We start from the raw sequence: 116,213 nt of genomic DNA, 5'->3' as shown, positions 1-116,213 counted from the left end.
GTCCTCCGTAATACTCAGCTCCCTCCATCAACCCTGTTTGTTCTCTATAGTTAAGGGTCTCATGGTTTGCTTTTCTTTTTTCCCCTTCCCCTATGTTCATCTGTTTTGTTTCTTAAATTCCATGAGTGGAATCGTATGGTATTTGTCTTTCTCTGACTTATTTCACTTAGCATAATACACTCTAGCTCCATCCACTGTCACAAATGTTAAGATTTCATTCTTTTTGATGGTTAATATTCCATTACATATATATATATATATACATATATATATATATACATACACACACACACACGTGTGTGTGTGTGTGTGTGTGCGCGCGTACGCGCCACACATCTCTATCCATTCATCAGTTGATGGACATTGGACATTTGGGCTCTTTCCATACTTTGGCTATTCTTGATAATGCTGCCATAAACACTAGGGAGCATGTACCTCTTTGAATCAGTATTTTTGTGTCCTTTCAGTAAATACGTAGTAATGCAATTGCTGGGTCATAGGGTAGTTATATTTTTACTTTTCTGAGGAACTTCCGTACTGTTTTCCAGAGTGGCTCCACCAGTTTGCATTTCAACCAACAGTGTAAGAGGATTTCTCTTTCTCCACATCCTTGCCAACATCTGTTTTTTTTCTGTGTTAATTTTAGCCTTTCTGACAGGTATGAGGTGGCATCTCATTGTGGTTTTGATTTGTATTTCCCTGATGATGAGTGATGCTGAGCATCTTTTCATGTGTCTGTTAGCCATCTGGATGTCTTCTTTGGAAAAGTATCTATTCATGTCTTCTCATTTATTTTTAATATTTATTTTGAGAAAGAGAGAAAGCACCCACATGCTTGCTGGAGTACAGGAAGAGCAGAGAGAGAGAGAGAGAGAGAGAGAGAGAGACAGAGAGACAGAGAGACAGAGAGAGAGAGAGACAGAGAGAGAGAGAGACAGAGAGACAGAATCCCAAGCAGGTTCTGTGCTGTCAGCGCAGAGTCCCACACAGGGCTTGATCTCAGGAACTCGAAACCATGACCTGAGCTGAGATCAAGAGTCAGGTGCTTAACCAACTGAGCCACCCAGGTGCCCCCTTCTGCCCATTTCTTAACTGGATTATTTATTTTGGGGGTGTAGAGTTTCATAAGTTCTTTATAGATTTTGGGTACTAACCCCTTATATGTCATTTGCACAAATCTTCTCACATTCCATAGGTTGCCTTTTAGTTTTGTTGTTTCCTTTGTTATGCAGAAGTTTTCATCTTTTTTTTTTTTCAACGTTTATTTATTTTTGGGACAGAGAGAGACAGAGCATGAACGGGGGAGGGGCAGAGAGAGAGGGAGACACAGAATCAGAAACAGGCTCCAGGCTCTGAGCCATCAGCCCAGAGCCCGATGCGGGGCTCGAACTCACGAACCGCGAGATCGTGACCTGGCTGAAGTCGGACGCTTAACCGACTGCGCCACCCAGGCGCCCCCAGAAGCTTTTCATCTTGATGAAGTCCCAAAAGTTCACTTTTGCTTTTGTTCCCCTTGCCTCTAGAGATGTGCGTAGTAAGAAGTTGCTACAGCTGAGGTCAAAGAGGTGCTGCCTATTGTTTTCCTCTAGGATTCCGATGGTTTTCTGTCTCACGTCTAGGGTCTTTCATCCATTTTGAATTCATTTTTGTGTATGGTGTAAGAAAACAGTCCATTTTCATTCTTCTGCATGTTGCTGTCCAGTTTTCCCAACACCATTTGCTGAAAAGACTTTTTTCCATTGCATGGATATTCTTTCCTCCTTTGTCAAAGATTAGTTGACTATACAATTATGGGTCCATTTCTGGGTTTTCTATTCTGTTTCATTTGATCTGCGTCTGTTTTTGTGACAGTACTTTACTGTCTGGATGACTACAGCTTTGTAACAAGACCTGGTGATTTCCTGAATGTATGGGAGTCTTTAGGTTTTGGCTCCTGGTCATTCAGCCTCTTTAAGGAAGTCAAAATCCAGTAGATAACATTCATTTCACTCCTTAAATTCAGGATTGGGATTTTTGAAGAAAAGCGTATTTTCCTTTGGACTGCCCAAAATGTTAACATGAGTGAAAGTTAATGTATGACCACAGGAAACAAGATATTTAGAATCAAAACACTGATGTAGACCACCTAGAATGAATCTGGAATACTGAAAAATCTTTGCAAACCAGTACCTTTACATTTAAGCACTTTTGAACTTGATGCTCCATTTGTCTATGACCTAATTTCCTTTTTGCTTTCAAAAAATGAAAAACTCACCTGCACAAGCCTTTCCAGGAAGAGGATGGGTGGAGGTGGTGGGGAGGCACTAGTTACCTTCCTATCCCATGGGGCAACTAGAAAGTTCCATCAGCTCCTTTTTCCCGGAATCAAAGCTTAAAGGTCCTTCAAGTCCCAGCTCAGATGTCACTCCACCAGCACTGGGGTCCCACTTCTGCTCGGGACAGGTTTCTGCTCACAGCCACCGCCGCCCCTCTGGCCGCTTTCCACACCTCCCCTCCAGCGCCGAGGCTGGAGGGCGCCACGTCACCCCGCCGCCGTCCCGCCCTGGCGCCAGCGGCTCACCGACAGGGCGACGTCCGGACGGCGCCCCGGCTGCACTGCAGCCCGGTGACACCGTGCAAACCTCCGCCTGCTAAAGCCAAGCTGCCGGCATCCACGCACCCGCCGCCCGCGGGGACGACGTGCTGGGGGACCGCGTGGGGGTCAAAGAAACCCCAACTGCACGGCCCGACCCACCGCCCAGGGTCTGCGGTCGGCGGGAAGGCCACGGCGTCCACCGCAGGCACAGCGAGGCTCGGCAGCAGGGCCTCCAGCTCGCCGGCAGCGACGGCACCACTCCTACCTGACGATGGACTCTCCTCGAAGGACCAACCCTCCCGGGCGGCCAGACAACCGTCGTCCACACCACCTGCTACTTCCTCGGACCAACGTCGAAAGATCCGCCTGCGTTCCCGCCAGTCTCGCCCCGCGCCTGCGCACAGCTCCTTTCGTAGGCCGCGGGGCCGTCGGCGCGCATGCTCTGTCCTTGAGCTCTTCCCGGGCAGGCTTGGAACCGCGTTGCTGAAGCTGGCTGGCGCGCGCATGCGCGTCTCCGGTACCTGGTTCTTTCCCCACTGGACAAGGAGCGGCTGGTCTTGGAATTGAAGCCTGCCGAGCCGGAAGGCGCTGTGCTTTTTCACCTCCGTCTGCTCTGGCGGAAACGCAAGCGGTGGAAGAGAGGTTCCGGGGTTGGCCTCGGCTGGCGGCTGCAGCATGGACACCCGGGCCGAGGAGGCGGGAGTGACTCGCCGCCCGATGCTGGCCTCTTCCTGGGATGCTGCCTGCGGAGCCCTGGCCCGGAGTCTCCATCTCACCCGGGCTGGTGTCGGCGCCCCGGACTTGGACTGGGAGCAGCTGCTGGCGCCGCCTGACCCGGGGTGAGCAGGGCCGGCGGGGACCGGGGCCGCGGCGCCGGGATGGTGGCGCTCCTGGGGGAGCCGGGAGGGGAGGCGGGGCCGAGCGGAGAGAGGGTGGGGGGCCCGGGGTGCGGGAAGGACCTGACTGCGGGGGCCCCGCATCTCCGCCGGCTCGCCCCCGGGGTCCGCCTCCCTCCCCCAGGCGACCCGACGGAGGCCTCTCTGTTGTCGACCCGAGGGGGCGTTAGAAAAACGAACTGTCGAGAATCCCCATCCGCTTAATTATGAGAAAGAGCCGCGTTGGCCTTTTGTTGCCTTCTGCTCTCCCCTCTTGTGCGCACAGTAGGTGCCCAGGGAACTTTTTATGTTGAAGGAGAGGGACTGCAGAGGCTTGAATCCACAGCCGAGGAGAAAGCAGAGGGGAAAACCCCGGTGGGTGGCGTGCCCATCTCCTCGTGAATCTGTCTTGAGCGTCTGTTGGGTGCTTGGGAGGGTGCGGGGACCGCCGTGGTCAATGGGAGGGAGTTAGAAGAAGTCCTGGTGGCCCAATAGGAGGGTCGTGAGCAGCGTTCAGACAGGTGCACTGTGTGACAGTTTGAACAATTCTTTTCAGCCAAGATCTGGTGATTTTGAAAAGAAGCCTCAACAGTGACCAAGATGAAAACCCCTGCTTCCTTTACCTGAGATGCGACCCTAACGGAGGTGAAGAGATCGTTTCTATTGGCATTTTAAGTTCCGCAAGAAATATGGAAGTATACTTAGGAGAGGAGTACTGTGGAACCAGTAGGGGCAAGAATGTTTGTAGTGATCTGGATAACAGGTTTGTAACTTGTTCATGCAGAAGTGTTCCCCCCCAAGCAGTGTTGTTTTTCCCCAGCGTTTGTGGTATTTACTGATTCTCTGACATTGAGGCCAGACACTAAGGGAGAGAAGAGAAAAACATACCAGCAGGAATAGAACTTTCTCCTTTTTTTTTTTTTTTAATTTTTTTCAATGTTTTTCATTTATTTTTGGGACAGAGAGAGACAGAGCATGAATGGGGGAGGGGCAGAGAGAGAGGGAGACACAGAATCGGAAACACGCTCCAGGCTCCGAGCCATCAGCCCAGAGCCTGACGCGGGGCTCGAACTCACTGACGGGGAGATCGTGACCTGGCTGAAGTCGGACGCCTAACCAACTGCGCCACCCAGGCGCCCCTAGAACTTTCTCCTTTTAAGAGATCTTGGAGATTGGGACGCCTGGGTAGCTCAGTTGGTTGAGCGTCCCACTTCAGCTCAGGTCATGATCTCACAGTTCGTGAGTTCAAGTCCCGCTTCGGGCTGTGTGCTGACAGCTTAGAGCCTGGAGCCTGCCTGCTTCCGATTCTGTGTCTCCTCTCTCTGCCCCCTGCCGTCCTCATCCCATCTGTCTCTGTCTCTCAAAAAGTGAATAAATGTTAAAAAAAAAAAAAAATTAAAAAAATAAAAGATCTTGGAGATAGATAGTCTAGGTCACCTTTTTGAATTTTTATAAATGTGGAAATTTAGAGCTAATTGAGGGAGCTGACTAGATAGAGGGTCATACTAGGTAGTCAGACTGTATAAACTGTGCAGACTACAGTGTAGTCCTTATTCTTCTTCTTGGCCTTTTTTCTACATGGACGTACAACGTGTCTCTTCCAAAGATAATTGGGCAGTTAGTCTGGAACACTGCATACATTTTTCTGGAAGGAAGTCTATTGTAAGTAGCAGACAGGCCCAAGACGGTGCCTCCCCAGCCTATGTAACCCACAATTCAGCCTGTTATACTTTGCTATTTCTCTAGGTTTTTTTTTTAAAGACTTATTTTTATGTTTGGTGAGAGAGAGAGAGAGAGCATGTGAGTGGGGGAGAAGGGCAGAGAGAGAGAAAGAGTGGAAGAGAGTGAGAGAATCTTAAGCGGGCTTCATGCTCAGCAGGGAGCCTGATGTGGGGCTTGATTCCACGACTCTGGGCCAAAATCAAGTTTGGTGGCTCAAGCAACATTGGCCCCCAGGGTCCCTGATTTTTCTCTAGGTTCTTCTACAAAGATTCTACCCTAATTGAATCTCAGGATTTAAGTAATGGCTTAGAAACAACTAAAACAAATTTTTTTTTTAATTCGAGTATAGTTGATGTGCAATGTTACATCGTTTCAGGTATACAGCATAGTGATTCATCATCTTTATAGATTATGCTGTGCTCACAAGTGTAACTACCATCTGTTACCAGACAGTATCGTTGGCTATATTCCCTATGCTGTACCTTTTATTTCCATAATTTATTCATTCCGTAACTGGAATCCTGTATCTCCTATGCCCTTCCATCCATTTTGCCCATTCCTCTGGCAACCGTCAGTTTGTGTTCTGTGTTTATAGGTCTGATTCTGCTTTTTCATTTTTTTTTTTTTGCTTATTCATTTGAAACAATTTGTTTTTAAGGTTATTGAAAATCATAAAGTAAAAGTAACTTCAATTTTATTTTTAGTGAGCACGAAATTATTTTCTACAAAAAATATTTAAAATTGGAGTCTTCCAGCCATGCTTGTAAAATAAAGGTAAGTCATCACTAAATTTTAACTAAGTTGCCAACTGCAAATGGGTTTGTGTAATTTGTGCTTCTTTTCTGTTGGTTTCGTAATATGCTTCATCTACCTTTGTTCCTGGTTGTCTTTATATATAAAAATATGGTGTCATGATAACTGCAAGCAGTTTTGGTTTCATTATATCAAGAAAGGTGGAAGGGAATTAGAGAAGTTTAGAGAAGAGCATCCAAAAATCAGGGATTTGGAGTGATGTCTTAAGTATGAAAAATACAGAAGTGAAAACTAGAGCCTAGAAAAAGTACCAAACCGGAGTCCGTAGGCCCAGGATATTAATTCTGCTTTGTTGACTAGTTAAGTGACCCTCGCCAAATCTCTTTCTTTGGAAGTACCTCATGGATGAATTAGAGGACCTAAACGGCACCTGGGTGGCTCAGTTGGTTAAGTGTCTGACTTGATTTTGACTCATGTCATGATCTCATGGTTTGTGGAATTGAGCCCCAAGCCGGACTCTGCACTGACAGCACAGAGCCTGCTTGGGATTCTCTCTCTTCTTCTCTGTCTGCCCCTCTGCCTGCTCACCCGTGTGTGTTCTCTCTCTCTCTCTCTCTCTTTCCTCTCTCTCTCTCTCTCTCTCTTTCTCTGCCTCTCAAAAATAAATAAATAGGGATACCTTAGGAGACTCAGTTGGTTAAGCATCCAACTTTGGCTCATGATCTCACAGTTCGTGATTTTTGAGCCCCACGTCGGGCTCTGTGCTGACAGCTCAGAGTCTGGAGCCTGCTTTGGTTGGATTCTGTGTCTCCCTCTCTTTCTGGCCCTCCCCCACTTGCACACACACTCTCTCTCTCTCGTCTCTGTCTCTCACTCAAAAGTAATAAACATTAAAAAAACTTTTTTAAATAAATAAAAATTAGAGGACTAAAAAAAAAACCCTCCTTGGTATTACATGAATGTTCATCATCATCATTCCTGATAGCTAACAGCTTACAAAGAAAACAACCCAACTGTCTGTCACCTAATGAATGTAATGAAAATATGGTATAGTATACCCACACAATGGGAAAGTATTTAGTCATAAAAAGCATTGAATTACTGAAACATACTACAGACACGGGTGAACCTTGAAACATTATACTGTGTGAAAGAATTTGGGGCCATATATTGTGTGATTCCATAAGTATATATATACTTACATATATATATATGTATATATATACTTATGGAATCACACAATATATACATATATGTATTTGTGTGATTCTATAAATCTATATATATATAGATTTGTGTGATTCCATAAATATATATATATAGATAGATTTGTGTGATTCCATAAATATATATATATATTTGTGTGATTCTATAAATATATATATATTTGTGATTCCATAAATATATGTATATATATTTGTGTGATTCCATAAATATATATATGTGTGATTCCATAAATATATATATGTATATTTGTGTGATTCCATATATATATATGGAATATATATGTATATATACATGTATATATATGGAATATATGTATGTGTGATTACACATATATATATGGAATATATATGTATGTATATATATATAAGGTCTGGAATAGGCAGATGCATAGAGACTAAAGATTAGTTGTTGGCTAGGGTTGGGGGACTTGGTGGGATGGGAAGTGACTGGCAGTGGGTAAAGGGCTACTTTTTGGAGTGATGTTCTAAAATTGCAAAGGTTACACAACTCTATGAATATACTAAAATCCACTGAATTGTACGCTTTAACTCGATTGTTTGGCATGTGGATTATATCTCTATAAAGATACTTAAAAAAAATTTTTTTTTAATGTTTATTTTTGAGAGAGAGTGTGCGTGCAAGTTGGGGAGGGGCAGAGAGAGAGGGAGACACAGAATCCGAAGCAGGCTCCAGGCTCAGGCTCCAGAGCCTGATGCGAGGCACGGATTTGTGAACCATGAGATCATGACCTGAGCTGAAGTCAGATGCTTAACTGACTGAGCCATGCAGGCTCCCTGTGTTTTTAAATTTTGTAAAAAGGAAATAAACACTTGCAATCTTTTTGTCTCCACATTACTTTATACAGGGTTACAAGACTTTAGAATAAGACAAAATAAGTAATTTCATTATCTGCTGGTGGCAAATTAACAGAACTGATTATTCCAAGATATTGTTTTATTTAGTATATATTAATAACTTTCAGATTTATTTAAAGTGATTCCTTCATTCAAGTATTTGAATGCCTGCTGATGTTAGATACTGTGTGAGGCATGTAGGAATTAGCAGTAATACAATGAATGACTGCCCTTATGTTGCTTACATTCTAGTGTAATGAGATAGATTATAAGCCAACTCAATGAGTAAAATGTGTCCCATATTCAGTGGTCGGGCAATGAGGGTGAAAAAGCAGAAAAGGGATAGTAGGGAGGTTAGAGGGTAGGTGTAGAAATTTAATGGGGAGATTCCTTGATTGTTGAGGACAGTCCACCTCTTTGCTGCCACACCCAAAGTGCTTGGATCATGGGTCTGGTTTCACTTGTGTTTTTATGTTACATGTGGTTTTATGTGTGTCTCTGAAGGTAAGTGCTTTTTGTAACTGTTCTTTGGAAACTGTGGGAGTGCAAAGGCTAGGTTGATTTAGAGAGATCCTACACCTACTAGAGCTTATTCTGGAGCAATAACCTATGAAAGTTAATGGTTCCTGATGCATATTTTTGAGCACTTACTCAGTGGTAGGTACTGGGAACTTTAACACCTAATCTTCATAACAAACATGTGAAATCATTGTTATTACCTTCCCTCATTTTATTCCTGATTCAGGTTTTCGCCTTTTCCCAGGGTCACACAGGCTCTAAGTAGAGTCATCATGGAACCCAGTTCTGTCTGATTCTGTTTCCTTTCCACGTGCTACTGTGTTGTCCATATCACACATAAAATGTCTTTTGGTTCAGAAACATGGATGAAATGAGGCAGCATAAAGTGTTGAGCAGGATGCTACTAGAGAAGCCAGAAGGGCTGTGTTCCAAGCTTGCTCTTACTAATTTGGGTAGCCCTTTGACAAGTCAGAAAATCACCCCTGACCTCATCATTTTTGTGTGTGAACTAGCAGGTTATGTTAGACCATTTTAACTTTCCCTTATAATTCTAAATTCTAAGAGACTGACTTATTTTTAGGATTTCAGTAAATACTTTGGAAGTGCTTTTGTATTAAATAGTATTATAGCTAGCTGTGCTATGTTAAATTCTCAGATTGGCATAGTTTATTTTTATTCATTAATTTAAGTGAATGGAACTTTATTATAGTCCCTTTTGGCTATTCTGTATATTTTTTCAGTTTGAAATGATATCTTTTTTTTTTTAATGTTTATTTATTTTTGAGAGAGAGAATGGGAGAGGGGCAGAAAGAGAGAGAGAGAGGGGATCTGAGGCAGGCTCCATGGTGACAACAGAAAGCCGGATGCGGGGCTTGAACTCATAAACCGTGAGATCATGACCTGAGGTGAAGTTGGATGCTTACCCTGAGCCACCCAGACACCCCTCAAATGATACTGTTTTATATAAATAGTTCCTATGAGCCTGATAATAAATTAGAAGTGCTGACCACTACAATTTTCAGGAAAACTTTAAAAAATGAAAATGTATTTAATGTTTTGTTTTCTTAAATACATCACTGTTGCTAGTTTATGTTAAAAAGTCACCTTGAATAGCGATTACTGTTTAATATCATTATTTTCTGGAACGTCTTTGTTTTGTAACAGTTGCTCTCCTTTGGTGAAAAGCAGTGTGTGTTCATCAGTAAAGTTGTGGTACACATGAGGCGGGTTTCAGCCAGTTCTTCAACAAGCTCTCCTGCTCTAGGATCAAGGATAGACCTCTGGAGGGTCCAGACTATCATGGAGTCCATGGGGTCAAAGTTGTCACCTGGAGCTCAGCAACTGATGGATATGGTTAGATTTCAGCAGCAGGTAGGTAGAAATGCATTTTCTCCAGATAACCGTTAAAAATTTCAAAAAGGTGGCTTTTTTAAGGACATGTATTGATGTGGCTTTTTCTTTGAAAAAGATTGATTTAATGTTTTTTTTGTTTTTTTTTTTTTTTTAATTTTTTTTCAACATTTTTTATTTATTTTTGGGACAGAGAGAGACAGAGCATGAACGGGGGAGGGGCAGAGAGAGAGGGAGACACAGAATCGGAAACAGGCTCCAGGCTCCGAGCCATCAGCCCAGAGCCCGATGCGGGGCTCGAACTCCCGGACCGCGAGATCATGACCTGGCTGAAGTCGGACGCTTAACCGACTGCGCCACCCAGGCGCCCCTGATTTAATGTTTTGAAAAGACATTGATTTAATGCGTACCTTTATTTACTTTTGTAAAATAACATTTTATGGACTTACCCTCTTCCAAAATATTTTTGTTACATATCTTCACAGTTTTCCATGAATTTACTCATTCATTCAGCAAATATTTATTAAGCACCCTCTCAGTGAGTGAGGCAGTGTTTTGAGCACTTTAGAAAGTTCAAAGATTAGTCTGTAGCCTATCTTTAAGGATCTTTATAGTCTCATTTTATCTAGGCCTTTAGAAAAGAAGGAGGGGACCAGGCAAGTAAATTTGGAGGGATGCGGTTTGGGAGAGAAAATAACATGGATTAACTCTTCAGCGCTAGAAGGAACGGGATATAGCAAGGAAATGGATAGAAGTTCACTTCTCTGGGGTGAAGAAGTGGTAGAGGGAGTTGGGCTTGGGGCCGGATCATAGGGGGCTTTGAATGCTGTCTTAAAAGTTCATAGGTGGTTTTGCCTGTGTTTTGGGAAATTCGAACCCAGAGCTATACATAAGAGGAATGAGAGGGTACGGTGAATCAGTAGGATGTGGGACCCCAAGGGGAGCAGCTGCCTGTTCCTGCCCTCATCCAGGTGGGAGTTAAGGAGGGTCTGAAATTGGACGTATAACCTGATGCTGGGTTGTGAGTTGCTAAGGTGACGGTGCCGTCAGGGCTTGACAGCTAACTTGATATTGGTGTCGCTGGAGAAAGATACAAGAGTTAAAAGTGAAATTGAGGTCTTGAAGATGGGGCTCCCAACAGTATAAATGGAACCCAAGGGAGGAGGCTACTTGGGAGAAAGGAAGTTTGATTTGGGGAGTATTGAGTCATGGGTGTGAATCCAACAGTGCCTGTGGCGGGAAGCAGAAGGGAGGTTTGCGAGGGGCACCCCAGCAGAGGGTGGGGAAGGAAATGAAGGGAGAGCCAGAGCAAGGAAGAAGGGTCCATGAGGAGTAGCTGTGTTTGGGAAGGACACAGGGAGAGGGAAAAGGAATAGGAGAGCGGAAGACCAGCGGTGCGACCGAGTAGCAGCAGGAAAGACCTGATGTCAGGAGACCTGATGGCAGGTTCTGGTGCTGACATTTGTACTTGTGCTATTGGTGTTGCTTCATCTTTTTGACATAAATTTCCCCAGGTTCAAAATCTAAGTGATAATACTGCTAAGATCATAGGATTCATGGGAAAGTTTAAAACAAATAGTATAATAAGCAACTTGTGCGTTTCTCGCGAGATTTACCAATAGTAATTTATTTATTTTTTTAAAGTTTATTTATTTGGAGAGAGAGACAGAGAGAGAATGCAGCTGGGGGAGGGGCAGAGAGAGAGGGAGACAGAGGATCCGAAGCGGGTTCCATGCCGACAGCACAGATCCCAGTGCAGGGCTCGAACCCATGAGCCATGAGATCATGACCTGAGCCAAAGTCGGATGCTTAACTGACTGAGCCAGCGAGGCTTCTCAACCAATATTCATTTAGTACAGGTGTCACCGACACAATGGGCAAGAAAGGGAGACTAGCAAAGTTGATGGTGATCACAGGAACCTTGGAAAGGAGGGGTTCAAAAAAATACCAGGTTCATACTTTTCTTTCTCCTGTACCGTTATCTCACCTTGATGCCGCAGGAAGTCTCTGACTGGGCCTCCTGCTCCACCACAGTCCATGCTCCACAGGGCAAGCAGAATAATCTCAAAGGGTAAATCAGACTCGTCCTTCCCCCTGTGTAAAGCCCTCTGACTGCTTCTCTCACACTCAGAATTAACCCAGATTCTTTACCTTGGCATCTAAGATCTGGGCCGTCTTGGACTCCTCAACCTCATCTCCTTCCTACAAATCTTCCTTGGACACCTTGCTCCAGACATGCTGATGTGTGTATTCCTCAGATACTCAGAAGTGTTCGGGACCTTCGCACTCTTAACTTTTCTCTTTCTCCAGAAGCCCTTTCCCTAGACCTTGGCAAATCTGGCTTTTTCTTTTTATTAAGATACCAGCTTAAATGTTACATCCTTATTGTGACCTTCCCCAACTACCAGTTTAAAATAGCCTTTTCCAGGCACCTGGGTGGCTCAGTCAGTTAAGCGTCTGACTCTTGATTTTGGCTCAGGTCATGACCTCATGGTTCGTGAGTTCAAGCCCCACATCGGGCTCCGTGCTGAGAGCATGAAGCCTGCTTGGGATTCTCTCCCTCTCTCTCCACTTCTTCCCCGTGCGTGTACACTCTCCCTCCCTCTCTCTCTCTTTCAAAATGAATAAAAATTAAACTGAAAACTAAATAATTAAAATAGCTTTTTCCTCCAAATCTGTATCATATTTGCATCAGAGCCTTCTTGATCATTTTGTTGTTATTTATATATTGGTCTATCTCATTAAAATGTAAGCTTCATGTGAACAGGCACCTGGTCTGTCTTGATTAAGGCTTCAGATAAGTATACGATATATAGGATTTGGATTATCAACTGAGTACTCCTTAGAGATCTTCAGGGGTCAGTTTGAATAACCATGAGGTGGAAACCAGATTTTGAGGGATTAGGCACTAAATGGGGGTAGTTGGAATGTTGAGGTCCCAGGGTAATATGGGTTTGTTTGAAGAATGGTAGAGATAAGGAACTTGCCTGTATCAGAATTCCTTGTGATATTTATAAAATACAGATTACTGGCTGTCGCCGGTGACCTGAAACTCTGAAGGTGGTTTCCAGGAATCAGTATTTCAAGCAGGCATCCTCTGGTGAGTCTTATGCATAGTATATTTTAAAAACAAATGGTTGAGGACAAGGATTCTATGGAGACAGAGATTGAAAATGTAAAAACAAGAAGAAATTTTTTTGTGTGTGCAAGACTTTGGAAACATCAGAGAGGGTTAAGGAATTAAAGTCAGCTCATGGACCAATTTTTATGTTTTCAAAACTTAGCTTTGGAAAAAGGGATAACATGGATAATAGATTTTTTTTGGCCATGTCTTTAAGTTTTCTTTAATTCCAAAGATACATGTTTTCTTTGCCTTGAATTTCAATCTGTTCAGAAGTAAATTAAGTAAGGCAAACCATAAGAAACTCTTAAATACAGAGAACAAACTGAGAGTGGATGGGAGTGGGGGAAAGGGGAAAATGGGTGACGGGCATTGAGGAGGGCACTTGTTGGGATGAGCACTGGGTGTTGTAGGTAAGCGATGAACCACGTGAATCTACCCCAAAAACCAACAGCACACTTTACACACTGTATTTTAGCCAATTGGACAATAATTTATATTATTAAACAAAAAGTGCATTAAGTAAATCATAAAAGTGCTTTCCCAGCTCTCATTTCTGTTCCCTGCCTGGTGTGTATCCTGGAGTTTTCTGTACTTGTAGAAATATGTGCACGTCCTTCCATCCAACACACATGCTGTGCCCTCCCCCCTCCCCCCACTAAATCATTGTATATGAGGACATTTGGGGAAGACAAAAAGTGATCCAGTTAAATCTTCTTTTAAACATGCTAATAAAAGACTTCTTCCAAGTGAAGAGGCTCTATTTATGGGATGATTCTTACATGATATACCTGGATTTCTAGGATTGCATATTATTAACAAACCAGAGTCTATGGAATGTCTCCCGGGAAAATGTCATGTAAGCTATTGTCATGTATCAACTATTTGTTGAGTATAAAGGAGGGATATTTTGGGGCTCCTGGCTGGCTTAGCTGGTAGAGCCATGCGACTCTTGATCTCAGGTTATAAGCTCAAGCCCCATGTTAGGTGTAGAGATGACTTAAAAATAAAATCTTAAAAAATAAATAAATGAAGTAGGGATGTTTCATGACCAAAACTATTCCTTCTATGGAAGTTGTATAACCGCACACACCTTCCTACATTAATTTGGGCAGGGCCTGTCCTGAAGGGGAAAGAAACAACCTGGGAAGCTTTGTTAGGAGTCCTACGCCTCTCCCTGCTTCACCTGGGCTATGGGGTTGCTTGTGTTCTTGAAAGTTTTATTAAAGTCGTATTTTATTTCATTACATTTGAAGTTCAAATTTGCTGGCTTTGATTTGTTTTTGCTTTACCGTTTGGAAAAATCGAATGGGATACTATATCAAAGTGCCCTAGCATGTAGTTTTCATTTAATGTTATCTGAGTGAAAGGGTGTGCCCCATTTCCTCGAAGAACAAATTCAGGTGTGCAAGATTTACACGGTTTACTTTTCTCACCTTTGAAATACAAATATCTTTTTTTCTTGCTTTTTCAAGGTGATAACTAAAGTTAGTCAATCCTTTCAGATATCTGACAGGATATTCAGAGATAAACAACTTTTCACAAGCCTGGAGGTATATACATGTGCATATATGAAGTTATGTATACACAATAGTTTTTTTGCATATTCATATATACGTATAGACATAATTCTACATGAATGCTTTCATGTTCTTTTAGGCTACTCTGTTTTCCATATAACATGACATGGATCCATTGTTAGAAATTATTTCATACATATCCCTCTGCCTGCTTTAAAAAATTTTTTTTAATGTTTATTTCTGAGAGAGAGAGAGAGAGAGGGAGAGAGAGAGAGAGAGAGCATGAGCAGGGGAGGGGCAGAGAGAGAGGGAGACACAGAATCCGAAGCAGGCTCCAGGCTCTGAGCTGTCAGCACAGAGCCTGACGCGGGGCTCAAACTCATGAACCATGAGATCATGACCTGAGCTGAAGTTGGGACACTTAACCGACTGAGCCACCCAGGCACCCCCTTCTGCCTGCTTTTAAAAGGGCTTGTTGTACCTTGTAAGGCCAATGTACAAGAAAATTAAGAATTCAGTGAAATCAAACGACAGGAAATAGAATAGCCACTAGCACTTAAAATTTGTTTATTTATTGCACTGCCACATAGACTTACCTCTGAATTCCTTGATAGTTAATACAAAAAGGAAAGGTAAATCACCTAAAGAGCTTTTATTTGAAAAAAATATGAATTTTTATAATCAGTGAATTTCTTATAATCAAAATTTGATATATCAGAAAAGAAAACCTTGCATAGCAAATACCTTATTAACATTTGGATTTTTATAATTAACATTTCTGCCAAAGTAATTGTCATATGCAATTTTGACGTTGATTTCACTGCTGTTTATGTAGACTTTTCAATTTTCTGTCATTAAGGTATTTTTGCTCTGTTATAGTGCTACCAAAAATCATTTAGCTTTGTCATCATGATTGAGTAAAGCTCGTTTCCATCAGAGGAGAGTTGTTTACTTTAAAAATTTTGTATAGAATTACATACGTAATTTATATATATACATTTGTATAATTGTATGCTATATATATAATATGTATGTAATTCTATACAAAATATAGAAAAATTATATTGCATATAATTACATGCAATTATATACAAATTTATATAAAACTTACACATAATTTGTATATATAATATGCATTTAGTTATATAACATAATTGTATACAGTTCATCTTCTTGAAATAATTTAATTTAAGGCTTATTCAAAACTTGGATTGAATAGAAGAACACATTTCTTTCCAGAGTATTTCTTCACTTCAGTAACAGAAGTTCTGTGGAGACTCCCCTACTCCTACATCTTCTCTGGCTTTCATTATTCCCCTTTCCTGCATTGTTTATCCCTAAGTATTTATCACTGTCTCTGTCCACATGATATATTGTCTTCCTTTCTCCCTTCCTTCCTTCCATTGTTTCCTACTCCCTTATAGGTTCCACATGTCGGTGATTTTCATTGGTTTTGTTCACTGTCTCATTTCCTATGCCTGAAACACAAAGTCAATTTCTGGTAAATATTTGTTGACTGAATTGAGTTTGGGGTTGGCATGATCCAGGAATCATTTTTTTAGAATATCTGGAAGATGTATATACTGAGTTTCTTTAGCTAACCTTAATAATACTTTTCTCATTCTCTTTCACCGGGTATTGAGCAACAGTAAGTATGAGATGATACCCCCGATAAGAGTGTGTAATAGAGTTCTGTATTTTGAATTTAGGATAGAGCCCTAAAACTTAAGAGTCAAGTCCGCTAGAGGTAGTTCTGCTCTTCTCTTGAGGAAGAATCCAAGAGTGCGGCACAAACAGGCCCTGTATGGGAGATCATGTAACCTCATCACAGAAGTGAGCCAGGATCTTGTCATGAAATAATATAGCACCAGTCCAGTTGAGGCCGCAAATCATTAAGGCAGACATAGCCAAAAAGTTTGCTCATTTTAGTCATTGTAGACGTCACAAATGTACCGATGGAACATCATCAGTACCTTAGAGCATGTAAGCTATCTGGCGTGTCTTTTGTGATAAGCTAGTAGTAGATTTCCTTAGGTTAGCTTATTATATGTGAAACTTGATGGATGATACTCAATTCTAAGAAAACTATCAATTATCGTGACTCAGTTGAGTAGTATATTTTATTACCGTAAATTAAGGAGGCCTTTGTAGCGGAGACGTGAATGTTAATGCAGTTTTACCAAGCATGGTAATATTTAATATTTCCTTTAGGGAGAAATCATTAAAAGCCTGGACTGTGGAGTTAGGTGGCCCAGGTTCATGCCCGGTTCTGCCACTTAACTAGTTGTGTTACTGTAGACAAGTGACCTTTAGCCTGGGTCTCCTCAACTCAATATGGGGGTAGTAATCGTAGCCTGCTTCGTGTGGACGTTTTGAGGGTCAAATGAAAGAATGCACGTTGCCTGCCTCACAGTCATTACCCCCAAAGTTAGCTGTCATGACTGTTAACAGAGACGTGTATTTCTTTACCTTGCTCAGAATCGTATTCCCGTTGGCGAGCAGCTTCAGTCGGTTTTGGGAAATCCTGGCTACAGACGTGGGATTGACCTGCAGTCATCATCTACTTCGGGGGCCTTAGACAAGTCCCCGTCCACGCCTTTTCCTTTCAGAACCGGCTTGACCTCTGGAAACGTGACTGAAGACTTGAAAGCTTGCACCGATCAAAGTCTGCAGCCACCCGGTGGCGGAAAGGCTACGAGCCTCCAAGAGTATAAAACTGTGTCACCAAGCCATGTTCTTCTTGAGAATGACCTCAAAAATGCAGTTTCTTCTCTCCTACCAAAGAAAGCAAGTGACAACTCGAATATACCTAACTCTGACTTGCTGCCTTTTCTCCAGAGTTTATGTAGTCAAGTTAGCCATCTCCGCGTGGGACGTAACACCAAGTGGCAGGAAACCGTCCCTAAGGCTGGTGGAGACATTACTGGTGTTGCGTAAGTATTTAAGGCAAGTGTGATTTAGATTTCATAGGTGGAAGAATCAGTTGGAAGAAAACATTCGTTTCACTAACTACTGCCTGAAAATGTTTCCCGAGGTCATTTTAGCAGCTTCTGCATTTTACACATTAACATACTTATAGGGAATAAATATTCTGTAGGGGAGAATGGATTACTTTTAAAGAGGGGTCTAAAACTGAAGATGTTGATCACTTCTTAGGCATTTTATGGAAGGGGTACAAGCATCAAATAAGGGTTGGAGTAGAAAGTTATCTGTATAAATGGGGAGGGGCCGTGGAAACCATAATATAAACATTTGTGCCTGATTATAATCACTGAGTCATCATAGTAGATTTTCTTTGTAGATCTTGTTTGCCATAGGCTAATTTTAGTCTGGTCATCAATGACATTTTGAAGCTTATAATCGTTTATAGTGTACAGACCCTTATCTGCTGATCTCATAATTCTAATTTTTTTGCAGCCTTGGTGTGATGAATGGGTGGCTAAGTATTTGGTATGTTTCCCCATCCTTCATGTTGATGTAATGTGTCAGGATATTGCGCTAGACTGAAATTCATGACTCTGGTCATAGTTCTGGCTTAACTCTTTTGCCTTACTGGTTAAATCTTGTGGCTTAGATTTTTTTCACATGTAAAATGAGGTAGTTTTATTGGTTGAAATTTTCTTAAAGTCTCCAATAGCATTGAAATTTGAGGAGTTTAGCAAGTTATTGGAAAAAAAGTATGGTTTTCAGTAAGGATATTTATTACTTAGTAATATTTTTTAGTAAGGATTCTCGGTAAGGAGAAAAACCATTATTCTTTAGTTGTTGATAGATTACATCAGTGAACTCTAGTTGGTATGTGATGTGGCTAAACAAACAAAACCAAACAAAGCAAACCAAAAAAAATTAAGTTGAGATTAAAAACTGCTCTGGGGCCAGGTGAGATTGAATGTCTCCATTCCTCTCAGCTCTGTCAATGTGAAATGAGCTAACCTTTTTCAAAATTTTATAGAGAAAGGAAAAGAATTTTCTTGGATGCCAAGTTAGGATAGTTGCGGGGGTTATGTAGTCTTCACAAAGAAGAGAGTGTTCTGGGAAGGAACATTTGGTGCAGGGTGATAGATGTGTTTTTACATAAAAAGTTACAAATCATCGTAATGAAGGACATTCCAGAAAATTATGGACTTTGTATTTTTAGTATATGCGCGACTGTATGACTTTATTTAAGTATTTATTTTTGAGAGAGAGACACAGAGTGCGAGTGGGGGAGGGGCAGAGAGAGAGAGGGAGACGCAGATCTTGAAACAGGCTCTGAGCTGTCAGCACAGAGCCTGATGCAGTGCTTGAACTCCGGAACGGTGAGATCATGATCTAGGCTGAAGTCGGACACCCAACCAGTTGAGCCACTCACTGTTCCCCAGTGTCAGGAGTGTTAAACAACTTGCTGATTCCAGACCTTTTATAAAGATTTCTTCTTTGAGGGTAGAAATTCTCTTCATTTTTATATTCTCATTTCAGTTGTATGCTTAGATGGTTAAAGAATTAAAGATTCAGAATACTTTGGGCACTCAGGGTCGTGGTTGCCTGTTCCATGTGTATTTTTGGAACCTGGAAATATGTTGTACGAAGACAGCACAGCTGTGGAGGCAGATTTCGGCAATGTGTGTTGGCTGCTTGTTTTAGTAGAGTTTGGTTGCTTTTGTGATGACATCAGGAATCATTGTTATATTGTGTGTGTGTGTGTTTTAATTTATTTGTAGCACGGAAGAGCAGCCTGTGTGCTCCTACTTGGAAAAGGTCCTTACTAAAAATATGGAACTGATGGAAAAGAAGCTTGTGGACTACATTGATCAGCGGATACATAAACTGCAGAAGCACATAGATACAAAGATGGCTTTGTTGATGGACGTGCTGCAGAGTCCCTGCCCCCCACCCGCCGGGATGGCCCTCCGACAGTGGGACTCTGGGGAAAGACTTTCAAACGGAGAAAGATAAGTGCTCGACACGGACCGTGCGCTACAGATATTTATTACGTATTTATTAGAAAGCCAAAACCCCACAAGTTCAAGGCAAGTATTTAATGGCATTTGAGGATCACCATCTGACGTACGGTGACCTCAGTGTTCATTTTAGCTCTCCTTGTTACTGTGAATCCGGTACTGTGCGCTAAGATTTAACAACACGATAGGGTTATAAATTATTTTTGTTTACAGTCTTGTTCACTCTGACAGAAATGTATGTGTGTTTCTGGCTTCAGTGTTGAAACATGTTAAGGATTTTTAATGCAATCCATGAGTCTGTGTTGTATAATGTTTTTGATAGAAGTACATTTTTTTTTTTTTAATATTTTTTTTTTTTTTCAACGTTTATTTATTTTTGGGACAGAGAGAGACAGAGCATGAACGGGGGAGGGGCAGAGAGAGGGAGACACAGAATCGGAAACAGGCTCCAGGCTCTGAGCCATCAGCCCAGAGCCCGACGCGGGGCTCGAACTCACGGACCGCAAGATCGTGACCTGGCTGAAGTCGGACGCTTAACCGACTGCGCCACCCAGGCGCCCTAGAAGTACATTTTTTATTTATAATAGGGCTTATTTTATGGTCTTAGGAGTATGAAGAAGAATGCTTAGAGTATTTGATGATATTTCTTTTTCTAATTGATTGTTCATGGAAAATTAGATACCTAAGACTTAAAAGCCTTTCATTCAGATCACTGATCGGGTGGTGTTTACGCTCGGATAACGGCTGAGGCATTGTGTTTGGCATGCGTACGTATGCACCGGGGCCGTTATTATCTGTTTCAATAAAGTGTAGCAGTAGGTAGAAAGTAAACATCAGAACCGGCCTGTTCTTTGTTGGGATTATTACTTTAGACTTAGCGTTTGAGGTAAATTGAGAGAATTCATCCTGTTTGATCTCAGTAAACCCAGAAAGTGTACAGTCCCCTCCTTTCCTGAGCAGATGCAGGTTCTTGCCAGAGGCCTTCTCTCGTGTGTTTCCGGTGTGAAGCGCTGCGGTCTGCATTGAAGGAAGAAAGCGTGTGAATCAAGGGGGCTGCGGTTCTCTCTGGCAGACGTATGATAACTATCGTATGTGTGTTCAAGAGTGATCTAGTTGCCCTTAAAAATAAACCTATCCACTTTGGAAGTTACTAGTCTCAAGGAAACAGTAAAGTTTTATTTTCAGTGAATCTTTGCCAAAAATGTTGTATGTTTATGGAAACGGGGTATTTCACACTCATTCAGTGTTTTGGTGAATTTATCCTTTGGAATAAGGGCTAATTTAGGGGCTCCTGGGTGGCTCAGGCGGTTAAACGTCCGACTTGATTTCGACTCAGGTCATGACCTCAGGGTCATGAGATCCAGCCCCGCCCCCAAGAAGCCACACTAGGCATGGAGCCTGCTTAAGATTCTCTCCCTCCCTCTCCTTCTGCGCCTCTCCCTACTCGTGCTCTCTGTAGAAAAAATTTAAAAAGGGCTAATTTAGATAACGCTACTCATTTTTAAAATTTTTTTTTTTTTTCAACGTTTATTTATTTTTGGGACAGAGAGAGACAGAGCATGAACGGGGGAGGGGCAGAGAGAGAGGGAGACACAGAATTGGAAACAGGCTCCAGGCTCCGAGCCATCAGCCCAGAGCCCGACGCGGGGCTCGAACTCACAGACCGCGAGATCGTGACCTGGCTGAAGTCGGACGCTTAACCGACTGCGCCACCCAGGAGCCCCATGCTACTCATTTTTATATACTACAGAGGTAATACAGCATGTGGAACACGCTCTGACCGTGGTCACAGGAGAATTTGCCTATCACTTTTTCTAGTCTTTTCTGATTTGTGGGACATTCACAACACGTATAGCTATATGTTCCTACTTCCTTTGACATTCGGGAGAAACATGTCTCACTAGGAAAGTGGTCCACTGCTCACATTAGCATCACACTTTACAAAGTAGTAAAACACCTGTTCTCATCGAAACCTCTCCACCATTAACAGCCACCATCACCACCGCTCTTGTCAACCATGCAGCATCCACTGTCTCTTCACAAGTGCTCAGGGAACTGAACTGCTTTGTCAGCGATCCTGTACAGTCAGGGGGGAGGTGGGACTCGGGTCCAGGACTCCTTTCCTTCCCGTCTCCATCTCTCCTGTTCCTCGTGCCCCAGTGCGAACCGTGGGGTGGGATCTTCTTATTTAGAATTCATCCCCTTTGACATTTGGAACCCAAGGCCGTAGAAACGGGAAGCGACTCTTCCTCCACGGCCGCCTCGCTCACGGTAAGGGACATGTAGCATCTCCCCAGACGCCCCTTCCTTCCCTCACATCCCCCGGTCTTCATCCATAAGGACGGTCCGTGCCCTGCATGGACAGGGCAGACCCGGATGATCCATTGTCCTCTGCCCATGCTGACAGGGTCTCTCCGGATGGCCCCCGAATCCTGACACAGTTGCAAGATGGCTTAGAGGGAACACCGCGAGGGTAGACAAACCTGAATTCTTCCACCGTAGCCCCTTCCCTGCTGCGTAACTTTGGCTGAGCTATTCAGGATTTCACCTCACTCTCCCTTCTGCAAATGGGGATATCACAGCCTTCGTCTTATCCTGTGGGAGGTTTATAATCATCTGAACAGGGAGCACCGGCACAGGCCCGGCACACAGAAGTGTCTAAGACAGGAAATGTTCGTCCCCCTCCCTCGCTCTTGCCCTGCTGCCGTCCTCTCTTTCTCGACCCATCAGGGATAATGTATGTGATTCTTAATTAATAGCCCTTGAATTCTGGGAAATACGGAAGCGCCCCTTCTTTTTTTCCTTCAGGGCCAAACAGAAGTGAATTCCAACTTCCCTGGTGAAGGGCCACGAGTCTCAAAAGTGTGGCACCTTGACCTCACCAGCAGCACCTGGGAAGTTGTTACCCGTGCACGTTCTCGGGCCCCGGCCACCCCCGTCCGGGTCAGAATCTGGGCCCAGGGTCCCACAGCCGCGCTTCTGCAAAACCCTCCCGCGCTTCTGAGACTCTCTGGTTTAGAACCACAGGCAGAGGGGGAGCGTAGGGGCGCTGGAGCAAGGGTGCCGGGATCCGGTCCCTCTGCTGCCTGTATCGGTCCGTGACTCTGGGCACGTGAAGTGACTTCTCTGGGATTTCTTACCCGCCGAGTGGGGATTAGATCGCATCCACCCCAGAGGGCTGTTGAGAGGACTGATTAACTGGGGAAGTTCTCATGAAGCCCTGAGAGAGTCTGGTAGGGCAGCGCCCCGTCCTCAGCTTGGCCTCGCACTGCCATAACCTGGGCACTTCTAGAAAACGCTTGTGGGTGTATATTTATTTCAAAATAAAAAATTGGGGGGGGGGGTTGCATAGGAGGCTCAGTTGGCTGAGCATCTGACTCTTGATTTCAGCTCAGGTCATGGTCTCATGGTTCATGAGATCGAGCCCCTCCTTGGGCTCTGTGCTGACAGCACAGAGATGCTTGGGATTCTCTCTCTGCCCCTCCCCCGCTCATTTGTACTCTCCTCTCTCTCTCTCTCTTTCTCTCAAACATTTAAAAAAGTGAAAATAAAAAATTTAAAATAAAAACAGCACTGGTACCTCCCCACCACCCCCAGAATATTGAGCTAACTGCACAGTGTTCAGCCTGTGCCTCTGGGATTTGGGAAACTCCCCTGCTGAGTGATGCACAGCAAAGTCTGGAACTGCCAAGTTTAGTGTTTCAGGGCCTAGAATCTGGAACTAGACTAGCCGGGTACTAATGCTGATCATTCCACTTACTATGTGACCTGAGACAAGTTCTCAGCCTCCATGTGAGCCAGTCGGGGAGCACAGTCCGGTCAGGGGCTGTCAGCCATTCCCATCGTCAGCTGGGTTGTGGGTTTTCCTACCACAACTTCTGGGCGCAGCTGACATCTTTCCACAGAGATTTGTCAGTATGGCCAGAGTCTTCAGCCATCCTTTTTAGAAGACCAAAGTCTCTACTTGAAGCAGGAAAGGTGAGTCTGATGCTTTCATGTTCTGGTCTTTCAAGTGTCCAGGTACAGTCCTCGTGGCATTGAGTTGCAGGACCAGGGCTTTGTGGGTCTTCACCTCCTGCCTCGGATCCCCATACGGCTGTGTCGCTTAATACTTACTGTTTTGTAGGTGTTATTTTAAAGATATGATTGACAAATAAAAATTGTGTGTATTTAAGGTTGTACAACATGATGTTTTGATATATCTATATATTGTGAAATGATTACCCAACTTAAGCAAATTAACATATCACCTCAAATAGTTCCCATTAAACACTTGATATCTATGTATTTAGCACATTTTAAGTAAACAGTATAGACATCTGTAGCCATCATGCTCTACATTAGGAATCTAGAACTTATCTTGTAGTTAGTACCCATTAAGTACTTATCTTGAAAATTAGTACCCTTTAACCAACATCTCTTATTTCCCCCACACCTACTCCCTGGTAACCACCATTCTACTCTGTTACAGTAAGTTCAAGTTTTTTTGAGATTCCACATATAAGTGAGATCATGCATTTGTAATTCTGTGTCTGGCTTATTTCACTTAGCATAACATCACCCAGGTTTATCCATGTTACTGCAAATGGCAGGTTTTCTTTTTTTTTTTTTTTTAATTTTAATTCCATATAGTTAACATACAGCATTACATTAGTTTCAGATGTACCAATGTAGTATTTAGCAACTCTGCATACTACTCTGTGCTCCTTAAAGGATTTCCTTTTTTAAGGCTGAATAATAAACTCAAAATGGATTAAGGACCTAAATGTGAGATCTGAAACCATAATACTCCTAGAAGAGAGCATAGGCAGTAATTTCTCTGACATCGCCATAGAAACATTTTCGTAGGTATGTTTCCTAAGGAAAAGGAAACAAGGGCAAAAATAAACTATTAAGACTACATCAAAATGAAAAGGTTTTGTACAGCAAAGGAAACAACCAACAAAACTATGGAACCTATGGAATGAGAGAAGATATTTGCAAATGACATACTGATAAGGGGTTAGTATCCAAAATATATGAAGAACTTATGAAGAGGCATAGTCAGGTTGCTTAGTAGGTTAAGCATCCGACTCTTGATCTCAGCTCAGGTCTTGATCTCAGGGTCAAGAGCCTTGTGTTGGGCTCTGCACTAGGCATGAAGCCTACCTAAAAAATAAAAAAGATCTTATTCAACTCAACACCAAAAAAACCCCCAAACAATCCAATTTTAAAATGGCCAGAAGATATGAACATACATTTCTCCAAAGAAGACATATAGATGGACAACAGACTCATGAAAAGATGCTCAACATCACCCATCATCAGGGAAATGCAAATCAAACCCACAGTGAAGTATCACCTCACTCCTGTCAGAATGGCTAAAATCAAAATGACCAGAAATAACAAGTGTTGGTGAGGATGTGGAGAAAAAGGAACCCTCGTGCACTGTCGGTGGGATTGTAAATCAGTGCAGCCACTGTAGAAAACCGTATGGAGGTTCCTCAAAGAATTAAAAATGGAACTACCAAAGGATCCAATAATTCCACTTCTGGGAATATATCTGAAGGAAAGAAAAATACTATGTTGAAGAGAATCTGCCCTCCCATGTTCATAACAGCACTGTTTATAATAGCCAAGACACGGAAATGACATAAGCATTCATCGATGGATGAATAGATGTACACGCGCGTGCGCGCGCACACACACACACACACACACACACACACACACAATTCAGCCTTAAAAAGGAAATCCTGCCGTATGTGACAACATGAGTGAACCTTGAGGCCATTATATTAAGTGAAGTAAGTCAAACAGAAAGACAAATACTCTATAATCTCACTTATATGTGAAATCTAAAAGAAGGGAAGAGAAGGGGGAAAGGTAGGGGGAAGGGAAGGGGAGGGAAGGGAAGGGGAAAAGGGAAGGGAAGGAGGGAGGAAGAAAGGAAAGAAAGAAAAGGAAAGGAAAGAAAAAGAAGAAAGAAAGGGAAGGAGGGAGGGAGGGAGGAAGGAAAGAAGGATGGAAGGAAGTTAGGAAGGAAGGAAGGAAAGGAAGGAAGGAAGGAAGGACCGAGCTTCAAGAAAAAGACATTGGATTCATGGGTACCAGTGGTGGGAGTGAGGGGAGGGGGAATTGGAGGAAGGTGGTCCAAAGGTACAAACTCACAGTTGTAAGATAAATAGGTGTTAGGGATGTAATGTACAACACCATGACTCTGGTTAACACTCTCATATATACCATATGCCATATGGTATATATGAAAGTTACTAAGAAGGTAAATTTAAGAGTTCTTATCAAAAGGAAAAAAAACCCTTTTTTTTGCATCTATATGAGATGATGGATGTTAACTAAACTTACCATAATCATTTCACCATATATGTAAGTCAAATCCTTACGCCATCCATCCTAAACTTGTACACAGTATTGTATCTCAGTTACAGCAACGAAACTGGAAAAAACCCAACTCTTAGTTTCACTGACCTTTTCTGGTCTCCATTTTATTATTTCTGCTCTGATTTTGCTACATCCTTCCTTCTGCTCTCTTTGGGTTTAGCCTGTTTTTCTCTATTTTTTTTTTTAAATGTTTTTATTTTATTTTTGAGAGAGAGACAGAGGTGGGGAGGGGAGGGGCAGAGAGAGAGGGAGACACAGAATCCGAAGCAGCCTCCAGGCTCTGAGCCGTCAGCACAGAGCCTGACAAGGGGCTCGAACTCATGAACTGCGAGACCATGACCTGAGCTGAAGTCAGATGCTCAACCGACTGAGCCACCGAGGCACCCCTCTCTTTCTCGTTTCTTAAGATGTAAAGGTAAGCTCTTTATCTGAGAGCTTTCTTCTTTCATAATGAAGCCATTTATCACTGTAAACCTCCCTAGTAGGACTGCCTTTTGTTGCATCCCATAAATTTTGATATATTTTGTTTCCATTTTTATTTATTTCAAAGTATTTTTTTACTTGCCATTTGGATTTTTTCTTTGACCAATGGCTTGTTCAGGATTGTGTTTTTTAATTTCCATAGTTCTGTGAATTTTTCAGTTTTCCTTTATTATAGATTTCTAATTTCGTGCCATTGTGGCCAGAAATTCCATGTGACTTTAGTCTTTTTTAATTTGTTAAGACTTGTTCTGTGACCGAGCGTATGATGTGTCCTGAAGAATCTTCAATGTGTGGTTGAGAACAGTGTGTATCTGCTTCTCTTGGATGGAATGCTCTGTATGTGTTGGTAAGGTCCATTTGGTCTAAAGCGTAGTTCAGTTCTAACGTTTCCTTAGTACTTTTCTGTCTGGATGATTTATCCATTGTTGAAAGTGAGGTATTAAATTCTACTACTATTCTTGTATGGTAGTCCGTTTCTCCAGATCTGTTAGTATTTGCTTTATATGTTTGGTGCTTTGATGTTGGGTGCATATATATTCACAATTATTATATCCTCTTGAAGAATTAACTCATCTTTTCATTGTGATGACCTTCTTGTCTCTGTTACAGTTTTTGACTTAAAATCTATTTTGTCTGATATAATTAAAGTTACCCCTACTCTCTTCTTGAATGTTCTTGTCTAGCTGTGGTATCAGGGTCATGCTGACCTCCTAAAATGAGTTTGGAAGTATTCTTTCCTCTTCTGTTTTTTGGAAGTGTTTGGGAAGTACTGATATTAATTCTTTAAAGATAAGTTTTTAGAAGTAAAACACTTGGTAGAATCATTTTTTTTATGTTTTTATATATATTGTCACATCATCTAGAATAAACTGGTACCAATTTAGTACCCCCTGAAATATATATGAGTACTATTTTTCCATGTTGAGAGCAACAGAAGGTTTTAAAACGAAAAATCTCTGGCAGGTGCCTCTTAATATATCCCTGTGTTGATTGAAAAACTCGTTCAAGTTTCTTACCTTCAGACTGGGTCCAGTTGAACTCTGCCAAACACGGCACCATGAAAAGGGCCAAGGGGACAAGCCTGCTCACAGCCTCCATCTCTGTCAGGGGAAAAACAGCCCAGAGGGCTAGCAGGCTTTTATACTTCTCGGTGTTTCATAACCGGCTGGCTGCATGAGCCCTCTGGCCACCTTCAGGGAAATGTGTCAGTGTGACCAGCCAAGGACTAAATTTATGTGGGAATGGAGCAGCTGTGTGACTGGTGTATTATCAGCAAGCCCCAACTTGAGTGTTCCCTCTCCGGCTCATTCCTGGAAAGCTTACAGAAAGTTCCCAGCTAAAAACTTCCTCGCAGGGGATCTCCAGCCCCCGGCCCGCAGCAGGCACTGAGTAATTCATCACGGCACCGAGTTAGAGTTGAGCCTTCCTTCGCCCTGTTATTTGTTCAGATCACGAAGCAGGTAGCACCGCTGATATCGTAAGCCTTCACTGCTCCTCTCTAAAAATGAACGCCTTTGGATTCTAAAGGATCAGCCAGGTGAGGCAGGTAGTGTGGCACCCGGGCATACTCTGGTTCCAGCTGTGTTGCCAGATGCCTGCCAGGGTGCTGACAGCAAGGAGAGCGATGACACAGGATGAGGAGGAAAAAGAAAGTGTGAGTCCAGGTTCAATTGCCAGGAATTTTAAACCATTATGTCCCGAGAGCCGGAAGTAGGGGAATTAAAGTCCCTTAAGTACTATTTTGCAGACGATAGAAAGGAATCCTGGTGTCCTTGAACAAGTGTATGAACAAGAACAAGTGTATGAGAGTGTAGAGTTGTCCTCCTTTCTTTCCTTCCTCCTTCCCTTCCCCTTCCTTCCTTCCTTCCTTCCTTCCTTCCTTCCTTCCTTCTTTCTCCTTCCCTCCCTCCCCTCCTTCCCTCCTTCTTTCCCTCCCTCCCTTCCCCTTCCTTCTCCCTCCCTTCCTTCCTTTTTTCCTTCCTTCTTTCCTTCCTTCCTTCTTTCCTTCCTTCCTTCTTTCCTTCCTTCCTTCTTCCTCCCTCCCTTCCTTCTTCCTTCTTCCCTCCCTTCCTTCTTCATTCCTCCCTTCCTTCCTTCCTTCCTTCCTTCCTTCCTTCCTTCCTTCCTTCTCCCTCCCTCCCTCCCTTCCTCCTTCCTTCCTTCCTTCCTTCCTTCCTTCCTTCCTTCCTTCCTTCCTTCCTCCTTTCCTTCCTTGTCCCTCCCTCCTTCCCTACCTCCCTCCCTTTCTTCCTTTCTTTTTTTCTCTCAACAGATATCCATTAGCTAATAGTTTAGGTTTTGAGAATGCTGAATTGAACATGAGAGACACAGCCCTACCTTCATGGAACTCATATTCTAAGTGGGGGAGACAAAAACAAATGAAAAATTCAAATAGTGAGAGGTGCTCTGAGTATAATAAAGCAGGACGAGGGGTTAGAGACTGACTGCCTCAGTGGGGGTGGGGCGGGGCAATATTAGAGTGGCCAGGGAGTGCATGTTGAAGATGAAATCTGAGCAAACACAGAGATAAGGGGGAGGCTGTCATGTGTGATCTGGGCTGGAGGGGTACATGGAGGCAAAAGAAAGGGCAAGTCCAGAGGCCCCGAGGAAGCAGCAAGTAGCTTACTTAACACGTCCACAAAATAAGGGCGGTCGGCCAGTGTGGTGGGTGTCACTGAAGGGAAGGCGATGGCAGGGAAGGTAAGGAGAGGCAGATAATGAGGAAAAGGTGAAGGACCTGTAGGTCAGATAAGGAGTTTGGATTTTATTCTCAGTTCAGTTGGAACTGGCTGAGCAGGAGAAAGATGTGACTAATTTTTACAGAATTTTCTGTGGAGGTAGGCAGAGACCGGATATTCTAGGTGGAAACCCTTTCTGGTTGCCCTCAACCCTCTGTGATATCCTGACTGTCCTGCAGCCCAGAACCCATCACTGGGCTCTAGGATGTTGGGGTTCTTGGGGAGGACACAAGCCTATACTGTGACTCAAGGGGAGCCATTCCTAGCGAGGTCCCTGGACTAAGCATTTGGCCTCACACCGGTGCCATAGTGGCAAGACCAGCACCTGTGACATGGGGAAGTGGTGCTCCCAAGGAGCTTGGACACTCAACCAGGTCCTGTCAGCTCAGAGACTTCTGGGGCCGGCCACATACCAGGTGGGGAGTGGTGTCCTGGTGTGGGAGCGAGCAGGGGGCATGCCTATGTGGTGAGGACCCATCTGGTCACTAAGGGCTGCTTACCCTCAGCTGTGTCCACAGATCCTCACTCCTACCCCCACCCCTGGCCTTTCTTACCACACCTCTCCCTCTCTCTTACGGATGCGATCTCCTAGCTCCCTGAACTGCCATCACTGCGTGTGAGAGCCTTAGGGTCCCTCCTCCGGGAGGAGAGGGACACTGGCAGAGGGAAAACACACGAATTCCTTCCCCAGAAGAGGAGGCAAATATTTGAGTGATGTTGATTATTTTCCTGATATCCCGTAACTGAAATACTGTAATATAAAATTAAATACCACTTACGGAGCACCTGGGTGGGTCAGGCGGTTGAGAGCCCAACTCTTGATCTCGGCTCAGGTCATGATCCAGGGTCATGGGATCAAGCCCCGCGTCAGGCTCTGCCCTGATCATGGTGCCTGCTTCAGATTCTCTCTGCCCCTCTCCCCTGCTTGCGCTCTCTCGCTCGAAGATAAACAGTAATTGAGAAATAATCATAAAATAAAGTAGATTTTTAAAAAAGATTTTAACTACTACTTAGACACTGACTCGAAGACAATACATGTTATATGAAATGGGAATGAGAGAGGAAAGAAAACAAGGACATTTGCTCGATATGTGTATATTATGTATATGTATACATACGTCCATACGTGTATGTGTATACACACCAGTGTATTCATAACAGGTAAGGAGGAAATAATCATAATTACAGTCCCTGTTTCTATAATTGGTCCCATGGTAGTAGCAGGTAGTTAGTTATAACTGCTCGTTCTGTATTCCCTCTGCTTTCATCAAGAACCTCAGCTGGTTGTGATTCTTTACCCCGCAGAATGCCACCAGCTTTCATTCCCGAAGGATCTAGGCCATGAGTCATCCTGGCTGGATTGGGTTGTTGTAGTTTGCCATCGGCCTTAATCACGGAGCCTCGTATTATGAAGAGGGGCCCTGAAGGATGTCCCTCTTTTCACACATAGTCCTCACCTCCACTGTGGAGTCTGGTTTCTCCTTGGAAGTCTGGATCAGTCACCCCAGCCAGCCCCCCGTTGACTCCCTTCTTGGCCTGTTGACTCCAAGACACGAGGAGCCCGTGGTGGCAGTCCTGAGTTCCAGGTCAGGGGAATCACTGTCATGTGTCCCAGTAGAAGTGCTCCTTCCTTGGAGCTAAGGCCTCCGGTTAGGCCAGCAGAGCAAAAAAGTTGTGGGAGCAGGAGACAAAATTTATTTTGCTAGGGGTAACTAACAGCGCTAGAGGGAATGGTGAGTGGCGCCACTCCCATTTCCGGCCCTTGATTCCTGAACTGGGAATCCTGACTCTACGAGAAATAGTACCACAGACTGGATGCCCAGATTCAGAGCATCCACAGCCTTCTAGAGAACCTTGCCCCAGATCTGCAAGGTACGGCCACCTGGCTGGTGCTGTAATTGAGACTTCAAAAGGCCACTCCACCAGCCCGTGAAGCCAGCTGCTTCAGTGCGGCGGAGAAAATGCACCACGGAAGCCGCAGATGTGGCCTGCATGAGCACTGTCCCTGGGAAGGAGCCAGGCCGAGGGCCTACTTCCTTTGGAACTGATCGCCTCATGTCCTGGGCCCCACAATGCCCAACGTGACTTGATTGCTCTATTTGATAAATCCTGGAGGGTGTGGTGCTCTGTGGGCTTTCTCTTTTCAGAGGTGTTTCTGAGCACCTGAGAGCGGGAACTGTGTCTTATGTCCGGAATAAGTGCCTAACAGAAAGGCTGGAATCTATTAGGTGTCATGGACAATGAGCCCTAGATGAATTTTGTCAATCTGGTCATAGCTTCGCTCGCCCAAACCTCTGAATTCAAACACAGCAGTAAACTCAAGACACAAGAACAAACCCTGTGTTAAATTCTTTCGATCTATTAAGAATATTTTGGGGCACCTGGGTGGCTCAGTTGGTCAGGCGACGGACTTCGGCTCAGGTCACGATCTTGCAGTTTGTGGGTTCGAGCCCCGCGTCGGGCTGTGTGCTGACACCTCGGAGCCTGGAGCCTGCTTCGGATTCTGTGTGTCTCTCTCTCTCTGTCCCTCCCTGCTCGTGCTGTCTCAAAAACAAAGAATATTTTAACATGGCTCTTTCAATCACCCACATTCAGGTACTGATCTCACTACCATCGGTGTGTTTGGAAGTATCTTTCTGAGTTCCAGTGGAGCTCAGTGGCTCCAGTGGCTCCAACCACTTTGTAACTGAAGCGGAAACTACACTCAGGGAGAAGTGACTTCCGTTCTCCACTGCAAGTCAGGGCAGATCAGATCCCAGGGCCTGGCTCTGTGACCTCGCTCACCTTCACCCAGACCCAAGTCCAGTTGTCTCCACCACCTAACCTCTGTGAGCCCTCAGAAAGGTTCTCGTTTCCCATTCCGGTCCCTCTGGCTCTGTGAGCTAGAATGCTCTGGCTCTGTGCCGGAAAGCCTGCAAAGAAATTCAGTTGCAGGCAGTTTAGGGAGAGGCTGGGTTTTTTTGTTTTTCATTTTATGTCCTAAAAGTACCTTCCCGGCAATCCACGTTTAATGATACCTGGGAGTATTGGCAGTGATGAAGTTTGGAGATGTAACAGAGGAACGGGGAGCGGCTTGGGTTCAGAATTAGCGAGTTGAACTTTCGTGCAGGCTACAGGGGCTTGTTTTCTCTGTAGCAAATTCTTTGTAAGTCATACCCACAAGGACTTTCACCCACATCACTTCTTTTGCCGAGTGTGCGCATCCTGTGACTAACCCCTGATGCCTGCAAGGTGGCAGAAAGCGGCCTGGAGCCCAGACTACCGGGAGTAAGCCTGTGAGCCCGCCTTGGCCCAGGTTCTATCCCTGTGCCTCATCCGTGGCTCCTGCTCTGCCCCCAGGCGTCTCACCCATCTTTACCTTCAGGGTCCTGCATTGCCGAGGACCTTGCTGTGGCCCTGGTACCCTCCATGAGAAGCGTCTGCTGTCGCCTGTGGGAGAGAATCGCCCTGCAGAAACCCTACGTCCTCGGAGCCAACATAGTGCCCAGGGGTCTGGAAGAAATCAGCGTCTGGACTGACGGCGTGCCCTCAGATGTTAGCACCTGCCAGGGTTTGAAAACTGGTTCTGAGGCTTGGTTAAACCCAAAGGAGGATGTCCATTTTTTTCAGAGTCTCAAGGAGAGGGCTCCGTGTAATACGACCCAAGCAGAATTAAGCACCAGGAAAAAGTTTCTCATTCAGAGATGCTGTGTTTCCCTTTGAGCCTAGGGTGCTGGGAAGCTTAGTCTAAACCTAGTTTCCAGATGCTTTTATTTTTCCATCCCAAGCATCTGGCACAACATCCCTTCTTGTTCAACTGGCAACATGCCTTTTTCTCTATTACTCTTAACTCTCCTTCTTATACTGCAATAGAATATTACAAGTTTACTCGCCCCAAGTCCCCAAGTGACTACTACACAAATTTAAGTAATTTAAGTACATGACCAACAACAAAAATGCCAGAGGCAGAGAGGATTATTTTTCTCTTGCATATTTATTCAAAAGTACAGAAATATGTGGTACCTAACATGATGTAAACATGATTTGAACCTGACTTGAATAATGACTTCTACCAAGAAAGAAATACCGCGAATGAAGATTTTTGTGCCAAGTCCAGGTCTTTTGGTTACGTCACAGAATCACGGTGGCAGGGGGTTCGAGTTGGCATTCAAGTTACATTCTTCACAACACCGGATGCTGGGATAGGACCCATTGGTGGAGTCTGTGGTCATCGTGACTGTGGCCTCATTATTATTGATGGTCAGAGCCAAATATGCCTTTGAACATCTTACGAAAGGACATACACAGAGCATGAGATTAGAATTTTTCTTCTCCATCCATTTGTCACAATTGTCGGGGGTACCTGGGAAGTTTAGGGCTGGAGCCAATCAAATGCATGCCACCAGCCCCAAACTAGAGTTCTCTGGCCCTGTCCCAAGTTCCTGTCTAACCCCTCCTCTCCTAGGATTGTTAGAAATGTAAAATCAGGTTGCAGCAAATAAGGGAGAGTGAACTACAAGCGTGGGTCACCCAGCGGACCGCTGCAGGCCCATCAAGTGCAGAGCATGATCGGGAAGGTGCCACAGAGGGCCACCCCCCAGGTTCTGGAATTTAGCTTCTAGCTCACAGGCTTAACTTCCCTAGGATGGGAACAGCACTGCTTCTGAGGACCCATCTCTCCCCCATTGGAAGATTCCTCTCTCCCAAAGTTAGTTATCTTTAGTCTGATCTACACTCCGTTGTGTGGGTGTGCCCCAGAATCTTCATACAGCTCAGCTCCCCCACAATCCTACAGGCCCACCTCCTTGTCCCCTAGGCCAAGCACAGTGAATGAGACAACACAGTGAGAGGTCCCCCAACGCAGGTAAGAGAGTGAGAGAACACTGTGAGAGGTTCAGCCTATCCTCTTGAGTCTAAGACCCAGACTTGTCAGAGCCTCCCCCACAGTCTGCAGTGTCTGGGACAGAGGGAGGGCCCGGCCAACGTGCTGAATAACCTGGCTGAGGGTCACACTGAGAGGGTAGGTGAAGCAAAGCAGCACCCAGCCACCCAGCCGAGAACATTCTACTTATGAGCTCACAGCCCTAAGCCAGAAGGGGAAAAAAACCAAGGTTCTACACTCACCTGCCTTTGCCTTTTCCAACCCACTTGCCCTTCCTGGCCTCACCCAGGGTGGGGCCACAGGGCAAGGAATGACCTTGCTCAAGCAGAGAGCCCCAGGTATCCTATTTGAGGGGGTATTTTTCACTCTTACCCACATCACTCACTTCAATGCGTTGGCTACTTTGTAGTAAAGACAGATGACAACAGCCATCAGCACAAATGTGACAATCAGTAAGCCGCCACCAAGGGCGATGATAATCTTGAGGCCAAGCATCTCACACACACCTGGGCAGAGAAGTGCGGGTGAGCAGTGAACGTGGCTTCCCTCCCCACACACCCACCTAGCACACACTTCCTTCGGCGGGGGAATCATGAGCCCCAAACCACAAAGCCTTACATGTGTAAAACATGCAGGAATCTTCCCGGGGAGGCCTAAGAGAACAGGCTGACCGAGAGGGGAAAGGGTTTATTTGTGGATGAAACGCAACTGAAATGCAAAGTCCAGAGAGAAGGAAATCGGGAGAGAAAATGGGAAGAATTTCTCCCTTTCACAGGCCCTCTCTTGAGCAGGTAGTTTTACTCCCAAACACCTGGGTCTCGTGAACTATGTTCCCTGATACAGTCAGGAGTGACCCCGTGCTGTTCATCAAGTTTAAAACTTGCCATTTCTGAGAATGACTAGGGAGATGTCTGTTTTCTTTCTTCCCCAAATATCATGCTGAGCAATGCTGAGAATACGCAAACCCACACTGTAAATAATATGTTTTAAGGAGGAAAAGGTCTTAATTCTCCCACTCCGATGGTCATCTTACGGTTTAAGGAGATTCTAGGAGCCCTTGTCCCTCATTCTGTCTCTTGAGGACACCACAGGCCCTTTGGCCTTTTTTTCTGCTAAATACTGCCAGGGAGAGGTGTCTGGGATCAGCAAGTTGCTTAACACTCTGAACTTGGGGAACAGGGAGGCAAGAAAGAAGCCTAAATAATTTTAAGTGCTGAACATACTTACGACAATTAACCTGTCCAGATCTGGATGAGGCCAACTAGTAAAAAAAAAAAAAAAAAAAAAAAAAAAAAAAAAAAAAAGTTAAATTTAGGGAAGACGATATTTTATGAAACCTGTAATTTGAGAAAGAAGGATCAAATCATCCTTGCTAGGAGGAATTAAGATCCAAGGTTGAAGAACCCACTTTAGAAGCGCAGCCACCGTCCAGCCCCATGTCCTATGCCACAGGCATGTGACATCGACTCTCGGGATACCAGCTCTTCACGGAGTTCTGAATTCTGTTGTATGTGTGGGTACATGTTAGCACCCAGGAAATAGAAACACCATTTTGAGCCATTTAATTCTAAGTCTTTCCCTTTTCAGGTCTTACTTCCCTCACACTGATTTTCAGGATTTGACTGCTCCTCAAAAGCAGGTTTAAGATTTCAATTAAAAAAAAATAAAAAGATAGAAATACAGGGAGGCTTGGGGCACCTGGGTGGTTCAGTCGGTTAGATGTCTGACTCTTGATCTTGGCTCAGGTCATGATCTCACGGTTCATGGGATTGAGCCCCGAGTCAGGCTCTGTGCTGACAGTGTGGAGCCTGCTTAGCATTCTCTCTCTCCCCGTCTTTCTGCCCCTCCCCTGCTCGCACACAAGTGCACGCACACACAATCTCTCTCAAAATAAACAAACATTTTTTAAAAAAGATATGGGGAGGCTACAAACCTTTTTACACTTCAAAGTTCAGTTATAGAAGACTGGTTGACTTTATGCTATAGCTACACAATGAAATAACATAATGCCATTTACTAGGATTCAAGTATATGCTCATTGACATTGGAAGATGTTCACACTTGATTGGTGAGATACAAGGGTCACAAAAATGAAAAGTTGAATAGGACACCTGTTGTAGTCAGCTGTGTATGACAGAGGCCCACAGCCAGCCAATCTAGTAACATTAAGAGGAGACTCTGGGTGCAGACGAGACGGCTTGGACTTGTTTCTCCCTGCCTCTCTATCTGAAGTATAACTGTAACCCCTGGAAAAAAACCAAGAGTCAAAGAAGAACTCTGCAAGTTGGAAAGGAGAAGGCCAACGGGGTAGGGACCCCGGGGCCTGGAAGAGCAACACAACAGCGGAACAGAAACAGGTGATCCAGGCCGGTGTCTTCCAACTCTGAATCTGGCGACAGAAGGTGGCGCCAGTGGGTGTGCTGCTGTGGGATTTAATGCAAGACAAGTGAACATCCTCAAGCTAGCGCCGCCACAGTGGTAAGGTGCGTGGTGTGGCAGCCCCAACTGACAGTAAAAGGTCAGGGGAAGTGACCTGCTTCCTCACTGGTCCCAAGACTCCGCTCTTCTGGGGGACACTGGGATGGCCAGTTGACAGCCCAAAGGGGATCCACCATAAGAAGCATCTTTGTCCCTGTGGGCCAGATTCCCTCCTCCCACTTAGATCTACCAGATGGCGCTAGCCTGGGGAGTCTTCTGCCCCTTCTGGCAGCACTGTCAGGGACCTGGGGGCCCCAGTGACACTACAGAAACTGAACAGATCAAAACAGCACTGCAAAGCCTCTGGACATTAAATTGTCATTAGAACGTCGCCCCACAAAAGTAGACCAGGACCTGCATGCTAAATCGAAGCAGGGTGACTGCCTGATAAAATTAAAGATCTAAGTAGTACTTAGCCAAAACAGCCAGGATCAATGGAAAATCACCCGTAGGACCAAGAGACCGAGAAGTAACACCTGAATGAGAGAGGATCGTAAACTGATGCTATCAGCAAGATGAATCACATGTTGGAGTTATCCAAAAAGGATTTAAAGCAGACATCATAAAAAAGCTTCAACAATCAGTAACAAATCTTCTTGAAACAATCAAAATATAGAAATCTCAGCAAAGAAATGGAAGTTATAACAAAAGAACTAGGTGGAAATTACAGAACTGAAATGTACATTAACAGAAATTCAAAGAAAAAAGCAAAAAGCCTCACTGGATCGACTCACTAGCGGATGGAGATGCCAGGACCAAATCAGTGAACTTAGGACACAGCAAGAAATGTACCCGGTCTGAACAAAAATTTGACAAAACCTCAGGGACCTGTGGGGCCATGACAAAAGATCCAAAATTTATGTCATCAGGGTCTCAGAAGGAGAGGAGAAAGGATGGGGCTGGGTTTCCGAAGAAATAATAGCGAAACACTTGTCAAATCTGGCAAAAGACACAGATTCAAGAAGCTGAGAAAAGTCCAAACAGGATAAAGTCAAGAAAATCCATGGCAAGACACATTGGAATTAAACTTACAAAAACTAAAGACAGAGAAACAAACTTGAAAGCAGCGAGAGAGAAACAACACACTGCCTACAGGGGAACACACCAATTCAAACGATGGACTTCTCATCTGTAACCTCAGATGTAGCACATGACATTTCTCAAGCACTGAATGAGAAGAACTTCAAATTCTATACCCAGCAAAACTCCCCTTAAGGAATGGACAGGGGGTAGGAGAGATGTTCTCAGATGAAGAAAAAGAATTTGTTCCAAACAGATCTACCCCTTAAAGAATGCTTAAGAGAAAAATAAAGTGAAAATCACTGAGCAAGTGATGGGGATGGAGAGGAGTAATTTAGGGAGGATCATCAAGAAAGGCCTTTCTGAGGAGGCGATATTTCAGGAGAGGCCTGGAAAAAGGGAGAGGGCAAGCTGAGGAAGTGCATTCCAGGCAAAGAAAATACTGAGGACAGACTCCTGAGACTGTAATGGGTTTGGTGTGCTCAAGGAACAAGACAAAGGCTGTTGGGGTAGAGTGGGATGCGTGCAGGGGAGTGGCAGGAGGAGACCAGTCAGAAAGATTAGCCAAGGATACAATTTGGTGGGGGTTTAAAGCCCTAGTGAAAAGCCTAGACTTTTTCTTTTGCTAGTTACAGAACATTTTTGCAGTGTGTCGGGGTTTTAGGAAAGAACCCACGTAAGCTGGCTACAGAGCCTGTGCTTTTAGACATAGACCAATGGTTCTCAAAACGAGCGGGCTTCCACGCCAGCTGGAGGGCTTCAGGAAATGCAATGGGTAGCCCCACCCTCAGAGTTTCTGATTCAGTATGAAGTGGGGTCCAAGAATCTGCATTTTAGTAAGTTCCAAGGTAATGCTTGATGCTGTGGTTAGCTGAACTAGACTTGAGAACCACTGCTCAACATGATTGTGACTTCCCTTCTGCACTTAAGACATGATATAGAAGAGGGACTTCAAAATTGCCCGAATAGTAATGATATTAAGAACCATGTGTGTCGGGGCACCTGGGTGGCTCAGTAGGTTAAGCGTCCAACTTTGGCTTAGGTCAAGATCTCACAGTTCATGGGTTTGAGCCCCGCGCTGGGCTCTGTGCTGACAGCTCGGAGCCTGGCGCCTGCTTCAGATTCTGTGTCTCCCTCTCTCTCTGCCCCTCCCCTGCTTGCACTCTGTCTCTCTCAAAGTAAATAAACATTAACACACACACACACACACACACACACACGTGTCATTCTTACTGTTTAAGAAGACAAAAAGAGAACACGGTAGAGAAAGGGAAAGAAGAATTTAACATTTGCCATATAACATCTTCTATATACCAGGGGCGTCATGTTCAGAATATTATAAACCTTATCCCATAGCATGAAGGAGGCTGTGAGATCTCCCCTTTTACGGAAGAGAAAACAGGTCAAGAAAAAGGCAGAATCACTCATCCAATGTTACACAGCAGGTGAGGGACTAAGGCTGAAGGAGACTTCAGATCTGCTCACCCTGGTGTATTTTCCTCTAAGCCATCTTGAAAATATGTCTTCCAAGGGCATTTGGAGAAACACTGTCAAAATGGTAGAAAACCATGTAAAAGATGCTACGTTTGCTTTACCTTGACAGAGGTGGCCATTAAAGAAGAGCTGTTCCTTTTCACAGCCTTGGATTTCAAATGTCAAAGGGAATCAACTCGAAGTAGGAAGATCCCACCCCACAATCCACACAGGCCTGGGGAACAGGAGAGGTGGATTCCAGGCCCACCTTCTTCCCATAACTTGTCAAAATTGTTGGCAAAGCCATTCAGCTCCCTGGACCCATTTCAAGACAGTGGGCGCTGTGTGGTTTGACAATGGTGGCGGTGGCGGCAGCTGCTAGTCTTTGAGACGTTTCAACGTAAACAGACACATCACGCGTTGTAAATTGCGATAACGTAAGCAGGCGGTCCCTCTGCTGGTGGCTCATCTCCAGCTACACGTGTACTCTCTTCACAGTTTTCATCCCCATGGAAAGTGTGAAAGTGCAAACATTAACATTTTTGATGGAAACTCTATCAACAGGTCTCTGCTAGGGAAAGTCTGCAGGAAAAATAACTACGCTCCATTTGTCATTTCATGGTTCAGAAATTCTGACTCTCAAGAAGTCAAAGTTGCCTGAATCTTGCCCTCCTTCTCTTCTGGAACCCCTGGTTCTCATTTAAACATAAACTTTCAGGAGCATCTCCTAGATACACAAGGCTAACACAGACACCTGCCCTGGGTGTTTGAAATCGTGAGTCTGTTTCTTCAGAGACAGCCATTCATTAAAGCAGGGGTTCTCTGACTCGTGTGCATAAAAATCACCCGGAGAGCTTGTGAAATCTAATTCCTGGGTCCCACCACAGATTCTGATTCACTGGTTCTGGCATGGAGCCCATGACTTTGCCTTTCTAACCAGCTCCCATATGAGGCAGATGGACGGGGCTGATCGGACAGCTACGTGTTGAAGTGTATTGTGTGACAGACTGAAGCAGACTCTCCAGGTTCAGCCTGTTTCATAAAGACCCTGAGATCTTTTGAAATGCCTACTCCTCCCTGCAATGCCATCTCAGTCCCTGAAATGTCTGCTCCTCCCTCCGGTCTCATTCATAAGATCTGCGTTGGGACTGGAGAAACTTCAAGTTTGACAGCTTCCCTAAGCGATTCTAACGAAGACTGGAGAGCAAATGATGAGAAATATGGACCTAATTTCTTAGGCAGTCAGATGTTACGTGGTTCTGCATTCACAGCACCCAGATTCCACTGCAACCCAAAGCAGAATGCCAAGAAACTCTGCAAGTGGGTTCAAGAGCAAAGCTCCACTCTGGTTTGCTTTCCAAGGCCCAGAGTTGAGGATGCCACCCTCCTCTTAAACTGCTGAATCCTTGGTGTGGGCGGATCTCCAGAGTGGAGCAGTCAAGGCCCGAAGGCCCGAAGCCAGACCCGGGCCACCTTTTCGGGCCTTACCTCTAGCCACTACCTGACCTGCATCCTAGGCTTCAGCCGGCCTACACCATTTTACACCCCCTAGAAGGAGCCTTCGTGTTGGCTGTCTGTGTTTCACTTGTCCGGCTGCTTGCTTACTTACTGGGGAGGGGAGGGGAGGGACCGAGGGTGTCTTCACAAAGGCTGCATCCGAGCTGAGCTGTGAACCACAGTGTAGGGTAGGGAGAGGTGGGAAGCAGGGGAGGAGGGCTCCCGTGTGCTGGCACCAACAGTCTGAGAAGCCACGGGAGGGAAGGACAGTCGGGAACAGTAGGTCAGGCGGAGGTGGCTGATGAGGCTGGAAAGCTAGGCTGGGGCCAAATGAGGAGGAGCCTCAAACACTTGACTCTGCGGCCACACCTGAAGATGAGTGACAGGGCCGCAGCCCTGCACCGAAAAGACTGACAATCCAGTGATATGGGATGGAAACCTCCACGCACCCCCATGGGGAGGAGGGAGATAGAAAAACACTCCAAGTGGTAAAAATGTGCAAATGAAAAGACATAACCCTCACCTTGATTTAATTTCTTGATCACCACACATCCCCTGCAGCTACTTTAAACCGCAGCAGGCCTGTGAAGGTGCGTTTGCTCGTTCTGACTTCGCACATTTGGCTTTTACAGGTGGAGAAAAGTTACAAGGAGAAAAAGACTTCACAGAGACTTTGTAAATACTATGTATGGTCTCCTGCTTCTGTTGAGCAAATTCTGGCAGTATTTTCTTAGGAAATAACAATAAAGCAATTATTACAGAAAAACATACTCATGTACAGCAATTTACAAATGTAAGAAAATCAGTATCTGTGAATATCTAATTATATATATATATATATATATATATATATATATATATATATAGTGCAGCTTAGGCCTTCATTAACATGGAAAAACTGAGAAATGGAAAATCAGGAATTAAAGCTCTTCTAAATTACTTCTAGTACCATAATCATGAATATTGTATTATTGGAATCATTTTATAAGACATACTTGGTGTTTTAATTGTAACTCTATTGAGATTTCCCAGCCAAAGAACAGACTGCAACTATCAGAAGCTGCCTAATTGTTAACGAAAGGGTTTGGCTTTAAGTGACACACCCTTCTCCTGAGAGCAGGAGGAAATGCTGTTTGGGGCGCCTGGGTGGCTTAGTTGGTTAAGCCTCTGACTTCAGCTCAGGTCATGATCTCGCGGTTCATGAGTTCGAGCCCCGCATCGGATGGCTCTGCTGACAGCTCAGAGCCTGGAGCCTGCTTCAGATTCTGTGTCTCCCTCTGTCTCTGCTCCTCCTCTGCTCTCTCTGTCTCTCAAAAATTAATAAACATAAAAAGAAATTTTTCTTCAAGAAATGCTGTTTAATGGCTACATATGTGGTGATTAAATTAGGAAAAGCTTGATAAAAGTGGTACAGAGACCTCCTGTCACTGAGGTCGGAGTGAGTCGTACATGAACATTGTATTGGTTCTCACTATTTAAACAACTAAATTCACCAAAATGTTAAACGAGTATAAAACATCTTTTTCACGTACAACAAATATTAGATGAAATGAAACCATTTCTATTTACTCAAGACAGTTTCCAGAGTAGACGCATTTATTTTTTAGATGCAAATATACCACCCCTCAAGACATATGAAATCATTGTCATTTCTGAAAATTACGTCTGCCAGAGAGAACCGCGAGCTCCTTGATTCATAGGCCTTAATCCTTCTGTGAGAGCCTCAGTGCTTCACGCTGGAAACATATCAGAGAAGGGCTCTGGAAAGAAGAACCACTATCAGCTCAGGAAAGAAGAGTTCCTTATGCTTTCTGGGTTTAGTGAGATCAAACTCGTTTTCCACCAAACGCTAACCTGAAGTAATAATCTTAACAAAGGCCAGTTCTGATTTTTCTCTCCTACCCACATAGAGCTCCAACATGACAGAATGCAAAATTAATGGCCCCATGTAAACTAATGTTGCAGAAACATCACATCTAATTTTTTATCTGAAATAAACAATATAAAATGTAATTATGTGATTGAAACTAAAGGTTGTGATTCTTAAGTACTCAGTTTTAGAAAAAGAAAAATATATCAAATACTGTATTTTTTTCACACCCTTAAAACATAAGGTTTTTGTATAAATTAAAACAGCACTTAAATCAAACACATATACAATACAGACTCATGAATTGCAATAGAAATCCTTGAAAAGTTTAAACACTTAAAAAAGTAAATAAAAGTAAACAATAAAAATACTGCAAATAATTTATAACCCTATCGTGTTGTTAAATCTTAGCGCACAGTACCGGATTCACAGTAACAAGGAGAGCTAAAATGAACACTGAGGTCACCGTACGTCAGATGGTGATCCTCAAATGCCATTAAATACTTGCCTTGAACTTGTGGGGTTTTGGCTTTCTAATAAATACGTAATAAATATCTGTAGCGCACGGTCCGTGTCGAGCACTTATCTTTCTCCGTTTGAAAGTCTTTCCCCAGAGTCCCACTGTCGGAGGGCCATCCCGGCGGGTGGGGGGCAGGGACTCTGCAGCACGTCCATCAACAAAGCCATCTTTGTATCTATGTGCTTCTGCAGTTTATGTATCCGCTGATCAATGTAGTCCACAAGCTTCTTTTCCATCAGTTCCATATTTTTAGTAAGGACCTTTTCCAAGTAGGAGCACACAGGCTGCTCTTCCGTGCTACAAATAAATTAAAACACACACACACACACAATATAACAATGATTCCTGATGTCATCACAAAAGCAACCAAACTCTACTAAAACAAGCAGCCAACACACATTGCCGAAATCTGCCTCCACAGCTGTGCTGTCTTCGTACAACATATTTCCAGGTTCCAAAAATACACATGGAACAGGCAACCACGACCCTGAGTGCCCAAAGTATTCTGAATCTTTAATTCTTTAACCATCTAAGCATACAATTGAAATGAGAATATAAAAATGAAGAGAATTTCTACCCTCAAAGAACAAGTCTTTACAAAGGCTCTGATTTTAAGCTCCAAATCAGAACAGATACCGTCCGATTTTTTAAGCTCTTCACATGTCTTCTAAGAACTTCCCTAAACAACCCTACAATTTAAAGTTTTGCCTTTTGTCACCATCTAAGTACCAGAAAGTTCTTTTCTAACCTGATGCGAAAACATGTAGAAATGAAATGTACTGGACTGGGCAAACAGAAATAAAAATAGTAAAAAGCACTCCAGTTCCTCAAGTTCACAACCAACCAACAAACAGTTCAGAGTGTGGTCCACAAAACCCTGGGGTCGCCATGACTTTTTCAGCTTCCATGAAGTCGCAAGTATTTTTATCCTACTACTAAGATGTCATCTGAACTTTTCATCCTCAGATTCTCATGAAGGTACAGTGACATTTTCCAGAGGCCACATAAGGTATAATATCACTGCTCTGATAATCAACACAAGTTATGGTTGTGTATTCTTCTGTTTCTTAGACTTTCCTAAGGTAGTAAGCTTAGGGTATAAATATTTTTTTCAGAGATTAACTCAGTTTGCTCTTGGTACCTCTATGGTCTTACTAGCTATTGATGATATATACTATAATGCAACATACAGGACAATGCGACCAAAAAAACTAACAATGATTTTATAAATTTAAAATAGTACCATCATTATGAAACCTTTTTAGAAAATATATTTTTCACAAAAATTGTCATATTACTATAGAATGGGCTTATTATTTTTAAACAAATGAATTTTTTATATATTCTACATAAATAAAGGTTCTTTAGAGTCCTCAATATTTCAAAGCGTAAAGACCAAAAAGTTTGAGAACACCACTCTAGAATATAGGAGGGGGTTTTTTAAACTGTGTTTTGTTTTGTTTTGTTTTTTTCCAAATAACTATAGATTTCACAGGAAGTTGTAAAGACACTGCCCTTCACCCACTGGTCCCAATGGTTACATCTCCCCTAACAATGGCAGAATACAAAACCAGAAAACTCATGCTGGCACAGTGCACGTGAATGCCGTTCTATCACGTGTGCACACATTCTCGTGAACGCCACCAGCACAGTCAAGATGCACAACTATTCCTTAACTAATGATCACCGACCGTCACGCTGCTCCCTATTGTCACCTCCACTCCCCTCAGCCCCTCCATCGCCAACACCTGACAACCACCAATGTGGTCTCCACGTCTAAAATCTTATTTCGGAAATGCCGTACAGATGTAATCATACAGCGCGTGGCCTCTTGAGATTCTCTTGTCACTCAGCGTCATGTCCCCAGGAGCCACCTAAGCTGTTACGTGTGTCAGTGGTTTGTTCCTTTTTATTGACTAGCAGCCTGTGATATGGATATGTCACAGTTTAACTGTTCATCTATTTTAAGACATTTTGCTTGTTTCCAGTTTTTGGCTATTACCTAGAAATAAAGCTTCCATGAACTGTGCATAGGTTTTTGTGTGGACGTAAATTTCCATTTCTCTAGGAATAATGCTCAGGAGTAGGATTGCTGGGTCATGTAGTAACTGTTGTTTCCTTTTCAAGAAACTGCTACAGTATTTTTTATAGTGGCTGCGGCATTTTTACCCCCACTGGCAATGTAGAAGATCCAGTTTCTCCACATCCTCATCTGCATTTGGTATTGTTACCATTTACTGTGTTTATTTTAGCTTTGGAGTAACCGTGTAGCGGCATCTTGCTGTGGTTCTAATATTCATTTTCCTAGTAGCCACAAAGTCAATGATGATCATCTTATCACCTGCTATTTGACATGTGTATCCTTTCTAGGAAAATGGCTCTATGTCTGTTGCCCACCTTCTGATTGAAGTTTTTCTAATGTGAGTTTTGACAGCTATTTATTAAATAGAAGTCATTTGTTAAACTTGTAATTTGCAAACATTTTCTCCCAGTCTGTAATTTGTATTTTATCCACTTATCTGGATCTTTTATGGGCAGAATTTTTAAATTTTGATGGGATTCAAGAGATCAAAGTTTCCGTGACTGTGATCTTGGTGTCATCTAAGGAGTCTTTCCCTGGTCTTAGGTCCCCAAGCTTTTCTCTTATATATTAAGAAAGTTTTATACCTTTATGTTTTGCTTTTATGTCCACGGTAATTTTCGTATAAGGCATTTAGGTCATGGTTCACTTTTTGCCCTTTGGATATCCCATTGCTCTCGCACCACGTTAAAAAAAAAAACCAAAACTACGCTTTTTCCACTGAATGGCTGTTGCAACTTTGTCAAAAATCAGTCAGCCATAATTGTTTAGGGGTACTTCTGTGTGCTCTATTCATTTTTTTATTTGAAAACAAGAGAGAGAGCGAGAGGGAGAGAGGGGCTATGAGGGAGAGGGAGAGAGAGGAGATAGGGGATTGGGGGAGAGGGAGGGAGGGGGGAGGGAGGAGGGAGAGGGGGGAGGGAGAGGGGGAAGGGAGGGGAGGGGGGAGGGGGAGAGAGAGAGGGAGGGAGGGAGGGAGGGAGGGAGGGAGAGAGAGAGAGAGAGAGAATGAATGAATGAATGAATCCCAAGCAGGCTCCATGCTCAGTGCAGGGTCTGACACAGGGCTCAATCCCTCGAATGGTGAGTTCATGACCTGAGCCAATATTAAGAGTTGGACAGGCATTTAACCAAATGAGCCACCCAGGTGCCCTGTATTTTCACATTTTAGAATAATCTTGTCTACATTTATAAAAAATGTTTTTGAATTTTGGAAGGAATGCCATTAAACCTACAGATCAATTTGGGGAAAACGGACATTGTTACTATTTTGAGTCTTCAAATTCATGAACATGTATGTCTCTCCATTTATTCTGGTCTTCTCTCTTTCATCACCTATCTTATAATTTTCAGTCTATAGATCCTACACATTTTGCTACATTTTTGTTTTTGCAATTATTTTTCATAGATTTATACACTTTACATGTATTTACATGTATTTTTATGTATCTCATTTTCTCTGGAGCATCTAATTTTGTCTCAGAGCACACTGGCTTCATAAAATGAGTTGAGAGGTCTTCCCTTCTCTTTTTTGGGGAAGTGTTTAAATTGGGTTCTGTAAAGGTTTGGTAGAATTCTCCAGTGGAACCACTTGGGCCTAAATATTTCTTTTATGTTAGTTTTCAAATTGTGAATTCAGAACTTTCAGTGGTTATAGGACTATTCTGTTTATCTCATCTTAGTTGAGTTTCGTAGTGTGTGTTTTTTTGAGGAATTAATCCATTTCTTCCAAACTGTTAAAGTTATGAGCATTAAGTTACTTGCAATATTCCTTTCTTTAAAAAGTTTATTTATTTTGAGAGAAAGAGCGTGCGCACGCACGTGTGAGGGGCAGAGGGGAGAGCGAGAATCCCATTGTGGTGCTCGACCTCATGAACTGCGAGATTACAACCTGAGCCAAGATCAAGAGCCGGATGCTCAACTGAGTCACCCAGGTGCCCCATTCCCTTTTTCAAATGGACTTAGAATGTGTAGTGACATCTCCAGTTACATTCTTTATATGGGTGATTTATATCTTCTATCTTTGCCTGTATTGCTAGCCAGTCTTACTAAAATTTTGTCAATTTCATTGAATTTCTTCATGGATTTTCTTTACTGTTTCCCTGTTTTCAATCTCATTGATTTCCACTCCTTGTCATTCATCTTCTTTCTATCTGCTTTAGGTTTATGTTGCTAGGCTTCTAAATTACAAATTCAACTTCTTGAATGGTTATGTAGGACAATTCTGATTATTTCATGTTTGTTGAGTTGTACTTTTGTGTTATTGAGACCTCTCCTCTCTTCTAATGTAAGCATTAGTGCTATCAATATTCTACTCAACACTTCTTTAGTAGCTGCATTCCACGGTTTGATCTACTGTATTTTCATTCATCTCCAAGTATTTTTAAAATTCCTAATGGGATTTCCTTTTTGAGCTGTAGAATATTTAGAAATGTGTTGTTGCATTTCTAAGTGTTTGGACCATTTTGCTGCTGCTGTTGTCTTTGTTATTGATTTCTAGTTGGTTTCATTTATGGTCAGAGAATATACTTTGTGTGATTTCAATGGTTTTAAAATTGGTTAGGCTTACTTTATAACTCAAGAAATAATCTTTGTGATTCTTCCATTGGTACTTGAAAAAAAATGTGTATTCTGATACTGTTGGTGGAGCTTTCTATATGTCAATTAGATCTTGTTGGCTGGTATGTAATTCTTTAGTTCCAAACTATTCCAACTGCCTCACTATCAGATGAAAACTCTAAATTAAGGGAGATAAAACTGTGGCAAAGTGGGTAAGCCAAAACTATGACCTGAGTCCTGAATTCCTGAATGACAAACTACACTTATGTAAAGGATAGGGAACATACTAAATTCTTTTCTTTTTTTATTTTTTTTTAATGTTTATTTTATTTTTGAGAGAGAGAGACAGAGCGTTGGGGCGGGGGGGGGGGGGGAGGGAAGGGACAGAGAGAGAGGGAGACAGAATCTGAAGCAGGCTGGGCTCTGAGCTATCAGCACAGAGCCCAATGCAGGGCTTCAACTCACGGACTGTGAGATCATGACCTGAGCCAAAGTCAGATGCTTATTAACCAACTGAGCCACCCACGTGCCCCAGGAACATACTAAATCCTTAACTATTGCTTAATCAAACCTGTGCTGCTAAAATATGAGATTATAAGATCAGGGGATAAGAGCTGGTATACTACAAATAATTATTATCCAAATATATATAGTTTTGATTATTCCAAAATTAGCCCAGGTCAAACATGATCTACAAAGAAAATCTATTATAATGACATGCTTAACATACCGAGCTCAAGAACAGAAAAAGCATAAATAAATAAAAACACAATGTAAAGCTTATGAGTCTACAACTCCTTGGTACTCATTCAAACAACTTTCTACTCCAACCTCTCTGAGGTTATAATCCTTCCACAAAATCCCTGAGAAGTGCTCAAAACCTCCACTTTCAGGCACTTCTTTCAAAGCAACCAATTCTACTTTGTATAATAGTTATTCCTTGTAAGTGTGTTAATGGTAAAATGTGGAAGCTCCTAAAATTATCTTTGGAAACACATTTTTAGGCAGTGTGCACGGAAAAAGTCTGTTTCCCTTCAGGCCATTCACACACCTACCTAATCTAAACCACATTTGTCTCAAAATAAAATACTTACGCAACACCAGCAATGTCTTCACCAGCCTTAGGGACGGTTTCCTGCCACTTGGTGTTACGTCCCACGCGGAGATGGCTAACGTGACTACATAAACTCTGGAGAAAAGGCAGCAAGTCAGAGTTAGGTATATTCGAGTTGTCACTTGCTTTCTTTGGTAGGAGAGAAGAAACCGCATTTTTGAGGTCATTCTCAAGAAGAACATGGCTTGGTGACACAGTTTTATACTCTTGGAGGCTCGTAGCCTTTCCGCCACCGGGTGGCTGCAGACTTTGATCGGTGCAAGCTTTCAAGTCTTCAGTCACGTTTCCAGAGGTCAAGCCGGTTCTGAAAGGAAAAGGCGTGGACGGGGACTTGTCTAAGGCCCCCGAAGTAGATGATGACTGCAGGTCAATCCCACGTCTGTAGCCAGGATTTCCCAAAACCGACTGAAGCTGCTCGCCAACGGGAATACGATTCTGAGCAAGGTAAAGAAATACACGTCTCTGTTAACAGTCATGACAGCTAACTTTGGGGGTAATGACTGTGAGGCAGGCAACGTGCATTCTTTCATTTGACCCTCAAAACGTCCACACGAAGCAGGCTACGATTACTACCCCCATATTGAGTGGAGGAGACCCAGGCTAAAGGTCACTTGTCTACGGTAACACAACTAGTTAAGTGGCAGAACCGGGCATGAACCTGGGCCACCTAACTCCACAGTCCAGGCTTTTAATGATTTCTCTGTAGTTTCTCCCTAAAGGAAATATTAAATATTAGCATGCTTGGCAAAACTGCATTAACATTCACGTCTCCGCTACAAAGGCCTCCTTAATTTATGGCGATAAAATATACTACTCAACTGAGTCACAATAATTGGTAATTTTCTTAGAGTTAAATATTCCCCTACTTTCCACATATGGTAAACTACTCATTTTTACTTAGCCATGTCTTTTGCAATGAGTTTTTCATGGAGGCCACATAGTCACTTAAAATTAAATGTACTACATACTTTTGTGACCTTTTCAATGAATAAAATGAGCTACCTTTGGCTGTGTTTCTTTTCAGAATTTCCAGGAGAATAAGAGTTCTGTTTTGTGGCCTCAACCAACTGCCCATGCAGTATTATTTCCTGCGAAGATTCTGGCTTACTTTGAAGGGAAGGCTGTCATATCTCTGCTATGCTCTTCAATTTTTCCACAGGAGGAAAACATAACTAAGTGTTAAGACATAAGGCTCTATCCTAAAATCAAAACAATAGAACTGTATGATGGGTTCTTATCAGGATATATCACCCCATAGTTCCTGCTGTTTAAGAGCTTGTGAGAGAAGGACATCTGGGTGGGTCTGACTCCTGATTAAGTGTCTGACTCCTGATTTTGGCTAAGGTCGTGATCTCACATTTTGTGGGTTCAAGCCCTGTGTCAGGCTCTACACTGAGTGCTGACAGTGCAGAGCCTGCTTGGGATTTTCTTTCTCCTCTCTCTCTGCCCCTCGCTCCCCTTGTCTCTCTCAAAAATAAACAAATAAACATTAAAAAAAAAAAAAAAGAAGGAGGGGCAATTGAATGGCTCAGTCAGTTGAGTCCGACTTTGGCTCAGGTCATGATCTCACAGTTCATGGGTTCGAGCCCCACATCGGGTTCTGTGCCAACAGCTCAGATGGAGCCTGGAGGCTGCTTTGATTCTGTGTCTCCCTCTCTCTCTGCCCTCCCCGGCTTGTGCTCTGTTTCTGTCTCTCAAAACTAACCGTTAAAAAAATTTTTTTAAAAAGTCCAATGTAAATGTATTCGCTACGCAAATTTTCATTTTCTGTTATTTCTTAATATTCGGATCATAAGAAAATCATTGCTTTTTAGTCATTTTTTCCCCCTCAGATCAGGGCTCTTTGGGGGATTTTTTTTCTCTGTATGAAGTATCAAGATATTCACAGGTCAGTCTATATGTCACTAGAGTAAATGAACAAACCTCAGGTGCCTGGTGGCTGTTCTACTTCTTTTTTTTTTTTTAATGTTTATTTATTTATTTCGAGAGAGAGAGAGAGAGAGGGCTCATGTGTGAGCAGGGGAGGGGCAGAGAGAGAGAAGGAGAGAGAGGGTGAGAGAGGGAGAGAGAATCCCAAGCAGGCTCCACACTCTCAGCGCAGAGCCCTACTTGGGGCTCAAACTCCCTAACTGTGAGATCATGACCTGAGCCAAAATCCAAGAGCCAGATGCTTAACTGACTCAGCCACCCAGGCACCCCTTCTTCTACTTCATGTCAGTTTGTTCAATTCTTATTTTTACTTGTCCTATCATATCTTATTTTGAAGTCGCATTAAGTCCTTTTGAAAGTGAACAGCTAAATACATATTAAATAATCGAAAGAACGCACTCTGCCAAACTAATTCCACTTTGAAGAATCTACCCTAAGGAGATATTGGAACAATTTACAAAAATAGACACTCAAATTCCTTCTATGTGTGGCTACTCATGCTACCAAAAAAAAAAAAAAAAAAAAAAAAAAAAAAAATCTAAAAAGCTTAAAATATTCATGAATCAACGACTGGTTACATTGGGTACATACCACAGAATATCCATAAAATCACAGAGATATTGTTTTATTGCTTAATAAGAGGCCCATGATATCCTGTTAAATGGAAAATTTTACTGAGCAACATGTACAGTATAAAAGCATTTACATAAAATTGTGCCCGTATACTTACACATGAATATATAAAGAGCTATGTATATGTGTGGGTATATGTAATTTCATCCACATGCGTGTGTATACACACACACGGATTTCTGAAAAACAGTTTTCTCTCTCTGTATGTTGTAGGACTTATAAAAGTATGAATTTTCTATAACTTTTATATTATAAAAACCTCCAAGATGTATCACTTTTCATACTCAGAAAAAAATAAAATTATAAAGTCATTTTTATTTTAAAGGGGAAAAAGTCCCATAATATAAATTCTGAACAATTTAATGTTTTCTCTAAGAAAATGGGGCATAGCCTTTCATTCAGGTAACTTTAAACAACTGCTGTATGTTAGGTACTTTGATATAGAATTCCTACTTGGTTACTCTAAATTACTAGAGCAAAAAATAAATCAAAGCTAGTATATCTGAACTTCAAATACAAGAAAATAAGGAATAACTTTAACATTTACTGCGATACAACAAAAGTCTGTATTGTCACATCAGACCTGCATGACTCGTGAGTGTCAACCTTTAATAAAGCTTTCAAGGAAACAAGCAATCCCCAAGGCACGGGTGAAGCAGGGGGAGGTCTAGGATTCTGACACAGCACCCCATGTCCTTTCTTTCCCCTTGAGGACAGGCCCAGGCCCAGGCCCAGTTCAAATTGACATATGAAGGCTGTAAACAGTGTGTGGCTGACCACTTTCGTAGCAGGCATGAAACATCCCCATTTTATGCTCGGATAATCACATGGTTCATGTGGCATTTTCCAAGAAGCCATGCCTTAGATTCCAGAGATTTCTGGTTTGTTAACAATAATCAGTCCTAGACAATCAGGATCCACTCCACAAATACGGATTCTCCCACATTAGGATGTTGAAAAGGCGACAGAACGGGACCATCTTCCTTCCCCAGGGTGTCCCCCCGAACTTCCTCCCATGAAGCGGTGGGAGGAAAGCTAGTTACCACGCAGTGTCTATAGTATTAACCCGTGAGCGGTGACTGGGACAGCTTATGTAGAGTTTCTACATGCACAGAATACTCTAGAAGGATACACACCGAACTGTTATCAGCAGTTACCTCTGGGGAACGGGATGATAGCTAGGAAAACACTTTGACGTTTTACTCAATAACCTTCTGCACGGATTCAAATTCATGGCAAAGAAAACGAGTACAACTTAAGGAATAAGACCTTAAGATTTAAAGACATGTACCTCTCTCCAAAATAACTCTACCATCTTTTTTTCCCCCCAAGTCAAGTTTTTAAAAGATAGAAATCAGTGAACTAGTCATATTTAATCATTCATCTCTTCTATTTACAAAATCTTTTGCTTTTGAAAACTTTTTTAAAATCTTCAGTGTTTCTCCACAGAATCTTTGCACTGAAAGAGTTATTCTCCAACCGCAGTGTGCATAAAATTAACATAGCATACTTGTTTAAAACACTGATTCCTGGATCCCACTCTGGGAGACTTAGTAGGTGGAAAAGTGTGGCCAGGATATGCATTTTGTAAACACTGGAAAGGATTATGATATAGGCGTTCTGTGGATCATACTTAAAAGACACACTATTCCTAAACCCTTTCAAATAGTAGTCTCAGGAGCTTGACAAGTTCTTCCATTATTCTCAATATTCCTTTACACAACTCTCCTCCAATTTCCTCTTTATCTCTATACTTGAGAAAAACTTTCTAAATTGCTCAAAATAGTGCCTTATCTACCAACAAGGTGCTAAATGAATAAATTCATGAAAAACTGTGAGGGTCTGTAGTAAGGTATTTTGTAGGAGGGGAAGTCTACAAAAATGCTATTTTACAAAAGCAAAGAAAAGATTTAAGTCAATACATGTCCTTATAAAAAGCCGTCACTCTGAAGTTAAACAAAAAAATTTCTTTTTACATTTATTTATTTTTGAGAGCAGAGACAGAACGTGAGCAGGGGAGGGGTAGAGAGAAAAGGAAACACAGATTCTGAAGTAGGCTCCAGGCTCTGAGCAAGCTGTCAGCACAGAGCCCGAAGCGGGGCTCGAACCCATGAACCGTGAGATCATGACCCGAGCTAAAGTCAGATGCTCAACCGACTTGAGCCACCCACGCGCCCGGATCACTCAAATTTTTAAGAGTCCCTGGACAGAATCCATTTCTACCTACCTGCTGCTGAAATCTAACCATATCCATCAGTTGCTGAGCTCCAGGTGACAACTTTGACCCCATGGACTCCATGATAGTCTGGACCCTCCGGAGGTCTATCCTTGATCCTAGAGCAGGAGAGCTTGTTGAAGAACTGGCTGAAACCCGCCTCATGTGTACCACAACTTTACTGATGAACACACACTGCTTTTCACCAAAGGAGAGCAACTGTTACAAAACAAAGAAGTTTCAGAAAATGATATTAAAAACAATCATCATTTAAAGTTACTCGTTACTTAAGAGTGAAGCATTCAAGAATCAAAAAATTAAATACATTTTCATGTTTACATTTTCTCTAGCATAGTCATAGAAAAAAAATTAAAATTTATCATGAGGCTCAGAAGTATTTAAATAAAAAAGCCCTTTCAAAGTAACAGACTACACATAAAATAGCAAATGGGGATGGGAAACATAAAATAACATTTACTCAGTTTTTTTTAAGGGATTAAAAATAAACTGTACCAATCTGAGAACTTCACATACTGCAACTTGCAATGTAAATATAAATATTTAAAGCAAAATAAGGCTGTCTAGAGCCCATGCTACGTTGCTTCTGAAATACTAAACGTAAGTCAGTACGTTAGAAGTTAGAACTGTAAGGGAATGTCAAGGTGATCTAATATATAGCTTGATACCTTACATATTTGAAAAATGAGTGCAGAGTGATTTTCTAACTTGTCAAAGGACACCCAGGTAGTAAAGGTCAGAACTTGGGACGTAGCTCTGCCAGCTTTTACCCCAGTAGTTTTCCCAGTGCTTCATGCTGCCTCATTTTGTCCATGTTTCTGAACCAAAAGACATTTTATGTGTGACAGGCACAACAAAGTAGCGAAGTGGAAAGGGACTAGGATTTAGAATCAGACAGAACTGGGTTCCATGACGACTCTACTTAGAGCCTGTGTGATCCTGGGAAAAGGCAAAAACCTGAAATCAGGAGTAAAATGAGGGAGGGTAATAACGACTTCACATAGTTGTCCTGAGAAGTACGTGTTAAAATTTCCAGTACTGACCGCACCGATTAAGGGCTCAAAACTGGGCACCAGTAGCTATTATTTTTATTTTAATTTTCATATGTTATTGCCCTGGAAGAAGTCCTCATAAGATCCCCCTAAATGAAACAGGTCCTTGCACTCCCTCCTACTTTCATAGAACAGTCACAAAACATTCTCCTTCAGAGACACACAAGCCCACGTATCACACAAAGACACAGGTGAACACAAGTCCACGATCAAAAAACTCAGTGTGACACGAAAGATCGGACTGTCATCAACAACTAAATAAACATCTCCTCAAATTTATACACCTACATTCCAACCTCCATGTGATCTCTTTCATGCTTTTTGATTCTCAAGTCTTCCTCACTATTGAATGTAGGACATATTTTGCACACTTTTGGACGTGTCTTGGCCACTATACTATTAGCAATATGAGGGTTTTGCTCCAATTTATTTTATTTCCGTTAATTCCTAAATGCTTAGTATAGGATCTGGGATCAAATGGCACTCTAATTGTTGAATGAATGAATCGCTTTATTTAAAAGACTTTAGAAGTTACTAGCGTTTACTCCTAAAACAACATCTTGGAATATTAACAACTTGGAAGGTCAGTTCTGTGACCTTCTCTAAGTAATAATAAGCACAGAGATAAAATATTTTAAAGGTTTTTTTTTTTAATGTTTATTATTTTTGAGAGAGAGGCAGAGACAGAGAGCAAGCAGGGGAGGGACAGAGAGAGGGAGACACATTATCGGAAGCAGGCTCCAGGCTCTGAGCTGCCAGCACAGAGCCCGACACAGGGCTCGAACTCACTGAGAGATCATGACCTGAGTGGAAATCGAATGCTTAACTCACTGAGCCACCCACACACCCCAAGATAAAATATTTTAAAGATAAAAATAACTCAACAATTTACTGTCTTTAGTCTCCTTGTATAACCCACAAAGTAGGTCCAAACAGGTGAGGAAACTTGACCAAGGCTGTTTTGTTAGCAACAAAGCTCATTTAATAGTCAGGGCTTCTGATTTCCAGCTAAGTACTCTTTCCCTAGACTCTAATGACCTCATTAAAGTTCACTGTAACAATATTTTTCCTGCTGAAGACACCAGTCCAAATTTCTTGAACTCTGTACTGCCTTTGTCTGGAACTTCTCTGTGTTCTCTTTGGATGTTTTGGGACAAAAACTGTCACTTTCTTTGCACCTAAGTTCTACATAAAAATAAAAAAATGTATTTAAACTCAGTTTTCCAAGGCTTAAAGCTAAAAGTACGATACCATTATATTAATAATAGCAAATGACATAGCATTGCCATAGCTAGTAAATGTTGATTTATTTTAAAAGAAGAATGTTGATAATTTTAAAGTTCATTTATTTATTTTGAGAGAAAGACAGTGCAAGCAGGGGAAGGGCAGGGCGGGGGTGGGGCAGAGAGCGTTCCAAGCAAGTTCTGTATTGTTCAGTGCAGAGCCTGATGGCGAGTTCAACTCATGACCCGTGAGATCACGACCTAAGCCGAAGTCAGAAGCTTAACCAACTGAGCCTCTCAGGTGCCCTGAATTTTGGTAATTTCTTAGAGAAGAATTTCTTCTTCCATGTTTAGTATTTCTCAACTAAAACCAGGGACCACACTGGACTTACCACATTAGTGAGCTATCAGAAAATAAGTTTATGTAGTACAAAAACAACTGTAGTTTTCAAATTAGTTATAATTTAGTGATTACTTACCTTTATTTTACAAGCATGTGTGGAGAACTCCAATTTTAGATATTTTTTGTACAAAATAATCTTTTCACCTTCACTACAAATAAAAAAGAAATGAATTTTAAAAATTTTCACTCATTATCACTTTTAACAGTTACGTTTGAAAATGAAGGTTTCCAGGACAATACATAAATCCTGAGATTCAGTTTTCCTGGTAAGACATGAAGAACTGTAGGTTCATACTGAGTTGCACTGGATAAAAAGACTACATCTGTCACTTACTACCTATATAAGATAATTAAAAAAGATAACAAATGTATAATCATGTAGCACAGAGCATATTTTAAAGCTCAATAAACATATCCATTATTTCCAACATATGTGGTATAATAAAACCGTTCATAGCTTGAATTTTATTAAAGAAAGATTAGGACAGAATCTTTTCAAGAATTCGGAAAAAAAAATCAAAAGTATAATAACACATTCAATATACTTGTATGGCACAGTCTGGGGTTTGTGTACTATTTGTAATGGGCTTCCTACAAGAAAATGTGTTCAAAGTTCCAGCCTAATTAATTTTTGGAAAACAGACCATTCTGAGTTAAGAGAGACAAGAAACATTTATCACAACTTCAAATCTAATCAAAGTCCTTCACTAACTAGCTATGATGTTCTACCAACTTATCTGCCTTCTGTTAGCTCCCAATTTCCACATTTATAAAAACTCCTGAGGGGCCCCTGAGTGGCTCACTTGGTTGAGCACCAGACTCTTGGTTCTGTCTCAGGTCATGATCCCAGGGTCATGGGATTGAGCCCCAAATGGGGCTCTACCCTGAGTGTGGAGTCTGCTTAAGATTCTGACTCTCTCTCCTCTTCTGCCCCTCTTCCCCACTCACACTCATTCGCTGTCTCCAAAATTAAAAAAAAAAAAAACAAAACAAAAAACTGGGCTCATGTACACGCCAAGATTCCTAGCGCCTAAACTTCTATTCCTGCTGGCATGTTTTTCTCTTCTCTCCCTTAGTGTCTGGCCTCAATGTCAGAGAATCAGTAAATACCACAAACGCTGGGGAAAAACAACACTGCTTGGGGGGGAACACTTCTGCATGAACAAGTTACAAACCTGTTATCCAGATCACTACAAACATTCTTGCCCCTACTGGTTCCACAGTACTCCTCTCCTAAGTATACTTCCATATTTCTTGCGGAACTTAAAATGCCAATAGAAACGATCTCTTCACCTCCGTTAGGGTCGCATCTCAGGTAAAGGAAGCAGGGGTTTTCATCTTGGTCACTGTTGAGGCTTCTTTTCAAAATCACCAGATCTTGGCTGAAAAGAATTGTTCAAACTGTCACACAGTGCACCTGTCTGAACGCTGCTCACGACCCTCCTATTGGGCCACCAGGACTTCTTCTAACTCCCTCCCATTGACCACGGCGGTCCCCGCACCCTCCCAAGCACCCAACAGACGCTCAAGACAGATTCACAAGGAGATGGGCACGCCACCCACCGGGGTTTTCCCCTCTGCTTTCTCCTCGGCTGTGGATTCAAGCCTCTGCAGTCCCTCTCCTTCAACATAAAAAGTTCCCTGGGCACCTACTGTGCGCACAAGAGGGGAGAGCAGAAGGCAACAAAAGGCCAACGCGGCTCTTTCTCATAATTAAGCGGATGCGGATTCTCGACAGTTCGTTTTTCTAACGCCCCCTCGGGACGACAACAGAGAGGCCTCCGTCGGGTCGCCTGGGGGAGGGAGGCGGACCCCGGGGGCGAGCCGGCGGAGATGCGGGGCCCCCGCAGTCAGGTCCTTCCCGCACCCCGGGCCCCCCACCCTCTCTCCGCTCGGCCCCGCCTCCCCTCCCGGCTCCCCCAGGAGCGCCACCATCCCCGCGCCGCGGCCCCGGTCCCCGCCGGCCCTGCTCACCCCGGGTCAGGCGGCGCCAGCAGCTGCTCCCAGTCCAAGTCCGGGGCGCCGACACCAGCCCGGGTGAGATGGAGACTCCGGGCCAGGGCTCCGCAGGCAGCATCCCAGGAAGAGGCCAGCATCGGGCGGCGAGTCACTCCCGCCTCCTCGGCCCGGGTGTCCATGCTGCAGCCGCCAGCCGAGGCCAACCCCGGAACCTCTCTTCCACCGCTTGCGTTTCCGCCAGAGCAGACGGAGGTGAAAAAGCACAGCGCCTTCCGGCTCGGCAGGCTTCAATTCCAAGACCAGCCGCTCCTTGTCCAGTGGGGAAAGAACCAGGTACCGGAGACGCGCATGCGCGCGCCAGCCAGCTTCAGCAACGCGGTTCCAAGCCTGCCCGGGAAGAGCTCAAGGACAGAGCATGCGCTCCGACGGCCCCTCGGCCTACGAAAGGAGCTGTGCGCAGGCGCGGGGCGAGACTGGCGGGAACGCAGGCCGGTTTTTCGACGTTGGTCCGAGGAAGTAGCAGGTGGTGTGGACGACGGTTGTCTGGCCGCCCGGGAGGGTTGGTCCTTCGAGGAGAGTCCATCGTCAGGTAGGAGTGGTGCCGTCGCTGCCGGCGAGCTGGAGGCCCTGCTGCCGAGCCTCGCTGTGCCTGCGGTGGACGCCGTGGCCTTCCCGCCGACCGCAGACCCTGGGCGGTGGGTCGGGCCGTGCAGTTGGGGTTTCTTTGACCCCCACGCGGTCCCCCAGCACGTCGTCCCCGCGGGCGGCGGGTGCGTGGATGCCGGCAGCTTGGCTTTAGCAGGCGGAGGTTTGCACGGTGTCACCGGGCTGCAGTGCAGCCGGGGCGCCGTCCGGACGTCGCCCTGTCGGTGAGCCGCTGGCGCCAGGGCGGGACGGCGGCGGGGTGACGTGGCGCCCTCCAGCCTCGGCGCTGGAGGGGAGGTGTGGAAAGCGGCCAGAGGGGCGGCGGTGGCTGTGAGCAGAAACCTGTCCCGAGCAGAAGTGGGACCCCAGTGCTGGTGGAGTGACATCTGAGCTGGGACTTGAAGGACCTTTAAGCTTTGATTCCGGGAAAAAGGAGCTGATGGAACTTTCTAGTTGCCCCATGGGATAGGAAGGCAACTGGGGCCTCTCTGCTCCGTCCTGTCAACCTTACCTTGTAAAAGAACTGGAGAATTAGACTCAAATAAAATTGGAATGTCAGCATTCTTCGTAGTTGGGCTGTCAGCCATGTATTTATGGTGGCATTCAGTCCGGAAAGTAGAAATCTTACTCTGCGCCATATTAATTTTGTTTTAGGACTGCATGTTCTGAGTTTTTTGTTTCAGTGCAAAATAATTTTTTGTTTTTCTTGAGTTCTTGAGTTATGTTAGAATATGTGCCCAGTGAGAACACGGGTTTCCCTCATGCGCGCAAGTGGAGTGTTCTTGTAAAAAAAAAAAAAAAACAAAAACAAAAAAAACAAAACAACAAAAAAACAAAAAAACCCCAAAAAAACCTTTGCCTTAACAGAAATGGCCGGAAGGGAAGAGCATCCCCAGGTTTCCAAAAGTTCTAGTTTTTCCACTTTTCTTTCGCAAAGGCCTCCATTAGTGCCTGTTTTTGATGACCGAAAGAAATGTGAAGAGGTTATTTGCTGTTAGGAAAATAAGACCTTGCTGTGTTAATGTAGGGCTTTCATAAAAGCTAGGTGGTGTCGTGGGAATTTTGGGAAAGCAGGAGATACTTGTAAAATACCCTTTTCATTCTTTTTATCTGTGGAGTGGTGTTAGAAAAATTGGAGTGTAATTTTTTGTGAGTAATCTGTTATCCAGAGTGTATATTAGAAGGATTTACCAAGATTGAAAGAGAAACCCCACCGAGGGATCTGATATGTACAGCAATCAGAAAGTTAAAAGTTCTTAATTGTAAGTGTCCTAGTTTTCATGTTTGTAAAGATGAATCTAGACTGATTCTAAGGTGTCTAAACAGTTTTGTGTGTGTGTGTTTTCTCCCCCCTCCCATGTCTGGCTTCCTATGGTCATAAGTTAACATTGATCCGTGGTAGCCTATTTGGACAGTCCCCAAAGGAAAATACTCTTTTTCAGAGTTCAAGTTAATGAATAAGATCAATATTACCAACTGGGTGTTGACTTACATAAAACTGAAAGCTGTAGGTCAGAAAACTATAGAGTTCTGTGGTCCTTCCCTTTCTTTCATTCCACAATAAACCACAAAGTCATGATTTCTCTTTCTTTCTTTCTTTCTTTCTTTCTTTCTTTCTTTCTTTCTTTCTTTTTCTTTCTTTTTTCTTTTTCTTTCATTCTTCTTTCACTCTTGCTTGCTTGCTTTTTTTTAAAATTTTTTTTTCAACGTTTATTTATTTTTGGGACAGAGAGAGACAGAGCATGAACGGGCAAGGGGCAGAGAGAGAGGGAGACACAGAATCGGAAACAGGCTCCAGGCTCTGAGCCATCAGCCCAGAGCCTGACGCGGGGCTCGAACTCCCGGACCGCGAGATCGTGACCTGGCTGAAGTCGGACGCTTAACCGACTGCGCCACCCAGGCGCCCCGCTTGCTTGCTTTTTTAAAAGAAAAACCTTCCTGTCTTTTTCCACCTCTGCCTCTTCGTTCTCAAGCACTAACTTTCATTTGAATAATCCCCAGAGTTTGTTCACTGGTCATTAGCTTTCATTTTCATCTTCTCCATTTCATTCTTTGCACTGTCCTCTGATTGTCCTGCTCCTAGTCACCATCATCTTTGTTCATTAGCTTAGCATATAAAGCCTTTCATACTCTTGTCTCCTGCCTGCATTCTGGTCTCTTCTACCTTTGCACATGCTTTTCTCTCTACCTACAATGGTTTTTTTTGTTTTGTTTTGTTTTGTTTTGTTTTGTTTTTTGGATAGCAGGGAAAATTCTCTTTACTGTTGAAAACCGAGTATAGACCTCCACTGCACTACAGAATTAATTACTTACTGATTTTTCTGTACTACACTTAGAAGTTTTAGGTACTATAACTCCCTTGTGGTTTGGGACTTTATGAAATAATTCTCATATTTGTGTTCCTTACCATCTGAATGATTATTGAGATTAGAGATTATTTTATACTTGGTTGGACATATTCAGAATATGTTTTTGCATGGAACTGATAAGGGTAGCAGTATGAGTTCAGAACTTTATTACAATGTAAGAGGAGCAGAAAAAGGAGAAATGAGTAAATTCAATCTTAATGCTTTTTTTTTTTTCAAAGCTAGAATGGTGGTTGCTGAGATTACCTTGGTAATGTGCTACATTACTCTTGTCATGAATTGGAGATTTTGTTTTTGTTTTTTTTCCCCCACATCAGATAAAGAATAAAACATATTTTTTAAAACTTCCCACCAATATCACAATGTAAGTTTTTGGCTTAGCTATTTTATTTTATTTTATTTTATTTTATTTTATTTTATTTTAATATGGAATTTATTGTCAAATTGGTTTCCATACAACACCCAGGGCTCATCCCAACAGGTGCCCTCCTCAGTGCCCATCACCCACCCACCCCTCCCTCCCACCCCCATCAACCCTCAGTTTATTCTCAGTTTTTAAGAGTCTCTTATGGTTTGGCTCTCTCCCTCTCTGACTTTTTTTTTTCCTTTCCCTTTCCCCTTGGTCTTCTGTTAAGTTTCTCAGGATCCACATGAGTGAAAACATATGGATCTGTCTTTCTGTGTATGACTTATTTCACTTAGCATAACACTCTCCAGTTCCATCCACGTTGCTACAAAAGGCCATATTTAATTCTTTCTCATTGCCAAGTAGTATTCCGTTGTGTATATAAACCACAATTTCTTTATCCATTCATCAGTTGATGGACATTTAAGCTCTTTCCATAATTTGGCTATTGTTGACAGTGCTGCATAAACATTGGGGTACAAGTGCCCCTATGCATCAGCACTCCTGTATCCCTTGGGTAAATTCCTAGCAGTGCTATTGCTGGGCCATAGGGTAGATCTATTTTTAATTTTTTGAAGAACCTCCACACTGTTTTCCAGAGTGGCTGCACCAGTTTGCATTCCCACTAACAGTGCAAGAGGGTTCCCATTCTCCACATCCTCTCCAGCATCTATAGTCTCCTGATTTGTTCATTTTGGCCACTCTGACTGGTGTGAGGTGATATCTCAGTGTGGTTTTGATGTGTATTTCCCTGATAAGGAGTGACATTGAGCATCTTTTCATGTGCCTGTTGGCCATCTGGATGTCTTCTTTAGAGAAGTGTCTATTCGTGTTTTCTGCCCATTTCTTTTAAAAAAAATTTTTTTTGAATGTTTATTTATTTTTGAGAGAGAGTGAAAGACAGAGCATGAGTGGAGGAGGGGCAGAGAGAGAGGGAGACACAGAATCCAAAGCAGGCTCCAGGCTCTGAGCGGTCAGCACAGAGCCCGACCAGGGGCTCGAACTCATGAGCCGTGAGATTATGACATGAGCCGTGAGATTATGACCTGAGCCGAAGTCAGACGCTCAACTGACTGAGCCACCCAGGCACCCCTCTGCCCATTTCTTCACTGGATTATTTGGTTTTTGGGTGTGGAGTTTGGTGAGTTCTTTATAGATTTTGGATGCTAGCCCTTTGTCTGATGTGTCATTTGCAAATATCTTTTCCCATTCTGTTGGTTGCCTTTTAGTTTTGTTGATTGTTTCCTTTGCAGTGCAGAAGCTTCTTATCTTCATGAGGTCGCAATAGTTCATTTTTGCTTTTAATTCCCTTGCCTTTGGAGATGTGTCAAGTAAGAAATTGCTGCGGCTGAGGTCAGAGAGGTTTTTTCCTGCTTTCTCTTCTAGGGTTTTGATGGTTTCCTGTCTCACATTCAGATCCTTTATCCATTTTGAGTTTATTTTTGTGAATGGTGTAAGAAAGTGGGTTAGTTTCATTCTTCTGCATGTTGCTGTCCAGTTGTCCCAGCACCATTTGTTAAAGAGACTGTCTTTTTTCCATGGGATATTCTTTCCTGCTTTGTCAAAGATTAGCTGGCCATACTTTTGTGGGTCTAGTTCTGGGGTTTCTATTCTATTCCATTGGTCTATGTGTCTGTTTTTGTGCCAATACCATTCTGTCTTGATGATTACAGCTTTGTAGTAGAGGCTAAAGTCTGGGCTTGTGATGCCTCCTGCTTTGGTCTTCTTCTTCAATATTACTTTGGCTATTCAGGGTCTTTTGTGGTTCCATACAAATTTTAGGATTGCTTCAAGAAGAATGCTGGTGCAATTTTGATTGGGATTGCATTGAATGTGTAGATAGCTTTGGGTAGTATTGACATTTTAACAATATTTATTCTTCCAGTCCATGAGCACGGAATGTTTTTCCATTTCTTTGTATCTTCTTCAATTTCCTTCATAAGCTTTCTATAGTTTTCAGCACACACATCTTTTACTTCTTTGGTTAGGTTTATTCCTAGGTATTTTACGATTCTTGATGCAATTGTGAATGGGATCAGTTTTTTTATTTGTCTTTCTGTTGCTTCATTATTAGTGTATAAGAATGCAACTGATTTCTGTACATTGATTTTGTATCCTGCAACTTTGCTGAATTCATGTATCAGTTCTAGCAGACTTTTGGTGGAGTCTGTCAGGTTTTCTGTGTATAATATCATGTCATCTGCAAAAAGTGAGAGCTTGACTTCATCTTTGCCAATTTTGATGCCTTTGATTTCCTTTTGTTGTCTGATTGCTGATGCTAGCACTTCCAACAGTATGTTAAACAACAGCGGTGAGAGCGGGCATCCCTGTCGTGTTCCTGATCTCAGGGAAAAAGCTCTCAGTTTTTCCCCATTGAGGATGATATTAGCTGTGGGCTTTTCTTAAATGGCTTTTATGATGTGTAAGTATGTTCCTTCTATCCAGACTTTCTTGAGGGTTTTTATTAAGAAAGGATGCTGAATTTTGTCAAATGCTTTTTCTGCATCCATTGACAGGATCATATGGTTCTTTTCTTTTATTAATGTGATGTATTACATTGATTGATTTGCGAGTGTTGAACCAGCCCTGCAGCCCAGGAATGAATCCCACTTGATCATGGTGAATAATTCTTTTTATATGCTGTTGAATTCAATTTGCTAGTATCTTATTGAGAATTTTTGCATCCATATTCATCAAGGATATTGGCCTGTAGTTCTCTTTTTTGCTGGGTCTCTGTTTCGTTTAGGAATCAAAGTAATGCCGGCTTCATAGAATGAGTCTGAAAGTTTTCCTTCCCTTTCTATTTTTGGAAAAGCTTGAGAAGGATAGGTATTATCTCTGCTTTAAATGTCTGGTAGAATTCCCCTGGGAAGCCATCTGGTCCTGGACTCTTACTTGTTGGGAGATTTTTGATAATCGATTCAATTTCTTCGCTGGTTATGGGTCTGTTCAAGTTTTCTGTTTCTTCCTGTTTGAGTTTTGGAAGTGCGTGGGTGCTTAGGAATTTGTCCATTTCTTCCAGGTTGTCCAGTTTGTCAGCATATAATTTTTCATAGTATTCCCTAATAATTGCTTGTATTTCTGAGGGATTGGTTGTAATAATTCCATTTTCATTCATGATTTTATCTATTTGGGTCATCTCCCTTTTCTTTTTCAGGTTGGCTTAGCTATTTTAAAGAGCAGTTTATTATTAACTTAGCATTTATAGTGTGAATCCTGACTGACTGTGTATTGTAACACAGTAGTTCTCAGATACTTTTGGCCTAGGACCCTTTACATTCTCATGGGTTGAATACTCCAAAGAGCTTTTGTTTATGTGGGTTTATATTATTAATTAAAAAAAAAATCAACACTTTTGGTTTCAGCTCTGACATGCCAAGAGTTTAGAATTCATCACAACTGTCTTTATCATAAGAGAAAAGCTGTTTCAGCTGAAAATCAATGACTTTAAAAAAATCTACCAGATAATTGAGGTCACAGGGCAAACAAAGAGCCACTCTGAAAACTGGAAAGAGGTAAATGCAGAAAATCACACTTGAGATTTGCTTATCAGGGACAGAATCTTCTGGAGGCAGTAACTTGTAGGAACACTTAAATGGTCATTAATAAATTGCTGGAAGCCAAGTGTGGACTAGCTAGCTAGGAGATGGAAACTCCTGAGAGCCCACATTTAGGAGGTCCCATACTTTTATGGGTTTTACTTCCAGGAACCCCACCATATTTACACAGTGAAGATTGGAGAAGAATCCCCTCAGGCTTTCTGCAGTGGGGAGGGGAAAGTAACCATTTGGAAATACAGCCCACAGTATTCCTTAAAAAAAAAAAAAAAAAATTATGTTTATTTATTTTTGAGAGAGAGAGAGACAGTACATAAGTGGGGGAGGGTCACAGAGAGAGGGAGACACAGAATCTGAAGCAGACTCCAGGCTCCAAGCTGTCAACACAGAGCCTGACTCAAACCTATGAACCGTGAGATTATGACCTGAGCTGAAGTCAGAGGCTTAACTGACCTAGTCACCCAGATGCTCCAGCCCACAGTATTCTTAACAAAGGTGTACCCTCAGGGGAAACCACCAGAGTCTTTTGTGACTACGGGATGAGCAATTAGACTACTCTGACCCCTTTAGCCTTCCAGTCAGCAAGTAGGGGCAGGGGGGAAAAAAAAAGACATTTTTGATGGTGACAGGCTAGGGACTCAGGTATGCTAAAAATAGATTTAGTCATAAGATTCTGGAATGCCTTCCTTCCCCAGTGCCTTACCAATATTAATAGGGCTTCAGTATAAAAACAGATGACAGTTGAAAGAGTAGGATGCACACTATTTTAAAAGAGTTTCTAGGGAAACCAAAGACGGGGGTGGGGGAACAAAAGCAAGAATACTGGAGGAAATTGAAGCCTCTGACACCTATAGTTACAGCAAATGTTAAACATAGCCTAACTTAACCAGATTAACATAAAACTCCACACTAACAACCTGATTACTTCAGTTCCTATACATTTCTCCAGATACATTATGTCTGGTTTTCAGCAAAACAATGCGTGCTAAAAGGTAAGAAAAACTTAGGCTGAAAAGACAAAGCAAGCATTAGAACCAGTCTTACACAGACACAGATTTGGGAATTAATCAGGGAATTAACTGGCATGTGTAGATTGTATACTATAGTAACATGCACTGCTAGAAGAGGATTTCAGTTTGGAAGATCCTTCCTATTTAGGGCAAAACCTGACTCTTCTCATGGCAGTTGCCAGAACCATAGCAAGGTCCTCAGCTGAGCAGGAGTCTGAGGGTAAAGATGAAGATCCTGGGAGCAGAGCAGGAGCTGTGGAAGAGGTCTGGAGATGGAACCTGGGCCAAGTAAGGGGGTGCTCACAGGCTTATTCCAGTAGCCTGGAACCTGGGCTGCTTTCTGCCACAGATGTGCAATTTACAAGTAGCAGGGTGTTTGCAACCACCTGCCCCAGGCAAGAGCCACAGGATGGGCACTTGGCAAAGTAAGGGGTCTGGGTGAAAGTCCTTGTGGGTGTGAATGATGAAGAATTTGCCAGGAAAACAAACCCTGTAACCTGGATCACATCACAAAGTTCAACTCCTGGATTCTGCATACAGCCACCGCCTACTTTTTGCCATCTGGAACACACGGCCCCTCCCACCACTCTGAGAGTGCACAGGCATGCTCACAAGAGGGGCAGAGGAAGAGGGAGAGAGCCTGCCATGGGGCTTGACACTGGGCTTGATCCCATGATCTTGAGATCATGACCTGAGCCAAAATCAAGAGCCAGACACTGAACTGACTGAGCCACCCACCTGCCCCACTCTCAGTACTCCTGACCAATCACTACATGTGAATTGCCAATGAGCACTTAGGATGAAAATATTAACAATAACCAGGCCCTTCCCTAAATGAAATGCAACCGGTTTGCATATCTTTCAGCTCCGAGCCAAAATCAAAGCCTCTGGATGATAGGTTTAGTGGGCACTGTGAATGGGGCACACATCATTTCAGAGGGTTGCAGAAAGGTTGAGGGGGTAGAAGGGCATTGGACCTGGGAGGAGGGGGCTGGAGGGATAGATCACAGAACCAGGCCTTAGTTCCTGCCCTGCCAGTGACTTGCTAGGGGACCTAAGGGAGTCACTTCTGCTCTCTGTGCTTCAGTTTCCTCATCTGTCCAAGTCTTAGTCATTGTCTTCTGGCCATCTCCAGTGAAGATCAGAAAAATACTGCTAAAACATATTGGAAGTAATAAGGTCAGTAGCTTAATGTTTCTGACTAATAAGTAATGAGTAAAATATTATATTTTAATGTTTATTTATTTATTTTGAGAGAGTGGGAGAGGGACAGAGAGGGAGAGAGAATCCCAAGCAGACTCCACACTGTCAGTGCAGAGCCCAACATGGGGCTCGATCTCATGAAAGTGGGGTCATGACTTGAGCCAAAATCAAGAGTTGGACGCCCAATTGATTGAGCCACCCAGGAGCCCCTAAAATATTCTGAACAATAAATGAAATAATAATGCTCATGGTTTACTGTTTTGTCCGAATTTATTGCTCTGTCTGAATTTAGAGGTTTAGATCAGGCAAGTTGTTATCAGATTGACAAAATTCATATTTGGGTCATTGCCCATGAAATGTGTCAGCACCTAGTGGACTCTAAGCCCTCTGTTTGATATTGGGGATCCTGAGTTTCTGCCCGGTGAAACATACCTTGATACAAGGCAAATTTTCAATGTACAGACTCCTCAAACGGCAACTAAGTAACCGCAGGAATAAAAGGAAACCAAGAAATGAAGTGGTCATCTCTGTAGGGAAGGTCTACATAACTTGTCTATTTAATCATGACTAAGCTCATTCGAGAACATGTCCCTCGGAATAGTTGCTGCTTCGATGGAGGGCATAGAAAAGAAGCTTGGAAAAAAACATTTTTGTAAGATAAAAATCAGAAAAACACCCCACAGTTAATTCAACTCCAGAGTATTGGGTTCAGTGAGAGTGAACATAGTAGGTTCCTGTACTCAAGACAAATGTCTGTTCAGAGTTAAAACAGGAACTGGAAATCCTTATGGCAAATGAAACTCAAATTAAAATTTTTATGTTTATTTTTGAGAGACAGAGCATGAGCAGCGGAGGGGCAGACACAGAATCCAAGCAGGCTCCAGGCTCTGAGTGGTCAGCACAGAGCCTGACGTGGGGCTTGAACTCACGAGCTATGAGCTCATGACCTAAACTGAAGTCGGATGCTTAACTGACTGAGCCACCTAGCGCCCCTGGAATTCAAATTTTTAGAGAGGTACAAGCATGTGTCATGGATACAGAGGAAAACGAGCAATTAACATGGGAGACAGATGGGAAGCAGTGAAGAATTTACCGAGGATGTTGCATTGAGTAAAGCCCTGCAGGGTTAGTATTATGGCAGATAGAGGAGGAAAGGGACTGGGAGAGCCATCTAGTCAAGGCTCAGTGGCATGAAAATGCATGGCGTATGGGGAAATGCAGTGGGAGATGAAGCTGGAGAGATAGACTGTGTGGAAAGGTGGACAGGGCCCCATCTAAGATGACACGTGAAGTGCCTGGGACACAAGATTTAAGGAGGCATTCACTTTCAGAGGCAGACAAGTGCAGGATTGGCACAGTGACTATGGCCATTAAGTAGAGGTTTGATTTCACCATCTCCCATATAAGCATTGTCAACAATAGCTAAACAGAGCACAAATGTCCATTGACTGATGAAAAGATAAAGAAGATATGGTGTGTGTAAAGAATGAAATCTTGCCATTTGCAGCAATGTGGCTGGAGGTAGAATGTGAAATAAGTCAACCAGAGAAAGACAAATAACATGATTTAGCTTGTGGAATTTAAGAAACAAAACAGATGAACGTGTGGTTGGGTGGGATGGGAGGGGGGTGGGAAGAAGAAAGGGAAACAAACTGCAAGAGACTCCTGATAATAGAGAACAAACAGGGTTGATGGAGGGAGGTGGGTGAGAGATAGACTAGATGGGTGATGGGTATTAAAGAGGGCACTTGTGATGAGCACTGGGTGTTGTGTGTAAGTGATGAGTCACTGAATTCTACTTCTGAAACCAGTATTGTACTGTATGTTAACTAACTAAAATATAAAAATAAAAACAACAAAACCCCAAATCTTCCATACGAGGGACTTCTGCTTCTGGGAAGATGGAGTAGGTGTACTTTTATGCTTTCTACCAAGTGTGACTAAAAATCCTGGACGTTATGTATAAAACAAACACAAGGCCTTGACAGGTGGAGAGAAGAAAACAGACAAGTTAGGAAACTTGAAATCCAAGGAACATGGTGGTGAGCTCTCTGGGTTTTGTTACTGCCTCATATTTCCAGACTTGGAGGTGAAGAAGCAGCAACCTGGAAACACCAATGGGTGCAGACAAAAACAAACACAAAAACAAAAAAAATACAAAAACAAACAACAAGCCAACAAACCAAAAAAGCAAAACCCTGTTGTCTCTAGCCAAAGGACCAAAAAAAAAAAAAAAAAAAAAAAAAAAAGGGGGAGGGGGGAGCCTGACAAGACAGGGAGCCTGTATTCCAGCCAAATATCCCAGAAAAAAACTGTGGTTCACCTCCAGCCCCCCTCCCCAGTAAAGACTTAGGCTAGACTTTCACTCTCACCAGGCTATAAAGTATTGTCCCAAATCACCTCTTCCTGCCAGACTAGTGTCAGAGAACACTGGGTGATAACACCCCCATCGTGGAGATCTTGGGAAGTGTGAACTTTTCGTTTTGACCCAGTGATAATGAGGCACCATTCCGCTTAATTGCTGGGGTAGTATCAGAGAAGGCTTACTGGAAATTCAGGACTTTCACCTCCTGAATAAGACCACCTCCACTGCGGTATCAGTGGAGACCAAAACATGAGGGGATTTTTCTGTGGTCTTCACAGATCTAGTTGATCTCCTTGAGGTAAAATTCATGAAAGTGGCTCCCCTCCCAGATGAAACTTGGGACCCCAAGAATTTGTTTCTTCCATGCTGGTCCTCATTCAGCCTCCAGCAATTTATCAATTACCATTTAAAAATTCCTGTCAGTTGCTGACTCTAGCAGTGGCTTCTGCTTCTGAGAAGCTGTGATTCTCTATATTCACCAGTCTCTTCAGTTTTGGGGTGTCTATTTGCCCTGTGACTTCAGTTCACTGGTTGACCTAGGAAGACATTATGATTATCAATTTGTTCAGCTTTTTTCTTATTTTGAGGATGGCAACTCCCAAGCTTTTTACATGTTCTGGTGGAACAGGAATTTCTGTGTTGATTTTTATTCATCCTTTTTTTTTTCTGTTCCTCAGACTGGATATTCTCAATTGACCTATCTTTGAGCTCACTGATTATTTCTTCTGCCTCCTCAGATCTGCTGTTAAGCTCTTCTCATGAATTTTTCTCAGTTACGCTTTCCAACTGAAATTTCTGTTTGACTCTTTACTAATTTCTCTCTTTGTTGATACTCTCCATCACAGTCATTATTGTCATACTTTAGTTCTTTAGACATGGATTCCTTTGAAAATATTTAAAATAGTTGATTTAAAACCTGTGTCTAGTAGGGCCAATGTCTGGGCTTCCTAAGGAAAGTTTTTTATTAATTACTTCACTTTTATCAGCCATACTTTTGTTTTTTCTTTCCTCCCTTCCTCCCTTCCTCCCTTCCTCCCTTCCTCCCTTCCTCCCTTCCTCCCTTCCTTCCTTCTTCTTTCTTTTCTTTTTTTCTTCTCTCTCTCTTTTTTTTTTTTTTTTTGCATGTCTTGTAGTCTCAATGAAAACTAGACATTTAAAATAATATAACATGGCAACTCTGGAAATCTGATTCTCCCTGCTATCCAGAGTTTGTTTTTGTTTGGTGACTTCTCAACAAATTCTATAAAATCTGTAATCTTTGTTGTATGTGGACACTGAAGTCTCTGTTGATTAGCTTAGTGATCAGCTAATGATTGGACAAAGATTACCTTAAATGCCTGGAACCAGTTAAATCCACTAGTCTTTCATGAGGGGCTCTGTGTGCATGTTGGGGCATGCCTTTGACAATCAGCCAAGCAATTGAAAACTCTGCTATAGCCTTCACTTTTTGCTTGGAAAAAGCCTCAAGGTCAGTCAGAGGTGAATGCTTAGGGCCATCTCATGTCTTTCTTGAGTATGCTCACAGCCTTAGACATGCACACAACCCTACACCTGTGCATGGCTTAGAGTCCCAGGAATATATCAGAGCTTTTCAAAACTCCTATGGACATCTAATTGACCAACTTTTCCTTTAAGCTGTTTGGCTACTCTGTGATTTGCCCCAGATGTTATCCACCTACCTCAGGCAGCCAGGAAGTTAAAACTATTGTCTGTAATTGTTTTTGCCAAAATCCCCTTAGAAGAAGACTTTTTGCACTGGGTGAACTCTTACGTTATGTCAAATAACAGACAGATAGCTTTGCAAGTGAGGATTTTCAGGTAACCAACACACAGGTCAAATAATGACAGTTCTTTGGGAATAAGGCTTTGATAGAGCTTTACCTCTATTTTCCCTTTGGTGGCTGCATTGGAGCCTGGGCAGTTATTTTCAAGGTTGCCATGGAGCTGGAGAGTGAAGGATGGAACAATGCCATAAACCTTGCTGTTTATACTAAGATTCAGTTCTTCTTAAATAAATGTTTCCTGAGCTGCACCAAGCTTTTAATTTTCAGAGTCTGAAAAAGTCAGTTTTTCTGCTTAGATTCCTCATTGCTTTTAGAGAGGAAAGAATTTTCAGAGGTCTTATGCCACTGCGTTTGTTGATAACTCCCCTGCTGTTTGTGATTCCACCCAGGGTTTGGACAAAGCAACAAGGAATAACCCTTCATAGTTAAAATAGTTTCCTCATTTAATTGAACGAGCTTTGTTAGGTGTGAGTACTTCAAAATAATAGAATCCTGATTTATAACAGGCATCCTATTCAAATTACTTTTTGAAATCTTTTTGCCTTAGCCAAGAAGTATAATGTTCCAAAGTCTGTTAACCTATATCTGAGTCCTGTAGAATGACCACAACTATTATTCTATTGTGTTGCCACAACATAAAGTCTACCCAGTCTTCTATAATTGAACTTTTAAATATATGAGTATTTTTTAGATATTAGACTCTCCACACTACCACACTACTGTCATTTTACTTTATTGAAATCCCAGATTTGCTTTTGATTAATGGTCAAGCCCTAAAAGGTTCTCTGAGGGAAGAAAACTTAAAAAGGTGAGACTGAGAGTAAATTATTTAGAATAGAATTTGGACATTCGTCTTGCTGTTGGTCCTAACATATATCTGAACATGGAATGGAATTCAGAACTCTGTGAAAGGGAGTTGGTGTCTGAAGTGTTGATGTCACACAGCCCATGTATGGCCTGACAGGCATAGAAGTTGGAGCTGGACATTGGCTGTGCATTCTGCCAGCTCTCGTGGAGACTATGCAACGAAAAATAAGCTCTTCAAACTTCGTATCTTAATTACTCCTAACAGGGATAATTAGAACTTTCTTTCTCAAATTAAAAGTTTGAGAAATTCCTGATAAGATGTACTGTTCCCTAAAGTTTATATTAATTGTAATTTTGTTTTACTGCCGGCGTTCATCGAGCATGGAAGAGTTAGAAAATAGTAAGTATGGGGGCGCCTGGGTGGCTCAGTCGGTTAAGCATCCAACTTCGGCTCAGGTCATGATCTCGAGGTCTGTGAGTTTGAGCCCCGAGTCGGGCTCTGTGCTGACAGCTCAGAGCCTGGAGCCTGCTTTGGATTCTGTGTCCCCGCCTCTCTCTGCCACTCCCCCACTCATGCTCTGTCTCATTCTGTCTCTCAAAAGTAAATAAATGTTTAAAAAAAATTTTTTTTAAGAAAAAAATAGTATGTTTTGGCAGTTGGATTGTTTATTCTTCAGTCCTTCCTCACTTTCCCCCAGTTTCAGGGAATAAGGTTAAACAAATTGCGTATTCCAGAAAAACTGGATTTCCTGGGAGGATTTAGAAGGAAAAATGGCAGTTGTCAGTGGAAGAATAGAAAACTGTTTTCCTGAAACATGTATCACTTACAAAATGGATTTGTATATGATCAGCATTGTTGAACATAACCTTTTTAAAAGTCATCCCCTTAATCGTTCCCATAGATTTTTTAGCTTGATATCGAGTGAGGACTTAATTCTGAATCTGAAAATGAATGTATCTCAGGAAATCCAGGTATTTGGGACTAAAACCATTTGTATAGCTGCGCATTACTTCCTGTGAAAGGAAGAATGGGACTCTTCCACGTTCTTCTTTCTTTCTGGATTTTGTATTTCAGTCTCCTCTCATTCAAACATAAACCCTTTCCCCCTCTCTGGGCCAGCGTAGGGTCCTAGGCTTTCTGGGAAGACTCATTTTGCATAAGGATCCATGGTTTGGGTTTCATTCTTTTTCCACTAGAGGAAGCTGCTGAGGTCGCTAGGTGGGTGTGTGGGGAGGGAGGCCACATTCACTGCTTGCCTTCGCTTCTCTGCCTAGATAAGTCTACTAAAGTCAACACAATAATTATGTTCAGCATTGCTGGCGGTATCCTGGTGGCCATGCTTGTGCTGATGGCTGTTGTCATCTGTCTTTACTACAAAGTAGCCAACGCATTGAAGTGAGTGATGTGGGTAAGAGTGAAAAATACCCCTTCAAATAGGATACCTGGGGCTCTCTGCTTGAGCAAGGTCATTCCTTGCCCTGTGGCCCCACCCTGGGTGAGGCCAGGAAGGGCAAGTGGGTTGGAAAAGGCAAAGGCAGGTGAGTGTAGAACCTTGGTTTTTTTTCCCCTTCTGGCTTAGGGCTGTGAGCTCATAAGTAGAATGTTCTCGGCTGGGTGGCTGGGTGCTGCTTTGCTTCACCTACCCTCTCAGTGTGACCCTCAGCCAGGTTATTCAGCACGTTGGCCGGGCCCTCCCTCTGTCCCAGACACTGCAGACTGTGGGGGAGGCTCTGACAAGTCTGGGTCTTAGACTCAGACGATAGGCTGAACCTCTCACAGTGTTCTCTCACTCTCTTACCTGCGTTGGGGGACCTCCCACTGTGTTGTCTCATTCACTGTGCTTGGCCTAGGGGACAAGGAGGTGGGCCTGTAGGATTGTGGGGGAGCTGAGCTGTATGAAGATTCTGGGGCACACCCACACAACGGAGTGTAGATCAGACTAAAGATAACTAACTTTGGGAGAGAGGAATCTTCCAATGGGGGAGAGATGGGTCCTCAGAAGCAGTGCTGTTCCCATCCTAGGGAAGTTAAGCCTGTGAGCTAGAAGCTAAGTTCCAGAACCTGGGGGGTGGCCCTCTGTGGCACCTTCCCGATCATGCTCTGCACTTGATGGGCCTGCAGCGGTCCGCTGGGTGACCCACGCTTGTAGTTCACTCTCCCTTATTTGCTGCAACCTGATTTTACATTTCTAACAATCCTAGGACAGGAGGGGGTTAGACAGGAACTTGGGACAGGGCCAGAGAACTCTAGTTTGGGGCTGGTGTCATGCATTTAATTGGCTCCAGCCCTAAACTTCCCAGGTACCCCCGATAATTGTGACAAATGGATGGAGAAGAAAAATTCTAATCCTACACTTTACGTATGTCTTTTCTTAAGATGTTCAAAGGCACCTCTTTGTTTGGCCTTAAAAAATTCACCCCTGGACAAGGTCGCGGCCGCAGCCATCACTGCTGGGTCTTATCCCAACCTCCAATGCTGTGACGAATGTAGCTTGTATGCCGACTTTGATTCCCTGCCACCATGCTTCTGTGACGTAAACGAGGGACTCTGACTTGGGTGGGCACAAAAATCTTCATGTGCAGTCTTTCTTTCTTAGTAGAATGTTTTATTATTCAAGTCAAGTTTTATAATGTTTACATTATGTATTATGTAACATATTTATGTAGTTTTGAATAAATGCAATATTGAAAATAATTCTTTGCCTCTGGTGTTTGTTGTTGTTTGTTATAAATGCACTTAGGGACCCCTGGGTGGCTCAGTTGGTTAAGGTCCGACTTCAGCTCAGGTCATGATCTCACACTTCCTGAGTTCGAGCCCTGCATTGAGCTCTGTGCTGACAGCTCAGAGCCTGGAGCCTGCTTCGGATTCCGTGTCTTTCTCTCCCTCTGCCCTCCCCTGCTTGTGCTATCTCTCAAAAGTAAATAAACATTAAAAAAAAAAAATAAATGCACTTAAATTTGTGTACTAGCCACTTGGTGACTTGGGGCAACTATCTTGTAGTATTATATTGCAGTATAAAGAGAGTTATCGCCAATGTCCAGAAGAAAAATATATATTGATCTTAGAGCGTTTCCAGTTTCCGACTCAGCAGAAATTCCCAGCTGGAGGAGCTCATTTGGCTCTTCTCCTCCCGAGAGTTTCACCCACTCTCATCTAGCTCCTCTCCTGCACAGTTCTGTCACACTGTCCTGAAGGAGGACAACTGTCATCTTGGAGAGAGTGGGAACAAAGCGATGGGACATGTCTGGGTTTAGGTTAGCTTATCTGTGTAATGATGGGGTGGAGCCCAATGGCATCTAAAAGACATTTCAGAAAACCCGAGATTCTCCCTCTGGCATTCTCCAAGCAAATCTTCAGAAGCAGATTCCCTCCCTTCTAGATCCCTTTAACACGGAGTCTTGCTAATTCAGCTGCCAGTGCCTGTAACTGCTGACCGGAACCCCCAGCTGAGTTGGAGAGGCCAGGATTCTCTTGGTCTCAGCAGTAGGACATACTCCTCTCCACTCCTGTTCATCAGCTCCCCTCTGTTCCTGATCTTTCCCCTGTCTAGACCCCTTTTTACTCACAGACTGTCCATCTGAAACTACATTTTGTACTTGTTAACAAAACCCTGGCTTTGTGAGCAGAGCACTCTCTCCAGAGGGCTTGGCTGATGAGGCCATTTCAGCACTCCAGTGGTGGAGAGTTTTGCCAGAAGGGATGTGGGAGCTGAGGCTGCTCTCACAGAGCAGCCATTTGGAATGGCCACGAAAATCCCTGCAGGCTTCAGGATGAGTTTCAGGAGGCAAATTCAAGGCTGCATCTTCCCTGCATCTTGCCCTGAGACTTCCCATCTGGAAATGACCTGTCCCTCTTGAGTTCCTGAAGCACTTTCTCTGCCTCTGTCTGGCATCTCCTGTTCAGGCCTGGTGTTTGGTGTTCACTTGCACTTCGATTTTCTCGTCGCTGGCAAGCTCCTGAGCCCATCCCATTTCCTTCTGAACCTCACCCAATGGGCAGTGCAGTGCCCAGAACCCTGGAGGCCCTGTGCAAGCACGTTCTGTACAGGAATTCCTTGGGAATACATCTGAAGTTCAGGCATCTCAGGGTCCACGAAGGAGGCAGGATGGGGCAAGGGCTCCTGGGACACCCGTCTGGTAGGCAGTAGGGACAGAGCGTACCCTGTGGGCTTCAGAGCTAGATACACTTGGTTCAAATCCAACTCTGCCTTTCAATAGCCATGGGCCATTGGGGAAGTTTCTTAACCTCTCTGAGCCTCGGTTTCCGTGATGTAAATTGAGGGCTTGCAGAGGTGATAGTGAGGATTAAGCAAAATAAGGTATACCAACCCCACAGGCCCTGGAATCCTGGGATCTCATGGTATTGCCAATGGCCTGAACTGCTTGTCTCCTGATTGCTGACCCAGGGCTCCTTCCCCTCTGTCGCAGCCCCCTCCCAGAAGAGTGACCATGGAGCTCTCACACCCAGTGGTGCTGGTTCAGGGAGCTGGGAGATCACGTCCATAGGAGACGGGGATGGTGTTAGTAAGAAAGTAGGGGTAGGAGTGGGGATCTGTGCACAGCTGAGGGTAAGGGGTCCTTAGTGATCAGAAGGGTACCTACCCTATACTGATGCCCCCTGCTCTCACATCAGGATATCCAGTCCCTACCTGGTATGTGGCTGGCCCCAGAATTCTCTGAGCTGACAGGAACTGAGTGGGGCTGTGCCAGGGACCTTGGTGAGTGTCCAAGCTCCTTACTGAGCACAACTTGGTAATGTCACAGGTGCTGGCCTTGCTGCTGTGGCACTGGTATGAAGCCAGATGCCTGGTCCAGGGGCCTAACTAGGAATGGAACCCCTGGGTCACAGTCTAGTACTGTGCCCTGCCCAGGAACCCCAGTGTCCTAGAGCCAAGCAAGGGTCTCTGGGCTGCAGGACAGTGAGAACAACATGGAAAGTTGAGGGCACCTGGGAAGGGTTTCAAGCTATAAGTTCAGTCTGTATCCACCATTACCTCCACAGAGCTGCTGGTCATCGTTTTCCTGCTCAAAAAAGTTTCATCTGAACTTAGAATAAAATCCAAATGCCTCATCTGACCTACACATCCTTCATTATTGGACCATTACCTGCCTCACCTTAACTTACATTCTACTCCCCTCCCCTTTACTCACCTCTGCCACACTGGCCTGCCTTCCCTTATTATGTAGACATGGCCAACTGATTCCCGCCCCGGGGCCTTTGCACTTGCCCATTGTTTTGCCTAAAATGCATCCCTTAAGCCCACATGACACATACATGCCTCTGTCTTTCTGTGTTTGCTCACCTTTCATCTTTCTCAATTGCACCCCAATATCGCATCCTCCCTGCACTCTATCCCATCACCCTGTTTATTATGTTCATAGTACCTCTCACTATTTGTAATTTACTTTGTTTGTTGTCTGTCTCCTCCACTTAGAGAATAAGTTCCATGAGGGCAGGGACTGCGTTTCTCACGTTCAATTATGAATCCCCAGGCCCTAGAGCAGTAGCCAACAAATAATTGTTGAATAAATGAATGAATGAAAACAGGGAAGACCCATATACAAGCTCCTTGTGAGCACAACTTCCTGATGTCACAGGCACTGGCCTTGCCACTGCAGCACCCATCTCACCTTGGACAACAGGATTCCTTTCTGTCATTTGTAAAACAGTGCCAAGGGGACTTTAATTCACCTGCTTCAGCCTCTCTGGACATAACGGTTAGAGTTCCTGAAGCCAAACCTGCACCTGTACTTTCTTTTTGCTCCCCACCCTGTACCAGCTCTTCCTCTCCCTCTGTGTCGGCACCCCGGCAGGCGTCAGAGTGACCTAGCTGGACCCACACTTTGCCCAGGTGCCACCCACCTCCCCCAGCTGATCCTTTGACTTCAATTGGAGGAGAAGAGCGGTGAAGGCTTACGATATCAGCGGTGCTACCTGCTTCGTGATCTGAACAAATAACAGGGCGAAGGAAGGCTCAACTCTAACTCGGTGCCGTGATGAATTACTCAGTGCCTGCTGCGGGCCGGGGGCTGGAGATCCCCTGCGAGGAAGTTTTTAGCTGGGAACTTTCTGTAAGCTTTCCAGGAATGAGCCGGAGAGGGAACACTCAAGTTGGGGCTTGCTGATAATACACCAGTCACACAGCTGCTCCATTCCCACATAAATTTAGTCCTTGGCTGGTCACACTGACACATTTCCCTGAAGGTGGCCAGAGGGCTCATGCAGCCAGCCGGTTATGAAACACCGAGAAGTATAAAAGCCTGCTAGCCCTCTGGGCTGTTTTTCCCCTGACAGAGATGGAGGCTGTGAGCAGGCTTGTCCCCTTGGCCCTTTTCATGGTGCCGTGTTTGGCAGAGTTCAACTGGACCCAGTCTGAAGGTAAGAAACTTGATCCAGTTCTTTTTTTCCCTAACAAAATAGGGAGACTTCCTTCCAAGAGGCCTCTGCCCAAAGTTTTGAAGTTTTCATTATCTAATGGCCGTATTACAGAGAACACTTATTCATATGCTCTTGATGTGATTTCGAATTGGTACTAAGTTTTTTTTCAAGCCCACGTGACAATATACGTAAAAATATTTTTAAAAAAAATCACAAAGAATTTTACCAGGTAATTTTACTACTGAGAAGTAAATACCTCGGAAATAATTATAAAAGTGCGCGCGCGCACACACACACACACACACACACACAAACCACACGGCGCATTTACCCCATTGTAAAAAGCAATGTGAATGTCCCTCATTCATTCTGTAAGTTGTAGATCCACACAAAGGTACGTACTTCGGCAGTTTCTTACAAGTAAGACTGAGCTAGAAGAAAGGTGCCCAGGATCTACCTTAAGAGAGAGAGAGAGAGAGAGAAAAAACTACCTGAAATTTGTGTAATATGATGTTATGTTTAAAATACATACACTTGAGCATTTTTAAAGATCAGGAAGTAGGAAAGGAAAGGTTCTGAAGTATTTACAAGAAGTTTTTAATGGTTATTTTTTTCCTGGATGGGTGGGATTATACACTTTTTTTCTTGGCTTTCTGATGTTTTTTTACTAATAAACATAATAGTAGTTATTGTTGGGGGAAAAAGAAATAAGAGACTACTGTTACAAGGACATAGCTCATCAGTCATAGATAAAAAGAAAATGAGAAGCCCTTGGTTTCTGAGTGGAGTTTTGAACCCTTAGTTGGGTTCCATTCTGAAGTATTTGATTTTTTTATTCACATTCTGTTAGAGTTGCCGCTGCAGCTCCTCCCCTCCTTCCTCCTCTTCCTTCTCTTTAGTAACAGCTTTATTAGGATATAAGCCACATACCATAAAATCCACTCTTCTAAAATGCAAAATTTACCGGTTTCCAGTATAGGCACAGAATTGTGCCACCATGACTACTTTCTAATTTGAGAACATTTTCATCACCTCAGAAAGAAACTCTGCACCCACTGGCTGTTTTTTCCAGTGCTCTCAGCCCAAGACAACCACCAGTCTACTTTCTGTCTCTATAATAGATTTCCCCAATCTGGACATTTCCTATCAATGAAACCCTACAATGTATGTGGTCTTTCACTCAGCTTAATATATACGAGGTTCGGGGCGCCTGGGTGGCGCAGTCGGTTAAGCGTCCGACTTCAGCCAGGTCACGATCTCGCGGTCCGTGAGTTCGAGCCCCGCGTCGGGCTCTGGGCTGATGGCTCAGAGCCTGGAGCCTGTTTCCGATTCTGTGACTCCCTCTCTCTCTGCCCCTCCCCCGTTCATGCTCTGTCTCTCTCTGTCCCAAAAATAAATAAACGTTGAAAAAAAAAAAAATATATATATACGAGGTTCATCCACGCTGTACCGTGGGCCAGCGCTTCATCCTTTTTATTGCTGAGTGATCCTGCGTAGTATGGATGGACCAGATTTTATTTGTTCATCATTTGATGGACATTTGAGTTGTTTCCCCTTGTTGGTTATTTTGGCTAGCGCGGCTGTAAGCATTAGTGTACGTATGTGTTCATTCCTTTTGGAGACATGCCTAGGAGTGGAATTGTTGCGTTATAGGAACTCCCTGTTTCATCTTTTGAGGACTTGTCGGGCCGTTTTCCCAGCAGCCGTCCCATTAGCTTTGCAGGAGGGTTCCAATTTTTCCATATCCTTGTCAAATTCTCGTTTTCTGTTTTCGACTCTAGTTTTGTTTCACATTCTAAACGGTGTGAAGTGGTATCTCACTGTGGTTTTCATTTGCATTTTCCCCGATGACTAATGATGTTGAGGATCTCTTCATGTGGTTATTGGCCTTTATGTCTTCTTTGGAGAAATACCTATTTTGGTCCTTTGTCTTTTATCGGGTTGTCTTTTAATGATTGAGTTGTAGGAGTTCTTTGTATATTGTAGATATAAAGCTTATTTTTAAAACCATCTTTCTGCATGCCCTAATATATTCTTTATTTTTTATGCACCACTTATAGAGGAATCATAAATATTTTCTCTCCAAGGACTCTAAGAGGGGGAAATCAGTTGCTGGTGGCTTACTTTGGAATGAGTTAAATACCATTCACAATCACCTGCATGCTTGTATGGATAGTTCATGTGGGAGGTAGATTCCCAACCCCTCGAGGAGAAGGGCAGGGGCTGCTGACTTTTCTCAGTGCCAACTGTGGTCTCTACCAGGCAAATCTAGCTGCCGGGCCACCGTGGGAGGCACCAGCCAATCGGATGCCCATAGAGCCCTAATCCTGCAACTCAATCCCAATGAGGACTGCACCTGGACACTAGAAAAACCAGAAAACAAAAGCATCAGAATCATTTTTTCCCACTTCCAGTAAGTAGAGGCTTTGCTTTCTAATGAGGGTGGTTGAACTCTGGCCATACCAAGGAGTCTGTGTCGAAAAAAAATCAGCTGCTCTTAGAGGTAGTGGTAACTCCCATGACCGTGGTGATGGTCATAATGGCTGACAGTCACTGACTGATGACTGGGCCCCTGGCTGTGGTCACAGAGGTCCTGTGAGGTTAGTATGAGTATCCCAGGCACAGGGAGATTGAAAACTTGTCTCAGGCCACATAGTGAGTGGAATGACCATAGTTAGTATCCAGCTAGTCTAGTTCCAGGCTCCAGGTCCTGAAACACTAAACTCATGGTTTCAAAGTACGCATTATAATCAGCAGGGGAGCTTCCAGAAAGTCAGATTCCCAGGCTGCACCTCATATAAATCGGTTGGGGGGGGGGGGGGAAGGGCAGGCAACCAGGCAGCAGTGTTTTGTTTTTATTTTAAATTTTTTATTTTGAAATAAATATACACCCACAAGCGTTTTCTAGAAGTGCCCAGGTTATGGCAGTGCGAGGCCAAGCTGAGGACGGGGCGCTGCCCTACCAGACTCTCTCAGGGCTTCGTGAGAACTTCCCCAGTTAATCAGTCCTCTCAACAGCCCTCTGGGGTGGATGCGATCTAATCCCCACTCGGCGGGTAAGAAATCCCAGAGAAGTCACTTCACGTGCCCAGAGTCACGGACCGATACAGGCAGCAGAGGGACCGGATCCCGGCACCCTTGCTCCAGCGCCCCTATGCTCCCCCTCTGCCCGTGGTTCTAAACCGGAGAGTCTCAGAAGCGCGGGAGGGTTTTGCAGAAGCGCGGCTGTGGGACCCTGGGCCCAGATTCTGACCCGGACGGGGGTGGCCGGGGCCCGAGAACGTGCACGGGTAACAACTTCCCAGGTGCTGCTGGTGAGGTCAAGGTGCCACACTTTTGAGACTCGTGGCCCTTCACCAGGGAAGTTGGAATTCACTTGTTTGGCCCTGAAGGAAAAAAAGAAGGGGCGCTTCCTTATTTCCCAGAATTCAAGGGCTATTAATTAAGAATCACATACATTATCCCTGATGGGTCGAGAAAGAGAGGACGGCAGCGGGGCAAGAGCGAGGGAGGGGGGACGAACATTTCCCGTCTTAGACACTTCTGTGTGCCGGGCCTGTGCCGGTGCTCCCTGTTCAGATGATTATAAACCTCCCACAGGATAAGACAAAGGCTGTGATATCCCCATTTGCAGAAGGGAGAGTGAGGTGAAATCCTGAATAGCTCAGCCAAAGTTACGCAGCAGGGAAGGGGCTACGGTGGAAGAATTCAGGTTTGTCTACCCTCGCGGTGTTCCCTCTAAGCCATCTTGCAACTGTGTCAGGATTCGGGGGCCATCCGGAGAGACCCTGTCAGCATGGGCAGAGGACAATGAATCATCCGGGTCTGCCCTGTCCAGTGCAGGGCACGGACCGTCCTTATGGATGAAGACCGGGGGATGTGAGGGAAGGAAGGGGCATCTCAGGAGATGCTACATGTCCCTTACCGTGAGCGAGGCGGCCGTGGAGGAAGAGTCGCTTCCCGTTTCTACGGCCTTGGGTTCCAAATGTCAAAGGGGGTGAATTCTAAATAAGAAGATCCCACCCCACGGTTCGCACTGGGGCACGAGGAACAGGAGAGATGGAGACGGGAAGGAAAGGAGTCCTGGACCCGAGTCCCACCTCCCCCCTGACTGTACAGGATCACTGGCAAAGCAGTTGTGCTTCCTGAGGCCTTTACAGACTGATGGTGTGCGGGTTGATGTTGGGGGACGGGGGAGGGAGGCCGGTCCCGGTATGCAAACCGCCATGCCGAGGTGAATGACTGACTCCACGCCGAACCCCCTGGCCTGGTGGTTCGTCTCCAACCACACATGTGTTCTGTTCACAGGCTGGATCCCAGTGGAGGGTGTAAAAATGAAAACATTAAAGTTTTTGATGGAAACTCTACCAAGGGGTCTCTGCTCGGGAAAGTCTGCAGTAAACATGACTACGTTCCTGTTTTTGAGTCATCATCTGATACGTTAACAGTTCAAATAGTCACCGATTCTGTAAGAATGCAAAGAACTGTCTTCATCTTCTACTACTACTTCTCACCCGGCACCTGTAAGTAAGGACACGTGTATGTCCTCTGCACCTGCGAGCACAGAAGGTCTCCTGCGTGGGTTGTTGTAACCTTGAGTCTGAGTCTGTGCCCTGAGAGCCCGCTGTGTGCGAGAGCAGTGGTTCTCTAACCTGTGTGCGGAAGAATCACCTGGAGAGCTTGTGAAATCAGATTCTGATTCACTGGTTCTGGCATGGAGCCCATGACTTTGCCTTTCTAACCAGCTCCCACGCGAGGCAGATGGACGGGGCTGATCAGACGGCTACGTATTGAGGTGTACTGTGTGACAGACTGAAGCAGACTCTCCAAGTTCACCTGTTTTAAAAAAAATTTTTTTAATGTTTATTTATTTTTGAGAGAGAGAGAGAGCGAGTGGGGGAGGGGCAGAGAGAAGGAGGCACAGAATCTGAAGCAGGCTCCAGGCTCTGAGCTGTCAGCACAGAGCCCGACGCGGGGCTCGAACCCACAAACCGTGTGATCATGATCTGAGCCAAAGTCAGATGGTCAACTGACTGAGCCACCCAGGTGCTCCCAGCCTGTTTTATAATAACCTGAGATCCTTTGAAATGCCTGTTCAGGGACTGCTCCTCCCTCTGGTCTGAACACAACATCTTTGGAGCTATCGAATCTACATGTTTAACACGTCTTCCAGGTGATTCTTTTTTTTAATTTTTTAATGAAAAAAATATATTTATTTATTTATTTTTGAGAGAGTGCATGAGTGAGCAGGGGAGGAGCAGAGAGAAAGGGAGAGACAAAATCCCACGCAGGCTCAATGTGGTCAGTGCAGAGCCCTATGTGGGGCCCGAGCTCACAAATCGTGAGATCATGACCTAAGCTGAAATCAAGAGTCCAATGCTTCACCAACTGAGCTACCTAGGTGCCCCTTCCAGGTAATTCTTGATAAAGAAGGTCATCCAGGGAGCACATGCTGAGAATCTCTTATCTCACATCTGAATCTAAGACTGTCAGGCAGTCTGAGGCTACAAATACATGGTTCTGCATTCACAGCACCCAGATTCCGCTGCAACCCAAAGCAGAATGCCAAGAAACTCTGCAAGTGGGTTCAGGAGCAAAGCTCCACTCTGGTTTGCTTTCTGAGGCCCAGAGTTGAGTATGTCACTCTCCTCTTAAACTGCTGAATCCTTGGTGTGGGCGGATCTCCAGAGTGGAGCAGTCAAGGCTCTCCGAAGCCAGACCCGGGCCACCTTTTCGGGCCTTACCTCTAGCCACTACCTGACCTGCATCCTAGGCTTCAGCCGGCCTACACCATTTTATACCCCCTTAAAAGGAGCCTTCGTGTTGGCTGTCTGTGTTTCACTTGTCCGGCTGCTTGCTTACTTACTGGGGAGGGGAGGGGAGGGACCGAGGGTGTCTTCACGAAGGCTGCATCCAAGCTGAGCTGTGAACCATAGTGTAGGGTAGGGAGAGGTGGGAAGCAGGGGAGGAGGGCTCCCGTGTGCTGGCACCAACAGTCTGAGGAGCCACGGGAGGGAAGGACAGTGAGGAACAGTAGGTCAGGCGGAGGTGGCTGATGAGGCTGGAAAGCTAGGCTGGGGCCAAGTGAGGAAGAGCCTCAGATGTTAGTCCTAAGAGTGTGACATCATTTTCCGTGGCTAAGACCTTAGTGGAGGGTCTCTAAAGCTGGGACAGGTCTTACAGTGTCACTCTGCCCTGCACCAGTGGCCAGAAAATCCAGTGATAAAGAAAGATGAAAATCTCAGTCTGCTGCCAATTCAAAAGAGGGCAATAGAATAAAATTCGGGGGGTCGGGGTGGGGATTGCTTATTGAGCTCAATGCACAGCACAGAAACTAAATGAAGTCTCTCAATGAAGTCTCTCTCGTGATTTATACTCTTGGTCACCCTCACATCCCTTTCAGCTATTCCAAACTGTGGTGGTTACTTGGATGCCTCCGAAGGATCCTTTACCAGCCCCAATTACCCAAATCCACATCCTGCACTGGCTTATTGCGTGTGGCACATACAAGTGGAGAAAGGTTACAAGATAAAATTACACTTCAAAGACATTTTGTAAGTACTGTGGTCCATTTTTCCTGTTGGAGAAAGGCAGCGAGCCCCCCTCTGGCAAATGGGGAACCTGGGGAAGGGAAAAGATCATGTGGACCCCCTCCTAGATGAGCATTATTCGAAGAATGGGTGTATAAAGAAAATACCAGTAAGCGTCTGACTTCAGCTCAGGTCATGATCTCATGGTTTGTGGTTTCAAGCCCCGCGTTGGGCTCTGTGCTGACAGCTCAGAGCCTGGAGCCTGCTTCAGATTCTGTGTCTCCCTCTCCCTCTGCCCCTCCCCACTCGTGCTCTGTCTCTTGGTCTCAAAAATAAATAAAACATTAGGGGCGCCTGGGTGGCGCAGTCGGTGAAGCGTCCAACTTCAGCCAGGTCACGATCTCGCGGTCCATGAGTTCGAGCCCCGCGTCAGGCTCTGGGCTGATGGCTCAGAGCCTGGAGCCTGTTTCCGATTCTGTGTCTCCCTCTCTCTCTGCCCCTCCCCCGTTCATGCTCTGTCTCTCTCTGTCCCAAAAATAAATAAATGTTGAAAAAAAAATTTTTTTTAAAATAAATAAAACATTAAAGACAATTAAAGAAAGCACCAATATTATTGCATTGAAGTAAATGGACTCTTTTTCTGAAGATTCTGAGGTCACACCAGGGATGGGCAAAGCCCCAGGTTTGTCATCATAAGCCTGAGATCCCACCGTAAGGAAAACTCTTGAATCACTTAGGACTGAGACTGTTGAGAATTGAATTTTCACCAGAGGCCCTACTTCTCTAGCATAGAAGTGGACGAATACTGCAGATTTGACTTCATTGCCGTTTATGATGGCTCCTCCACCACCTCTGGCCTGCTTGGACAAGTGTGTGGCTACGTGAAGCCCACCTTTGAATCCTCGTCGGACTCGCTGACTGTTGTGCTATCTACAGATTACGCCAACTCCTACCGAGGCTTCACTGCTTCCTACACTTCAGTTTACGCGGGAAACGTCAACACTAGTAAGTCATACCCCTTAGCTGTTTTGAGCTCTCTGAGGACGGTGCCCGTAGAAACTGCCCTTTAATTCTTAGCCTACCCGTGGCTCCCCTGCTTGCAAGCCTGTCATACATACTTTGGAACATCTTCGTGATCGGAAGCTGGAGGATCAGTTCTGTGCATTGCCTTGTACAAGAGGAAGGGAATGATTTTATTAACTTGAGAAAGGTTTCTGTAGAAAACAGTGACTGTTTTCCTTATTGCCTTCTGTAAAGGCACAATTAAAAATAATAGAGTCACAGATTCAAGTTGCAAAAAAGGTCACGGTGAACGTCATAAGAGGTGGGTCAACCACTCTGCTGTCTCAGGCTTCTGATTATGGTTTAGAGCAAAATGGCTTTGAGTTTTTATTTTTTAAATTAATTTAATTAATTTATTTATTCATTCATTTATTCATTCATTCATTTTATTTATTTTATTATTCTATTTTTTATATGTAATTTATTGTCAGACTGGTTTCCATGCAACACCCAGTGCTCATCCCAACAGATGCCCTCCTCAATGCGCATCACCCACTTTCCCCTCTCCCCCGGCTTTGAGTTTTTTATATACTTCTGTGCGCATAGCTTTTCAAGATCCAAAGTTCAAGGTTGACATAAACATAATCATCCCTGTTTTGTTTTTGTTTTTGTTTTTGTTTTTTCTGAACAGCATCCTTAACTTGCTCCTCAGACAAGATGAGAGTTATCATTAGTAAATCCTACCTGGGATTATTAAAATATAGCGAGAATAACTTACAACTAAATGACCCAACTTGCAGACCAAAGATATCAAATGTGGTGGAATTTTCTATTCCTCTGGATGGATGCGGTACAGTCAAAAAGGTAAAGCGAGACACTGAGCTGGGTTTTGTCACTCGCCAGAGATGTGTTAGATAACGCCATGGTACTTGCTGGTGACTTTAACGAACAACTCCCAAACCTTAGCAGCTTCATGTGTGGTAAGCTTGTGGGGACATATAAGTGCACTCACTCATTTACGCACCAATGCCAAATTGCCACATTCATTATCAGGGTAACTGGAGGGTGGTTATCTTTTCCAAAAGGTGAAGAACTCTGACGACTCACTGCAGAAAGTTCGAACATCTAGATACTGCAGGTGTAAGGGTCTACCAATAATACTTGTACAGAAAATGTCTACATCTCATATTCAGCAAACACCTAGCTGTATTTTTATGATCTTCTTCTTTCCTCTGTAAAGAGAGAAGATAAAAATATCATGCTTTGTTTTAAACATGAAGGACATAAGTTTCGTTCTACCTTTTCTAGAACTTGAAGATCTCAAACATTTGCAACCTGTAGGTCCCTTTAGGATGTATTCCCTAAACTTTTCACTCAGGTCATGAAACAACGATGTCATTGAAAAGAATGGGAGCTACTCCGGGGAATCAATAAGGATGGAAGTAAATCGTTATTTTTTGCTCCACGTGAACAGCTGGACGATTATCTGCGCATCCCTAGGGAAAGCAGTCCGGGGAAACCCTACTGCAGGACTTCTGTCCGCATACACTTGGGAAACCGCCCAGGGAGCCGCACTAACTTAATGCTACTTACGAAAGGCAATACATTGTAGGGTCTCGAGTCTTTCTAGGGCTGGAAATTTGCGTTCAAAATTGTTTTTAACGTAAAAAGTTCTGTCTAATTCCGTATTCCGGTCTCTCTAAGCCAAGCTCTGTCTCTCGTCTCACGTGTTTTCTTCCTACCCAGCATGTTTCTTAAAGAAAGCACATTTGAGCCTTATGGTATTCCAACATGCAAGCTGCTGACTTGCAATTTAAGATGATTGTGTGCCTACCCACACATGCCATGCATATCTATGTTCTAAAATATTATTGGACTTAAAATACAACATTTGAATTCCATCTTGGTCTGCAGGTAGAAGATCATTCAATTACTTACACCAACATAATCACTCTCATTCCGTCCTCCGCATCGGAAGTGATCACCCGCCAGAAACATCTCCAGATTGTTCTGAAGTGTGAAATGGAACGTAATTCTACTGTGGAGATGATGTACATAACAGAAGATGACATAATACAAAATCAAAATGTGCTGGGCAAATATAACACGAGCATGGCTCTTTTTGAATCCAATTCATTTGAAAAGCCTCTGCTGTCACCATATTATGTGGATTTGAACCAAACTCTTTTTGTTCAAGTCAGCATCCACACCTCGGATCCAGATTTGGTGGTTTTTCTTGATACCTGTATTGCCTCTCCCACGTCTGACTTTGCATCCCCAACCTATGACCTCATCAAGAGTGGGTATGTACTGATGGGTGATATGCTTTTCTGAGGATTAATAATAACTTGAATGAAGTAGTATTTTTGTGTATGGTTGTACAATTCCTGTATGCCTGCTGTATAATTGTTTTCTATACTGCTGCCATGGAGTTTAGTAAATTTAATTGTTTTACAAAATACAGTTAGTGTATACTAGTGACAAATACTTTAAGTTAGAGCATTTCTACAGCCACAGCCCATATCCACTAGAATTTTAAGTATGTTTCCCACATATTTGCTGGTAGAAACAAATATATTTTTTGTCAAGATGCTTTGTGGTTTTGTTTTTGCTTCCCCCCCAACCCCCCATGTTGATTATTTTCAACAAAACACCAAAGGATTATTTCATTTGTTCCAGATTTAGAACACAGACCTAATACAATTAGTAAAGTATATGCGGCATTATCAAAAAAAAAAAAAAAAAAAAAAAAAAGGGAAGTTTTCCTTTTTCTGTAAGCTGATGGACTTTATATCAACCCTATTGGCACGTTCAAAGCAAGTGTGTAGAGTAAGGCATTTGAGTTCGAATATATCTGAATTGGTTTTCTAATTAATTCACATAGACTAGGAATTTTATTGCTGGAGGGAACTTTGTCTTACCCAGGAATCAGATCTATAGCCTTAGCTCACTATGGTCTGAGCTAGACATTGTCTTTCTAGAGCAATTTTTGGACCCACAAATTAGTTCAAACAAAACTCTGTATCATTTCTTTTCAATATCAAAAGACTGAACTGTAAATTTTCTAAATGTGCCATAAATTCTGTTCCAGATGTAGTCGAGATGAGACTTGTGAGGTGTATCCGTTTTCTGGACACTATGGAAGATTCCAATTTAATGCCTTTAAATTCTTGAGAAATCTGGGCTCCGTGTATCTACAGTGTAAGATTTTGATATGTGACAGTAGTGACCATCAGTCTCGCTGCAACCAAGGCTGTGTCTCTAGAAGGAAACGAGACATTTCTTCATACAAATGGAAGGCGGATTCTGTCATAGGACCTATTCGTCTGAAAAGGGATCAAAGTGCAAGTGGAAATTCAGGTAAAGAACAAGCTATTTCCTGATCTAAGAACACCTCATGGTTCATTAAATTCTGCTCAATTGTGTTCCTGCTTAAGCATGCACAGTATAGAGATTTATGATATCAGCAGCTAAGTCCTAATAAGCACACAAGATTAATTTTTCTATTAGCTGAAAAAATGTAAACCAGGTACATTTTAAGCATATTATGCACTGATAATGCACTGACCATGATCCCTGTGGCTTTTGAGTATAAATATAACTTTCCCACTTCTTTTTTTTTTTTTTTTTTTTTAATTTTTTTTTTCAACATTTATTTATTTTTGGGACAGAGAGAGACAGAGCATGAACGGGGGAGGAGCAGAGAGAGAGGGAGACACAGAATGGGAAACAGGCTCCAGGCTCTGAGCCATCAGCCCAGAGCCCGATGCGGGGCTCGAACTCACGGACCGCGAGATCGTGACCTGGTTGAAGTCGGACGCTTAACCGACTGCGCCACCCAGGCGCCCCTAACTTTCCCACTTCTAAAACCAACAGTTTCTCTTAGCTTCCTGACTCCTTGTTATAGACAGCATGGCAGATAACAGAATTAAAGCAATGTATTTTAACTCCTATATGAGAAAATCCGATGAACCTGCATCCCACACAACCACCTTTTTGGGAAAAAAAAGCAATTTTTTTCTAAGAGAAAATACTCTATTTTTTTTTTATTTTTTTATATGAAATTTATTGTCAAATTGGTTTCCATACAACACCCAGTGCTCATCCCAAAAGGTGCCCTCCTCAATACCCATCACCCACCCTTTCCTCCCTCCCACCCCCCATCAACCCTCAGTTTGTTCTCAGTTTTTAACAGTCTCTTATGCTTTGGCTGTCTCCCACTCTAACCTCTTTTTTTTTTTTTTTCCTTCCCCTCCCCCATGGGTTCCTGTTAAGTTTCTCAGGATCCACATAAGAGTGAAACCATATGGTATCTGTCTTTCTCTGTATGGCTTATTTCACTTAGCATCACACTCTCCAGTTCCATCCACGTTGCTACAAAAGGCCATAGAAAATACTCTATTTTTAAGATGGACCTACTTCTTTTTTTAAAATGTTTATGTCATTTTTGAGAGAGAGATAAAGAGAGAGAGAGCAGGTGCACATAAGTGAGCACGGAGTCGGGGGTGGGCAGAGAGAGGGAGACAGAGGATCCGAAGCTCGATGCTTGAAGTCACGAACTGTGAGATCGTGACCTGAGCAGAAGTCTGATGCTTAAGCGCTTACCTGACTGAGCCACCCAGGTGCCCCCAGCCCTGCTTCTTTTTAAAGGATTGAAACATGACCCCTGCCAGGTCACAGGAGAATGAGGTGGTGGTGGCCACTCATGGACAAGCCACAACTAAATGGCTTTGGACGGACCACAGTTAAATAAAAACTGCTTATGAGTTTATCTCATGTGAAAATTATCCTGGCATAAAAGAATCTTGTGACCTCTATGTTAATTGTTATTTGAATGGACTATGAAGGAGTAGGATTCTAGTTTGTAGCAAAACATTTCTAAGATAAATGCAAAAGAACACAAAAATTAAATCCAGTAACTTTATAAACACATTCACTAAAGATGATGCATCTGTGGACATTAGTCTGAAATTAGTTGAAAATCTGTGAATGAAAGTTACAGAAATATCGTCCATATTAGAAAGTACCCTTTTCTAGGGAGCCTGGGTGGCTCAGTCGGTTAAGTGTTCTATTCTCGGTTTCGGCTCAGGTCATGATCTCACGGTTTCATGAGTTTGAACCCCCAGTTGGGCTCTGTGCTGACAGTGTGGAGCCTGTTTGGGATTCTCTCTCTCTCTCTCTCTCTCTCTCTCTCTCTCTCTCTCTTTCTTTCTCTCTCTCTCTCTCTCTCTCCCCCCCTCCCTCTCCCTCTCTCTGTCCCTCCCCTGCTCAGGCTGTCTCTGTCTCTCTCAAAATAAATAAATAAAAACTTTTAAAAAAGTACCCTTTTCCTGTTTCAAGAGGAGAAACCAGTTGTTTCTCTATCGATCACATGTATTTTGACAACTATGGGAAATAGTGAGAATCCATAAATGGACCCAAGCTTCTGTTTGACCGAGATGCTTGATTGTCACAAGTTTTTCACTTTATGTCAAGGAAACAAATTAACTACTTAAACAAACGAATGTAAGGGCATCTTGTCCTTTCTAAACAGAAACATAAGCTGATTGAAATATGTGCTCACTGTCGCTGTATGTTGTGTTGGCATTATATACCATGCATGAATTGGTACATAAGATTCATATTTGCGAGGAGGTACACAATTCATGAACATTTTGTAATGCCATAATGTAATACTTTTCTTTAAATGATGTTTATCTTGTTTCCAATTACAGGATTTCAGTATCAAATACATGGAGAAGAAACTCAGAATCAACCTTTCAACAGTCTGCAACTATGTTTATTCATGGCCCTTGCTCTGAATGTAGTGATTGTGGCTACGATCACAGCAAGGCATTTTGTGAAGCAGAGAACAGACTACAAGTACCAGAAGCTGCAGAATATGAACTAACGGGTTCAGCCTTAAGTGAGACATGTTTCTCCTGAACACCAAAGGAAATGGTACCCATTATGAATAAATTAGGGAGAGCCTCATAAGAGTGATGCACAGGTCTTGCTGTCATTGTGGTCAGTGTGCTGCCTTGCAGGGTGGTTGAAATGAGCAAACATTATGTAAGTTAGGTCTCATGATAAAGACCTGAAGCCACCAAAATATTAAATGAATTGAAAGCATCCTTTTTCACAAAGCATTTTCAGTAAATAATTAGGTGAAAGGAAAAAAAAAAGACGTAAGTCTTCAGCATTAGATGTATTTATTTTCTAGATGCAAATGTGTTACCTTTTGAAACATATATGAACGTTATAATTTCTGAAACGAAGTGTGACAAAGAGAATGACCATCTTTTTTATTCATACACCTCACTATTTTAATGTGGAGTCTCAGCATCTTACAACTTAAACACATCTCAGAAAAGGGCTTTGGAAAGAAGACCCTGATTATCATAGGCGAGACTTCTGTGTAGTTTCCAGGTTAACGAAGTAAAACAACAGTTCTCCCATTTCCCATCAAACACCAAAGCCAAACATACCTGTAGCAAGGCGGAGTCAGTTCTGACTTAATATGTTCCTCTCTGCTGTGGCTGAACAAATATTAAAGACCTCAGTGTGAAGTGACTTTACACATACCGAACATCATATTGAATTCTTTGTCTTAGATGCACATTACAACTCTACCTCATCACTCAGTACCACCGTGGTTTGGGTTCTGATCAACATCTAAAGAGGCAACCACATTTCTGAATGCCCAAAGACTTTCCTCCCGTACACATGTATCGGGTACACGGTAATGCCCGGGGAATATACCACGAGTAAGACGCCATCTCTATTCTCATCGAACAAGTTTTTAGGAGCCTGCTGGGTTTCCAGATCCAAATCGAAATGCATCTTCCCCATTTTCTCTTTAATATGTCCACGTGGATCTTCTAAGCACTTCTCCCAAGTGGCCATGCGGTTGGGTGCCCTCCGCATTCCATCAGTATGACAACACAGAGCTACTGCAGAAGTTCTCTTCCAACCTAATGTGAAAACACTCAGAACGTAATCAGAACAGGCAAATCGAATTCAGAAAAACAGAACTTACAACCTGTCTGGGTGCTGGCCCGTCCACCATCTTTCTGTCAGGAACCGATTGATTTTATGCTAGTGGCCAGGCCTGGGGGCTGCTCAGGGCCACACCAGGCACATAGTGTAAGACTAAGACAATTGTCAAATGCCGTGACTCAGTAGACACTGTAAAATTGTATTACCATGCGTCAAAAAACCTTTTGCAGAGCTATTGAGCTATACCAAGGCATTATAGGTATAAAATGATATATATCAGCAAGGGTTTTTCTTCAGGGGAAACTGCAGTAAGGTAATTAAGGGTCCTCGATCTGGAGTTGGTGGCCTGGGTGTTAGCTCTTCCTCTTACTGGTGGGTTACCTTCGGCGGGTTCACCTTCAGCCTTGATCTCCACAATTTAAAACAGAGAAGGTAAAACTGCCCCCCCCCACCCCCCACCCCAGAGTGTTGCAAGGATTAAATGAGAAAATGAGTTGCAGTCAGGGGCTGTCTGTGTTCCACGTGCCACCAGTGGTGATTACCCATGGCCGGCCCCCCAAGTCCTGTCTTAGTACCTGCTTCCTCAGACCCCACCCGGTATTGACTGTCATGGCTCGGATCCCGGAAAACCACTTCTGATAGAGAGTATTGCGCACAGAAGGATTCCTGGGGAGTGTGCTTGTGATCAAGCCCTGAAAGGGGTGAGGGAAGGAGGACCCGGCAGGGGAGTTGGTGAGCGGAGAAGCGGTCACAGCAGAAAGCCCCGTCAACCCCCCCAGGAGTCCTGGGCTGGGCCGGCTCTTCAGAGAGGCCCCAGGCCGAGGCTTGGTGCTCCGGCCATTACATGCCTCCCTTGACCACTCGTGGTTGAAGCCAACGAATGGGGCTGAGGCAGCTGCCTTGAGCCGAGGGAATTCCTGCAGAGCAGTGGGGCCGAGAGCTATCAGCCGCCAACACTCCCGGCAGTTTGAGGAGTGAGTGATCCCATCTGAGGGAGATGTGGGTGTCACACCAGAGCGGTCACTAGACTCACTTCCTAAAAGAGGATTTTCAGAATGTCTCACAGCGCTAAATTCTGACTCCATTACGCTGTATTCAAGACACGTGCCTAACAAGGTATGTCAGCAAGGCTAAGAGCAAATTGGGCAATGGAATATCAGCATGTGCAAACCAGATGGGCAGGGTCACCTCATTACCACTGAGCGGGGTGGAACCCAGGCTGTCCATGTGACCTTGCTGCCTCCCCCTCCCCCCGGAAGGTGGAGTTGCCTTGTTACCTCTGGATGAGGGTTGAGGTCCTGGCTCTACCCAGAGTGGTGTTAAAGGGTGGGGTTGGAAGTCTAGGCTCCCCACCTGGTGTCCGCCTGACCTGGGGGGTGTTGGGGAGGCTCTGGTTACTGCCCACAGGTGACACCACCCTGCGCAGGGGAGGGGAGATGTAAGGATCCTGAGGGCAGGTGAAAGTCTAGGCTCCCCGCTTCACCTTCGTTGGCTAGGCTGGGGGTAGGGCCACAGTTTTACCCATGGTGCGTGGAGCCAGGTGGCTATTGTGTAAAAGTTCTCTGTCTTGCCTGGCTGCTCCTTTACCCGTCCTTTGGCTGGAGACAGCAGACTTCTCTTGGGGCCTTTTTGTCTGTACCCGTTGGTGTTTCTGGGTTGCAGTTTTCTGTGAAGTGCATTTTGATCCAGAAAGCACAGGATGCTTAGCAGTGGCCATGGCTTTTACACTTCAGCGTCCCTAAGAATCACCTGGAATAGTTGTGGAAAGGGCCACTTCCTGGCTTCTGTTAGCTGAGCCACAGACAGAGAGCCTGGCTGGGAAGTTCACTGGCCCCTTATTTATTTATTCTGAAAAGTTCAGTCCTTTCAATGTCGATACTTTTCACGTTAGGCACCTGTTAAAAGTCCTAAGATGCTGAGTTTGGAAGCTCTTAGCCTCTCACTTCCTCAACACATTTGGATAGCTGCAGTTACTGGGCAGATAAGCTTTGGAAAGTAGAAATTCCAGCAGCTCACAGCTTACCTGGAAAACTCCTTAATTCATCTGAAGCCTTTGGGTGAAATCGATGCCCGATGCTAAAATCATGCGACTGAAGATGAAGCCACTGGGTGACAAATGATTAACTTCTGATTTAAAGATACGGTCTTCACCAGACTGACCAGTAATTATGTTTCATCAGCTTCTACTAGGTATAAGCAGGGAACATCATCAAAGTAAACGTCAGTAACCTATTTTTAGCAAGATGGTTGTCGATGAAGGGCACGTTTGAAATGAAACTGAGATGTTCCCCTTTGGAGGCAATGTCTGCCCTTGGGTCACTCGTCAGATTTTCATCTCTTGGGACTTCAGGGTTAGCTCCCAGGCTCCCCCAAACCCTGCCCTCCTCCCCGGGGGACTTGGCCATATTCATCCCATCTCATACTGCTATTTAATGACAATGAAAGGAAAAATCTCTTGGCCTTAAGGACTCATATTTCAAACATTGCTGTTGAATATTTCTTGACAAGCAAAGAAAAAAACAATGGCCACGTCCAAAACTGTCTCTTTAAAGACTGAGCCTAGTGCAGACCTCTTTCTGTGATGATACAAAGAGAGCTTGGATAAAGTGGGTGATGCCCTCCTTTCTCAGGAGGGTGTGGGATATACAAGCCTTTCTTTCTGTACTCTTCAGATTTCCTGTGTACTTTTTAGCTTTCCTATAAAGCTTTGAGGATCTGGGACACGGACTTCAGCAAGCAGTCACGGGTGGTTCGTGTGATTGGGTCTCAGACTCCCATTTGCTGTCAACGTCAAAGCTGTCGCCAAACCCAACAAAGCTGAGGCGCAATTTGTTCCCTTTGAAATGGGCAAAATGAACTTGTTTTGAGTAAGTGATAACAAGTAAATGAGCAAATGACCTGTTTGATTCAACTGATCAGTTATTAGGGTTAGTGATTTCCTGACACTTAGTTTATTTTTCCTAAGACTCTTAGTGAGCTCTGAAAAGAAATTCTCACATCACTCAAGGGACAGAAACAAAAAGATCCACCTACCAGCATCCGAACATTAAGGAGTCAAGTAAAAAAAAAAAATACCTTAAATTGGCAATTTGATACAGAGAGAGAGAACTCTGTTCTTGATAACATTTTGTGCAGTTAAGACAATGATCACGTGCTTGGTAGTGAAGAATTAGAAAACGCAGCATCTCCGGCTGGCAAAGAGAGGGACTGCCTGGAAGTTTAGTAATCAGAGAAGGTTTATTTAGCAACAAACTTCAGAGAGAACTTCTTTAGCAGTTTCACCTGTCGCTGTGTGGACAACTTCTGATTTCTCAAACTTATTACATTGCGGAAGGGAAATAGACTTTGCTTTCTAATAACAGAATCACGTGAAAAGTAGAGAAATCAAACAAGGGTCTTGTTCCGACCCGTCCCTCTGTGGACTTCCAGTGGCCCCACCACTTGGAAATGCTCAGTCCGCTCTTCTGTGGTCTCTTTGGGGTCCACATCCCTCTTACTCCGCTCTGCACAGCCCTGGGAGCAGCGGGAGGAATGGTCCCCCACTTTGCACACGGCGACCTCACACTGCAGATACACCACATCATAGCTGCTGAGAAAGTTGAAGGCATTGAACTTGAACTGGGCCGTGTTCTTCTGGTGGGAGTGGAGGTTGACATAGCTTTTGTCTTTGATGCACCTGATAGAAGAAACCACCCCCAGCCACAAGGATTAACTTAAAGGATGGTGTGAATGCACCCCAACTCGAATAATCAGGCTTAGACTCAGACATATGAAGTCCAAACACACCTCTTCCCACTACCCACTCTTTCTTTTATAAAGAAACTTAAAATACTATTGTGAGTAGAAAAACCACTGTTCCTGACAGGTAACTGTGAGAGAAATACAACAAAAATCAAACAAGGTAATTAAATTCCAGCTAGAGCTGTTGCCTTCTGAAGCTCTGCTCTATTTTGCCCAAAGGGGAAGTTAAAGGTGGTGGTTGTCTTATTTGCAGGTGAATTTCGAGTATTTTAAAATGTGGGGTTTTTGTAGTTTCAAGTTTTTATTTAAATCCCAGTTAGTTACATACAGTGTAATATCAGTTTCAGTGCTCATCACAAGTGCCCTCCTTAATCGCTACTACCCATCTAGCCCATCCCCCGCCCACCTCCCTCCATCAACTTTCAGTTTGTTCTCTATCATTAAGAGTCTGTTTTATGGTTTACCTCTCTGTCCCCCGTCCATCCTATGTTCATCTGTTTCATTTCTTAGATTCCACATGTGAGTGAAATCATATGGCATTTGTCTTTGACTGACTTATTTCACTTAGCCTTATACCCTCTAGCTCTGTCCCTGTCATTGCAAATGGCAGGATTTCATTCCTTTTGATGAATCTTCTTTATCCATTTATCAGTCAATGGACATTTGGGCTCTTTCCAGAATTAGAATGTGTTTTGTAAGCCCTAGTACAACCATGGAAAAAGTTAAGGAAAGAAGTATAAATGATACATCAAGAGAGGAGATAAAATGGAGTAATATAAAATGCTCCACTGAAACCAGAGAAGACAGCAAAAGGAGAATAGGGGTAGAAACAGAGAATAAATGCACCAAATAGAAAATAGTTACCAAGATGGTAGATTTTCATCCAACTATATCAGTAATCACTTTAAATGTGAGTGTTCTAAGTATGACCATTTAGAGATGCAGACTGCCAGAGCAGATAAAACAAAAGCAACAATAACAAAAAACCCCAAGTTCCAACTAATAACTGTCTATGACACCCATCTTAAAGATAAAGACATAGAAAAATTGAAAGCAAAGGAATGGAGAAAGATCTAGCATGCTAATACTAACCAAAAGAAAGCTGGAGTAGCTATATTAATTCGAAACAAAACAGAGTTCAGAGCCAGGACAATGATCAGAGATGAAGAGGAATACTGCATAATGATAAAGAGACCAGCCCTCCAAAAAGACACAACAACCCTTAATGAGTATACATGTAGCAACGGAGCATCAAAATGCGTGAGACAAAAACTAATAGAACTGCAAAGAGAAATCTACAAATCCACGGTGATGGCTGGACACTCTAACAGCCCTCTGTCTGTAATTGACAGAACCAGCAGGCAGAAAATCAGGAAGGATTTAGATGACCTAAAAAGCACCATCAATCAGCTAGACTAACAGCCATCTCCAGACCACTACATCCAACACCAGCAGAACACAACTCTTCTCAAGCCTGCATGGAATATTCACCGAGATAGACCACATTCTGGACCATAACCCACACCTTAGCAAATTTAAAGAAAAGAAATCACACAAAATGTATCTTCAGGTCACAATGGAATGGAACTAGAAATCAAAAACAGAAAGGTTGCTGGAGAACTCCTATTTGGAAATCAAACAACACACTTCAAAGTAACCCGGAGGTAAAAGAAAAAGTCTCCAGAGAAATGTAAAGAATATTTCGAACTAAGTGAAAATGAATATACAATTCACCAAAATCAAATAAATAAATGCACGTGTTGGAAATGAAGAAAGATGTAGAATCCACCTTAGGAAATTAGAAACAGAAGAGCATCTTAAACCTAAACAAGCAGAATTGGGAGAATGTCGGCTGTTAAAATTCTGGCACCAAACTGTGTCTCTCTCCTTGGTCTATTTGCAAAGAGAATGGAAAGGGAAGAGTTTTCTCACTCCGAGACCCAGTGCGGTTCAATGCCACACCTGTGCACCTCCCATGCTATAGGTCATGCCACCCGTGCCCAGTGCTACATCTTGCCCCTCCCCCTGTCTTTTGGAAACAGGTACCACGATGATGCGTCTCATGCGGCTCTCACCACTTTGAAGCTGCCACCAGTAAGTGATAGGGTTTTGTTGTCTTGCACCGGTCACCAATGGCCCATCTCTAAGTGTTTGCTCCTGTTAGGGGGCAAGGGAGCTAGGAAGGCAAACAACATACCCAAGTTCTAACTTGGCAAATTGTTGCTTAATCAAAACAGCCATAGTGAATCTCACCACTATAAGAGTGTAGGCTGAGAAGACGCGCCAGCCCATCAGGGTAGATCAGATGCCTGAGAGCCTGAACCACAAATAGGGAGTGTGACAAAGTCATAAAACACAGAGGGAAGGGAGGCACAGGTATGAAAGGGTGAGATGGGACAGCAGAGTCCAGGACAGCAGGGCCTTTGCTCAAGACTCTTTGGGGATTCAAGGGACGTTGTCCAGGCTTCCTATAACTATTTGTCTCCAGCTGAGATCAGAGGGATGGTAGGGGCCCGACTCTGCCCCTGGGGCATAATGAGGACTATCTTGCACCATGTTACGACTTAGATCTACCAGAGAAGCTACAGGAATGCCACCTGAATATAACAGTCAACCCTAGAAGGCCTTCTATCTATGTTCCTTACCCGTGCCGGATCAAATCGTACTTGACAGTCGTAAAATCACGGGGATCTGGAGAAGCCACACAGGTATCCACAAAGAGCCTCAGGCTGGGGTCGGGGCTCTGGAGCGTGACCTGGAGGAAGACCCCTTTCCTCTGGCTGGCATAGTGTGGCTCCAGGCTGATAGGCGATTCGAGGAAGGATATGGACACATCATAGCCGACGCTCTCCCTTGGGACGTCAGCCCCGGGACTGATGTCAACTGCAGATGGCCCATCCGCCCTGCAGGTGAACTTCAGCTGAGGCACCTTGTGCCGCACGATGACTCGGCCAGGGTGGCCCCGTGTTCGGCTTCTGATGGAGTTGGAGTAGCTGAGGGAGCCGAGACTTTCCTGGGAGGATGAGAGGGGAGGTTCTGGCCAGTGCTCCTGGCTCCCTGACAAGCACCTTCCTACACCAGCAGAGGCCTCTCCACACACCTGCTGGGGCGAGCTGGAGGCAGGGGGCCTCGGGGCTGCCTCCCGTGGTACCTAGTGCCACGGCAGAGTGACGTAGCACTTCAGGGAGCACGCGAGGTGCCCCGGTGTGTGAGCCTGCCCTCCCTTCTTCCCTCCTGTGAGGGCCGAGCTGTGCTGGTATGAGGCGGGGCAGGGGGTCCACGCTGGCTACCCGGCGCTCTCTCCACCCAATTCCTGCACACGTGCCCCCCCTCAGCCCGGGTATTCTCAGCCAGGCATGGACCATGGCCCACTGTGCTTTTCTCCTCTCTTCCAGCCCCTCTCTTCTCTTGGTCCCAGAGGGGTTCTGGCTCCCTGTGAGCTGGGGGCCTGGACCTGCTCGCCTTGAGTCTCAGCTTTGTCCTTCAAATCCAGCAAGACTCGAAGGGCTAAAGGGGTGCTGAAGACTACTGTGCGAGGTGCCATCGCCTCCGGCAGCCTCCTCCCCACAGCCCTGTGTGCCGTCCAGAGACTCAGCCCACCCAGCGACGTGGATTGCAGGAAGCCTCTGCGTGTGTGACTCAGATCCTTGACGTCTGCCTGGGAACCCTCCAAGGACCGCCCTGTCAGCTCAGACCAGGTCTGCCTTTTTATTTATTTACTTATTAAAAAAAAATTTTTTTTAACGTTTATTCGTTTTTTAAGAGACAGAGCGTGAGTGAGGGAGGGGCAGAGGGAGGGGGTCACAGAATCTGAAGCAGGCTCCAGGCTCTGAGCTGTCAGCACAGAGCCCTACGTAGGGCTCGAACTCACCGTGAGATGGTGACCTGAGCCAAAGTCGGACACTCAACCGACTGAGCCACCCAAGTGCCCCCCGCCTTTTTAGACCTTTCCTTTCCTACTCATCCCCCTGCCCCTTCCCAGCCTCCATTATGATATTTTAATACAACAAAGATACTCTTCACGTTCTGCACGCTTTATCCATAAAAACAGACATTTTTTTCTTTGTGCCCCGAAGAAACAGCGTCTCCCTTGTCCCTTGACCTGATGCACAGCTTAGAGGAAAAGCTAAATTCCATTACTGCATGGTCCTGCCCCTTCCAACCTGACCTTGGGCTTCCCGGTGCTGACTCCTCGAGTCTCTTCCTCAAGCGCTCCAAGTTTGCTGCTGCCCGGGGGGCCTCATCACTAGCCCCCCTGCACGGAGCACGCCCCCCGTTCCTTTACCTGGCTCCATCTCCTTATTCAGGCCTCAGCTCCTTGGCCACCCTATTCGAAGTGGCCTTCCTTCCACCCCACATCATCTCCTATTCTCTTCCTTGTTTTGCCATCTTAAGGTCTGTGAAATGATTCTCGTATGTGCATTTGTGCAGTGCCTCCTTCTCGAATGTGAGAGCTGTGGAGCCCGGCCCCTGTCTTGTTGGCCGCTGTGTCCTCAGCACCTAGAAGGTTTGCTTATTCCCTGACTCTGCAGTCACACACAGGACCTTCCTGTGGCAGTGTTTTCGCCGTGGGTGGTCCGGGACTGGCCATCACCCCAAGTGGTTCCTGACCTGCGGTGTCCTCTGGCCCCAGTGCTGTAGGAGCTAGGCCAGCCGGGGCCACAGAGGACACTGCCAGGGTCCTCCCTGATGGCCTAGAAGCTTCCGGGGTGCCTACTGCGCAGACACTGGGGGGCTTCCGGCACGGCCCCTGGGGCAGAAACCTCTGAGGTAAAAACTAGAAGGTTCAGAGCAAAAAGGACCGTGTGCGACCGTGGGTCTGCACAACCAAATAGACAAAATGTGAAGTATGGAGTGAAGCAGTGACTTGGCGTCATGCAGGCTATTGGATGAATCAAACCTCCAACAATGCCAAATGTTTGCTGTTCTGTGTGTCTAAATACTGATACAAAGGAAGAGAGGAATAGCATGGAGACCGTGCTGTGTAACTTGGTACATTGATGGTACATTGTTAGGTATGCTGAGGAAAGTGCGATTTTGTAGTTACGCACTCTTCGCTTGTTTCCTTAACTTCAGTGATGTTGTCTTGTGAAATAAGCTGGTGGTTAAGGAAAATGAGACAGACATACACATTTCATTACACCCAAATGTCTATGCTTTCTAGATTGGGGAATACAGCTAGCTGTCTGGTTAGAATGCAGCTGTCAGATCATTTGTCCTCTCCCATGCCCAGCGCCATAGCGTGCACATAGTAGGTGTGCACTAACGGTGAATAAAGAAGCAAATTGTGGAAAATGCTCAGCTTTGGAGCTAAAAGAACAGCACCCATCATCCATCCATCTATCCATTCATCCATCTGTCTATTTACCCACCCATCAGTCCATCAGCACTCAGCACTTATTACTGTGTATTCCAAATTCAGTACGTACTCTAAATTCCCAAAAGGAAGGAAAATTTCAGACAAATTAGTGAGTGCTCCAGATCTCACTGAATTCAGAAACAAAATCATGGCCGTGCCTTTCTTCTGGCCCTGCCAGGTTTTTAACAGGTGGTTGAATTTTCCAAATCTCTCTCCTTGGCCTCCGTCCACAGAAGGGTACCACCACCCCGTCAGTTTCTTACCTGTCTGACGGTGCCACAGTGACCATAGGGAATGTTGAAGATCAGATAGCGCCCCGTGACGTGGGGACGACACAGCTCATCATTTAAGTGGATGTCCCAGGAGGAGTAGCCCAGCCTCTGGAGATAACCTCGGTCAATGGTGACTTGGAAGAGGTGAGGCAAGCAGGAAAGCCAGGCTGCAGGAGGAGGAGCATGGGGAGAAGCTCACAAAGACGATTTGGTACACTGGACGCGTCGGTCCGGGACATGGGTGCGTGCTTACTTTATAAAGCATGGACGGTACCTTGCGCCCGGGGGCTGCCTCAGCTCCCATCACCCCCCACCCTTGACTTGACTTCCGCTGATTTTATTTATATCCTCTCTTTTCCAAAAAGTCACACCATATCATGGGAGTCTTATACACACAGCACACGTCCCACGTGCCGAGAGTCAGAGCCTCGTCTATAGATTTAGAGAACGGCCCATTTCCCATGTTGAGGACACCCGAGGCTGAACGTACATCTATTTGAGGCAAGGGCGTGGGAGCAAAGAGGGAGGGAGCATAGGTGTTAAGAGGCTTCTTCCCCAGCCTCCTGAAGCCCGGCGAGTAGATAGAGATGTGAGAGATCTCGGTGGAGACACAGAAGCTGGTGCCCCCTCAAAACCCGTTCTCTCTCCCGGGGACAACTGCTGTCTTAGTTCCGCCTTCCCGCAGCTTAGAGGGGAGGGCTTACCGTTGTCTTTGGGTACAGCAGAGGCACCCAGGCCTGGTGAGAAGCAAACGTCAGCCGTGCAATATGGAGGAGGAGGGTATAGGCAGCAGTAGAACATGCAGAGCCGGGAAATGGGCTCATTCTGTTGAGCTACGGAAGCTGGAGCACCATGGCTTGAGAGTACTCCAAGCAATGGGAAGGGAAAGAGGGCCCAGAACCTCCCGATGGAGCAGGAAGGAGGGATCCCGGTGTGCGTGAAGAAGCGTTGAGAGTACGGGTGTCATCAACACCAAGAGAATAGTAAATACAGGGCTTTGCAGATTATAAACACCATCACATGAGTGAATTCGGGCTGGTGTCCCTTCCCATGCACAGGACATGCTCGGAATCTCAGGCCGGGAAGTAGGCAGTTCATAGCCATCGAAGGCCTCCCCAGCACAGAAGCAAGGTGGGACAGTCACCTGTGGCTAGGGTCCTGGCCAGGAAGCACGGCTGGCCAGATTCACTCAACCCCTTCTGATACTTTTGGGCCCAGACCTTTGATCCTTCAGTAGCTGTACCCAATCAACCCTGGTGTATAATCCAAGAATGGAAAACGAATTACCCTTGCCAGTGGGTCCGCCGACAGTAGGAGGCATGGCTGGAACTGTGAGCAGACACAACGAAAGTGAGGGTCTGGAAGATAGGATCCCAAGACCCCAGGGGACTCATACTCTATGGCTCTCTGTGGGACTGTTAGCCTCAGGGGGACTCTGATAGTTTTTCTATTTGTGATCCATTTCTGTGCAAAACAAGAGTAACTCCCACATAAAGATAAGAGCAATAGAGTGATTCTTTGGTTTGCCTGTTAAAAAACTTAAGGATGGAACCGACAAAGGGGGCTCGGACTTGTTCACCAAATCCGAGAATTCCGTAACTCTCTGAGATTTCCCCGGGGTAAATGTAGGACAAATATAAGAAACTACTACTCCACCCCAAACAGGGTCCAGCTATGGAGGCCAGAATGCCAAGAGAGGTATCGGGTGGTAATAAAAAGTACTACAGGAAAGGCAGAGGCCAAATCTTGGGTGAGAGGGACATGCCGGCCGACATTCTGACTTCCGACGGCCAGGTCAGGGTGAAGAAGGGTGTCCACCTACGACTGTGCCCTCACATGCGCCTTTGCTATCCCAGCAGCCGGGGCCTTGGCCTTAGGAACGCGGGCGGAGGAAGAGGGACGGAGCCCCGGGGACAGCCCCGATCACCGACGCGCTGCGGCACCTGCGCAGACCACGCCCGCGTCCTCCCGGTGGTGACAGTTGTGGCGCGTCCAGCCCGAGTGGCCGCAGCGGCCCAGCGCATCCTCAGTGCCCGTGCACCGCACGTCGTCCAGCAGGATGGGCCCCGAGCCCGGGCCGAAGCGGCCGCGCCCCGGGGCGGCGAGCGCGGGGCCACAGTGCAGCAGGCGACACACGACGCGGGCGTCCCTGATGTCCCAGTGGTCGTCGCACACCGTGCCCCACACGTCCTGGTGGCGGACCTCGACCCGGCCCTCGCAGCGGCTGCGCCCGCCCGCCAGGCGCAGGGGAGGGTCTGCAGGGGGAGAGAGAGAATGAAACAGGGGGTCGCGGGGGTGACAGGTGCGACAGCTGCCCTCCGTTGCTCCGTGCATGTCATTTGCAGTGGAAGAGATGACGCTGCGGGGAGCTTCACCACGCCAGGCGGTGCTGCCTTCTGTCTCTCGCTCCCTCCTTCCCGTCCCCCCACCCCCTGCACTCTCTCATAGAAAAGTCAAACCTGAATTAACTGAAGGCCGCAGACAATGGCGGATATTGTCAGCCTAGTTGCCCAGACACGTGAGAATGTAATGGTCACACAAAAGTACCAAGACCCCAAAGAAAACAAAATGGCAAACCCCTCAAATCTTTGGAGTAAAATTATTGAGGCACTGCTGTGGCTTAGCAAACAACATCTGTCCAGTGAAATTCCTTTTACTCTGGATGAATAACAGCCAACCCTTGAACTGCACAAAGTGTATTGTGTGGCCTGGCTGTTCCACTCGCAGGTGTTTGCTCAAGATAAAGGAAACAGATGTGCGTCGGAAGATTTGTGCGTAGCAGATTTCTCCACCATCCACACATGTCCACCAGCGGGAGAGGGGAATGAATAAATTGCTGACTACCCACACAGTGGAATATTACTAAGCAATAAAAAGGAACGAAATGCCAATGTAAGGAACCATATAGACAAATCTCAAAAACAATTTGTTAAGCAAAAGAAAGCAGACGCAGAAGAGCACGTATTATTTGATCCCGTTGATATGCGATTCTAGAAAAACAAATCTGACCTACAGTGGCAGAAAGGAGACCAGTGGTCGGTCGCCTGGGGGATTTGCTGCAGAGGGACCTGAAGGAACTTTTGGGGGTGATGGGAATGTTCTAGATCTTGATTCCGGTGGTGGTGGTGGTGGTGGTGGTGGTGGTTACATAGTTGTATACATTAGAAAAACCTATAGATGTTTGCAACTTACTGTGTATCATTATAAGTCAAAAAAAGGTGACTTAAAGAAGTAAAAGTAATTTTAAAAATCTAGAGTGTTAGTGGTTCCATACCCATAGATGTGTGTAAAATGATTTGTCTTCATATAAGAGGGGTTGCTAGCAACTGTTTTCCAACTTCCTGCTCTGTTTGGCCCATAGAAGATGCTTAGTGAATGTTAATAAATACCACTGGCTGTGGTTTCTCTGTGACTGCAGTGTCCTAGTTTAAGATAGTTGCTCTCTCCTTATGCAATTGGTTGCTGTGATACTGGAGCAAGATAACTATGCCTGGCTGAACTAGGAATAAAGGCAAGTATCTTTTGGGTCAGGCCTCAGGAAGTGAATTTGGGTCTCCTGCCCCACAAAGGTATGTGTAGACATAGACATAGACATATACATTTGCATATATACTTACATATGCATATATATTTACATACACATTTACATACACATATATGTCTATTACTCATAAAAGGTTTCTGTAAGGGGCAGGAACTTTGAAAAAAAAAAAAAAGAATTACGATCCTAACAGTACTGATAATGATTTGATAATTTAAGTGCTTAGGAACAAACAAAAATTACCAGGCAAAGGGATCATGTCTTCACCAGTTGAAATTGTAACTGTAAAAAAAGAAAACCTGAGCTTAAAAAAAACACATGTCCTCAAAGTCACATATTTATATTCAAAGCTGAAAAAGACCCACACATTTTCTGGAGGTTCAGAGACTAATAGTTTTGTTTGAGTTTCTGCTTAGGTTTAGGTGCAGAAATACCATCCACCAAGTTTTATTTTTTTTTTATCAAAATGTAACAAGTGGTGCTTATACTCCAAAAGGAAAATAATTTGCTGAATGGTCACAAAAGAAGCCTTATAAATATACTAAATTTTTATAGGAAAAATATAAAAGTATTAGATTTCGTAGGAAAAATGTTTATAGGGGCTGAAAATGAAATGGAGAAAACCCATCAGATTTCTCAGAAATGTTTTTTGATAAGAGAAAGATCAGGGCTCCTGGGTGGCTCAGTCAGTTAAGTGGCTCAGGTCATGATCTCACAGTTCATGATTTTGAACCCCACGGTTCATTCACATCGGGCTCTCCGCTGTCAATGTGGGGCCCGCTTCAGATGCTCTGTCCCCCTCTCTCTCTGCCCCTGCTCCTCTCACTCTCTCTCTCTCTCTCTCACAAAAATAAATAAACTTAAAAAAATATTAAAAAACCAGAAAGATAATATTTGAGAGGTGTAATTCCATATGAAAATATACAGAGAGAAGCAAGGTAGAAAAAGTAACAATGGATTTTATGATAGAATATGGTTGTATAAATAACTATGAGACGAAGAGTTAATCTAGCAACAGGCATATGAGCTTTACCAGGTGATGATGTCGCTTTTGTTGAAATCAGATGTATGGCTGCCGAAACAAAAGAGAGAGATTTTTTTTCCGGTGAAAAGAAAGCATTAAGATTGGATGTCGTTGAAATTTTATGCAGTGGACTGCAAGCTTATGAAAACAAGGCTGATCCATAAGCTGTATATAGTACAATCCACCTGCTTATTTATCTTGTGGACTCACACATCCAGGAGTGAAATGATATATGAGCGGTTGGCATTTTGCAGGACAGATGAATAAATCCCATTTAGAGCGTCCAGGATGTGTCGTATAATTCACACCTCAAATCCCTACAGCAGCTGCTCCAGGGAAGTATCATCAGTGTGTCAGAGATGAGGAAGTTGAGACCCAGAGGGCTTGTATGACATGCCCGGGGCATCCTCAGTTCTGACCTGGGAGGCCCCGAAGCATAACCCTTTCCGCAACACTCTGCCTTCCGGGAGCATGAAATGTGGGAGTCGCATTCACTCTGCCTGCTCTGGGGTGAAGGGGGATGCGGGGGAAGGAAGGGAATGGTCTGATGGTTACCACATCTGCCCTCACACTCCCAGGGGCAGGAAGTGATTGTGCTGTCACGCTTTTGTAAAGATGTGTGATGCCAATTAATCTGCATGAAAAGCAGCCCAGTTCCCGTGAAACCGGGTCTGCAAAGAAAAACTCATCTCATGTGAGGTCAAGAGTCAGTGAGAAGTATGAGTGAAGGACTCTTCTGCCAAAAGTGAGGTCATGATGAGGGCAGGGAAAGGAGGAAGTGAGGAAGGGAGGGATGGAAGGAGGCAGGGAGAACTCTCCCTAAGTGGAAGCCAGAGGGAAGTCCTGAGCTTGGCTTCACTGCCTTTTGCACCATTATGCCTTCAAAGTAACCAGGACTTGAAAAGAAAGGAAACAGAACAAAAGAAAGCGATAGGCCTTGCTACTCAGGAGGTCAGCGTCAGACGGATCGAATGGAGTCACACAGGCAGATTCATCGGCAAAGACTGGGAGCAGAAAGGACCTTGGCTGGGAGCTGGGATCCCCAGCTTGCTCAATGACTGCTGTGGACTCAGTTATGTCCCCTCAAAATTCACGTGTCAAAGCCCTAACCCCCAGTGTAGCTGTATTTGGAGATGGGGCCACTGAGGAAGTAGTCAAGGTTAAGTGAGGTCATAAGGGGAGGCCCTGATCTGATAGGATTAGCGTCCTTATAAGAAGACACATCAGAGCTCCCATTCTCTCCCTCTCTCTCTGTCTCTCTCCCCCTCAGGGAGCACACACTGGGGAAGGGAAGGCCCTGTGAGCGCACAGCGAGAAGGTGGCCATCTTCAACCCAAGGGAAGACCCTCACCAGACGCCGACCCTGCCGGCACCTTGATCTCGGACTTCTAGAACTGTGGGAAGTAAGTCTTTGCTGTTTAAGCCGCACGGTCTGTGGTATTCAGTTATGGCTGCCTGAGCTAGGACAGTGGCAAGTGTCCTCCTTCTCAGGGCCTCCTTTTCCTCCAAAGCGAGAGTAGTGGTTTAGCATTTTACTCCTCGAGGGCGGTCGCTGACCGGCAGCATCGGCAGCATCGTCTGGGAGCCCCTGAGAAATGCAGAATCCAGACTCCACCCTGGAGCCACTGAATCCGAATCTGTGTTTTAACAAGTTCTTCAGGCCACTCACGTGCACGTCAACATTTGAGGTTTGTTGCCATGGGTCATCTCTAAGGTATCCTCCAGGGTTGACCCTTGACGCCCTTTTATCCTAGTCATCTCGTCCTCACATCTGCCTTCACCGTGTTTGGAATCAGAGCCACTTTTGGGGTAGCGGTCTGGAGCTTCCCTACCACCCCCAACCCCCCATCTCCCCTGACCTCTCCTGGGCAAAACAGGAAGTGTTTCCTCTGGGTGTGTAAGTCCTGCTGGGCTGGGGTTTCTCAGGAAGTCATTCACGAGGGCTGCCGCAAAGAGCAGAGAGCGTACCTGGTGAAGAGGTCTCCTCTTCCCGAGTGGGACTTGTGTCTGCAACCGAAGAAGAGTGAAAAGAAAATAGAATGTTTTGGTTGGAACAACAGTGTGGTAGAAAGTGGAATCGTGTACGGGGAGAGCCAACACGATCACAGTCCAGTTGTCTCGCATTTGCGTGTGCCGGGTGGGTCAAAGCCTCACCTGTAACACAACACACACCACCGAGCAAGTGGAGTGTGGAGCCCCCGCCCTCGCCTCCCATGGGCCAGGGCGACAATGAGAGGGCGTTCCCCAGTGTAGGGACCACTCTGTGTCTACGGATGTATGAACCGAACACGAAGCTGGGACTTGGGGGCTTATACCACGGGCAAAATGTTCGGTACACAGGTTCATTTGTCCAACAGAAAGAAGGAGAGTTGGTCACATTTAACTTAAGAAATGTGACAGGCAGAAAACATTACCAGAGGGCGGGTCCACTTCTGTGGAGGCTGAAGATATATCTGTATATGGACAGAGAGAATAGGACACTTGAAACCGGGAGAAAAAGGACACTTCAGTGTGTCTTTTCATTCAGTTTACTTTGTGGTCAAAGTAGTCATGACGTGAGCTCATTTTCTAAACAGAACAAGGCAAGTCAGAAGCTGGTCTTGTTAATTTAAACAGCACAACGAGAGAGACTTTACCAGGTGGAGAGGTCACTTCCACTGAGGTTGAAGAGGTATCTGTAGAAAAAGAAGAAACCTAAAACCAGTGTCCTAAATTTCCATGGAACAACCTAGTCCGATGAATGGAACCCCAAGAAGAGGCACTTAGTGGGGCAGGAGACAGTGTTTTACCTGGTGTGGAGGTCACGGTGGTTGCAACTGAAGCTGCAAGTCAACAAAAATAACAAACAATATGACAGCCGTATCAGGCATATGTGTTCCTAAGACACAGCACACATAAAGGAGGCCGTTGTAATCAGTATGACTGGCCTGACTTGTCTCCCTGCTTTTCGGACAGAGGCAATGGCAGGGCATTTCTAGATCCGACATTGCCTCTAGGCCCCCTTCTACTCATTGGCTCTCCATTCCTTTGGCCCACCCTTTACTCCTCCCCTTGGAGAAGGTGGACGTTACCTGCTCAGAGGACACCAACCATCGGTCCAGATTTCTCCCGATATGGGCTAATCTAACAAAGGTTCTTCAAATGGAGGGCTTTCTTTGCCTGGTCCTCCATCCTCTCCTCAAATGGTTGGAAGGTAGTGACACAGGAAAGGGGGACCTCTATAGACCGGAACTTTCTCCAGGGGGCTGTCCCAAGACCTAGACTTCAGTCTAAGTCCATTTGCCTCTTGTATTAAGAGTTGCCCTCGGTAAAAAAGGCCATTTTTGGTGTTAACTCTGGTGTTTTATTTAATTGCTTTAGCACCTAGAGTAGGGGAGAGCACCCTCTTTATTGTGCCCCCACAAATAAACCTTTAACACTCTATATGTAAAATAGTTAAACCCAAAGTCACACCAGGAGCTCCTCAGATAATTGCAACCAGCATCACTCAAGATCTATTGTACAAGAGGGGTGTTACTTGTTACCTTGGTCAACTCTCTATCCCTTAGGACCTTGGCACAGAGCCTGACACAAGTTTACCCTCCCTGAATGTTGGATGAATGTCTAAGGGGGATCAGTCAAAGCCATGGCTGAACTCCCCACCATTCTTGCAATACCCACTTTGCGGTTGGTCTCCAGGAGAAACTCTCGCCATGGACAGTTGACATTAGACCGCCAGTCAGTCCAGTGCATGACTTATTTTGGAATTTGGCTGAATTGGCTGAAATAATCTATCTGTTGGTCCATGCAGTTAGCTGGGCTTCCCAGAATTCATTCACCATCAGGGAATATAGAGGTGGCCTATGTGAGGTCAATATAAACGTACTTAAAAACTAAAGAATGAGGGATGCCTGGGCGGCTCAGTCGGTTAAGCGTCTGACTTCAGCTTAGGTCATGATCTCGTGGTGAGTTCGAGCCCCGCGTCGGGCTCTGTGCTGACAGCTCAGAGCCTGGAGCCTGCTTCGGGTTCTGTGTCTCCCTCTCTCTTTGCCCCTCCCCATGCTCGTGCTCTGTTTCTCTCTCTCAAAAATAAATTAAGATTAAAAAAAAAAAACTCCAAAGAATAAGATAATTTGATCAGGACATACACAGTTGTGTAGTGAGCTCCCTGGAAAATCACATAAGATTATTTATAGCTAGTAAGGTGGATAGGACCCAAAATAACATCAGCATTACCTGTTAAGGTGGTTACAGTAATACTAAAAGATCCTGGAAAGAAGAAAAGGCAGTTGGTCAAAACCTGCCAAATGGCAAAAATAATTGTTTTACAGTTAACCTGTTTCCTTCTCTCTGTCCCTGGAGCATAGCGATCATGGACTTCGTTTATTTAATCAACAAATTTTGATTTATCCACCTATGCTGTGGCAGGCACTGTGCTAGGTGCTGGAGAGCAACAATAAAGAAAACTAGATGGGACTCCTGCTCGGTAAAATTGCTGCTGTGACAAGCGCTATGAAGGAGAAATATGTGATGCTCTGAGAACCTGTGACAGGTGATCTCACCTGGCCAGAGAGGTTCCCTCTCTGTCTCCCCGAGAGGCACCACCACCTCATGCCTGGCACAGGGTCTGGCCCACACTGAGCACGCTGCTCAAAGACAGTGACCACCTTACGCCTCCCTCATTCCCCCACCAAGGTGTCCTGGCATTGGCCCTGGTGACGTGGCCCAGGCAGTCTTGCTGCCCCATCTGCCTACATTTGCAGGGAGCAGAGGGCATTACCAGGTGAAGACGTCGCTTCTGCTGAAGTAGGAATTGCGCCTAAATATGGAACACAAACAGGAAAGTCAGCCAACAGAAAGATTTTATGCATTTTCTGATTGTGCACAGTTCCGCCTTTCCTATGATCTCATTGCCCTGGTTTTGTTGTTGGTACAACTCAAGTGTGGGGATTAGTCATTTCCCAACCTCCTGAATAAAAGTTGATGCACCCAAAGTAAAACACGGGAGCTGTTATAAAGGAAAACTTTACTGAAATGAAGCACAGTTCCCTGTCCTGTCCTTCTAAACAGAAGACATTAGTCATATTCTAACCTGCACGATTCAGGCTCATGAGGAAGAAACCACTGTTGTTCAGGCTTGTCATACAGAGGTGTGTTAAAGGATGCTGAGGTTAGTGGGCATTTGCGCTCCATATTGGGACATTGAGCAAGTCTAGTGACATTTAATGGGTTTCTGAACACTTCTCTGGCCATCAGACTGTCTGTTGGCATTTCCTGCAATTGCCGCTATGGCTGTTCTATAATCATCTCTTCTCCCTCCCCATCCCCGGTCCCCTCCCCAGTTTGTTGTTTCTTATAATACACAGTCAGTAGGGAGACCAGATAGTCAGTTGTTATGTGTGTGTGTGTGTGTGTGTGTGTGTGTGTGTGTAGTAAGAACGACAGGTTTAGTGGACACCCCCATGTGTACTCAAACACTTTACTTGAGCTTGAATGTTGGGACCTAAACTTGGCTGTGTGGCGGCCCTTTTTGTCTATTTCTGGATTCTAGTCGATTTTCCAAGGGATTAATTCAGCCAAGTGACCCCTGAAAAACACTAAAAGTGTCCTATCTAAGTAGAATGTCGACACAGCAATATTCCCTAAAGGCAGTGAGAGGACAAATCAGCAGAAAACTTGTTACCAGTTACAAGGGCCGAATCGGTGGCTGAAACGGAGGTAGGAACTGTCAAAACAAGCACAGTTTAAGGACGTTGTAATTAGATATCATCCTTGTCAATCAAGTTCATTGGTAAATAATTTTAAAAAGTCACCCTGTTTACAAATTATGCCCCAGCCGTGCTCATATTTGATTATGCTCTGTCCTATTTGATTTCCCTATTACTTGTGTACTAAGTTAAGGGGAATAAATAACGAGGAAGGTGGTACTTAGGTCTGGGACTCAAGAGACCTGGCTTCTAGTTGCTGCTCTTTGTATAACCAAGCACATGACTTTGAAGGGCTAATACACAGACCAGTAGCATCTGCATCATCTTGTTTGAAACACAGACCCTCAGGACCCACCCAGAACTACCGAATCTCATTTTAAAAGATCTCTAGGTGATTTATACACATATTGAAGTTCTAGAGGCACCAAGCAACTAAACTGGAGATGACCTCTAGGCCCAGAAATAACTGGCACAGGCCAAGAAGAAACCAGACAGCATTGCCCCCGTAAAGGGGTCCCTTTCCTGCTCAAACCTGGACAATTGATACCTTGCCAAAATTCATGCTAGCACTTCCTCTCCTCTGGGTTTTTCATAAAAGCTTGAAATCGGACTTTTATATGAAATTGCCCATTTTAAAAAGGTGGTATTAAAAGAAAACTAAACATTGCATGAGCAAAACTCTGTTGTCTGAATCAAAACCCCTCCCTGGGTCAGAACTGGCCCACAGCCTGCTTGTTTGTGATTTCAGTTCTGAACAGTCTCTAAGGTTTCTTCCAAATCTTGAAAAAAAAAAATGCTATACTGAGATGGTGCCATATTGAACTTGACCCTTCCCGAGAGACCTCATAGCTGATTCTCACAGATCCAACAAAGAGAGAAGTTGATTTCATTGTCTGCTTTTCTTCGAGGTCAGTTTCTACCAAGCCTGGCAGAGGACTCTGAGATTTAGGAGATACAGACCATGAGCTACTTTCGTGACTGTTTATCATCAAAGAAAACTTGAGTGAATTGGTTTGTTTTGAGATGGTATTTCTTGAACTTCCTTAGCCTGTCTTGACCAGCTCAAGCCGTAGAATGATCCCCAAAGTCCCCAACAGGGAAGTTTACAAAAAGACACATGTGTTGCTTAAATTAGAGAGCCAGCCCAGACTCAGCAGATGGTAACACACACATTCCTTTGGAGCGTGACGACCAAGCTCCTGTCACTATGTGCCTCCACCAGTGTCTGCCACTCAATCCCCGGGACAAGCTTCCTCCTCCTGTTCTACAGAAGAAGAAACAGAAGCCCTGGGAGATAAGGGGGCTGGCCCACTGTCACCCAATTGGTTAAGGCTAGAGCCAGAACAGAGGGCCAGATTCTTGGGCTCCAAATTCTGTGATGCTGCATTTCTACTCATAAGGTTTCAGTGGTCAAAGAAAGTTGAGAAACACTGGGTCAAGCCAACTTTTAAAAAAGATCTTTAACTACAGGACTTGTCAGAGACTTTAGTGGGCTAACAGACTAGGAATCTTCAAGAGAGGGATATGGCATTTCCTCAACTTATTTAGCCATGCAAATTATTTTTTAAATTTGCATATGACTGGATTGGTGTACGACTTTCTGAAACATATGAGAGTTGTGGCCCTCTGTTATTTTCTGAAAATGCAGATCACAGGGATAGCTGTACCCACGATGCCTAAAGTCCCGTGCTGTTAAAAAATGTGGGGCGCCTGGGTGGCTCAGTCGGTTGAGCATCCGACTTCGGCTCAGGTCATGATCTCATGGTTCGTGGGTTCGAGCCCCACGTCGGGCTCTGTGCTGACAGCTCGGAGCCTGGAGCCTGCTTCAGATTCTGTGTCCCCCTCTCTCTCCACCCCACCCCTGCTTGTGCTCTGTCTCTCGCTGTCTTTCAAAAATGAATAAACATAAAAAATTTTTTTAAAAAATGAACTCACTGAATTCCCAGTGTGTGAATCTGAAGAGGCTCAATTCACTATAACTTGACCTCAGAGACCTGCAGTTATACCAAGAGTCAAGGGAACAAACCAGGCATACGGCATCCTACATACCTATGAAAGGTACATAAGCACCATCTGCCCAGTTTACTAAGCATTCGGTGAATATGTGAGCACCTTATGGCAGTGTGATATGAGCTTGATATTTCATTTCTGGTGATGCATAAACCTTAACCCTAACGGTATGTGAGGCCATCTAGCCATCTATGCGGTACATAAGGCAAGCAAGAAAAGAAAATTACCAGGTGAAGTGGTCATTTCTGTGGCTGATGCTGAAACTGTAAAACAAAAACAAAACACAATAAGGTAAAATGCGAACAAAGATCCCACCCACAGACAGAACATTTAGAAGACATCTTTTTCCCAAAAACATTTATGCCTCGGATAGACTGAAATTAGATACAAAAACGGCTTCTGAAATGTGAAACTGAAGACGAGAAAGGCCTCTTGGTGAGACTGAAGTGGAGGTGGGCTGCAGGAAGGTCGAGGTGAGAACCATCCGTTGGCTGCGAGGACAGTAGAACCTCCCCGTGTGGGTCAAAAGGGCTGTTTCTCCGATGTCGTGAAGAGCGAATATTTCCTAGGGCTGCAAAGTAGTAAGAGCCTTCCTAATTCTGACCTCAGGTTCTTAACATGGATTTGCTCATTTCCACTAAACTCACTCGTTGAAAACACAGGGCCAAGATCTGAATATGAAAAGACAGTGGCCCCTTAACATAATTAAACATGTTAGGACCCCTGAGTCAATGTTCATTTACTGTCGTTAATGACCTATCGGGGTTGAAACACGGAAGTGATCCTGAACCCTTGCACTGGAACAGACGCCCGACAAGGACAGGTTGTTGTCTGCTGCCCTCACCACCACGTGTTCATGTAGAGTTTTGCCTGGCTCCGGCAACGTGCCCAACAAATATTTGTAAAATAAATGGATGCGTCCACTGAATCCTATTATTCTTGTCTTTGCTCTAAAGCAGTGGGTATTTTCATTTCATCCAACTGGCTTTTGGAATTCTACTTGTTTGGCAGCCTAAGATAATATATGTGTGGGCTGACTTAAAAAAAATAGAAAAGGAGACCATCTCAAGCCCCTGAGACCAAAAACAAATAGTGTTGATGCTTTCACAAGGGGTACAGGTGAGAGGGACTGGGTTTTGCTCACAGAACTCCCCAAAGCAGTACTACAAAGTCAGCTTTAAGGCTCAAAACATAAGACATAGACTAGAAAAAGCAATGACTCCAGAGGGTGAATAACAGCGAATCTGGCAAGTCCTTGAAGAGGGCAGAGACCAGGGGCTCTAAAGTGAACTGGTGAATGTAGCTTCAAGCACTGGGTAGGTGAGCAGGTTAAGAGAGGCCAAGAATGGCCCAGAGGCCTCCCCAAACCAATGTGGAGAACGGACCCTAAGCGTGTGTTTGGAGGACGCCGAGGGGACCCGAGCTTCTTCACATTCACTTCCAGGTCCCTCTCTCCCACCCCAACAGCTGTGGCTCCAGCAGCGTCAGGAGAGAGTTGGGAGTGAGTACCTGAGCAGATGACCCCGGCATCCTCATGGTGGCCACAGTTGTGGATGGACAAACCCAGGTGCCGGCACTGGCCTAGTGT

The 116,213-nt window shown here is 44.3% G+C and overlaps 5 protein-coding genes and 1 long non-coding RNA gene across 7 annotated transcripts; 3 read left to right on the top strand and 3 right to left on the bottom strand.

Annotated features, from left to right (window-relative positions):
- Window positions 1-3,039: 3,039 nt before the first annotated feature.
- Window positions 3,040-19,744, top strand: LOC122493344 (ATPase PAAT-like). The gene is made up of 6 exons (XM_043597784.1): window positions 3,040-3,414; window positions 4,007-4,213; window positions 5,877-5,946; window positions 9,690-9,896; window positions 16,995-17,449; window positions 19,217-19,744. Exons 1-6 carry the CDS (start codon window positions 3,251-3,253, stop codon window positions 19,449-19,451), a joined length of 1,338 nt encoding a protein of 445 aa, XP_043453719.1. The 5' UTR covers window positions 3,040-3,250; the 3' UTR covers window positions 19,452-19,744.
- Window positions 19,745-20,016: 272 nt separating this feature from the next.
- LOC122493345 lies at window positions 20,017-28,078 on the bottom strand. The gene is made up of 3 exons (XR_006299869.1): window positions 27,334-28,078; window positions 23,217-23,571; window positions 20,017-20,473 (listed from the first exon to the last, which is right to left on the bottom strand). It is a non-coding gene; the product is annotated as an uncharacterized LOC122493345 (long non-coding RNA).
- A 4,931-nt stretch (window positions 28,079-33,009) lies between these two features.
- Window positions 33,010-41,611, bottom strand: LOC122493339 (protein FAM24A-like). Of its 2 annotated transcripts, none has more exons than XR_006299868.1 (4): window positions 40,908-41,611; window positions 35,144-35,177; window positions 34,302-34,422; window positions 33,010-33,321 (listed from the first exon to the last, which is right to left on the bottom strand). XR_006299868.1 is itself a non-coding variant. In XM_043597777.1 (4 exons), the coding sequence occupies exons 1-4, from the start codon at window positions 35,352-35,354 to the stop codon at window positions 33,174-33,176; spliced, it is 333 nt and encodes a 110-aa protein (XP_043453712.1). In that variant the 5' UTR covers window positions 35,355-35,618; the 3' UTR covers window positions 33,010-33,173. The 2 variants fall into 2 exon arrangements, 1 of the variants encoding a protein (XP_043453712.1); XM_043597777.1 differs by lacking the exon at window positions 40,908-41,611 and adding an exon at window positions 35,325-35,618.
- A 110-nt stretch (window positions 41,612-41,721) lies between these two features.
- CD2H10orf88 (chromosome D2 C10orf88 homolog) lies at window positions 41,722-58,268 on the bottom strand. The gene is made up of 6 exons (XM_043597773.1): window positions 57,975-58,268; window positions 57,176-57,382; window positions 56,077-56,149; window positions 53,317-53,523; window positions 48,508-48,962; window positions 41,722-43,071 (listed from the first exon to the last, which is right to left on the bottom strand). Exons 1-6 carry the CDS (start codon window positions 58,136-58,138, stop codon window positions 42,837-42,839), a joined length of 1,341 nt encoding a protein of 446 aa, XP_043453708.1. The 5' UTR covers window positions 58,139-58,268; the 3' UTR covers window positions 41,722-42,836.
- Window positions 58,269-58,277: 9 nt separating this feature from the next.
- LOC122493337 (protein FAM24A-like) lies at window positions 58,278-74,797 on the top strand. Its single transcript, XM_043597776.1, has 3 exons — window positions 58,278-58,548; window positions 73,378-73,498; window positions 74,480-74,797. Exons 1-3 carry the CDS (start codon window positions 58,308-58,310, stop codon window positions 74,652-74,654), a joined length of 537 nt encoding a protein of 178 aa, XP_043453711.1. The 5' UTR covers window positions 58,278-58,307; the 3' UTR covers window positions 74,655-74,797.
- A 3,557-nt stretch (window positions 74,798-78,354) lies between these two features.
- CUZD1 (CUB and zona pellucida like domains 1) lies at window positions 78,355-92,581 on the top strand. Its single transcript, XM_043597772.1, has 9 exons — window positions 78,355-78,481; window positions 80,744-80,894; window positions 82,790-83,004; window positions 84,885-85,035; window positions 85,799-86,016; window positions 86,705-86,877; window positions 87,928-88,316; window positions 89,105-89,373; window positions 91,728-92,581. Exons 1-9 carry the CDS (start codon window positions 78,400-78,402, stop codon window positions 91,901-91,903), a joined length of 1,824 nt encoding a protein of 607 aa, XP_043453707.1. The 5' UTR covers window positions 78,355-78,399; the 3' UTR covers window positions 91,904-92,581.
- The last annotated feature ends 23,632 nt before the right edge of the window (window positions 92,582-116,213 follow it).

Source organism: Prionailurus bengalensis, chromosome D2 (assembly GCF_016509475.1).
Source record: "Prionailurus bengalensis isolate Pbe53 chromosome D2, Fcat_Pben_1.1_paternal_pri, whole genome shotgun sequence".
Classification (NCBI taxonomy): Eukaryota; Metazoa; Chordata; class Mammalia; order Carnivora; family Felidae; genus Prionailurus; species Prionailurus bengalensis.
Note: the sequence above shows the minus strand (reverse complement) of the source record. Positions and strands in the feature narration are given on the sequence as shown.

What these genes read in the sequence shown, in the direction of transcription:
- LOC122493337 (XM_043597776.1), top strand. Translation starts at nt 58,308, where the DNA reads ATGCGCGCGCCAGCCAGCTTCAGCAACGCGGTTCCAAGCCTGCCCGGG. An exon ending in CGAGGAGAGTCCATCGTCAG is followed by an intron (nt 58,549 to 73,377) that starts GTAGGAGTGGTG and finishes TTCTCTGCCTAG; the next exon opens with ATAAGTCTACTAAAGTCAAC. An exon ending in AAAGTAGCCAACGCATTGAA is followed by an intron (nt 73,499 to 74,479) that starts GTGAGTGATGTG and finishes TCTTTTCTTAAG; the next exon opens with ATGTTCAAAGGCACCTCTTT.
- LOC122493344 (XM_043597784.1), top strand. Translation starts at nt 3,251, where the DNA reads ATGGACACCCGGGCCGAGGAGGCGGGAGTGACTCGCCGCCCGATGCTG. An exon ending in TGGTTAGATTTCAGCAGCAG is followed by an intron (nt 9,897 to 16,994) that starts GTAGGTAGAAAT and finishes TACCTTGCTCAG; the next exon opens with AATCGTATTCCCGTTGGCGA. An exon ending in GGAGACATTACTGGTGTTGC is followed by an intron (nt 17,450 to 19,216) that starts GTAAGTATTTAA and finishes ATTTATTTGTAG; the next exon opens with CACGGAAGAGCAGCCTGTGT.
- CUZD1 (XM_043597772.1), top strand. Translation starts at nt 78,400, where the DNA reads ATGGAGGCTGTGAGCAGGCTTGTCCCCTTGGCCCTTTTCATGGTGCCG. An exon ending in CAACTGGACCCAGTCTGAAG is followed by an intron (nt 78,482 to 80,743) that starts GTAAGAAACTTG and finishes GGTCTCTACCAG; the next exon opens with GCAAATCTAGCTGCCGGGCC. An exon ending in GATGCGGTACAGTCAAAAAG is followed by an intron (nt 86,878 to 87,927) that starts GTAAAGCGAGAC and finishes CTTGGTCTGCAG; the next exon opens with GTAGAAGATCATTCAATTAC.
- LOC122493339 (XM_043597777.1), bottom strand. Translation starts at nt 35,354, where the DNA reads ATGGGGCTGGACGGTGGCTGCGCTTCTAAA. An exon ending in ACGGTGGCTGCGCTTCTAAA is followed by an intron (nt 35,178 to 35,324) that starts GTGGGTTCTTCA and finishes TTTTTTTACTAG; the next exon opens with TTGGCCTCATCCAGATCTGG. An exon ending in AAAGTAGCCAACGCATTGAA is followed by an intron (nt 33,322 to 34,301) that starts GTGAGTGATGTG and finishes TCCTTTCGTAAG; the next exon opens with ATGTTCAAAGGCATATTTGG.
- CD2H10orf88 (XM_043597773.1), bottom strand. Translation starts at nt 58,138, where the DNA reads ATGGACACCCGGGCCGAGGAGGCGGGAGTGACTCGCCGCCCGATGCTG. An exon ending in CTGGCGCCGCCTGACCCGGG is followed by an intron (nt 57,383 to 57,974) that starts GTGAGCAGGGCC and finishes AATTCTTTTCAG; the next exon opens with CCAAGATCTGGTGATTTTGA. An exon ending in TGTAGTGATCTGGATAACAG is followed by an intron (nt 56,150 to 57,175) that starts GTTTGTAACTTG and finishes TTTTATTTGTAG; the next exon opens with TGAAGGTGAAAAGATTATTT.